At 46.0% G+C, this 138,826-nt stretch overlaps 10 protein-coding genes and 1 pseudogene across 14 annotated transcripts; 6 read left to right on the top strand and 5 right to left on the bottom strand.

The window, feature by feature from the left end:
- Positions 1–3,301: 3,301 nt before the first annotated feature.
- LOC118857991 lies at positions 3,302–16,066 on the bottom strand (annotated as a pseudogene).
- Positions 16,067–43,949: 27,883 nt separating this feature from the next.
- Positions 43,950–44,297, bottom strand: LOC118856020 (60S ribosomal protein L30-like). The gene has a single exon (XM_036766069.1). It carries the CDS (start codon positions 44,295–44,297, stop codon positions 43,950–43,952), a length of 348 nt encoding a protein of 115 aa, XP_036621964.1.
- A 7,835-nt stretch (positions 44,298–52,132) lies between these two features.
- Positions 52,133–84,875, top strand: NOTCH4 (notch receptor 4). The gene is made up of 30 exons (XM_036768859.1): positions 52,133–52,236; positions 53,083–53,164; positions 53,499–53,779; positions 56,316–56,660; positions 56,768–56,890; positions 57,027–57,263; positions 58,908–59,063; positions 60,454–60,648; positions 67,941–68,054; positions 68,642–68,755; positions 68,934–69,056; positions 69,367–69,517; positions 70,935–71,080; positions 71,299–71,451; positions 71,672–71,789; positions 71,985–72,072; positions 72,500–72,653; positions 73,271–73,455; positions 74,161–74,410; positions 74,759–74,871; positions 75,850–76,382; positions 77,021–77,404; positions 77,492–77,667; positions 78,034–78,259; positions 78,507–78,588; positions 78,696–78,834; positions 79,152–79,453; positions 80,832–80,979; positions 83,280–83,377; positions 83,608–84,875. The coding sequence occupies exons 1-30, from the start codon at positions 52,170–52,172 to the stop codon at positions 84,277–84,279; spliced, it is 5,955 nt and encodes a 1,984-aa protein (XP_036624754.1). The 5' UTR covers positions 52,133–52,169; the 3' UTR covers positions 84,280–84,875.
- Positions 84,876–87,179: 2,304 nt separating this feature from the next.
- On the top strand, positions 87,180–89,751 carry GPSM3 (G protein signaling modulator 3). Of its 2 annotated transcripts, XM_036767939.1 has the most exons (5): positions 87,180–87,304; positions 87,539–87,657; positions 87,843–87,942; positions 88,210–88,409; positions 88,725–89,751. In XM_036767939.1, the coding sequence occupies exons 2-5, from the start codon at positions 87,610–87,612 to the stop codon at positions 88,860–88,862; spliced, it is 486 nt and encodes a 161-aa protein (XP_036623834.1). In that variant the 5' UTR covers positions 87,180–87,304; positions 87,539–87,609; the 3' UTR covers positions 88,863–89,751. The 2 variants fall into 2 exon arrangements, with proteins under 2 accessions (XP_036623834.1, XP_036623835.1); XM_036767940.1 differs by lacking the exon at positions 87,180–87,304 and having other exon boundaries at positions 87,492–87,657.
- A 607-nt stretch (positions 89,752–90,358) lies between these two features.
- On the top strand, positions 90,359–95,957 carry PBX2 (PBX homeobox 2). Its single transcript, XM_036768970.1, has 9 exons — positions 90,359–90,864; positions 91,767–91,840; positions 92,191–92,438; positions 92,538–92,728; positions 92,891–93,026; positions 93,233–93,386; positions 93,794–93,882; positions 94,090–94,176; positions 94,311–95,957. Exons 1-9 carry the CDS (start codon positions 90,644–90,646, stop codon positions 94,401–94,403), a joined length of 1,293 nt encoding a protein of 430 aa, XP_036624865.1. The 5' UTR covers positions 90,359–90,643; the 3' UTR covers positions 94,404–95,957.
- A 643-nt stretch (positions 95,958–96,600) lies between these two features.
- AGER (advanced glycosylation end-product specific receptor) lies at positions 96,601–99,923 on the top strand. Its single transcript, XM_036766318.1, has 11 exons — positions 96,601–96,791; positions 97,075–97,175; positions 97,294–97,486; positions 97,620–97,684; positions 97,791–97,878; positions 98,044–98,232; positions 98,409–98,539; positions 98,784–98,925; positions 99,285–99,311; positions 99,410–99,539; positions 99,619–99,923. The coding sequence occupies exons 1-11, from the start codon at positions 96,740–96,742 to the stop codon at positions 99,713–99,715; spliced, it is 1,215 nt and encodes a 404-aa protein (XP_036622213.1). The 5' UTR covers positions 96,601–96,739; the 3' UTR covers positions 99,716–99,923.
- Positions 99,924–100,081: 158 nt separating this feature from the next.
- On the bottom strand, positions 100,082–104,211 carry RNF5 (ring finger protein 5). The gene is made up of 6 exons (XM_036766324.1): positions 104,003–104,211; positions 101,332–101,350; positions 101,110–101,222; positions 100,946–101,000; positions 100,742–100,859; positions 100,082–100,633 (listed from the first exon to the last, which is right to left on the bottom strand). Exons 1-6 carry the CDS (start codon positions 104,140–104,142, stop codon positions 100,536–100,538), a joined length of 543 nt encoding a protein of 180 aa, XP_036622219.1. The 5' UTR covers positions 104,143–104,211; the 3' UTR covers positions 100,082–100,535.
- An 866-nt stretch (positions 104,212–105,077) lies between these two features.
- AGPAT1 (1-acylglycerol-3-phosphate O-acyltransferase 1) lies at positions 105,078–115,754 on the top strand. Of its 3 annotated transcripts, none has more exons than XM_036766322.1 (7): positions 105,078–105,605; positions 110,637–110,845; positions 111,148–111,281; positions 111,783–111,958; positions 112,127–112,222; positions 112,426–112,498; positions 113,860–115,754. In XM_036766322.1, exons 2-7 carry the CDS (start codon positions 110,646–110,648, stop codon positions 114,042–114,044), a joined length of 864 nt encoding a protein of 287 aa, XP_036622217.1. In that variant the 5' UTR covers positions 105,078–105,605; positions 110,637–110,645; the 3' UTR covers positions 114,045–115,754. The 3 variants fall into 3 exon arrangements, with proteins under 3 accessions (XP_036622217.1, XP_036622218.1, XP_036622216.1); XM_036766323.1 differs by having other exon boundaries at positions 105,544–105,566; XM_036766321.1 differs by lacking the exon at positions 105,078–105,605 and adding an exon at positions 106,975–107,295.
- On the bottom strand, positions 115,697–120,653 carry EGFL8 (EGF like domain multiple 8). Its single transcript, XM_036768432.1, has 9 exons — positions 120,638–120,653; positions 118,540–118,675; positions 118,247–118,369; positions 117,936–118,048; positions 117,724–117,819; positions 117,446–117,616; positions 116,741–116,820; positions 116,434–116,587; positions 115,697–116,089 (listed from the first exon to the last, which is right to left on the bottom strand). The coding sequence occupies exons 1-9, from the start codon at positions 120,651–120,653 to the stop codon at positions 116,040–116,042; spliced, it is 939 nt and encodes a 312-aa protein (XP_036624327.1). The 3' UTR covers positions 115,697–116,039.
- PPT2 (palmitoyl-protein thioesterase 2) lies at positions 120,493–125,351 on the bottom strand. 2 transcript variants are annotated; one of them, XM_036766319.1, is made up of 9 exons: positions 125,299–125,351; positions 124,088–124,278; positions 123,681–123,834; positions 123,176–123,271; positions 122,780–122,887; positions 121,993–122,076; positions 121,730–121,814; positions 121,502–121,556; positions 120,493–121,325 (listed from the first exon to the last, which is right to left on the bottom strand). In XM_036766319.1, the coding sequence occupies exons 1-9, from the start codon at positions 125,318–125,320 to the stop codon at positions 121,182–121,184; spliced, it is 939 nt and encodes a 312-aa protein (XP_036622214.1). In that variant the 5' UTR covers positions 125,321–125,351; the 3' UTR covers positions 120,493–121,181. The 2 variants fall into 2 exon arrangements, with proteins under 2 accessions (XP_036622214.1, XP_036622215.1); XM_036766320.1 differs by lacking the exon at positions 125,299–125,351 and adding an exon at positions 124,664–124,727.
- A 5,038-nt stretch (positions 125,352–130,389) lies between these two features.
- On the top strand, positions 130,390–134,222 carry PRRT1 (proline rich transmembrane protein 1). The gene is made up of 4 exons (XM_036766062.1): positions 130,390–130,514; positions 131,557–132,095; positions 132,554–132,739; positions 133,110–134,222. The coding sequence occupies exons 1-4, from the start codon at positions 130,496–130,498 to the stop codon at positions 133,284–133,286; spliced, it is 921 nt and encodes a 306-aa protein (XP_036621957.1). The 5' UTR covers positions 130,390–130,495; the 3' UTR covers positions 133,287–134,222.
- Positions 134,223–138,826: the final 4,604 nt, after the last annotated feature.

Genomic DNA, 138,826 nt, shown 5'->3' with positions numbered 1-138,826 from the left:
TTGGTTCTCTGTTTGCCAGCCAGACTCTAAAAGTCCTCTTAAACTTTGTCTATAAAATCAGAACATTACTTATCTGGCCTACCTCCACAGGACTGGTATGGATCAAATAAAAGGACATTTGTGAAACTACTTTTCCACTTTCATTTCCAGGAAAATGTGGCCAAGTTCAAATACACTTTGCACTCTACTAAATAAAGATGTGGGGTGCTTTGTTAACAAACTAAAGGGCTTCCCAGAACTGAAAAGGGGCAGGGAAAGAGGGAGGATGTAGAAAGGATCTGAGAACAAGGAGAAAGGAAGAAGAATTGAGGAACAGAAAGAAAAAGGAAAAGGGAGAGAGGAAGGACAAGGGGTAAGGAAGATGAGAGGGAGAGCAAAGGGAAAGACAGAAAAAAAGAGGTAAGGAAGGAGAATTATGTAGCTGTAGACAACCCATGCCGGGCTTTGTGACTGGCCATTTCTAAATCAGATGGAGATAAATTCCCAAAGAAATGTGCTTTTCTGAGGAGATTCTATAGCTTAGAGTCAGAATCAATAAACATTAAGTGCCATGTGCCAGGTTCTGGGCTAAGTGCCGGAGATGCAAAGACAGGCATAAGACAGTCCCTGCTTTCAAGGAGTGCACAGTCTATTGGGGTAATCAATACATAAAAAGAAGCTGAAAAACTAGAGAAGGTTGGGGGACCTAGATGAAATCCTGCTACCTGGGTAGGAAATAATCTATGCAAGTGACAGTTTCAGACTTGATTTCACCTTGTGGAATGATGAGTTTGTGGAGATCATGAAGTCCAGGAAAGCAGCTGAATGGGAAGTGATAAGGTGAATTCTCTGGGTACTCTACTTAAAAGGCGGAGGATCTAGCAGGGGTGGGGAACCTGCAGCCTCGAGGCCATATATGGCTCTCTAGGTCCTCCAATGCAGCCCTTTGACTGAATCCAAACTTCCCAGAACAAATCTCCTTAATAAAAGGATTTGTTCTGTCAAACTTGAACTCAGTCAAAAGGCCCCACTTGAGGACCTAGAAGGCCGCATGTGGCCTCCAGGCCACAGGCTCCTCACCCCTGATCTAGAAAAATCTTTCCAATCAGGATAGTAGTTTTGTGGAGTAGTATTTTAGAGTACAGAAGCCCATGAACTCTGACCCCAGGGAAAGGAATTGCCCACTAGTGTTTGCAAGAATGTTAAAGACCAAAAGGACCCCTTCAATCAGGCAGCACCAAGGTGTGATTCCCTCTCCCGGTCACCACAACCAAAAGGCTCATTCAGACTGTAGAGAAAGTTGGTGTGCAGGCACCTTCCTGAATTCAGCCGGAGAACTATTGGAGGAATAAACCTCTGCTATGACCACCAAAGGGTCGCTAGGTGACTCAGTGGATAGAGCATCAGGCCTGGAGTCAAGAAGACCTGAGTTCAAATGTGACGTCAGATACTTACTAGCTGTATGACTTTAGGCAAGTGACTTAAACCTATTTGCCTCAGTTCCCTCATCTGTAAAAATGAGCTGCAGCAAGAAATGGCAAACCGCTCCAGCATCTGTACCAAGAAAACCCCAAATGGGGTCACGAAGGGTCATGAAATGACCACCAAGCATAAACTGAAGAGTTATGGAGAAAGGTCATATGCTACTCACTTTTCCTTGACCATCTCCCTGGGAACATGACCTCTATCTTCCCTAAGAAAAACAGTAATAATTAATCAGAAGGATAAGGGTATGCTATTAGCTGGTATTTAAATAGCACTTTAATGTTTGCAAAGTACTTTACATATGAGTTAACAACCCTATGAGGTAGGTGCTGTTATTATCCCGGCTTTACAGCTGAGTAAACTGAGACACAGAGAGATAAAGTGATTTGCCCAGGGTCCCGCAACTGGTAAGTGTCCGAGGCACATTTAAAACTCTGGTTTTCCTGACTCCAAGCCCTACTACCTATCTACTGAGCCAAGCAGCTTACCTTAAAAGGATGGTCATTTAACCTGAGTATAGTCATAGCATTTTAAATTGAGAGATGAAAGGGATTTCAGCGCCCATCCAGTCTACCCCCTCCCCCACTCCATTTTATAGATAAGGAAACTGAGTCCTGGCAAAGGAGTTAACACAGGTGGTAAGTATCAAAGACAGCATTTGAACTCAGGGTTTCAGACTCCAAAATTAGCAATCTTTCCTTTTTGCCCATCTGTCTCCTTTCCTTAGAGGAAATTATATCTTTAACAATAGATGAGAAGCAGCAGAAGGAAGAAGTGGGCTTTCTTCTAGGTGCCCTAATTGAGAGGTGAGGGGGAAAGGGGCTGTCCCCAACCTCAGGTTGCAGTATTGCGGAAGATCTCCTAGATTTCCCTATAACTTACACCAGGGCTATCCAACCTTAGGTTTTTATTGAAACAATAGACGATATATTTCGATTTGCCATTTTAGGGAGAGCTCTGTGGTAGCTCGGCTTCCATTACTAAAGCATGTATGTAAATTTCTATACTTGTAGGCAGGCCACATAAATCACACTGCGGGCCTCATGCGGCTGGCAGGTCACATTTTGGACAGCCCTGACTTACACCAATTAGATGCTCTTCCCCAGAAAGAATGTCAGTGGAAAATGTGTTCTTGAGCCAGGCAACTGAACTAACCTATTTGGGTTTCTTTTCCGTATCTATCATTTTCATTATTACTGTTATAATACATGATCTCCTTTGGTCACCTTCCTAGAACTTGAGAGATGAAAGGGGCCTTAGAGAGCATATAATCCAATCCCTTAATTTTATAGATGAAGAAATTGAGGTCTGGACAGGTTAAGTGAGTTGCCTAAGGGCACACAAAAGGGAGGTTGAAAAGGTAAGACTAGAATCCAAGTCTTCTGGGGTCTCTTAGGCTCGCCAGAGCTTTTTCCACTACACCAAGCTAGTTCTCTTGCTGTGACGCCTCATCACTCCAGATGTCCATGCTAAGTTCTTGTTCACAATGTGTTGTGATCTTCTTATTCCAACCATGCGCCTCTCCTTTGTCCTATGTGTGAATTCATGATGTTGAATTCATTAGAGACTATGGAGTTCCAGGACTTGCAACCATATACCAAGACTGGGAAAATACTGGTATTATAAAGGGAAGCCTTCATTTCAGGGAAACGTTGGGGTAGGTATAATTAAAATAATTTTACCGTATCACAAAGGTTATCTCTTTCCTCTCTTCTTCCTCTTTTTCAATTCTGGGATCGATATGTTGTCTAAGACAAATACATTGGGGTGCCACCATCCTATGTCATCCAGCAAACTGTGTATCATAGTCAATCAACCAAAGAGCATTTATTAGCAGCTAAGTACAGTGCTGCGCACTGGGGATACAAGAGCAAAAACGGAATTGTCCGTGCCCTCAAGGAGTTTACTTGCTATCGGGAGGAAAAACATGTACATAAATACAAGTATATACAAAGTAAAGGGGGCAGGGGAAGCAGGTGGGAGGAACTGGAAGGTGTCACTTGAGCAGTTTTGAGAAGTACATTCCGGAGATGGGGTACAGCTAGTGCAAAGACATGGAGGCAGCTAGGCAGCGACTTGGAGTCCGAAAGACCCGAGTGCAAACCCTGCCTCAGACATTTTGTGATCCTGGGCAGGTCACTTAACCTCTCAGCCTCAGTTTCCTCATCTGTAAAGTGGAGATAATAACAGTACCTACTTTGCAGGGTTGTTGTGAGCGTTAAATAACATGTGTAAAGTTCCTTGCAAACCTTAAAGAGTCATATGAATACAAGATAATGATGACAAAGATGATGATAATGACGATGAAGATGACTACAGGTAAAATGTCCTGTTAGGAATAGCAAGAAAGTCCGTGGTCTGAACAACAGGCATTCTTCACCCTCTTGCGTTGGGGTTTTTTTCTCTGTTATTTACAGGCCAGATTCTTTTGAGTGGTTGTGGCTCTCATCCAGGAAACTCTGCAGTGTTCCAGAATTTGATAAAATCGGTACAATGTCTGCTAACAGAAAGATCTGGAGCACCTCACCAGGTGTAGGGAATATCTCTGTGACACGGATTTTATGCCGTATTTCCTCCACAATAGTGGCAAACACCTTAGGAAGCTTACATCTCACTGTTTCATACCTCCTCTGATATTAATGATCACAAAGTCATCAAACAAGGTCATCCTTGTTATTTCAAGAATTCTTGAATAATGTTGATATATGCATGGGGCTATATTGTTAGAGGAAGGCATTTAAGGTGGCCAATAAAATTAAATGTTTTTGCATAGTGAACAAACAAGTATAGTCGGATCTTGAACTCTCTTTATCCTTCAGTTAATTCTATGATGATTAATATGTTTGACTTTGGAACTTCACTTCTGAGATGGAACCAATTCTCTTCTAACTTAGCTAGGATGCTCTTAAGGTTCCTTAATAGGTGGAGAGAATGTTCTCATAAAAATTTTATGTAGAGGGAAAATAGTCATATAAGTCAGTAGTTAATGTTCTCAGGCATCTTTTGAGGGATAAATCTGAGGTTTTATTTTAATGCCTTTGGCAACTTCTGCTTCAGATGCCATGAGACTCTACCTCAATGCCCTCACATTTATATAACCTCCAATTGAAGCCTCTTCTGTGTATACAGAATCTAGTCCATCTATTTTTCCCACATCAGCTCTCTTCAGGGTTATCTCTACACCCTCTGTAAGCATATCTGCGATGGTGATACTAGAATCCAAGTGTGATGGCTCCACTGTACTGGATGGCAAAAAAAAAAAAAAGTTTGCTATAAAAATCTTTGTACATTTTTTCCATTTTTTATCTGTTTATTCTTCCCCTTCCACTTTCATCATTAAATGCCTTTGCTAAGTTGAATACCTTTCCCTATCTTGTCTGCTTCTCTCTCTAGGTGATATGGGGACTTGAGGTTCAGTTTCCTTTGTTTCCCCACTACTCTAGTGTAACCCAAGTTCCAAAGCCCATTGGTATGGGACTTTGTCCTGACTGGTGGAGATCAATGGCCCAAAACTGTGTGCGGGGTAGGACAGAGTTGGAGAGCAAAAGAGAAGTGAGGCTCTTTGAGTCTTCAGGTTCTTCAGGCTTTGAACACTGTACTCACCAGACAATGTCCACACCTGTGTGAGGAGTGAGGCAGAGTCGGTGAAAGCGAGCAAAAGGAGGGCAACAGGCTTTCAAATCTCTTCAGTGTCTTTGGGCTCTGAAGCTTCAGGAGGTTCTGTCTTCCAGTTTCAAGAGAAAAAAATGGAAGATGCCAACTGCACTTAAGTTTGCTGAAGGAAAAAACTCTGGGAAGAAGCCAACACGAGAGCAGCTAGCAGCCTCCATCATGTCCCTGCCCCGGCTTGTTGCAATAGAAACTTTAAAGGATTCCCTCTTGGGTGAGATCTCTTGGTTGAGCAGAGTTTTCTTGTTCCCAGTGGAGGAGATCCTTCACTCTGTTGTCTGCTGTATGTTCTCTGATGCGCACTTTCTCTGGTTCCTGTTTTGCTGTCCACTTGGATAAATGGGTTTCTTTGCTACTTCCTATGTTTGCTCATTATGGAATTGGTATTTGGGAGGAAGGGAGTCAAGCCTTGGATCTAAAGTTTGGATCTCTCTTTCCCCATTAAGAAAAAATGATCAGAGGTTTAACTTGAACCTGAAAACCACATCCCCTGAATCGGGGGGGGGGGGGGGGGGGGGAGGAGTGGGAGGGGCCTGCAGCCTCAAAGCTGAAGGTTCCACACTCCTGCAAACTAATAATATTTAAGGAAGCGAATTCTAGCCCAGAGAAAAGCAGCCCCAATTTCAATCTGGCCCCAATCTCCTGCTTCCTCTCCTGGCAGGAAATAAATTCTCCCCTGGAGAACGGTGGGGGGAAAAGAGGCCAGTGATGTCTCCTCTGCCTCTCTTCAATCCACACAACAATATTCTGGCACTACATGGGGAATATGCTACATGAACATTGACTCAAATCATTGCTGAATCTACAGAGAATGGAAACTTCACTGATTAACATAAAGAATATTTTCTTTGGAAAATCCCTCTGTCAATGATTATGATGACCTGTCAACAACAAACAAGGATAGTAGGGAGAGTAGGGGACAAGAGTGAGTAAAAGCAAGTGGGATGAGAGAAACAGAGAGAAAAATGAGATTTAGCTAAAATAAGATCTTGAAAATACCTTCAAGAATTTTATTCTTGGTATTGTATTATTGTATTATTCTAAGGTATTGTAGAAGGGGAAGAAAGGACCTAGAAGCCTCTGACCTGGGCTAAACCTACCTTTTTCTGGTCCCCTTGTCTGAGAAGACCATAAAGCAATATTATGTATGACCCAGAGCTGCATCATTATTGCAAGGGATGCTTCCTCCCCCACAACACTGCACTGCAGCTGATACTGAGGGCTCAGTGTTACTGAATGTTTTATTTTTATTTTCTTTAATGAACAACACATCAGTGGGAACTGTATTCTCTTTCTGCCCAACAATCCCTCACTGATTTCTCTTGTCCTTTTGTTTTGTTTTTAGCTATTTCTCGAGGAAGCATGAGTAAGTTACTTCTATTTCTTTCATTATTATAATAATATTTGCTGTCAAGAGGACCTTTCCATGTCATGTCAGTATCAGTGGGCTCAAGGTTACTGAGGGTTCTGTTTCCAATGTCCTTCTATGAAAAGCATATTAGCGGGAACTGTCTTCTACCAGAAAGGATTTATTTCTCTATTTTGTTGTTTGCTTGTTTGTTTGTTTGTTTTTTTAGCTCTCCCTCATGGAGCCATTGGTAAGTTATTTCATTGTCTCTCTCTACTCTGATATTTTTAGAGTATAAGGGGGACCTTTCTCTACTATTCCTGTTCCTGTTTCCAGGTAATTCAGGGGCTTCAGGCTCAATTTCTCTTGCCTTCCCCATTACAAAGCCTTTCCCTAATTATTGGAGTCTATAGAAAATGAAAACCTTTTTTGATTAACATAAAGAAGAAAGGCCAATGGAATATCCCTGTGGCAGTGGTAATGATAATTTATCAATAACCAACAAAGAGGTTCTGAAATAACAGAGGAAGGGGAAAGGCAAAATAAAATGAGCAAATTACTTAATCTCCCTGGTCCTCAGTTTCTTCCTCTGTAAAATGAAGGGGTTGTACTATGGTCTCTGAGGTCCCTTCCAGCTCTTGACCTATTAACCTGATGAGTAAAAATGAAAGAAATGAAGACAGGTTTACCTATGGTGAGATATTAAAGAACACCAATCTTTTTCCATAAAGAAGACAGAGAACCAAATGACTTCAACCGTAAGTTGTACCCAATGCATTTCAGTTTCTCTAGTCCAAAAGAGGTTTTAAAACAACCTTTCTGCCCAGGGCTGAATCATCCCCACCCACTCTGCTCTGTAGCTAACACAAAGAGTTTGGCATTACTGGGAATTCCATTTCTGATGTTCTTTTATGAAAGTGTACCAATGGAAACTGTGATCTCCTGCCACTTCACTTATTTGGCTCTGCTTAGGGAAGTTATTCCTTTTCTTTAGTCTTTCCAGTGTCCTTGCAATGTAATACCCTTTCTATTTCTAATTCCAGGGGACGTGGGGGTGTGAGGCTCAGTTTCTCTAGCTTCATCCCTCAGGCAGCTCGGCCATAACTTAATGTTGAGTTTTTGAAAAACGGAAAAATCTGCTAATTGACAGATAAGGAAAAACTGATGAATATCCATCCTGGTAATGATTAGGTTGGTTTGTCAACAACCAAAAAGAATATTCTGAAATAACGGGAAGGAAAGAAAGACTAAGAGGGGATGTGTGAGAGAAATGGAAGCAGAAATGAAATTTTTTCAGGAGTAAGATCTCAATAATGTCCTCAAGAGAGCCCATTTTTCTCATGAACAGAGGAAAGGGAACAGAAGGGACAGAAGCCTCTCGCCTTGGCTGTAATCAGATTCACTAAACTAGGAGAGCTCTATAACAACCCTGCTACCTAGAGCTAACATCATCTTAACAGATGGTGCTTAATCTGCTGCCACCATGAATTGCAACTGATACAGAGGGCTTGGGAGTTACTGAGAATCTTATTTCAAATATTCTTCTATGGGAGAAATATGAGTGAGAACTATATCCTCTTGACAAACGATCGCTTACAAATTTTTTGTTCTTTTTTTTTTTTTTTAGCTCTACCTCCAGGAACTATTAGTAAGTTACTTCCTCATCTTTCTTTATTCTGGTGTTACAGGGGACCTTCCTCTGCCCTGCCTATTCCTCTTTCCACAAGATAAAGAGCTCCTATGGAATAAAAACCCTAATAATTAACACACAGAAATGTAACCACCAGGTGGCAGCATCAAGCAAGGCAAACAGCTGTAACTTACTAAGAAGAAATTCACACAGCTTCAAGCAGGCATAGCTTTCTCAGCAACTCATTCTCCTTCCTTTGGCGGAAATGTAGTTTTCTTAGCAGTTCACCCTCCCCACCCCCACCCCCCCCCAACTCTCATCATCACCATCGTCATCATCATGATGGATGGTTTAACCCCCCACCCACTCCGCACTACAGCTAATACAAAGGGGTTGGCATTAGTGTTCCATTAGAGTTCCATTTCCAAAGGAAAATACATCTTCCCTTGCTCTGGGTCAGTCTTTTGGCGAGAATCAAAATGAGGGTTGCCAAAAAAAAAAGGTAAATTTCCTCGTGATAATTATGATGGCGTATCAAAAACCAAGAAGAATATTCTAAAATAACAGAGAGGGGGAAAGGGAGACTAAAAAAAGGAAGAATGAAAGAAATGGAGACAAGAATGTGGTTTAGCCATACTAAAATATTGATAGATCCCTCAAGAATTTCAATCCATCTCATCAAATAGAGGAAAGTAAAGGGTGGTACCAGATGCTCATACCCTGTACTGGACTGAGAGGAATCTGAAACAGCCAGGGTTGCATGATCATAGGCAGGGGATGCTTAAACCTCACCTCCCCACACTGTAGTTGATACAGAGGTCTTGGAGCTAATGGAGGTTTCTGATGTTCTTCACTTGAAAACATTCTAGATGGTTTTTTTTTTCCTGCCAGACATTCCCTCATTGATTTCTGAGGTTTTTTTGTTTTGTTTTGTTTTGTTTTCATTTTTAGCTATTCCTCACGGAGCCATTGGTAAGTTACTTCCTTCTCTTTTCTACTCTGGTGTCTTTTTTTTTCCTACAGTATCAGGGACCTTTCTCCATAATGCCTGTTGCTGTTTCCAAATGATAGATAAATTAGGCTCAGTTTTTCTTTCTTCCCTATTGCCCAGTCTTGCCCAACAGTCTATAAAAAGTGGAACCCCTTCTGATTAAAGAAGAAATACGAGTGGGATATTTCCTGGTAGTGATTAAGACGGTTTGTCAACAACCAATAAGGGTATTCTGAAATAACAGAGGGAGGGGAAAGGGGGAATAAAAACAGGAGGCATGAATCAGATTTTAAAATAGAGGCAGTGGAGCAGCTAGGCGGCACAGTGAGTAGAACACTGGCCCTGGAGTCAAGAGGACCTGAGTTCAAATGCAGCCTCAGACACTGGACACACTAGATGTGTGACGTTGGGCAAGTCATGTAACCCCAATTGCCCTGCCTTTCCCCCTCAAAAAAAAAAGTAAAATAGAGGCAGCAATGAGGTTTAGCAAGAGTGAGATTTTATTACTACCCCCAAGTTTTCCTCTGTTTCAGCGGACTGGAGTTGGGGCAGGGAGAAGGAAGGGAAAGCAGGGAGCCAGAGACCTTTAGCCCGGGTTAGGTCTCATGCTTTTCAGTTTCTCTAGACTCAGAGACCTCTGCATCATTGTAGCTGGGGATATTTAACCTCCCACCCCCCTGTACTGCGGCTACTTCAGAGGGCTTAGTGTGACTGGAGGGGTACAATTTCTTATAGTCTTCAATAGAAAGCATATCAGTGGGGGCTGTGTTCTCTTTCTACCAGGGGAAGGGGAGGGAATACACATTTATATAGTACCTACTATGTGGCGGACACTATGCTAAGGGTTTATCTTATTTGAGCCTCACAATGACCCTGGGAGGTAAGTGCTATTACGATCCCCACTTTATAGTTGAGGAAATTGTGGCAGACTTGTTAAATGACTTGTACAGGGTCACACAGCCAGTAAGTGTCTAAGGTCAAATTTGAACTCAGGTCTATCTGACTCAATGCCCAATGCTCTATCCACTATGCTACCAATCAACCAACCAAAAACTATTTAAGGTCCCACTTTGCTCCAGGCACTGTGCTAAGTATTGGGGTTACAAAAAGAGGGAAAAGACAGTCCTCACTGATTTCTCTGTTTTGTTTTTTAGCTATTCCTCAGGGAACCATGGGTAAGTTATTTGGCTGCCTTTACTTTACTCTGTTGTCCTTACTTCATCTGCCGTATCTGTTTCTATTTCCAGGCAATGTAAGAACTCAAGGTTCAGTTTCTCTTGCTCTCCATCACCCAGCATTACATACAGTTAACTGCAAATTCTGTGGAAAAAGTAGAAACTCCATTGATTAACATAAAGAGGAAAGAACCAGTAAAATATGTGTATCTACATAATGTTCTGGTGTATATATACATATATGTGTGTATACACATCTACATATACATATGTATGTGCATATATGTATATCTATGTCTATATAGTGAGATATAGATACACACATACATATGCTTTTTTTCTAGTATTCCCTGGTAGTGATGATGATGGCTTTTTCAACAATTTTAAAAGGATGTTCTGAAATGAGAAAATAGAAGTTGGTGAGAGAAGGGGTAATAAAAACAACAAAAGAAATGAGGGACATAAGGGGCTGGAATTAGTTTGGGGGTTTTTTTTTCCAAAAGACACTGCCACAAAGACCCTAAAGCTGGCATCCAAAGTTGAAGTTTACAGGGAGGTAAATTTCAGCTAAAAATGTTCTAAGAGTTAAAGGTATCAAAATCCAGTGTGTCACCCCTTTCCTATCCCTAAAAATGTTCAAGCAAAAACTAGATAACCTTTTTCGGGAATGTTGTAATGGAATTCCTTCATTGTCCAATGGGAGGTTGTATACAATGACCTCCCAGATCCCTTCTGATTTTATAAGCTCCCAGAAGAAGTGCTGGGCCAGCACTACTGAATTATCTGGGTGATTTCTTTCTTAGCTATATCTGAGTCGAGCATCAGTGAGTTCTTTGCTTTTGACACAATAACCTTCCATCACTTACAGTGAATGGGAGACCTTTCCCTTCCTTTCCCTTATGGGAGTTTGTCTTAATGCAGGCTCAGGGAGGTTCAGGAGTGTGTCTTAATTAAGACTTAGGAAAGTTCGGGATATAAAAAAGAAAAGAAAGAAAAACAAACCAAGACAGTAAAGTGAGCCAGTTTTATTGAAGGGAGATGAAAGGGAAGTCAGGGAGAATGGACTAGAGTTCTGAGTAGAGTTAGGCACCCCCTGGGATCCCAGAGGGAATGAGGCACTTTCTCTGGTGCTGATTCAATGCTAGGGGATGAGGGAGGCATTGACAGAGAAACTCCTGGGGAATTAGCAGCTAGTAGATATTCAAACTCCCTGCCAGCAAGAAAGGGGCTTGAGATAGTCTTATGTGTTGTTCTTGTTCATCTTCCTCTGACAGGATGACTCAGGGGATTTTGAGCTCCTCCTCAGCTTCTTCTACTCATTACCTAACACAAGAAACGTTACCCTCATTTCTCAGCCGTTCTAAGTTTAGCCATCACCCTGAAAGTGTATAGGCAACTATAGATCTGGGGAAAGCCCAAACTCCAGAGGTTAACATGAAACCTGACATGTGATTTCCTGGATTTCAAGATCTCCCAAAGAGAAAACTCATTCCACCAGTGCAGATGGGCATGTACTCTGCAGCTTTTATCCTGGAGAGCTGCCCAGAGTCAAAGAGTCAGTTTGTGTCAGAGATGGTGTTTGGGGCCAAGTCCTCTCCACTCTGAGGCTAGCTCTCTAGTCAGTATTCTACACTGCCTCTTAACATAAATAAAAAAAAATTAGAAAAAAAGCAGTCCCTGGTGGTGTCTATAAAAGAGGACTAAAGAGAAGGGAAATGGAGACAGCACAGTTTAAGGCAGAGTGAAATCCTGCTAGCCTCCTGAAGCTCGCTGAAAATTTAGTGCCTGAAACTGAGGGTGAACCATTCCTGTGTTTCTTTTTTTCTTTCTCCAAACGCCACTCAGATTAAGCAGTGGAATGAAAGTAGCCTACACAAGGCCACAGAACAATAGTGGGTGATGGTGAATCCTCCCATCAGGCTTCCACCTGATCTTGCCAACTATCACCCACAAGCATCCCACATCCGTGTTCATGATCGCAGGAAAATCCTTTATCTGACCAAAATTTGTTGTCATTTCACCGCCTTGAAACTCCAAAGCCTGTTTGTTGTTCATCTTTACTAAGATCTCCACCTCTAGGATCTCCAGTTCAGCTCTACATTGTTCTTTTCTCTCCAGTCCCTGTTCTCTAATCACCAACCTTGCCCTGCCAAATCCCCACCATCTGTTACATTTGCTTCTATTCACTAGCTGCTGAATAAAACTGGAGAAAAATCACAAGCCATGCTGACTGGGTCCACTAAAAATCTGGGTAACATAATCTCAGCTAGACTTTCAATTTGCAAGGAAATGCTTTTACGTGATCCCAATCAATTCACTTCTACTCAGGACAAAGGCTCCCCCCACCCTTTTCATCCTCCCTCAAAACTCCCAACACTCTCCCCTCCCTCACTCTCTCAGCTGAGAACATTGTTTCGTATTTCACCGACAAACAAGGCACGCTCTTCTCCCCTCCTCCTCATCTCGAATTATCCAGATGTCTTCTGCCACCATCTCCTCCTTCGCTCTCGTCTCACATGAAGACGTGGCCCTTCTCCTTGCCAAGGCAAACCCCACTATATGCACAAGTGATTCTATTCCACTCCATCTTTCCCAGCAGATTGCTCCTCTATCTCCCCTGCTGTCTCACTAATCTTCAATCTCTCTCTGTCTACTGGCTACAGACATGTGCATGCGTCCCCCATCCTCAAAAATTCCTCACTTGATCTGTCCATCCCTGCTAGCTATCATCCCATTTCTTTCCTTCCTATCTTGGCTACACTCCCTGAAAAGGCCATCTACAATAGGTACCTCCATTTGCTGCTTTCTTACTCTTAATTCTCAACAATCTGGCCTTCAACCTTGTGGTTCAACTGAAATGTTCTCTCCAAAGTTACTCTTAACTGCCAAATCTTTTTTTCTATTGGTCATATTTGTATTTTTTTTATTAATTCATTTATTTTTAGTTTTCAACATTCAGTTCCATAAGCTTTGGAGTTTTAAATTTACTTTGCCTCCCTTCCCTCTCCCCTTCCCATGACGGTGTGCAATCTGATATAGTCTCTACATATACATTCGTATTATACATATTTTCACATTAGTCATGTTGTTAAGAAGTTAATTCCTAAATCTAATGGCCTTTTCTAAGTCTTCCTTCTTCCTGACCTCTAAGCTTTTGTGACACTTCTTTTTCCTGGCTTTCCCCCTAACTGTTTGGTTGCTCCTTCTCAGTCAGTCTCTCAGATCCAGGTCTTACCCACTAATTGTGGGTGTCCCCCAAGGCTCTGTCCGGATCCTCTTCTCTCCTTCTCAGTAATTTTTAGTTGTGTCTGACTCTTCATGACCCCTTTTGGGGGTTTTCTTGCCAAAATTACTGGAGTGGGTTGCCATTTCCTTCTCCAGCTGATTTTACAGATGAGGAAACTGAGGCAAACAGGGTTAAGTGACTTGGCCAGGATCACACAGCTGTTAAGCGTGAGGCCAGATTTGAATTCAGGAAGATGAGTCTTCCCAACTCCAGGCCTGGCACTCTATGCATTGCACCACCTACTGCCCCCAAACCAAAGGTTTTTGAATTTGATGACGAAGGTTGTTGTTGAGTCATTTCGGTTGTGTCCAATTATTCCTTATCCCTTTTGGGGGTTTTCTTGGCAAAGATACTAGAATGGTTTGCCATGTCCTTCTCCAGCTCATTTTACAGACAAGTAACTGAGGCAAACAGGGCTAAGTGACTTGCCCAGGGTCACATAGATAGTAAGCGTCTGAAGATGAGCCACCTTGTCTTCTCCCTCTATACTATTTTGTTCAGGGATCTCATTAGCTCCCATGAATTCACTTATCACCTCTATGCCAGTGATTCTCAAATCTATTTATCCAGCCATAACCTCTCTACTAATCTCTAGTCTCACCTTGAACTAGACACCTTGAACTGTTTGTTCCATAGATATTTTAAGTCAATATGTTTAAAATTTGAACTCACAATCTCTCCCCAAAAGCCAACCCCACTTCCTAACTTCACTATTACTATCCAGGACACTGCCATTCTCCCAGGATCACCACCTAGGTGTCATCTTTAGTTTCTCACTCTCCATATCCAATTTGCTGCCAAATCCTGTTGATTCTACCTTCAAAATATCTCTTGAATACACCCCCTTCTCTCTTCTGACATTGCCACCACCCTGGTATAGGCCTTTATCACCTTGAACCTAGACTTTTGCAATAGCCTGTTGATTGGCCTACCTGCCTCAAGTCTCTTCCCGTTCCGGTCCATCCTATACTCATCGGACAAAGTGATCTTTTTCTTTCCTTTAATTATCCATTAAGTTAAAATAGGTCAAGAAATGTGTTAAACTTTCAGCATTAGCCAGCATGTGATTTTTTAGGTACAGATAATTCCAGTTGTGGATTACTCTGGCTCCTGGGGGCTTCTCCTATGTCCTGCTGATTGTTTTTTGGCCAACTCAGGGCAAATGAGCCCTCCTACTAAAGGACAGATGGTAAACAGAGAAAGACTGTCAAACTCAAAGCAACTAATTTTTCTTACTCGTTAACAGCTCTGCAAAGAGGGTTTGTTGAAGGCAAAATACTGGAACAAATGGATTTTCTTTATTCATGATGTCTTAATTTCTCTCCTGTTACTGAAGGGAAAAATGAAGTTGACTGTTTTCTATTGCAATGTGCCCTACATGCGTAAGAGTCATTATTCCCAAACACTCCACCAATGTTCCCCTTTCCTTCCATCTCATTCCCTGCCTTAAATGTGCCAGGCTGTGCTTTAAGATTGACGAGAGTACACTACTCTATCCCCAAAGTTGAAAAAGAAATTGTCACAAATCTACGTACAAGCAAAATAGGTTTACTGGGATGTCTTTAGTCACAGTTGAAAGTGGCAGTATTGAAAACATAAACATATGGAAACAATTGCCAAAACCTAATTTCTTACATGAGAAAAATCATACATTTTGTAATCATTAACTGAATGATTACCATCCCTTTCTACATAATGTTTCATCTCTCTACATATACTTCTTAGCCCCCACTCTATCCCTGAACTTGATGCAGTAATCCCTACCTCTAGTGTTCAGCAGGAAATTGTGTTAAGTGTAAATATCACATCATTTAACTCTAAATACAAATAATGTATTGGCAAGTATCTAGTTTCAAATTAGGCTCCTAAAAGATGGCAAAGTAGATGCTTCTGTTTTAAAAATAAATTAATGAAAACATATTTTGGTGATGAGAAGGACTTGTCAATGTTCCAATTTAAACTGGACGCTCGCCTCTTTTTACTTCTTGAAAAAAAAGAACTTTTGGAAGTCATATGCCTATTTCATTAAATTGTGCAGCAATTTTCTTTTCTTTTTTTTCTCAGAATTGTTTTTATTTTAGATCTCTGGTCACTGCCAAATGAAGTCCAATATTTCGGGACAGTAGGAATGATAATCATTAGCAAGACAGTAAGACCAACCAAAGCCACGGTGGCCTTCATTTTGCACCCCTGCCACCACATTTGTCTCCGAAGCCCTTTAGATCTGTCGCATTATCTGATAAGCTTTCTGATTTGTCCAGTCTCTCTCCTCCTTCAATCGCTTTTGTTTATTCTCTTGAATGACATCACTTACTTCATCCACCTGATTCTCTATATGCCTAATTTTGTCATTCCAAGGTCCAGATTTTGGTTCAGATGGGCCCCTTAGGAAAAAAAATCCTCTTCTTCATCTAAATCTTTTTCCAAAAAGATTTCTCCTTTCACTTTTCATGGAGCCTGTGACATCATCATCGTGTAGGTGCTTCTTGAATTTAGAAGGCATCTTTATTACTCAAAAAGTTGTTTTCCTCTTCTCAGATTTAACAGGCAGATATATACCACTTGGGTGCCCCTTGGAGCCAGGCTAGGCTAGGCCAGGAAGTGAAGGAAAGAAGGAAGGAGGAAAGGGAGAAATGGCTTTGGTGAGGACATAGCATCAACCACAACACTCCTCTGCTGCTTCCCATCCCCCAGCCCCAACCAGTGAGCATCCAGGCACTCCCAGGTCCGACCGTGGCACTCACACACATACACACACTCCTCCCTACTCAATAAACTCCAGTGGCTCCCTATTACTCCAGAATCAAATATAAAATCCTCTTTTTAGCTTCAAAGCCCTACCTTTCCAGTCTTCTTAGACTTTACTCCCCTTCACAGATTCTGTGAGCCAGTGATCCCAGACTCCTTGCTCCTTGCTCTGAATGCTACACTCCATCTCCCGGCTGTGAGAATTATCACTAGCTGTTCCCCATCCCTGGAACTGTCTCCCCACAGCTTTCTGCCTCCTGGCTTCCTTCAAGTCTCTGCTCAGGTCTTACTTTTGCCAAGAAGTCTTTCCCCGTCTTTAATCTTAGTGCTTTCCTGCTGAAGTTCTCCCCACATTTTCCCACACTGTCTATACCTTGTTTGTACATGTCTGTTTGGATGTTATCTCCCCGCTAGACCGTGAGCCCCTTGACAGCAAGGACTATCTTTTGCCTTTCTTGGCCTTCCCAGTGCTTAGCATAGCACCTGGCACATATTAGGTGCTTAATAAGTGTTTGGTTTGGTTTTGTGGTTTGTTGTTTCTAACTGACCAACCACGTAATTGCACTGTAACTGAGGAGCACAGAAGCAGGAGAGCAAAGGAGCCCCATTTCAGACACTCCAGAAAATGTATTAGGGAGAACTTGGTTCTTGTGCCAAACAATTCTCTGTTTTTTTTCAGGTGAATCTGCAAGAAGCTATTGTAAGTATTTTCCTTCCTCAGACTAGTGTCCTTTGGTCTCCTGAGACGTGTGTGTAGATGTAGGAATTGCTGCATAGGGGAAGTAGGGGAGAGTATTCTCTGGTCTGCTGTTTCTTATAAAATGCAGAGGGGAGAAGGGGAAGGGAGAGGATTGAAATTCTTCTTTCTCAGTCTCTTGCTTCCCAATTAAGGGTCAGTCCTACAGGGCCACGGGATCTAAGTTTATAAGTTATCTTAAAGATCACCTAAGTGTAATCCCTTCATTTCAAGGATGAGGAAAAAGAGACCTATAAATTAAATCAGGGGTGGGGAACCTCCAGACTACACGTGGCTTTCTAAGTCCTTGGGTGTGGCCTTTTGACTGAGTCCAATCCCCAGAAAGGATTTGTTCTGTAAAACTTGGACTCAGTCAAAAGGCCACACCCAAGGATCTAGAAAACCATGCGTGGTCTTGAGGCCTAGGTTCCCCACCCCTGAGTTAAATGATTTATCCAAGGTCCTATAGCTAAAAATAACAGAGCTGAGCTCTAAACCAGACTTCAGATTCTTTCCGCTACAATCTGCTACCTCTCTTGTGCCTGGCATCTTCCTAACTTAATGACTGGGGAGAAGTGAAACACTTCACAGAATAATCTTTAAAATAAAAAGAAGAGGACAAGGTTCCTGATGCTTTTCGCCTCACCAGGATGATTCTCATTCCACGCAATAAATAGTCTCATTCTTAGGGAACAGCTAAAGAAAGGGCAAGGGCAAGCAGCCTCTACCCTACCCTTTTCAGATGAATTAGAGTGAGAAGCTCTGATGCCACCCTACAACCCAGGGCTGCCTCATGAAAACCAACAGCGTTAAATGTCTCCACGTCACTGCAGCATTTCTGACATGGGCTGGGGGTGGGGGATCAGTGCTAGTGGGGTTCCCATTTCTAATGCTTTCCCCTTGAAGTTTCACTAGGAACTGTGTTGTTCTTGGACCCAACAACCATTTCTGATTTCTCTGTGACTATATCTGTTTTATTTGGGTTTTTTAGGGGAGAAGTTTTTGTGGGGGTTTTAAGTGCTATCCCAGACAATAGCAAATTCAAGTTCTTTATCTTAGTATTAACTTTGTTGTCTTCATGGCCACCTGGTTCAGGAGTTACAAGGACTAGAAAGTGCGCGCTCTCTCTCTCTCTCTCTTTCTCTCTCTCTCTCCCTCTCTCCCCTCCCCCCCTCCTTCTTGCTCTCTCTCTCTCTCTCTCTCAAGGATAGTAATGTTTGGCCCAAAAGAGCAGAATTCGAATAACTAGGTGGGGACTGAAGCCCAAGAGCAATGAGAAGATTGTGAGAAAACAGGCTAATCTGAAAGAGTCTAAGTCTTCTGACCTGGAGAAATTGGATCCTATAGCACTGAAAGAAGGAAACGGAACAAGCATTTCTATGGTGTCTACTATGTGCAGGCACTTTTTTTAATTACTTCATTTGATCCTCACAACAATGCTGTGAGATAGGTGCTATTACAATAGGTGCTATTTACAGTTTGAGAAAACTGAGGCAAACAGGTTAAGTGACTTACCCAAGGTCACACAGTAAGTATCTGAGTTTACATTTGAACTCAGGTCTTTCTGACTCCAGGCCCAGCACTCTATACATCGCACCAGTAGCTGCCGCTAAATTGCCAGCAAGTCTCAAGTTATGTCCTCAGGCATAAGGTAGAAGTATGGAGATCCAATTTCACCAAAAAAAAAAATGAAAGGAGAGAAGAAATATTTCACCTCTGAATGATCTGCTTTATTAAATTTCCAGGTTACTTGTCTGGAAGCACCCCAAACATCATCCAAGGAGATATCTGGGTACGAGGAACAATTGAAGAACACATTGACCTAGGAGTAGGAAAAATTCACTGTATTGAAGAGGAAGACTTCCAGGAACGGGGGAGGAAAGCCAGCAGAAATAAAGCTGATGAAAAGCCGTGCGAGGAAGTGGAAAGAAATGAAGTTCTCCTTACAGGCAGAGAAAGGCAAGACTGGCAGACTGAACGGAACTAGGAGAAGGAGATTAAATCCATGTTGAAGGGTGAAGAAAAGAGCAAAAAAGAGGTCAAGAACAAAGGGGAAGACTTGGGGGGGGGGAAACGTTCTAGGATAAATAGAAAGGGGGGAAGGCTGAGAGGTGCCTAAAGATGAAAAGGAAAAGCTAAGGACATTTTTTAAAGGAAGCTAATGGGGTGAGTTAAGGAAGAGAAAGTAACCCGAAGGAAATGATCGGTGTTACTACGAACTCCTCACCTTTGTTGGCTGTCCAGTCATCGATTAGGATGAGAACATTCTTTTAGTCTGTAAATTCACAAACTTTCTACTTCTCTTCATGTAATTTGAAAAAAAAAAAAGTCCTTCAGAGGTTTCATCTTTTTAGTTCTCTTGGTCACAAACCTCGGGTTCCAAACATCTGTTTTATGAGTTCATGTTCAAATTATTCCGTCAGGAAGAAATGAGGATTTTCTGAGAGTATTGATTAAAGCAACTTAGAATCATTTCCTTTGTGGGAACCTCTATCAACCCAAAAGGGATTAATTAGTCATGTAGAGGTTATTAAAGGGCAGCTCGATGGGCTTAGAGTCAGGAAGACTCATCCACCTGAGTTCAAATCAGACCTCACACACTTACTAGCTGTGTTACCTTGGGCAAGTCACCTAACCCTGTTTGCCTGTAAAATGAGCTGGAGAAGGAAATGGCAAACCACTTCAGTATCTTTGCCAAGAAAACTCCAAATGGGGTCACAAAGAGTCACCTGAAAACACCACACCTTTCCAGTGAATGACAGGGATTTCCAGGTCTTCCCTCTATGTGCCTCTGCTGCCCTCCTGTGGCTACGAGACCTCAAGACCCTGACTTTTGCCCTGGAAAAAAAACTTCTGCTGCAAAAATGGGAGGAATTCATCAACTGAGAAGCAGGAGAATGTCAGAGATGAGACGGAGCGCGCTTATTTAATAGAGAAGAGAAATGAGGCCCAAAGAGACAAAGTGACTTACCCGCGTCTCTCCCTAAGTCACTCCTATCCCAGATGGGCCCCCAAAGCCACAATCCCTCTAGCTTGTCCTCAGATGCTAAGGTTTGGGCGGTTTTCTGTTTCAAGTCAAGCAGTAGCTCGGGATCTTGGAACTGAGGTCTGCCTTGTTTCCACTCCTCAGTCTCCATTTCCCTGAATGCCCATCTTGGCTGCTTTGGGAAACGTAAAATTACGGATTGAGAGCAGGAAGGGATCTTAGAAGTCATCAGGTCCAACATCTTCATTTTACAGATGACAAAACTGAGGCTTAGCAAAGTTAGGTGCTCACGATCACATAGCTAGTAAGCATCAGAGGCATCTTGATTTTGAGTCCAGCTCTTTATTCACCATGCTATAGTATATGTTATAAGGTGATCGGATTGGAAAAGCAGAGCTCAGACATTCATGTGTTAAGACAGGAAGAATTTATTAAGCATCTGTGCTCAGCACAGAGAGAGGAGACACAAAAGAAATACTCTGGCAGGGAAGACAGGAAATACATGGAAAAACAACCATTTATATAGTTAAAAAAATTTTTTTAATGGAGAAAAGGAGGATTTTCCATGCCTTGTTCCAAAAGAGGGAACGACAGGTTGTCCCTGCTGGTTGTGAGGGAGGGAAGATCTGAGCTCCAGATACAGCTGAAACATTCTCCATTCAGTCCCCTCTGCCCACCCACCCAGCTTCTCAGCCTCCATTCCTACGATTGTGGACATAAGAAGTGAGAATAACAGTCTCAGGTGCTCTGCTGTAACTATAATCTGAAGAACCTAAAACCTGTGAATCACAAAAATTGCTTGTTGGTTCATCCACAAGTTGACTGACGAACAAGTCCAAAGACAAGCTGAAAACCCAGAGCTAATGTCTTGCCTCAGCCCTGGGAGGTGTGGGCCGTTAGATATGGAGAGAAACTTGGTGAATGACTGATACCTCGTGCCAAAAGTTGTTTGGGGGCAGGGGAGGGGGGAGGAGAGAAGATAACACAGGGGAGGATTTAGGGTCACTTCAGTGATAGAGGATAAGAACAGAGAAAATCGGGCTAAGGTTACAGTGGGGGAAAATGAAATCTGATCAGTGAAGTGGTTTGGGGGGCGGGGCAGAGTGGGGCGTGACGGGTGACAGATGAGTAGCTACTTTAAGCCTCAAGATAGGGATAAGAACTCTGTCACCGGGAAACAGAAAAATGCATTCACTAGGAAAGTAGGTGAAGTCCCAAGAAGCACCGTCATTGTAGAATGCAGGAAGAAGACAGGTCATGGGGTCCTAGACAGAGTGACCATTTGAAGGTCCCATTGGTTCCTGTTGAGAATAAATATATAACAAGCCATTTTAAGAGCTCCCTGTTGAGACCTCATGCTCACTCCAAACCCCCCAAAGTTCCCCAGGAAGGAAAGGGGAGGACTGAAAGAGTGAGGAAGACTGTGGTAAGCACCCCCGCTTTAGCCTCTCTCCCTCCCATCTTTACCGTTCTGATGACCACCAAGAACAAGACATCAACTACTAGGCCGACGACGAGTCCCACAAATGGGAAGGGAGACTGGGGAGCCTCCGAAGCCTGCAGGTGAGGAGATGGTGGTAGCTCTGGGAGGCAAGAAGCTGGAAAGACGAGGTGAAGTGAGCTGTCTTAGCTTTGCTTCCAGGACTTAGCCCCCTGTCCTCATCCCCTTGCTACAGTTCACAGGCCCTGCCCAAGGGCATCCACTCCAGGGGTACAGTAAATCACCCAGAGCTCCTCCACCCATAAAATTTCTAGTTCAGGGTTCACCGTTTCTAGTTCAAAAATCCCTCCAAAGATTTCTTGCAGTCAGCTAATCCTTCTGGTTTTCCTGGCACTGCCTCAGGCCCTCAATTATGTATTAATTAGCCAGAGACAAATCTAGGGAGAGGATACACTAGGTTGTGGAATTTATTGGCAGGCCTCCAGCAGCCTCGTTATAAGAGACTGTAGCACCTACTTAAGCAACAATAATTAGTTAGAATGGTGTAACTCTCAACTTAAAGGGCCAATTGAAGGTGACTCTCAACTCATCAGTTGAGACTGATTTCTCAATGCCTGAGTGAGGGAAGAGGTTGGTGAGAGAGGCAGAGAACAGACATCCTGATTCTTTTGGCCTCCAGCTTTGAGAGAGAAAATGCATGATTTCCAACCTCTCTTCAGGCTGCTGAAAGGAGAGAGACTCTGAAAAGAAGTCAAGGAGCTGGCAGTGTCTATCATCCCCCCACCCACAGCTTGCTTCACTAGAGACTTCAGGGAATTTCCTCAAGTGAGATCTAGGATTTTCTCTCTTGGTCGAGCTGAGTTATCTCTCTCCCAAAGGTGAGCTCGTTTACTCTGAGCGCTGTGGTATATATTCTCCTTCTGTATACTTTCTCCCATTTCTGTTTTGCCATTGACTTGGGTAAGTGGGTTTAGTTGCTATGTGTGGAACCGGCATCTAGTGGGAAGGTCAGGCCTTGGATATGAAACTTGGGGACCTCCTTGCCTGTTCAGAAATAGTAATCAGGAGCCTAGCTTAAAGCAAAAAAATTGCTTCCCTTAGACTAACTACTTAAGGGAGCAGATATATATAATTCTGGCTCAGTAGCACCTCTGAGGAAAACAGAGTGGCCAAGTTTCTGTGCCAAACCGGCTGCTCCCCCTCCTAGTAGGAAGCAAAGTACCCCTTGGAGAAGGGTAAGGGGAGGAGATATCTATTCTTGCCTCCCTGCCAGCCACATGTGGTGGCTGTATCCATGTGGACATGTATAAATGACATTAACAAAACCAAAATAGCCCTACCCACACCTCTTAGAATAAGAAGCTTTCCAATAAGCAGCTAGGGGGCTCAGTGGATAAAGTGCCTGGCCTGAAGTCAGGAAGATTCATCTTCCTGAGTTCAAATCCAGCCTCAAGCACTTACTAGCTGTGTGACCCTGAGCAAGTCACTTAACCCTGTTTGCTTCCGTTTCCTCATTTGCAAAATGAGCTAGACAAGGAAATGACAAACCACTTCAGTATCTTTGCCAAGAAAACCCCAGATGGGGTCACAGAGTCACAAACAATAGTACAACACCAACCTATCATCTCCACACCCCCTCCAATGAGGTCCTGTTTTGTGACGGTGACCCGGTCACAGGTGAGGTTTGTGCCTCTTGCCCTGGAAGCAAAATTTTATAGTTCTGTTCATAATTGACTGACAAGCCCTAGAATCTGAGCTAGAATCATAGTATGTCAATGCTGATTCCTGAAAGACCTGAAAAACCATCTTTTTAATCTGTTCTCCTGATTTTATAAAGGAGTCAGTCACGATCCAGGAAAGGGCATGGAAGTGGAGCCTAGAAGTGAGGGCTGCTGACTTGGTATGGCACTCTCTCACTACAGCATGAACCATCTGTTCCTTGCTTATAGGCACTGGCATGAGCTAACAACTCTTCACTCCCTTAAATTCCAACTGATAACTATTCCCAACTATTTAGCTACTCCCAAGGCAGAGGGGACTTGTGGCAAGACCACCGTATTCCACTGCTACAATAAAGGAATCTCTAAACTTAAACTGAACACCCAACACACAATTTACGTTATGGTTAAACTCATTGCAAATGCTCCTACCCACACATTCCTTTTGTAATTTCTCTTTTCTCTTTCAAAGCTGTCCTCCAAGTTCATTTTTACCATATTTTGCCTGGATACAAGTGTTGGTACGGCAGAAGATTTTGTTTTCCTGTTATGCACTTCTAGGAATGGTCCTGGCCCTCTATATCCCCTGTCCCCCTCTTTCCTTCTACCCCATTTAAGGCCCAGGGATTCATTCAGCTCCTGGTGAGGCACAGGGCAGAAGTACCTCCACAGCTTTCCCCAGGGAACATTTACAGACACCCACTTCTGGAAGCTTCCATCTCTTGCTGATCACCACATATTCTATGTCGTGAATCTCTTCTTCCTCATATCTGAACCAAGCCATCGAGGTCTCTGGAGGGCAGAAGCCACAGGCCTGGCACCTCCAAGTGACCCTTTCATTAGGGTGGGTCACATTCATTTTTGGAGACGCTAGAGAGGTTATGGAGTAAGGAATGTCCCCTTCAATACCCTAAGGCCCCTTCCCAACCATAGGACCCCTTCTTGTCGCAAGCAGATACACTGGGTTTGCTCCCCAACCAAGATGGTGGGGAGGGGCTTGATATACTCCTTTCTACTTTATACTTCAAATATTTTAATGATTTTTTGTTAACTTAATTTTAAACATCAATAAAACTTTGGTATAATTAATATGTCATACAAACATTTACATTCGGAAAAAATGTCAACATGTAAAAGGTCTATAGCAACGTATCCATTGTTCCCTCTGCCTCCTCCTCAGCTTTCGTTACCTACTCATGCATATATATTCTTATGTCCATTTTCCCCCTTATATAGTCATAGAATGTATTCTATTGGCTCTACTTTGTTTTGCATCATCTCATAAAGTGTCTTTCAATGTGTTTTTGTATTCTTTATATTTATCTCTTAAATGTGTTATAGTACTCTACAACATAGATGTAACTAAATTTATCTACTCATTCCCCCAAATGCTAGACATTAAAGATTATTTCCATTGAAAAATGACTGAAAAAACAATTGGCTTTTAACAAGTGGTTAACAATAATTTGCTTGTACAAATAAAAGCAATAAAGAAAATCAATGTAGCCAGGAGTAGAGGGAATGCAGAAAATTGGGGGCAGGGGGAAGGGAACTTTCATAAACAGCCTCTCAGGTAGGATGGGATTATGTTAGAATATTGCTGTGGTGCAGGACATGATGAGCTGGCGGATTTAGAAAAACACGGAAAGACTTGACTTTATGAAGGAAGATGCTATCCACCTTCAGAGAAAGAGACGACCAGTGCAAATATGCACAGTACGGTCTTACATACATGTGTGTATATTTATAGTTATCTATATACGTGTGTATATGTATATACGTGTGTGTATACATGTGCATGTGTGTATCTCCACATTTAATTGTAGCCTTCTTTAGGGTGGAGGGGGAGAGAGAACAAAAGAAAACCTACAGGGAAGCAAAGAAAAGCTGGGCAGCTTTGAAAACAATGAGTAGTATTTATTATATAGGTTTTCTCTCCTCTCTTATGTTCTGCTGTATACATGGTAATGTTCTTTTTTTTCTTTTCTTGTTTTGTATTTAAGTTTAAATTGAATAAAAAAATACAAAAAAAAACCCAATAATTTGGTCAGTCAATAAATAGTCATTAAGTGTCTACTGTGTGCCAAGCGTTGTAGTGTTACATTAGACAATTAAGGTAAATTGAGGGACAATGGTCTGCGCATGATCAATTTATTAATTAGGCTAGCTGTAACCAATAATTGGGTCAATGGTCTCTCTCGATGACCCTGAGATAGGGCTCACTAGCCTGTATACAGTTTTGGGAAGTACAAGAGAATAAAGAACAGAGTTGAGTAGGTGGGAAAACAACCCAATTGGTTACAGAGTAGACAACATGGGGGCAGGGGGACCTTTGATTAGAAATTAGCAACGAAGAGCTAGCAACAACCCTCTCCTTCCCTCCTGTGACTGAGAAATGTTCACAATTTTAGTAGTCCCCCTGCAAAGTTAGAAACAGTGGACTAGACTTCTTTGGATAACAAACCAGACATCTTTGAAGGATAGCTGAGGGGTGTAAAGATACTAGACCAGCCTCCCGGTGTTCGCCTGTCTCCTTCAAGGGTAACAATTTCCCTTGAGGTAAGAATAAATAGTACAGTGATTAGCATAAGAACTGAATTTCTGAACTTGACTCAATACAGGCCAGATGAATTTCTGAATTAAGTTCAGAGACAAAGAATCACCACTTAGGTGGCTTGTTCATTCGTGTCCTACTCTTGGAGACTCTGTGGGCCATAGCCCGCCGATACTGTCCATAGGGTTTTCCAATTTCTCCAAGGGGCCTGTTGAGGTGTTCCCAGGTATTCTAAACCAATTACAATTCTTGCCACACACTAGCACAAAACCACCAACCAGACGCCAAGACAAACAAACAAACCCAAGAGAGTTTGAGGCTTTAGTGGGAAGCCTTTGTTAGGTAACATACCTCCTCTACTTGGAGAAGTTAAAAATATTTTTACTGGCCCAATTTCCAATCTAGGAGAGATATTTGTGGAGACAGTCTCCAAGAATGCCTTGGCTGAGGCTTTAATTGTTTCAGGAAACCCTTCTGAAGGACCACACAGTGTAGTTGAACAGTCTTGCCGCAGGCCTTGTGCTCGGTTTATGAATCTAATCAGAGTTCAGAAATCCCTAACAGGAATCCCTTCCTGACTGTTCAAGATGTCAAAAAACTGGATGCCAGGTTTTTAGCACCAGAACTGGTGGTCAGTTAATGGCTAAGGTAAAACCCATGAGTTATGTTGATGCTTTTGGTACCATTCAATCAGGTTGACCCCAGTTTGGCCTCCCCCTTGAAGGCCAAGTCCCCGCTCATTTTGAGAAGGAAAAGCAAGGACAGGAGAGTTGTCTCTCAGGGACCTAGCCTAAGCTGGATCTCGGTTTGCTTATTGTCCTTTGTGCTGAAAGAGGATCAAAGTGTCATCACTATGTCAGGGTCAACATACAGTGTGTCCAACTGTGGCTGATCAGACCAACATGAGCTTGGAAGGCTCTCCCACAGGTCAGGCACAAATAGTCCATATGAACATTTGGAGTGCAGATGCCTCTAAATTTGCATATCTCAATTTCTTTTGAACCACTGAAATTCTGTTTTGCTCATAAAGCATAGCACCCTTCTTTGATGTGGGCATGCCATACTGGGCAGTCCTTTGCCAGCATCTCCTATGTCTCACAATCAACTCCAAAGTTCTTCAGAGAGACTTCGAAAGATCCTTATATCACTTCTTCTGACTTCCAGGTGAGCATTTGCCTTGTGTGAATTCTCCATAAAACAGTCTTTTAGGCAAACAGATGTGTTTGGTACTTAAATCAGGTGCACCGCCCATCAAGGTAGTGCTCTCTGAAGTAGAGTTTGAATGCTTGTCAGTTCAGCTGAGAAAGGACCTCAGTTTCCAGTACCTTATCTTGCTAGGTGATCTTCAGAATCTTCCTGAGACAATTCAAATGGAAGTGATTCAGTTTCTTGTCATGGTGCTAGCATACTGTCCAGGTTTCACAGGCATGCAACAAAGAGGTCTGCTCTGTAGACCTTCAGTTTGGTAAGCAACCTAATACCTCTTCCCTGCTACACTTTCCTTCAGAGCCTCCCAAACATTAAGCTAGCTCTGGCAATGTATGTGTCAACCTCATCAGCTATGTGTACATCGCTGGAAAGTATGCTGCATCTCAGCCTCAGGGGCTACACTGAGTGCACAATCATCTTGCAAACAAAAAGTTATGCACTAACTCTCCCTCCACTTTAGTTTCAGCTTGCAGCCTATTCAAATTAAATAATTTACTGCCAGTTCAGTAGCTGACCTTGATGCCATTTTCATCCTTTTTGAAGGCATCTAACATCACTGAAAACATGCTAAAAAGCATGAGAGTAAGCACACAGCCCTGCTTCACTCCACAGATGACTGGGAAAGTGTGAGAGCATTGTCCATTATCCAGAACCCATACAAACATGCCATCGTGGAACTGGTGTACAATACTGATACACTTCTCCAGGCAACCAAATTTTGCCATGGTCTCCCACAGGCCCTCATAACCGACAGTATCAAAGGCCTTGGTCAGATTATTGAATGTTGTGTACAGACCTGTTCTGCTCCTGGCATTTCTCTTGGAGTTGTTGGGCAGCAAACACCATATCAACCCTTCCTTGGCCCTTTCTGAAGCTACACTGGCTCTCAGGTAGATGACTATCTTCCAGGAGAAGGACTAACCTATTAAGGAAAAAGTCTGGCAAGAATCTTTGCCAGCAATGACTAAGAGAGAGATTACCCACCACCACCACCACCACCACCACCCCATGATTGTCATAGTACACCCTATTTCCTTTTCCTTTTATAGAGATGGACAATGGAGGCATCCTTGAATTCCTGGGGGTTAACTTCCTCTTGTCGTATAACCCAGAAGATTTCAGTCAGCTTACATATGAGTAGTGGACCCTTTGCCTGGTAAATCTCAGCTGAAATAGAATCTGCACCAGATGGTTTGCCACCAGAGAGGAGCCCAATGGCATTCAAAAAATCTTCTTCAGTTGGAAGTTCAGCTATCAAGGGATTGACTTCAACCTGACATATATGGTCAATGGCTTCAGCATTGATGATGATGGTTTGTTGTTCAGCCTATCTCTCCAGAATCATGTCTTTATCACTAATCAATTTGGCTCCATCAGCACCATAGGTCTTTGGCCCCTAAACAGCTTTCAGGGCATCATAAAAGTGCTTCGGATTGTTACAATCAGCATAAAGCTGAATTTCACCTGCCTTCTTACCGAGCCAAGAATTCTGCATCTCTCTAAGCTTCACTTACACTTTCCTTTTGATGGAGTTTAACACTGTCTTCTTAGAGATGGACAAACTATCCGGCTGATAAACCCTGTGGAGTTGTTGGGTTTTGTTTAGCAGCTTCTGAATGTCCCCATCATTTTCATCAAACAAATCCTGATATATGTGAGTGTTCTGGCCCAGATGAGGAAACATAGAGCTGCACACCAAATCTCTGAAAGCCTCCCACTCCTTTTCTGCTCCACTGTTGCCATCTGTGTGTTGGCTCAGATTTTTTGTTTGTTTGTTTTTGTAGGGGAGGAAGGCAGGGCAATTGGAGTTAAGCGACTTGCCCAAGATCACACAGCTAATAAGTTTCAAGAGTCTGAGAGCAAATTTGAACTCAGATCCTCCTGATTCCAAGGCCGGTGCCCTATTCACGGCTCCACCTAGCTGCCCCCTGATTTCCCTCCAAGTTAGCAACAAACTATTCACCCATGGAGAAGTACTCTAATCTGTTGATATTAAGTCTTCTGTTGGTAGTCTTGCCTTGGGCCTGTCGCTTTTGTTTAATACACATGAATATCTTGGAGAGGATGAGTCTATGACTGGTCCAGCACGCTGCACCACACATGGCCTGCCACTCTCATATCCTTCTCTTTGTAATAACAGCCATTGCCCATAGATACAAATCTCACAATCCCAAAGAAGAGGTTGTATGATTAGGCTATGGCAGTGCAATTTCGAAGGTTTCATAGCATTTCTACTTTTCTAAAGTCTGCAGTAATATTTATCAAATGCAAATTGAGAATTCAGAGTACACATTTAAATACTTAAGACTATCATTACCAGAAGAGAACTGGTCTGCCAAACTAAGCCTTGCTACGTAATAGGCCCTAAGTCATAAATCGATCACAGCATTCTGATCAAGAAGGCTCTAACTGATCAATGTTACAAATAAATCATCATTCCAAAATCCAAAGTACTTTTATACAATAATGCCTAAGTCACAACGTAAGAAACTTACAACTTAACGTTAACATCAAACAATCTCATGGACTTAAACACAAAAGAAAACGTATTACCGGTCCAATGACATGAATTCAGGTGAATATACCTCCAAATCACCCACACGGAAAAACCATTCCACCCATCTACTAACACTGACATTCTATATTAGCGGAATTCAGAAACCCGTACTATATAGGGTAGTTATCACATTTGCTCTCACAGACCCAAAACTGTGACACCCACAGTTACTATTCAGAGCACAGATCAATCATGTTACTGATAATAATTTTTGTTAAAAATTGTTTATACAAATAAATAAATAATAAAAAATTTTAAATTGTTTTTACATGCAACTAGAAAATAAGATATACAGGCAATGGGATATAGAAATCTATCTTGCCCTACAGGAAAATAAAAGGGAAGAGGATAAGAGAAGGGGGAGGGGGCTGTGATAGAAGGGAAGGCAGATTGGGGGAAGGGGTAATCAGAAATCATGCCATCTTGGGGTGGTAGAGGGAAGAGATGGGGAGAAAATTTGGAAGTCAAAATCTTGTGGAAGTGAATGTTGAAAACTAAAAACAAATTAATTAATAAAATGGAGGAGAAAAAAAGAAGAAAGAAAGAAAAAAGAGAAAACAATAATAATTTCTCCCAATTAATTTATCTGAACAAGTATAGGTCCAAATTTGAACTACTCAACTTTAAAGACTGCTACTTAATTCCAGCTGCTTTTCATCATCCACAATCTGTGGAATTAAGCTCGAAAGTCAGCAAAAACTTACTCCAACTTCCTGAGGAGGAAATAAACATTTCTCCAAGTGGCATTTCACAGCCTTACTGGCATAGAAGCTTTGCTATTCTCATCACATCTTGATGAGGCCTAAAGCTTCCTTAAAGTTGTATTTCTTCTTTCCAAAATCATGGTGCTTTTTTTTCCTCTGCTGTTTTTCTAAGTTGGCCCTTACTGTAGAATCTGAAAGCTGGCAAAATGAAGGCCTTGTAGCCACCCTGTTAGAGTGAAAAATCTCTGCTTCTATTTTCTGCAGTTGGAAAATGAATCGAAACCACTCCCCTAAGCTCTAGATGAATTTAGTGCTTATGTATGTAGAAGTGCATTTTTTTTTTTAGAATTTTCTACTTTTAAGAGCAACTCTCTGCACTTCTTACTGCCTTTCAAATGAATTTCAGGTCTATACTTCATCAATGTAAACCACTTATTATATCCTTTTTCATTCTCTATTATTTTTTCACTGGTTGTAATTAATCCAAACTGGGCCTGGCAAATGACAGAATTGCATTTCTTTATATATCGATTCAGCATTTCGCTTTCTAATAGCATTAATTTCTTAACCTCATACTCCCCTGCTTTCAAATCATGTCTCAAATTGCTTTCAGATCATTTCCTTCTTTGTTGTTGTTGAATCTCTTTTGCAAATTAACTAGTTTTCTTATGCATCTCAAGTTCATTGCAAAACTTTGCTTTTAGGTGACCAGAGCTAAAACTTCTAGGTTCGTAGACAGTTTTTCATTTTGCCAAATAAAACATTTCCAGTTTGGCTTCTTACTTAAGAACTTGAAAATGCATAGTTTATTCTGAATTCTTTTAGATGACTTTACTTCCACTTTACCTAGGCAATTAAATTCTATCAAATCATTCAAAAGCTCCTAAAATGAAATTCTGCCTTTTTCCAAATTGTTATATTTACATTTTCTGAGGCAAAGCCTCCTTGGATCAAGATTATTTAAATGAAAGAAAATTTAAGAGAACAAATAGTTACTAGGGGATTTCAAAACTACATTAGGCTCAAGTTCAAAGTAAAATTGTGAAACTCTCTTCACTTTTTTCTCTCTACTTTTGTAGTCCCAAGCAATCTGCTGCCCAAAGCCCAGAAGAAAGTCAAGAAAGCTTAACTGCACCTCCATCATAGAATTAGGTACAATTTCACCTATCAGAGATACTGCTGGATTTTGACTAGGTTAGGTGTGTGCTGGCAAAGAAAGAAAGAAAGAAAGAAAGAAAGAAAGAAAGAGAAAGGAGGGAGGGAGGAATAGAGGAAGGAAGGAAGGATGGAAGGAAGGAAGGAAGGAAGGAAGGAAGGAAGGAAGGAAGGAAGGAAGGAAGGAAGGAAGAAGGAAAGAAAGAAACAAAGAGAAAGGAGGGCGGGATGAATAGAAGGAAGGAAAGAAGGAAGAAAGAAAGAAAGAGAAAGGAGGGAGGAATAGAGGAAGGAAGGAAGGAAGGAAAGAAAGAGGGAAAGAGGGAGGGAAGGAGGGAAGGAAGGAGGGAGAGAAGAAAGGAGAGAAGGAAGGAGGGAAGGAAGGAAGGCAGGAAGGAAGGATGTCCAACATATAAGTTTAATCTCAAGATGCAGAATGACATATATTTTTTAACATGACCAATGTGGGAATTTGTTTGGCTTAACCATGCAGATTTGTTATGAGTTTTCTTTTTCTTTTCCAGGGGGCTGGGGAGGGGGGCAGGGTGAGGGGAGAGGTAGAAGTGAGGGGAGATAAGGATAGGTTTCCCAGAAATATGAGAAAAGAACCAAAGGAAAGCCTGAAAGAATAGCAAAGTAGAACAGCTTTGAAAGTTACTTGATGCATTTATTTTGAATTTAAAAATCAAAGCAAGCTCTACATAAGAGAGATTCATTGTAATGGGTACAATTTCCTACTCCACAATGTCTATGGAAATGCTCATTTTATTTGGTATTTTTAATTAAAAAGAATTCCCCTGGTTTATCTCCCCAACCTTATCCACACACAGATACGTTGAAGACTTCTCCCCCAAGAGATTGATACTTAAAACCATCAAAACATAAAGCAGTTTGTTGGCTTGTAAAACTGACATTCCCCCATGTCACCGTGGCTCCGCGGCGTCCAGACGATTCCTTCCAAGTCCGGGTCTTCTAGTCAGTTGTATCCACAAGGCAATAATCACAATACAGACGATGATTATCAAATGCCTGTGTGGTTCTGCATTGCAAAGCATACGAGGCTCTCACATAGAAGGCAGAAGTAAACCATTTATTCAGACGCCAGAGGACCAGATCCCACAACCAACAGGCCCAATCCATCACAGCAGCAAAGAATCCAATACACATCACAGCAGGGAGCCTCACCGTCCCAAAGCCGTCTGCCCCCCGCTGGGGCCTTGTCACCAACAAGCAAACTTACAGCACAGCGCGCGTCTGCCCTTTCCCTCTGCTCTCGCTGTCATAACCTCTCACAGCATTTCCTGTGACACAACTTCCTTTTCCTCTCAGCAAGCTCCTCCCACCGCATGTGACTTAGGCTTCCTGCGACATAAGCAAATCACATGGCCTACTAGTGGGTGGGAAAGATCTTCAGATCTAAATTGCTATCACACGTGTCTAGCCAGAGCTGAGCTTCTCAATGGCAGCTTTTATAACAGAGTGTAACAACGTTGCTAGCAGCTGCTGTGGGGGTGAAAGACCAACAACACCAGCACACAGAAGGGCTGCCACCACACGTTCTTTGATCTGCTTTTCTAAGGAAAGCAACTTTAAGGGGTTAACAATCTTACTTTAATTAAACATACATATACCATTCACTTAGTTCAGGGGGAAAGCCAGCACCCTGAACTTCAGAGAGAATACAAACAGAAATTACAGAGACAATATAAACAGAGCAACATTTCTGTCTAACCAAATCACAATATACATAGCTACCAGAGAAGCCCCAGCATCTGGGTTTTTCAAAGCTGGGGGGCTCTTAACAACGGCTACCCAGAGTCTCCTCTGGTCGAATCACAAGAAACTCTTCCAGTGAGTGAGAGCCCTAAACAAAATGCTAACCTCAGAGCATATATACCCTGTTTAGGGTCAGGGTGCTTCACACCTCTCAAGGGCTTCACACCCCTTGAGCGTTTCACACCTCTTGTGGCCTAACTAGCAAAAGGGTGCCCTCCTTCCTGCGAAGGCAAGACTCAATCAAAGGTACTTGATTGCCTTAGAGCTGAGAAGCGCTCGAAAACAAAAGACAACAAAAAGTCCCACTTTTCTTCCCCTTACATAGAGAAACTACCCTTGCTTTCAATCAGCTCCAGCCAAAGGATCCAGGACCTTAAACTCACAAGGTTAGAAAAGTCTGTTTCAGGATTTGCTCTTTGTCACTTACAGTGAGGTGGCTCAGCGGTTAGAGAACTGGACCTGGAGTCAGGAAGATCTGAGTTCAAATCCAGCCTCAGACACTTACTAGCTGTGTGACCCTAGGCAAGTTACTTAACCTCCATTTGCCTAATCTGTTGGAGAAGGAAATGGCAAACCACTCCAGTAACCTTGCCAAGAAAACCCATGGACCATATGGCCCACAGAGTCACGAAGGATCAGACACAACTGAACAATACCATCAACAATCAGGCAAAGAAACACAAAGCAAAAGAGGCAGCTAAGGCTCTTGGATCTATACCCAAGCAGGGCATAGACTTTAGCTACCATGTGCTCACAACCACTATTCCCATGGCACTTCCTCATGTTGAAAGTTATTTGTTGACTCAGTCTCCCATTGTTCCCAGTCCTGCTTGTCAATCAGTGTTGGGAGAGGCATCACCCAGTCCCCTGATGTTGGTCACGTAGCCAAGTAATCCCCCACCTGTGACCTCTGAACCCCTACCTACAAATTGTCATGTTCCTACTACCTTGGGGAGGAACTGAGATGCAAGGACCCAGCATCTTCTGCTGAGGCGGACCTATCTCAATTGTCTTACAGTTAAAGGCTGGCCCAGTGATCAGCCCATCACTCTCACTGTGTTGCTGCCTTGTTGTACTTATAATAAATTCCTTTTAATTCTCTTCGTCCTGAGTTTTGCCTCCTTAATTAGGGTGAAATCTCAAATGAAAAATTTTCCTTTCAATGTTCATAGTAGAGACTCAGATAAACCCTACAGCTCTGAAGCCAGAAAGATAAGTGAGCAACCAAGGGCAGATCAACCCCTTTTAAAGATCCACTAAGCAGTTCTTCCTGCTCTGGTGGCCAATAAAGAGATGACTTCATCTGCCCCAAAGCACTTGGGTCCTTCAGCAAATGCCTTTACTTTGAAATAATTGTGTTCTTTGGCTGACTATGGTAAAAGTAAGTATCCTAGTGGGAACTTATGAGTTAGAGTTTTAAAAGCATGAACCCGCAGAGTACTCTTGAGCCTGAAGTGGCTTCTCCCTAGGTACACACCTTTGATTTCAAGGAGGGGGTAGCTCTAAGGGGAACTACAAATACTTGTATTTGCTACCTCACAGTATAGTCATAGCCATCAAATGAGATAATGTATGTGAAGGCAAGACCGTGTTTTTTCGTTTGGTTGGGGTTTTCCGTTTGTTTGTTTTGTTTTTTAAGACACGTAGTTGCCAGCTCTGCCCTTTCCTCCAGTGTAACTAACTAAAGCTCTGGGATGGTGATCTGCGTGGACTAGGATTTGTAGCATGGAAATAGAAAGGATTTGAAAGGAAATAACTCCCTAGAAAGCCAGGGTTCTTTTCCTGGGGTTCATGAACTTTTAAAAATATTTTGATAACAACATTTCAATATAATTAATTTTTTTTATATATTTAAAAACTTTATTCTGAGGATGGGTCCATAGACTTCACTAGATTGTCAAAGGCATCCATGACATAAAAGAAGCTGAAAAACCTCTGCTCTAAACCATATGACAGATTAAACCCACAGCATGGCAGCTCAGGTGAATCAAAGGAAGTGAAAAGACAAGTTTAACCATAATCAGGAAGATTTCTGCTGACCAATACTGGGCAGCGCCTTTAGGGTTTGAATTACAAAAGAAAGAATTCGTGGTCGATTTTTGCTAGTAGAGCTAAAAATCCTTCCTTGTAATAAATGAAAGGGGAAAGTCAGACAGCAGTGGTATATCATTAGAAGACCAGCAGGTGGCAGTAGATAGCAGCAGAGGGGGACGCAACCCACATATCCAATGTTGCCAAGTATTTTGTGGTTTCTTCTTTCACATTTCTCTTATGCATCCCCTTCTCCCCTCTGACAGCGCCATCATCTCGGTGCAGGCCCTCGTCACCTCACTACCTGGACTACTGCAATAGTAGCCTGTTCATTGATCTCCCTGCTTCAAGTATCTCCCCACTCCAGTCCATCCTCCAATCAGTCGCCAAAGCGATTTTCCTAAATACAGCGCAGGTCTGACCATATTGTCCCAACTATTTGACAAACTCCAATGGCTCCTTATTACCTTTAGGGTCGAATATGAAATTCTGTTTGGCCTTTAAAGTCCTTGGTCCCTTACTACCTTTCCAGTCTTCTTACCCTTTCTTCCCCTCCGAGAACTCAACAATCTGGTGGCCTTGACGTTCTTCACACAAGACCATCATCTCCTAACGCCTTCCCTTTTGAATGGCTGTCCCTCATGCTTGGAATTCTTTCGCTGTTCACCTCAACCTCTCTGGCTTCCCTAGTTTTCTTTAAACCAGAGCAGAATAAGCACTTAAGAAATGTTAAATATGTTAAACAGAGTGCCAGAGGTAGAATGCCAGAAAAGAACAACCCACGGAGGACCAGCAGGTAGCCACACAGTGGAGAGGATAATCTCTAGCTAGATGACATCACTAGACCAGCTGGGTGATATCATTTGGATCTGCCAGGGGGAATATTCAGCAACAGTGTTGGAGGCACAAGTTTATGGTAAGGACACCATCTTACTAGAGTAATTTTTCTCAACTACACATGTTCTGTAGCTAGGTGGCACAGTGAATAGAGCGCTGGACCTGGAGTCAGGAAGATGAGTTCAAATCCAACCTCCAACTTACTAGCTGTGTGACCTTGGGCAAGTCACTTAACCCTGTTTACCTCAGTTTCCTCATCTGTAAAATGAGCTGGAGAAGGAAATGGCAAACCACTCCAGTATCTCTGCCAAGAAAATCCCCGAAAGGAGTCACAAAGAGTCAGACACAAATAAAAATAACTAAACAGTAATAATATGTTCTGAACACATCGTCTCCTAAGTGGGATTATGAAAGAAAATATTTGAACTTTTACTAATATTTCTTTTCATCCCAAAACAAAGAATGAAATTAAGCTTACTAAATATTTAATGTGTGGACTAACACCGGTGCCTTCATTCAGTTCATATGAAAGGTGATCAAACATCAAGTACCATACCCAATACATCCCAATGGAAGAGTGGGAGTTTCCCAGTGTGGAAAGACTCTTGTTCGTTTGCTTTTAGAAGCAGGTAGGTGGCAAAGTGGGCCCTAGAGGCAGAAGACCTGAGTTCAAATCTTACCTCAGATAATTCCTAGCTAAGTGACCTAGGACAAACCTCTTAACCTCTCTTTCAGTTTCTTCAACTGTAAAAATGGACATGATAATAGCACCTACCTCATAGAGTTGGTGTAAGGATAGAATGAGATAATATTTGTAAAGGACTTAACACAGAGCCTAGTACAGAGTAGGAGCATAATAAGTATATGTTCCTTAACCCCCTCTCTTCCCCTTTTGGAATATTGTATATATATCAGATTTTATATGCCTAGCTCACTCCCAAATTATAAATCAAAAACAAATGGCAATCTAATCTGATCTAACAAGAAATCTGTCATAAAATTTGAAATTATTAAGATTATTTGAAATGTGAATTTGTTTATACTATCATTAATAATGAACCTTGCCCTAAGTATATATCATGCCTAATGATGGTATGAAGCATCACAATTAGTAAGAGATTTAAAACTAATCTATTTTTGCTGAAAGTGATGTATTATCACCCATAAAACCATTCATGTCTGCTCATATCACACTTAAAATAGAGAATTTTTAACCTGATTAAAAACTTTCCTAAGAGTTTCAGGGAGTTTTGAACTACTTTGTTAAAAATATAAAAATGGATCACCTCATCAGTCTCATAGTTGACTGACATTAACAAAGGTGAAAATGTACTTGTCAAATTTCCACAAAAACCTTTGCAGAATTGGTGGATGGGATTGAAAGGTAAACAACATGATTTTGTAGCAATGTACTTCCATACAGATCTACATATCTTTGTGAGGGATATTTTTTATGTAACTGGGCTTTCTCAGATCCCAGATCATCTAAAATGGAGGAACCATGTGGGAGACACCAGGGACCAGCTTTTGGGAGAAGTCATCCTGCTCTACTACCACATGGATAGGAAATTTCTTTCTCTCTAGGGCAGCATGGGGGGAGGGTGAAGGGGAATCCTCTGAACTAAAGGTTCAATCACAGTAAGGGAACCATGTACTGATCTGGGTGTGAGGGAAGATCTATTTTCCCCCTCCCCCTAACCCTGGCCCTTTGGCCCCACGAATTGGGCTTGGGGTTTGGGTCTGTTTTGTTTGTCCTTCTAAGGTCTAAGAACACCCTGAGTCATGGTGACAGAGTAAAAAGTACAGGCCAGGTATCTCTGCCAATGAAACCCTGAGAAGCTATGGTCCCAGGGAGACTTTGGACTTAGAGCTTAGTGGGACCATGCTATAAAGGAACTGGGTTAACCTGTGAACCTAATCCCTGTCCCCTTTACCAAGACTGTTGGGGGGGATTGTGCCTTCCAGATGGGGAAGAGGAGAAGAGGAAGGTTTGCATGTTTGTTCTTGCTGTACCTTTGAAGTAAATAGTCCTTTTAGAAGCTGCTCTATTAAATGGTTAAATAGAACTGAGATGTAAGGGACCTTTAGAACTGAGGCCTCGGGCCATTGGTAGAGACCAGACACTCCCAAACCACCTTAAGGGTGCTAGAGTCCTCTAGTTGAGGTGTGAAATGTAACATGCTTGGCTTGCTGTTCCAGGCAGGCAACAGGGACTAGCACAGTCACTTTAAACCAAACATCAAAATAAATTGAACTTGGAACTAGACTTCCAAATCAAATTAGGGGCAGCTAGGTGACACAGTGGATGGAGTACAGATCCTGGAGTCAGGAAGCCTTGAGTTCAAATCTAGCCTTAGACATTTACTAGCTGTGTGACACTGAGCAAGTTATTTAACCTCCGTTTGCCTCAGTTTCTTCATCTGTAAAATGAGGGTAATAATTGCACCTACTTCCCAGGGTTGTTGTGAACATGTGTAGCCAAGAATTAAAAGAGGTAATAACGTGCCTGGCACATAGTAGGTGCTATATAGATATTAGCCGTTATTGATATTAAGTCACCGAATCACAAAGTTTTGAACCAAGATTTTTAAAAATAACGTAGTACATTCAATCACACTCCTCTCACTAAAAATATTGTAATTAAATTTTGTTCAAATGAAAATCTGCCTTCTCTCTCCCCTCCATAATACCATCCCCCTGAAAGCAAGAGGGGAAAAAAATCCCTTGTTCCACACATGTATAGTCAAGCAAGACAAATGCACTCATCGACCACGTCCAAAAAAATTGTCTCAATCTGCACTCCAAGTCCATCGCCTCTCTCTCAGAAGGTGAAGAGCCTATTTCACCTTAGTAAGTCCTCTGGAATAGCACTTGGTCAGCGTGTTGATCAGCGTTCCTAAGTCTCTTCAAATTGTTTATCTTTAAAAGATTGTTGGCAGTGTATAAATTGTTCTCCCGGTTCTGTTCATTTCACTCTGCATCCATTCATGCAAGTTATCCCAGGTCTCTTTGAACCATCACCTTCCTCAAAATATTCCGATTATTAATACTATTTTTAGTAAGAGAAAAAAGGTTTTTGTGCTGTTAAGAAATAAAATAAAAATTCTTTTGAAATGTTGCTTATTTCAATGCTGCTAATTTCATTTTTATCTAATCATTTTAATTTCTGGTTTTGCATATTTTATACATATAGTACATTGGTACAGTAGCACATATGCATCACTTACAAAATAAATATGCATATATTGAGGGGACATGGTCAAAATATTTTGCTGATAGGGGTGTATAATTTTTTTAAAAGAAAAATCTGTTTGCTCACTCTTCCACTGCAGACCCTTCCACACTTGAGAACTGAAGAAAAACAAACCCTGTTATAAATATACGTAATCAAGCAAAACTAATTTCCAGTGTCTACAGCCAAAAAAAAAAAGTCTTATTCTGCACTCTGAATCCTTCTTATCTCTCTTAGGAGATGGGTAGCATGTTTCGGCATGAGTCCTCTGCAATTGTGATTAGTTATTACCTCGATAAGAGTTCCTAATCTTTCAAAGTTATTTGCCTTTACCATATTGTTGTCATTGGATACATTGTTCTCCTGGTTCTTATCACTTCATTCAGCATCAGATCATATAAGTCTTCCCAGGATTTTCTTAAATCATCGCTTTCATTATTTCTTACAACATAATAGTATCTCATCACATTTATATACCATTACTTGTTCATCTACTCCACAATTTACGGGCACTAGAGGTATCTGATTTTTACAGTCTGGAAACACTAACCTACACAGGTACCTTCTTGCACATATCACCTAGTCATGTATCTTCCCCACACATATTTCCCAGCCTTCTTCCCAGGACACAGATGTTTCCTTGATATGTGTTCCCTCTCCAACCATTGGTATGGCAACCTGCAAAAGCATGTACCTGTGTATATATAGGACTGTTTCCTTGATATTTATTTTGCTATGCTTTTTAATTAAATGACTTTTGCTTGGAATTAGTCCATCTTCTGGTTGGTCTGGTAAAAGAAACCTCTATGGAGATTCCTGAAGCTGGAACAGCTCTTAAGAGATCCTTGGGCTACATATCTAAAATATTTTGTAATCATCAATACTATGTGTTAGTTATTACAATAATAATTACAAAGAGAAAGGAGGCCAAAAAGCTCCAGGCAGCCCTGGCCCAGGATCTCAGGTGAGATCAGAATCTGGCTGGATTCCTTTCCTTGCTCAGAATGCCCAATTATTCGAATTTCCATGTCCATGAAGCAAGCACACGGCCCTTTCTAGGTTGGGGGAGTGGGATTTTTATAGTAAATTACTCCTGAGAAATTTTTTAAAACTTGCCCTGACCTCCAGTGATGGTATGGAAGTTATCCTAGGCTATTGAAGTAGAGGACAAGGTTTGACAAGTCTTACCAAACTGGAGGGGCATTGAGTAGAGTCTGAGAGACATTTGGATTCTCCGTTACCTAAAGACTGCCTGAGTACAGAAAGATTCATCGCCAGCAGGTTGGTCACTGGGCGATGAATCCTTTGGCCATGGAGATCTATGAAACAGATCTTTTGGTAGGGATTGGGGATGGCGGGGGGTGGAACTACAATATATTTCCTTTCCCCATGCACAGCAATGCCAGGGTATGCTTGGCTTCCTCCCAAGCCAACTAATCCCTCTTCCCTGAGTGGCACAGGAGCTGTTCCCAGAAATTTGAGTAACCTCACCTGGTTGGCTCCGGATGGACTCACATAATCCCAGAATTGCAGATTTGGAAAGGGAGCTAATCCCCACTAGAATACACCAAAAAATAGTCATAGAAGCTTCGTTCAAAGGCCTCTAATAAGGGGAATCCCACCACCTCCTGAGACAACCATTCTACCTGAGACAGCTCTAACTGTTAGGAAGTTTTTCCTGACATCAAACCCAAATTTGTCTCTTTGCAACTTCAACCCATTACTACTGGTACCAATGAGAGAAATTGTAATTATTCTTTTGCATTACAGCCTTTTAGATACTTGCTGTAATGTCCCCACTGAATCTTTTCCAGGCTAAACATCTTTATTTTCTTAAAACTATTATTTATGTGACATGAGATAGAAGAGAACAAGGTAGTGAAGTGGATAGAGTGCTGGGATTGGAGTCAGAAAGACCTAAGGTGAAACCTGGTCTCAGACACTTACTAGCTGTGTGACCTTGGGCAAGTTATTTAACCTATGCCTGCCTCAGTTTCCTCAATTGTAAAATGGGGATAATAGCACTTAGCTCCCAGGGTTGTTGTGAGGATCAAATGAGATAATATTTGCAAAACATTTAGCACAGTGTGTGGCACACAGTAGATGCTTAATAAATGCTTATTTCCTTCTCTTATGAGATGAAGGTCTTTTGCCATGCCAGTTGCCCTTCTCTGGACGCTCTCCAGCTCAACAATGTCTTTTTAAACTGTAATGTCCAGAACGGAACGCAATACTCCAGATGTCATCTGACCAGGATAGAGTACAGAGGAATTTTTCATTTCCTTATTCCTGGAAACTGTCCTTTTAAATGCAGTACAGTATCACATTAGCTGCCATTAAACCCAAGTGACTCATAGAGAGTTTGCAGTCAACCAAAACCCTAAGTGTTGGGTTTTTTTTTTCCATAAAACTACTATATTGCCATGTGCTTCCCCCATCTTATTCTTGGCATGTCCACCTTGGTCCTAAGTTTAAGATTTTATACTCATTCTTATTAAATCGTATCTTATTAAGTTCAACTCTCTGTCCTATTTCTCAAGATCTTTTTTGAATGTTGACTCTATCATCCATTGTACTAACCTTTCCTAAGCATACCATCCATGTCTTTGTTCAAGTCACTGGAAAAAGGTAAACAGTACCTGGCAACTTGACATTCAATCATTAACCATGATGCTTTGAGGCCAGTCATTTGACTGGATCCTGATTCAATGAATTACACCATAATCTGGCCCACATGTCTCTTTCTTCTCCTCACATGCTTTGCTAAAATCTAGTCAGCTACAGTACTCTCCTGACCTAGCACTTTCATTGTCTTGGTATAACCTGTCTTTGGTAAAGCTGTGCCCGTTCTATAAGATCACTGCTTCCTTTTCTAGATCTTCTTTAACCACCTTTTTAATCATCCATTCCAGAAATTTTCTAGGAATCAAAGTCAAGCTTACTGACTAATGTTTTCTTTTCCCTTTTTTGAAAGTTGAGACATCTGCCCCATTTTGCAGTCCTGAGATATCTTTCTCGTTTCTCTGTACTCTTTTTTCCCCCCTCCATATTTATATATCACTGATGGCTTAGGAATCACTCCAGCTAATTCTGTCTAACTGAGGATATAGTTTATTTGGGCCAAGTGACCTGAATTTAGCACAAGCAGCTGGTGCTTTCTTATGATCTCTTTATTCATTTTGGTTATCAACTTCCTATTAGCCACTTTTTATTTTGTTCATTCCAGTCCAAAAGTCATTTTCTTCAGCAGAGAAAACAGAAGAAAAATTCAAATATAGCATCTCCATCTTCTCTCTACTGTCACTTATCCCTGTCCCATCCACCCCAAAGAGCAGACCGATTCCTTCTTTGGTCCTTCTGCATACAGAGTCTGGTTCATAGGTGGTTCATCAGTGTGCTCCCCTGACACAACTTCTCCATAAGGAGGGCACTAAGGAGTTCATTTCAGGAAGAATGGTGCTGATGTATAAGGGTGTGGAGCATGTATAGACATTATAAAACTGGCTCCAGTCACCTAACCAAGTGGTGAAGGGGAAGTTCTTTGAATGGCCTCTGAAGCACTTAGAAAGGCCTATCAGCATCAGCCACCACTCTTTGTGCCTCAGTTGCTCTTGGGTGAGCTCAGTGACTCTTTTGCTCCTAGCATCCTACACATTAGTTTTATCATTAAGTTGATGGGTCTGTGCATACACCACACCCTCATACATTTCCCTTTCTTCTAATAGTGCTAAACAAAAATAAAAACAAAAACAAAGACAAAACCTTTTTTTCATGTGTAAGTGTTATTGCCAGCCTGAGCTCAGCCTGAGTTCCAGCAATCATCACAGTGTCCTAATGGGATCACGATATTCTTGTATTCATCCTCTGGTATCTTCCCTTGCTTCCAACTCCTGAGCATGCCTTGTTAAAAATCTAAATTGGCTGTAAGTTCTTTAGTTATCCACATAGATCTCTTCAGACAATTACTGTTTTTTCTCCTCATGAGAATGATTTCTCTTTGTGTCTTCAGAATTTCATTACTGAAACTGTCCTTTGGAAGTCTGTAGAATTTTAGCTCATGGAATTCTACCTATCCTTCCTCTAAAACATTTGAAATCTACTCTCCCAAAATCTAGGGTGCATATGAGATTATGCTCAGTTCTCCTCCTCTCCTTAATCACAAACTCTAAGAGGTAATAGTCACTTCCCCCAATTTTCCCATCATTTCCACCCCAGCAACCAGGTACCCCCTGTTAGTAAGAGTCAGATCAAGAATGGAATTTCCCTTTGTTTATTTCTCTCATTAAGACAAGCCAATACATTATTAATTGCCTACCTTTTGGCAGACTGGGAGCTCCTAGCAGAGAGAGGCACAGGGAGAGAGAGAGAGAGAGAGAGAGAGAGAGAGAGAGAGAGATGTCTGGTTAACTGAAGTCCCCTGTCATTTCTATGTCCAAACCTCTTTGCCGGTCTTGTAACCCATTTACCGAATATCTATTTTCCTTTTTTTTATCTAAGTGGTATATACTCTACTCTCATTTCTGGTTTTCCCTCCATTGATCTGTACCAAAAATTGTCCATCCTGGACCTACCCTCTGGTTTCTGGGGTTTCTCCCATGAGTACATTTTCTTAATATAAAATGCTGTCACCTTCCCTTTCATATATTCTTATTCTTTAAAAAAAAAGTTTGGGCTCATTTATTAAAGTATACTTTTGAACAGTTTACTTTTCATTGGTCTGTTCTGGCATGCTTCTAATGATATCAGAATCACCTGGATCAATGATAGCCAGTGTACATACTCTGTAGTACTTCCCACATGCTGTACCCAATTCAATGTTATTGCCACCGTAGCGATGTATACCAGTTTTGGCCAACGTAGCATAATATTCAATCTCTGATTTCCTCAAGGCTGGGCAGTTGTTGCCTAAGACGACTAATTTGGCTTTGCCTTCTCGGATCATTTTGAGGGTGTGTTTGTATCCTAGCATGTATTTGCCGCTTTTCATGACTATCTGGAACCTCGAGTTGATGGACTCCAGCGACTTTTTCATCTTCTTTGTGGCCACCATCTTCCTGCCTGTGGTGTGGGAGGCCCCTCAGCCAGAGACCTGTTGCCAAGATAGCTGGGAAGCAAGAAAAAGCTACTCTTATTCTTTTTTACTTTATTTGTTTATTTTTAGTTTTCAACATTCAGTTCCATAAGCTTTTGAGTTTTAAATTTACTTTGCCTCCCTCCCCTCCCCCCTCCCCAAGACAGTGTGCAATCTGATGTAGGCTCTACATATACATTCATATTAAACATATTTTCACATCAGTCATGTTGTAAAGAAGAATTAGAACCAATGGGATGAACCACAGGAATAGTCTTATTCTTTTGAATAAGATGTACCTGTCTGAAGTGATATTCCAGTCATGGGTTACGTCCTTTGAAGTCTCTGTGACACTAATGAGGCCAAATTTGTCTCCTTGCATTAGAAACTTTAGTTACGAGGTATAAAGGGACAATTGGAAAGAAATCAGAGCCTCACATCAAGCCTTTGTACCCACGGGCGGTGTGAGTGCGATGGCTTGGCAGGTGCTGGAGGAAAGAGAACATTAAATTATAAAATTTACTCTGAATCAACCTGGTATGGTGAAAAGCTCCCTGCTTGAAAGTTGGGAAGGGCAGAGTGTTCCTGATCACTGGGGACCCTTACAGGCAGGCAGATCTATATCTCAAGGGAGAAATCCAGAATGTGGTACTTGCATTGACAGTACATTAGAACTGGACTCAAGGGTCTCTGGCCAAGACAAGGGAGATCTAGAGTATGATAGCCTGGTACTATGGAAGTGGCCTCTGACTAGCTGAGAGCTGCAGAAACGATGACAACGGACATTTTCGCCTGAAAGCTACAGAACAGGATTAACATCATCTGCTGGAAAATTGAAGATGAAGTCAAACATCAGAGAGCAGCAGAGGTACCATGATAGAAAGTAGCTATGGGAGCAACTTGGGAACAACCCAAGTCATCTTCTGGGAGGTGCGGAGACTTGTAGAGCTATAAAAATGTGCATACCCTTTGACTCTGAAATACCACTTCTAGGGTTGTATCCCGAAGAGATCATACAAATGGGAAAAGAGCCCACATGTACAAAAATATTTACAGTAGCTCTTTTTGTGGTAGCAAAGAATTGGAAAATTGAGGGGATGCCTATCAATTGGGGAATGGCTGAACAAACTGTGGTAAATGAATGTAATGGAATACTATTGATGAGCAGACAGACTTCAGAAAAACCTGGAAAGACTTATAGGAACTGATGCTGAGCAAGGGGAGCGGAACCAAGAGAACACTGTACAGTTACAGCCACATTGTGCAATGACTAACTTTGATACACTTGGCTCTTCTCAGCACTGCAAGGTTCTAAGACAACTCCAAAAGGCTCATGATGGAACATGCTATCCACATCCAGAGAAATAATTAGGGAATCTGGATGCAGACCAAAGCAGACTATCTGCTCACTCTTTTTTTTGTTTTCTTTTATTTCTCCTTTCTCATGGCTCCTCCCATTGGTTCTAATTCTTCTTTCCAACACGACTAATGTGAAAATATGTTTAATGTGAATGCATATGTAGAGCCTACATCAAATTGGACACTGTCTTGGGGTGGGGAGAGCAGAAGGAGGGGGAGAAAATTTGGAACTCAAAAGTTTGTGGGGGAAAAAAAGAACTACATTGTGTAGACAGCCAGAAGGGCCATTTTGTAAAAATTGTTTCTTATTCTCGTTCTCGTCCCCCTGAGCACATACCTCCACCCCTGACTTCTAGTCAGTATAGTAAGTTTATAAATAGCCAGTATAAAGGGGCAATAACAAGAAATAAGATTGCAAAGGGCAACCTGGAAGTCATGAGCAAAACATCCCAAAGATCAAAGGAGCATAATTTACCAAAAGCATCATATAGTAACCAAAATTCACATCCTGATAATATATGGTAAATTGGGGAAGCCATCCAAATGCTACTTATCAAGGTTTCTGGTCCAATGATACGTAAAGCCCAGACAAAATCCAAACCTCCTCAGTTCCAGATGAGCAGAATATCAAAAAAAGGTGATAATAACTTTGAGATGATTTGGATATATTAATGAACTAACCTGAAGGTGACACACAGAGAAGTTGGTCTGTTTCCTTTAAAAAAAAACCCTATAGGCTGGAAAGCAGGGACTTGTGTGAGCTCCCCCCCAATCCAGGTCCCTCCAAAAACCTATAAAAAATGGCTCTGAACAAATTCTAGAGCTGCAGAATCCATGAAATAGCAGAGGGAAGCAGGGCTCCAGCCCAGGACAGCCTGGATAGTCACAGGGTAAGGTCTATCACATGGAGCTGGGAGCAGAGGGGAGCAGAGCCCAGCATGGGCTGCACCAGACCAACCAGACCGGGAGCCAGGCAGAACAGGCCCTAGCACCCTAAATCAGTGAGCTATGGCAGTTACCAGACTTCTCAACCCACAAACACCAAAGACAACAGAGAAGGTTAGTGGGAAAAGCTGCAGGGACAGAGTGAAAGGAGTTTGAGGTTCCACCGCAACACCAAGGGCAGCAGAGGTGGTGCAGCTCTGAGGACAGAACTACAGCTGCAGTTGCTTCTGGCCCCAGGCCCACCTGGTGGGAGGAATTAAGTGGTGGATCTGAGCAGGAGTGCAGAGCCTGCTGAAGATCTGAGTCCAGTCTGGGTTGGCGGTTCTTGGGGGAGGAGGAGAGCTGGTATGTCAGAGCTTGCTGTGTAGAAATAGCTCTGAAAACAACAGCACAACCCCTCAGGCTTGGGACAAAGTATACTCTACAAGCAGTCATAGCCCAACAAAAAACTCAAGGGTCAAGTAGTTGGCTGGGAACATGGCCAGGCAGCAAAAACACTCCCAGATTCAGACTCAGACTTCCAATCTTTCTTTGCTGACAAAGAAGACCAAAACATACAGCCACAAGAAGTCAACAAAAGTCAAAGAGCCTACATCAAAAGCCTCCAAGAAAAACATGAATTGGTCCCAGGCCATGGAAGAGCTCAAAAAGGATTTGGAAAAGCAAGTTAGAGAAGTAGAGGAAAAATTGGGAAGAGAAATGAGAAGGATGTGAGAAAACCATGAAAAACAAGTCAATGACCTGCTAAAGGAGACCCAAAAAAATACTGAAGAAATTAACACCTTAAAAAATAGACTAACTCAAATGGCAAAAGAGCTCCAAAAAGCCAATGAGGAGAAGAATGCCTTGAAAGGCAGAATTAGCCAAATGGAAAAGGAGGTCCAAAGGACCATTGAAGAAAATACTACCTTAAAAATTAGATTGGAGCAAGTGGAAGCTAATGACTTTATGAGAAATCAAGATATAAAGCAAAACCAAAGGAATGAAAAAAAATGGAAGACAATGTGAAATACCTCATTGGAAAAGCCACTGAGCTGGAAAATAGATCCAGTAGAGATAATTTAAAAACTATTGGACTACCTGAAAGCCATGATCAAAAAAAGAGCCTAGATATCATCTTTCAAGAAATTATCAAGGAGAATTGCCCTGATATTCTAGAGCCACAAGGCAAAATAGAAATTGAAAGAATCCACCAATCGCCTCCTCAAATAGATCCCAAAAAGAAATCTCCCAGAAATATTGTCACCAAATTTCAGAGCTCCCAGATCAAGGAGAAAATACTGCAGGCAGCCAGAAAGAAACAATTTGAGTATTGAGGAAACACAATCAGAATAACACAAGATCTAGCAGCTTCTACATTAAGGGATTGAAGGGCTTGGAATATGATATTCCAGAGGTCAATGGAGCTAGGATTAAAACCAAGAATCACCTACCCAGCAAAACTGAGTATCATGCTCTAAGGCAAAATATGGATTTTCAATAAAATGGAGGACTTTCAAGCTTTCTTAGTGAAAAGACCAGAGCTGAAGAGAAAATTTGACTTTCAAACACAAGAATCAAGAGAAGCATGAAAAGGTAATCAAGAAAGAGAAATCGTAAGGGACTTACTAAAGTTGAACTGTTTTGTTTACATTCCTACATGGAAATATGATGTGTATAATTCATGAGACCTCAGTACTAGGATAGCTGAAGGGAATATACACATATATATAGACAGAGGGCACAGGGTGAGTTGAATATGAAGGAATGATATCTAAAAAAAATCAAATTAAGGGATGAGAGAGGAATATATTGAGAGAGGGAGAAAGGGAGAGAGAGAATGGAGTAAATTATCTCACATAAGAGTGGCAAGAAAAAGCAGTTCTGTTGGAAGGGAAGAGGGGGCAGTGAGGGGGAATGAGTGAATCTTGCTCTCATCAGATTTGACCTGAGGAGAGAATAACATACACACTCAATTGGGTATCTTACCCCACAGGAAGGAAAGAGGAAGGAGATTAAAAAAGGGGGGTGTGATAGAAGGGAGGGCAGATGGGGGAGGAGGTAATCAAAAGCAAACACTTTTGAAAAGGGACAGGGTCAAGGGAGAAAATTGGTTAAAGGGGGATAGGATAGAAAGGAGAAAAATACAGCTAGTCTTTCACAACATGATTATTGTGGAAGGGTTTTGCGTAATGATCCACATGTGGCCTATGTTGAATTGCTTGCCTTCTTAGGGAGGGTGGGTGGGGAGGGAAGAGGGGAGAGAATTTGGAACTCAAAGTTTTAAAAGCAGATGTTCAAAAAAAAGTTTTTGCATGCAACTAGGAAATAAGATATACAAGCAATGGGGCATAAAAATCTATCTTGCTCTACAAGAAAGTAAGGGAAAAAGGGATGGGGGGTGGGGTGACAGAAGGGAGGGTTGATTGGGGAATGGGGTAATCAGAATATATGCCATCTTGGATTGGGGAGGAGGGTAGAAATGGGGAGAAAATCTGTAATTCAAACTCTTGTGAAAATCAATGTTGAAAACTAAAAATATCAAATAAATAAATAATGATTTTTTTAAAAAACCCTATAAAATGAGACCTCAAACTCCTGCCTCCCCCCATCCCCAGCACTTTTTCCATCTCCTAAGTGTCCGTGCTGCTTGTGTGCTCCCAACTCTGATCTGAGTTTACTGAGTGACTCATCCTCTCTCCATCCTCTTCCCCATGCTCCCCGACTTCCTTCCCCATCCCTGTGTCATCTACCTCTGTATTCCCACTTTTCATTGCTTGCCTCTATTTCCTGTGCCATTCACCCTTACACCCATGGTGGTTATTAAAATGTGAATGCCATCCTGTTTCCAACTGCCAATTGTGATCTTTCCTGGCAAGTACCCAAAGAACCGGGCGTGCCTGCCCCCATTTCATAATTTCACAAATTAATGATCAAGTCAGCCATGAAGAGGAACACTGGTGAGATGTGGCCCTGGGTACCCTCCTGGAACTGTGGAGAACCTCAGTAGGAGACATATAGCTAACGTCTTTATATGGTGCTTTGAAGTTTTCAAAGCACTCTACATATGTTAACTCATTTGATCATATACCCAGGAGCCACACTAGAGTTCACACCTATTGGAACCCTTACTTCCTTAGTGGTAGAAGCCTATGGCTCAGTGTGCTCCATGAACTCTGTTATGAACTATCTTTCTTTTAAGATCACAGATCAGCATTTTGGAGTTCTAAGGCACCTCAGAGGCAGCTGAGTCCAATTACCTTGTTTTACAGATGAAGAAACTAAAGCCCAGAGAGGTTAAGTGATTTACTCAGGGTCACATATGTATTGTCTAAAGCAGAATTTGAACTTAGGTCACCCTAATTCCAAGCCAAGCGATCTAGCCAATGCTCCAGGCTATGTACAGCATATTATAAAAAATAGCTTGCAACCAAGAAGAGAAATAAAAGACATCATTGAGCATGTATGTGTCAAGAAAGGGAGGGGCAATAGGAAAGAAGGAAGCAAGTATTGATTAAGCACCATTATGTGCCAGGCACTGTGCTAAGTACTTTACAAATAACTGCCTCCTTTGATCCTCAGAACAAGCCTGGGAGGTGGGTGCTATCATTATCACCATTTTACAACTGAGGAAACCAAGACAGACAAAGGTTACGTGACTAGCTTAGAGGGGTCATACCTCTAAGTGTCAGATCAGAGTTGAACTCGAGTCTTCCTGACTCCAGCCCCAGCACCCTACCCACTTTAACACCTTGCTGCCTTGATGTGTCACAGAGTGCAGGACAGCAAATGTGACCAGAGTTTAGCCTGGGTCTCCATGGAACAAGAAAAGAAGCAAGGGAAGACCTCTGGGGCACTCCATAGATCTCTACAGAGGATTTACTAAAGGATTTCAATGTGAGTCATTCTCACAGGATGAGACAACGGTGGAAGATTTTGCATCAGTGACATCACATATCCATCAAAATAGTTTGGTATGACAGGGAAACACAGAGGGGAAATAAAAACAAGTGTGGGAAAGTTTTCAAAGTTGCAAGGAACCTAAGGAAGTCTCACGATCAGGGATGGTCTTCACTGGAGTTAAAAAGAACTTGGACTGATCTCTTGGGTGCCTATTTCTATCACCTCAGTTATTTTTTAGGCAAGAGAGCTCCCTACTAATGGCTTCTACATCTCTTTTATGCCCCAGGAAGAGTCTCCTGGGACCCTTTCCCTTCAGTAATAAGCCTCCACACAAGGCAGGTTTTCTCTCTTGATCCAGTAAAAAAAAGTGATTATTTCGAGTGCTAATGGCAAATCTTTGGGTACCCAAAGGAATCATAGAAGCATAAATTCATAGGCAGAGCTGGAAAGGTCCTTAGACACCACTTAATTCAACCACCTCTTTTTATAGATGACTCCAATGAGAGTAATTCACATCAAAAAGGGCTCAGTTTGGCTTCCTGGGTCACCCTTGACACCTATGCTCCAAAACACCCTCTCCATCCTCTCCTCTTACTCATCCCTCTCTCCTTTCTCCCTGCGCCACCTCTGCTCCCATAACTCTAAACCTACCGGTCTCCAGATTCCAGCTAGATGTGGAGAAGAGAGAAAGCTACCTCTGGTGACAAAAGACAGGGGGCACCTGCTTCCTGAAATACTAAATATCCTTGTGCCTATGTTAGAAGTATCTAGGCACCTAGGTGGTTGAGAGCACTGGGCCTGGAGTCAGGAAGACCTGAGTTCAGATTTGACCTCCAATGCTCTCTAGCTGTGTCACCCAGAGCAAGTCATGTAACCTCTGTCTGTCTCAGTTTCCTCAACTGTAAGATGGGGGTAACAGTAACAACCTCACAGGGCTGTTGTAAGGATCAAATAAGATAATATTGGTGAAGTGTTTAACACCGCCTGGTACATGGTCGGTGGTTAATAAATGCTTGTTCCCTCCTGGGAAGGGATTAAGGTCCCTTCCAGGGATGTTGATGGCCCCTCTACCATAGCTGGGTGAATTCACATGAAAGTAGTTTGTTGACTCTGGGGAGGTGTCCATCCTAGCCGTATGAAACAAGTATCCTGTCCTGGGAGCAGCCCCCCAAAGTGAGGAAGACTCTTCCCCACTCCCTCATAACTTTTTTTTCCAATCTTAGCTTCTGCTGGGCCTTTGGAATCTCAGAGATTCTTCAGCCAACCAGAGCAGCGAGAAAAACATGTGGTTCCCTGGGGATGGGAGAGTTCCATAAAATGCCCCCATCTCTTCTGTTTCCCTCTCCATCTGAACCCCCATGCCCACTGCCCTCCATACAACCTCTCATCCCTGCCCCATCATGACAAGGGGGTTTCAGGGATAGAAGGCCCCTCCCCTCTTCCCCCACCATGTTCACTGCTCCCAACTCCCTCCTCCTCCCTCCCCCCATCCCAAGGGTGTCCAGGACATTGTGTGTCTCAGGAAACAGTTCAGACGTGGGGCCTGAAGGAGGAGGAGGAAGGGGATGTGGGAACAGAGGAGACTCTCTTGCCACAACCAACCAAAGACTCTGGGGGGTCCCCTCCTGGAGAGAGGAGGGTGTGGATCCTGAGGGAGTGTCAAAGATGCAGCACCCTTCCATGCTGCTGCTACTGCTGCTGCTGCTGATGATCTCCCTGCCACTGACCAGAGGTAAGGATGTTGGCATGGATAGGAGCTGGGAGTCACTCTCTCCACTAAGATTCGGAAATGAGTGAGGGAAGAGAACATTGGTGCAGGGTGTTGCAGGGATTAAGTGAGAACCAGCAAGGGGAAGGGGGAGGCTGGGGAGAAACCACGGGATACACTGGTCTTGTGACTGTAGAGGAGGTGAGACAGTCACAGGAAATGTGAGGTGCAAAGGCAAGGTCCTAAAGACCTAAACCTTCCACTTCACCCCCACCCCTACCCTACCACCCACCGACCTCACCCCACCCCTGCCCAGAAGAAGGAACAGAGAAAGGTGACAGTCTAGTTGGGGAAACTACAGAAACTTTCACCCACAGATTCTCCAGCTACACAATTTGGAGGGGGCGATGGAGCTGGGAATGTGAAAGACAGAATCCAAAGTCTCCCTAACCCATTCTTGTTGTCCCCACCCCTGGTTAGCTCAGCACTGGGCCTTTCCGGTAGGATATCCCTTCAGTGTCTCAACCATTCACCTCCTAGGTCCCTCTCAGCCCCCCTCCCTAGCCCTGTCATCTGCTTCCGAGGGACAGGCCTGGGGGCACAGAACTGGGAAGCCAGGGAATAAACAGGAAGGGGGTGGGGAGACTGAGAGAAGGGAGGACCAGGATCTAGGATGCTGTAGAATTGGGGAGGGGGGTACAAGGGTGGGGGAAAGGGCATCATTGGAGAAAGTTACTATCCGAGAAGGGATGGGGATTGAAAGAGTCCATTTCATTTTCAAAAACAGAGGTCCTCAGAAACTAGGATGGAAAGGGGTCCAGGTGGACAGTTCTTCCCCCAGTATTCCAGCTCCTGTCCCTTAATTTCTAGGACTGTCATGTGAGAAGCTCCTAGAGCCCTGTGCCAATGGGGGCACCTGCCTGAACTTGCCCCAGGGTGAAGAAACCTGTCAGTGAGTGTTGGATATTGGGTCTGGGTAGAAGGAAGAGGGAGAGGAGGAAAAGAAGAAATGTGGAGGGGAAAGCAAATGTGGAGTGCAGGTGAGAGATGGAGAAAGAAAGAGGTAGGGAGAGATAGGAAGGATGAGACGAAAGAGGGGAGAGAAGAAGAGAAAGGAGAAAAGGGAAGAGATGAGACAGGATGATGGGAAGGAGGGATTGGTAAGAGATGGATTGAGAAAGAAAGGCAAGGTTTGGGGAAACAAGAAAGGAGAAAGAACTTGTAGCAGGAAGGGGAAGGGGTGAGGTTTGGCTGGGTCTCCTCCTATGTCTGTTCACTGTTCCCAGGTGTGCTCCAGGCTTCTTGGGTGAGAGGTGCCAGTTTCCAGATCCCTGCCAGAATCCCAGGCCCTGCCAAAATGGAGGCAGTTGTGAGAGCCTGCTCCCCAATCACCAGGGAGCCCCCTCCTCCCACCCTCCCAGTTTCTTCTGCTCCTGTCCGCCTGGCTTTGGAGGATCACGGTGCCAACTCAAAGACCCCTGCCTGTCCTATCCCTGTTACCATTATGGCCGATGCCACGTCTTGCCTTCTGGCCAGCCTCGATGTCACTGTCTATCCGGATGGACAGGTAATGGAACAGGGCCAGGAAGGGGAGAAATGGATTGTGCTGTGTGTTCCCTCCTCTTCCTTCTCGTTTCTCCTATCTCTTTTTGCCAACATCTTCCTATTTTCCCCTCCCTTCCTCTCCATATTTCTGTGATCTAATACAGGTAATAAGAAACTTGGCATGGAGAAGGGGGATCTTTGCTTCAATCATCAGATACTTCATTTGTTTAACAAATAATTATCGAGCGTTTACTACACGCAACATAGTAGCTGCTTGCCCTCAAGGATCTTACAATCCAATAAGAGGCTAGGGCATGTTCATGGACAGCATAACGAGAAGTAGAGTGTGATAAGGGCAAAGTTCTACATGAAATCTGAGGCAAGATGAACCACTTCTATTTGCAGGGATCAGGAAATATTTCATGGAGGCACTAACAAGTCATATGGAAGCCTTGAAGGAAGGAAGAATTTCAACAGGCAGAAAAACAGAACGGAATAGAAACATAAAACAACAACAATAAAAATAACTAACATTTAGATAATACTTTAAGGTTTGCAACGCGCTTTACAAATATCTCATTGGATCCTCCCAAACCTGGGAAGCAGGAAGTGCTATTATTATCATTTCATAGACGAGAAAACAGAGGCAGGTAGAGGTTAAATGACTTGCCCAGGGTCACACAGTTAAGCGTCTGAGGCTGGGACCTGAACTCAAAGTCCCTTGCTCTATCTGCAGCACTATCATCTAATTCTCATCTTTTTTGATGGGATTTCAACTAGAAACAGCACTGGGACAAGTCGTTGTCGTACTATTATCATTTGATTTTTAGGGGCACACAGACTGCAAAGATGAATAAAACAATTGGTTTTTGTAGTTGAATGAAAACATAAGGATGTAAGGTCAACACACGCAGATCATTCAGCAAAAAAGAAAATGTCTCCGTAAGCTCTCTGAAAACACCTTTGGTGTGACTCTAGGAGCGGCTGGGATAAGAAGGATGAAATTATTCTGTTCCCACGTGACACTGATCTCCTCTGTTGAGCTGCTGTGTTCTGGAAGGTTTTTGTTCCATGTTGCTCGGAGATTGTGGGTGTTTGGAATGGTGATATCTGTTAAAACACTGCTCTCAAGCTTCTCTGTGGGCCAGTGTTGTGTCTGGGTGGGCAACAGTTTGGTCTATGATGGTCCATTTCCAGTATCACGATACTGTCTATTGACTGAGTTCTTCAGAATATTATAAGAACTATTACTACTACTACTACTACTACTACTACTACTACTATCACTACTACTACTACTATTACTACTACTGTTACTACTCCTACTCCTACTATTATTACTACTACTACTACTATTAATACTACTACTACTATTACTATTACTACTACTATTGCTACTACTATTATTATTACTACTCCTACTATTACTACTCCTACTATTATTACTACTACTACTATCACTACTACTACTACTACCACTACTACTACTACCACTACTACTACTATTACTACTACCACTACCACTACTACTACTACTATCACTACTACTACTACTATTATTACTACCACCACTACTACTACCACTACTACTACTATTACTACTACCACTACCACTACTACTACTACTCTCACATAAGAAGAGTGGCCAAAGCGGCTTTCAAAGGCCACCCACTAAGTCTCAGAGGAGCAAACGTCTCCGTCCCCCAGGACAGGATGGGTGGGGCCCTGCCCTGCTACCGCGCTTCATCAGTGACAAGGCTACGCACACTAGCAGAGAGAACGTAAGCTCCTTGAGGAGAGGATCTAGTTCGCTTCCGTCTTGGTGTCCCCGGTGCCCGGTGCACACAGTAGGTGTGGAATAAATGCTTGTTGATAGATGGTGGAACTCCAGATCCTTAAAGCCTTAAAGTACATGATATGCGATGGGTGAGACATAATAGTGTGATACAACGCCTGTGCCGCATAAGCAGGGTGTGCGGGATACAACACAACCCAGACAAGATGTGACCAGAATAGGATGAGTCACGACAGAACTCAGTTAAGCGTGATTAGAAGGTAGCTAGGATGACGATGACCCAAGCAAAGTAGAATAGAACTTTAAAGATTATAATAAAACTGAGATATACACACGTCTATCCAGGCAGCTGTGTGACACAGTGGACAGAGCCCTAGGCCCAGAATCAGGAAGACAGATTTTCCTCAGTTCAAATCTAGCCGCAGACACTTACCATGTGACCCGGGGCAAGTCATTTAACCCTGTTGGCCTCAGTTCCTCATTCGTAAAGGGAGTTGGAGAAGAAAATGGCAAACCATGCCAGTACCTTTGCCAAGAAAACCCTAATGGAGTCACAAAGAGTCAGATACGATTGAAATGACTTAACAACAAATATACATGTATATAACTAGGAAAAAGAGACCTAAGTAATAAAGGTTGTAAAAGTGAATGTGAACATGAAATAAAAGTCTGTTACATACCACATAGCATAGGCTATAACTCATACAGGGTGTAAAATTCTCTCTTTTTCTCTCCTCTCTGTCTTCCTACCTCCACACCCTAGGGGAGCACTGCCAGCGGTACGACTTCTGTAAAGCAAACCCTTGTGCCAATGGAGGGATCTGTCGGACCACATACCCCCATATTCTATGTGACTGCCCCCAAGGCTTTGAGGGCAATAGCTGTCAACATGATGTCAATGAGTGTTTCCAGGACTCGGAGCTCTGCCCCACAGGTGCCACCTGCCATAATATACTGGGCTCCTACAAATGTCTCTGTCCCCCAGGACAGGATGGGCCCCGGTGTGAATTCCAGGTGGGACCCTGCCCTGCTACAGGGTGCCAAAATGGGGGCACCTGCCAACTAGCGCCTGGGTCCACCACTCTCCACCACTGCCTCTGCCTCCCAGGTGAGTACTTATGAGAACCTTTCCCCTTATGCCCTTGCCATCAAGACATAAGGACATTCTCCTTTAAGACCCCTATTACCCAAACGATCGCCATAATCCCTGCACAGGTTTCACAGGCCGAAAGTGTGGAGTGAATCCAGATGATTGCATTGGACACAGCTGTCAGAATGGAGGCACCTGCCGAGATGGACTAGATGCCTACACCTGTCTCTGCCCTGAGACCTGGGCAGGTGAGTTATTGAGATCATAGGTAAGATCTATGACCCAACTGTCCAGTTCTAAGATCTGGGACTCACGCCCAGTCTCTCCTAACTTTCAGAAACCATGGTATTAAGGTACCACAGCTCTGTCCTTTTTCCTCCATAGGATGGGACTGTTCAGAGGATGTGGACGAGTGCGGAGCCACCAGCCCCGCACGATGTCAAAACGGCGGCACCTGTCAGAACACCCCTGGCAGCTTTCACTGTGTGTGTGTGAGTGGCTGGGGTGGCCCAAACTGTGAGGAGAACCTGGATGACTGCGCTTCTGCCACTTGTGCCCAGGGGTCTACATGCATTGATAGGGTGGGCTCCTTCACTTGCCTCTGCCCCCCAGGTCTCACAGGTAGGAGGCTGAAGGGACGTTGTGGGAGTGGGGGAGATAGAACTCAGACAAGTTAGAGAACAAGTAAGATATCTGTAAAGCCATTAGCACAATGTAGCACAAAGTAGATAATTAATGCTTTTCCCCTCCTTCCATCCCATTGAAAGAAACATAGAAATATGAGGATATAGGGGAAGCACAGGAGATGTGAGAGGAACACTGCCTGGCACATAGTAGGTACCTAATGCTTATTGATTGATAAAGGGGCATTGGGAAAACTCAGGAGGCAACAGTAAGGGCATGGGAACACATGAATGTGAAAGGTATAGAATGAAAGGAAAAACCAATCACTCAATCGAGTATTTACCTAAGCATCTTCTGTGGATCAGATACTGTACAAACTCCTAATAAGTAGGGAACAATTTCTACATGTAAGAAGCTCACATCCCAAAGGGGAAGATTGGCAAGGACCGATAAGCATATACAGAATAAACATAAAGAGAACAGATACAAAATAATTAAGTACAAGGGAGCACACTGGACAGAGCGCTGGGTCTGGAGTCAGGAAACTCAGAGTCAAATCTGGTCTCAGACACTAGCTGGGTGACCCTGGGCAAATCCTTTAACCCCTATTTGCCTCAGTTTCTCATCTGTAAAATGGGGACACAGTAGAAAAGGAAATGACAAACCACTCCAGTATCTTTGCCAAGAAAACCCCATGGACAAAGTCCATTGCATCACATAGAGTTGGGACACCACTGAACGATAACCACAAAAGTTTGGGAAGGAGGGTACTCACAGCTGATGGGGAGCAAGAAAGGCATCATGCAGAAGGTGCTACCTGAGCTGTATCTTGAAGACAAAGAGAGATTTTATTAGGCAGAATTAAGGAGGGAGGGAGTGCATTCCAGACAAGGGTGACAGCTGGTACAAAAGACGGAGTGTGGCATGTGAGGAACAGAGAGAAAGCCAGTTCGGCTAGACTGAAGCGTGCGGGAAGGCGAGTAATGTCCAATGAGTCTAGAAAGATAGGTTGGGGCCAGATTGTGTAGGGTTTTAATATTTGATCTTAGAGACAACAGGGAGCCACTGAAATTGATTGAATAGGAGATTAATATGTAAGATGTGCACTTAAGGAAAATCACTTTGATGGTAGTGTGCAGGACGGACAGGAATGGGAAATCAAGGCAGGATGAACAATGGGGAGACTGTTGCAATAATCAAGATAAGAGGCAATAAAGGCTGAAGGTGAAGATTTGAGAAAAACACCAAGGTCATAAACCTAAGAGACTGGAAGAATGGTAGTTTCTTCAACAGAAATAGAGAAGTTGAGAAGGGTAGATTTAGAGTAAAAGATAATGAGTTACACAAGGAGTCACAGAGAGATCACAGGAAAGAAGTGGGAAGATGGGAGAAGCAGAAGACATTGGGGGGAAAAGTAGAAAAAAAGAAAAATAGAGAGTGACAAGGAGGAAGCAGGAAGACACAGAAAGCTCTGGAAATGATATAGGGGGACATAAGGACCTCAGTCTGTTTCTCTCTCTCTCTCTCTCTCTCTCTCTCTCTCTCTCTCTCTCTCTCTCTCTCTCTCTCTCTCTCTTTCTCTCTCTCTCTCTTCCCCTCTCCCTCTCCCTCTCCTTCTCCCTCTTTCCCCCCCCCACCCAGGTCTTCTGTGCCAGCTACAGGATATGTGTCTGAGTCAGCCCTGCCACCCCAAAGCCCAATGCAGTACCAATCCCATCTCAGGAGCCATACTTTGTCTATGCCAGCCTGGCTACTCTGGACCCACCTGCCACCAGGATCTGGATGAATGTCAGATGGGTGAGTATTCACCCATGTATGAACCCCAGCATTCAATTCTCTAACCAAGCCTATTCACCCTGTTTCCCACAGAAGAAACGTGAAAGCCAAGAGGAAGGGAAAAGGGTAGAGAAGGGGATTTTCCTATACTTCCTCAGATTTTTCCAATTTTCCGGGGTGGGGGGGCAAGAGACACGGACACACCACCTTTATTTTCTGAATATTTCTAGAATTCTTCCAAGCCATCACATCTCTGTTCTACATTCTCCCTTCTGATTTTCTGCTGTCCAACCCCCTATGCACATTACGTTTCACATCCATATAGATGTCATCCTTCATTGACCCCTATAGCTACATCCTCTCTTCCATATCCCCCACAGAGGCAGTGTTGGTATAATGGAAAGTTCTCTGGAGTGAGAAGCAGAAGACATGGCTCTTCCAGCTGATGGCCCTTGGACAAGTCATTTATAATCTCTTAGATATTAAGGCAGCTAAGTGGCACAGTGGATAAAGCTCTGGGCCTGGAGTCAGGAAGACCCCAGTTCAAATATGTTCTCAGACACCTACTAGCTCTATAACCCTGGGCAAGTCGTTTAATGTCTGCCTGCCTCAGGTTCCCTTAACTGCAAAAAGCGGATAATAATAGCACCTATCTTCCAAGACTGTTGTGAGGACCAAAGGAGATATTTGCAAAGCACTTAGCACAGTCCCTGGCACATAGTCGGTTCTCAATAAATGCTTGTTTCCTTCCTTGCTTGCTTCAGAAGGCTTCAATTTCCTTCCTATAGGTTTGTACTCTCTTCCTCACTGAGCATGGGGAAAACACTTTGTAAACCACAAAGTACTATCTAAAGTTATTATCTGAGCAGCCAGGTGGCTCAGTAGATAGAGCACTGGGCCTGGAGTCAGGAAGACCGCAGGGCAAACCCAGCCTCAGACACCTCCTAGCTGCATGACTCTGAGCAAGTCACTTCAGCCTGTTTCCCTCAGTTTCTTCATGTGTAAAATGAGCTGGAGAAGGAAATGGCAAGCCGCTCCAGTATCTTTGACAAGAAAACCCCAAATGGGGTCAAAAAGTCAGATGCAACTCAAATGACTCAACGAGGCCAAAAGTTATTATGAGCATCATAGACTGAACCGGAAGGAAGTTCAGAGAGTCATTTAGTCCAACCCTTCCCCCTCTTTTACAGATAAGGAAACTGAGGCTTAAGTTAGGTGGAATCACCTGCTACTAAGTGACAGCACTGGAATCCTCTGACCCCAAATTCAGCACTTTCCACTGTAGGATCAGGTTCCTTTACAAATATTAACCATCTTCCTGCTTTCATCCCCTATCCATATGCCCCTCTCTTCATCTCTATACATCTTCTTTCTTGTCTCCTAAGACACATCTCACTTTCTCTCTTCTCAGTCCACCACAGCCTTAGTCCCTGTGAACACGGCGGCTCCTGCCTCAACACCCCAGGCTCCTTCAACTGCCTCTGCACCCCAGGCTACACTGGCTCCCGATGCGAGACTGACCATGATGAGTGTCTCTCTCAGCCCTGTGACCCTGGTAGCACTTGTCTTGACCTGCTCGCTACCTTCCACTGCCTCTGTCCTCCAGGTATGGAACAGCACTGGTTAGCCTGTGGGCAAGGGGGGCGGGGCGGGTCTTGGGTAGGAGAGTGACGGCAACCAGAGGGGCAAAAGCAAAATGGAATCCACTCTCTACTCAGTTGAACAGATCCCAGGTCATTTTCCAGGAGCTCGCTCGCAATCCTGAGGACTAGGAAGGTAGATAGAACAGGTACTTCACCTGGACCACTGTTGGCCCCCTGAGACACAAGCCTAATTGCCCACTGAGGGGATTCCTATGTGGAGAGAGGTAGACAAAATGAGAATGGGAGGGATGGGGGAGAAGTTAAGTTATACAGTTAAGAATACAGTTGGGACATGGTGCTACCCTGGTCCTAAGTATTTATTTCCCGAGATCCAAGGTCAAATTAGTCCTTTCATTTTCTCATTGCTACCACCCAACACTTCCAACTAGGAATTAACCTTTCCCAGCCCAGCTGTGGATTGAAAACACAGTATTGACTTCCCCTACACCTTCCTCTACTGTCCTTCAACTAGGTACAATATCCTTTTAAAGTTTTTGTAAGGATTTAAACTTATTGCACATAGTAGATGGTAATCAAGGCCAGAGAACAACCATAATAAAATGAAAAGTTCAAAGTGATAAAGCTTATAAAATAAAGCTCCCTGAATCTTGAATTGAAAAGTTTTATCAGCTTTCTTTATTACCCAGAGAACAGTCTGTCCATGTCCCTGGTATGATTCCATATCTGAGTTAAGAAAAAAATCCGTTTGTACAACCAAGAGAGACTCTATGCCAGATCACTATGGGTCCTGCTTCTTTTTGCCAATACCTATTAGACGAATCCCAAACCAGGGCTTTGGGCAAGCAACCAAAATGCTATGTATATAATATACCTTATTCAGATTTAGAATTTTCTCTTCTGCCATAAACAGGATTGGATGTGGCATCACCAGACGTGGATTCTAATCCTGCTATTTCTACTTATTAGCTGTAAAGGCTAGGACAAGTCTCATCTGTGAGATGAGAGGATTGCACTAGATAAGATCGAGGACATTTAATCAAAAATCTGTATTCATAGGGGTCGTGTAAATATAATGATATAATCATGCCCAGCTTCATTGCAGTTATGAATTGATCTAAGTGAGAAGCTTAAAGCCTCTGCAAGGTGGCATATGCATAAAATCTCACTGCCAGTCCTCACTGGGCAAGGTCCCTCGATCTTTGGATAAGAGTAAGGAGAGATGGGGGTCTTACTGCTCCTTCAGGTTTGGCTCGGGCACATACAGAGAAAGCCTTGCAAGCCTGCCAAATCCAGCATGCTAAGTCCAGTAAAGGGGGCTTCACCAGATTGCAAGGTGCATGCTTTCCTAGATGTGTAGCCCGGTCACGTTCAAAAGGGAGTGTCCGCATTCCAGATCCTAGGATCGCTGATTGACTGGGGGGCGACCAGGAAGGGGGAGTTCAGATCCAGTGGTCTGATGTTATCGCTGCTCCCCAAGGGTATATTGAGGGGTGAGAGCGGTCTCAGGGCTGTCGTCAAGGCTGCCTCCTGAGCACGGGCCTTAGCAACCTTGGCTGCCAGTCAGTTTCCCACAGCCTGTTCGGATTTCCCCTTCCGGTGGCCTTTATCATATACACCTCCTTACACCATGCATTACCTGGGGAAGGTCCAGAATTTCGGTCCCGTGTTTAACAGAGGAGTTCTTTGTGGTCAAGAATCCCTGCTCCTTCCAAATAGCGCCATGGGCACTGTGGAGTCGGTAAAGATGTTTACCCTTTTGTTTTCCCCTAATTCCAAGGCTCTGGTGACCACTATGAGCTCAGCCTTTTGTGGAGAAGTTCCTAAAGGACAACAACCCTGTACAGGCTGATTATTGCCTTACTGGCTCTCCTCACCCCTCTTTCCACAAAGCTAGAACCGTCAATATACCATTCCTCATCAGGATTAACATGGGGGGTGTCCTTTAGATCAGGATGACTAGAATGTACAGAATTAACGGTCTCTTCACAAGTGTGAGTGAGGCTCTCAGAGTCACTGGAATCAGGAAGCAAAGTGGCTGGATTCATACATAGAGTCCATGTCATTTCCATTCACATGTCACTCATATGTATGTCACACTCCCATTCTCATGGCGCTCACATGCCATTCCCATGTCGCTCATGTGTCATCCCCATGTCAATCACATGGCATCCCCATGTCACTAACGTCATCCCTGTGACACCCACATGACATTCCCGTGTCACTCATGACAGTCGCGTGCCATTCCCATGTCAATCACACGTTGTTCACGTCATTCACACGTTCCCATGTCAGTGTCGTTTCTTGTCACATGTTATTCTCACGTCGCTCACATGTTCCCATGTTCCTCGTACAGCATTCCCACGTCACTCCTCAATCACGTGTCACTCACATGTCATCCCATGTAATTCCCGTGTCACTGTCATTCCCATGTTGCTCAATGTCATCCCCATGGCACTCGCATATCAATCGCATGTCGTTCCCATGTCATTAACCACTTATAGTTGCAAGAAATGATTATTAATAACCAATAGTTTGGGGGGGATTCAGAGCTCTCCCCTTCTTCCAAAGTCCTGAAGGACATTCCTGATAATGAGATTGAACTAACTCCCCTGAATCTTGGTCAGATCCCCACCCAACTTTACAAGGAATTTAATCTAAGATGGGGAAGTCCATTGTGCTCTACCCAAGCTTGGCTGATGTTAAGGTTTACAAAGCACTTTCTTCACCGCAGCTCTACGAGATAGGTAGTACAGGTATTATTAGCCTCATGTTATAGATGAGCAAAATGAGGCTCAGAAAGAAAAAGTTATTTGCCTATGGTCATAGAACTAGTAAGTATAAAACCTGGACTGAGACGCAGGTTTCCTGACTCCAAGTCCAGCACATCAGGTGGCAATAGAGGGCTCATCCCCTTCTCATCTGGACTACTGCAGGAGCCTCCCATCCCATCTCCCTGCCTCCAGTCTCTCACACACACACACACACACACACACACACACACACACACACACGCCTCCAATCCATTCTCTACCCAGCTGCCACAGTGGTTGTCCTTGTTGTAGGTCTAACCATGCCATTCCCCTACTCAATATACTCGGCTCCCTGATTACCTGTAGGATCAAGTATAAAATCCTGTGTTAGGCATTTAGAGACCCAGGCATTTACAGCCAGTCCCCAACCTACCTTTCCAGGCTTACTGCACTCCATTCTCCTTCACACACATTACACACATTATGTATGGTCTGACCTAACTTACCTTCTTAACTAAGCCTCTCTCACTTGCAATAGCACCACAGTGAACGACTGATCCTCCATGGGTAAAAATGCACTGTTTTCTCCAGAAAAATCCCTGTATAAATTTGAACAAGATACAAACTGGTGTTTTAAGGTCCCTGAAGAGGGTCCTAACAAACAACAGCTTGTTAGAAATTGTATTCTTTGAGGACTTCCCAATGCTCCAATGCCTGCTGAAAGGAAGGCTTTGGACCAAACATACAAATGTATATTCTCCATTACCGGAGTCTCAACTGCCTGAGCCTCTGCACTAACTCCAGTGTCAGTAAACTCTCCCTGTCTGCTCTGTTTGGGCATCCTAAAACGGCTCCCCTGAGTGGCTAGTGGAATCTGAAGTGGCTGAGGAAACAAATCATATCAATTTATTAAGAAGTGCATGTTGACTGTAGGGCAGCTAGTGACACTAGATAGAGTGCTCGGCCTGGAATCAGAAGGACCTGAATTAAATCCAGCCTCAGAGGTTTACTGGCTGTGACCCTGGGCAAGTCACTTCCCCTGATGGCCTCAGTTTCCTCATCTGTAAAATAAGTTGCTGAAGGAAATTGCAAACCGCTCCAGTACCTTTGACAAGAAAGCCCTAAATGGGGCACAAAGAGTCAGATGCGACTGAAACAACTAAACAGCAACATGCCAATTATATAACAAATCAGGACCAAGCCTCCTCAGCTCTGGCACTGGACCCCAAATGGAGGCAGAGACAGATTTTTATGTATTAAAAACAATAAATCAAATAAGACCCAGTAATTAAAAGGAAACAATTAATAGGCTATAAACCAGGATACAAGATTAGGTAATCAGACTTCTAACTGGAAGAATGATTAGGGGACTTTCCAAATTGGAAGGGAAAGAGCCAATGGGTGCAAATGCCCTGAAAGCAGAAAAAGAGGTGTCCCATTCCTCCCCAAGCATCTGTATTCAATCAAAGGAAGAAGGAAACAGGAACTGACCAGCGTGAGGCCAGTTTACAGGTAAGACATAGAGATGGCTTGAGATACATAATCGTGAGGAAACTCCTTGCATCAGTTTTCAGATCTGATTGAGCTTCTGATCAGTATAACCTAGGTCCTAAGTGAAGCATTAAACAAATTTTGTCTCTAAGCAACAGGTGGAGGCAGTCCAGCTTCCCAGCCACGCAGGGCTAGTTTCAAACAATGCAATAAAGTTTTCTCACACGATAGAAATTGAACTAGACCTATAATTGAATAGAAAGGGAACTGAGCTGTATCCAGAACTGAGTCACAGGATGGAGTCAGTATTGTTCACTCAATTCCCACAATTCCCTCAATTCCTTCACCTGTGACCATCATCATATGGCCCCTGGCTCCACTTTCTTCCTGCCTTTGCTGCTCTAGGCTGGGGTTTTAGGCCATGACACAAATCACCAAACCTGTGCTAAAGCAGGTAGGATGGCACTGATATGTCTAAGAGGTCAGGATATGACTAAAGTATGCAATTAGCTGTTATTTTAATACAGAGGCTGAGAAGGGTATATACATACTTCTATGTCACTATGGCTGGGTGTTTCTGTCTATTGGTTGGTTTGTTTTTAATTTTGGCAACTTTATGTATGACCTTTCTACTAGTGTAATCAGATCACATGATTTCAAGTATCATCTCTATTCAGATGATCCCCAGATCTACATATCCAGCCATCATCTCCCTCCTGGGCACCAGTCCTACATCACCATCTTGCAACTGGACCTCTACATGGATGTCCCATGAATAGCTTCAAATCAACACGTCCCAAATAGAATTCATGATCTTCTCCCCTAAATTTCCCCTATAATTTCTGTTGAGAACATCACCAATCTCGCAGTCATCTAGGTATATGACCCTTCCCTCTCTCTTACCCCTTATATCTAAGCAGTTGCCAAGACTTACCAACTCTACTTGTCAACTCTACTAACATGATTTTTCTTACCTCCACTCATACAGCCACCACCCTAATTCTGGCCCTTATCGCCTCTCACCTGAACTATTTGTGAGCCTTCGAATTGTGATCCTTGCTTCCATTCTCTCCCCCTCTCCAATTCATCCTCCATGCAACTGGCAAAATAATCCTCCTAAGGTAGAGGTTTGACCATAGGGCCTGGCACATAGTAGACACTTAATAAATATTTATTGACTAACTGCCCCAAAACCTTCAGTGGCTCTCCATTGTCTCTAGGATAAAATACAAACTCCCTGGCCAGCCAGACATTCCACAATATTTCTGCTATCTACCTTCCTAGCCTCATTTCATACAATCTCCATTCATGAACTCTATATTCCAGTGACACTGGACTACTAGCTATTCCCTTATCTACCCCTCCTGCATTCATACACAAGCCATTCCCTAGGCCTGGAATGCACTAATTATCTGTACTTCTCAGTATCCTTACTTTCCTTCAAGGCAGCTCCACTGCCAATTCCTCCACAAAGCCTTTATCTGACGGTTACTGCTCTCTCTTTTTTTGTTTGTACTATACTTGTGTACATGCTGTGTCTTCCTAGTATTAGTGTAAGGCTTCTTGAAGACAGGCACTGCCATGTTTTTTGACTTTGTGTCCCAAGTGCCTAGCACAGTTCTGTGCATACAGGAAGCACTTTTAATTGAATTCTTCTGTTACCAAAGCCCACTCCTAAAGTCACTACTGTCTCTGGAGAACAAAATATTGCTGAACATGGTAAGGCCTTCCATGTCTCCCCAGCAGAGGCCTTCTCTGAGACAAGCCTTCATCTATGGTCAGCCTATTTTCCCTTAATTCTCTTACCTATTTCTCTAGATGTCGTTTTACGGCCTTCTCTAGAGCTGCCCCTATTTGACTCGTTTTGTTTTTGCGCCATCTCCAGCCTTGGCCAGACCAGTCTTTAGACATGGTCTCCATCCAAAGCTTCTTACTATTCAGAGCCATCTTCCCTGACATGGCAAAAAACAGTTCTGCATGTTTTACGCACCAAAAGATCTGAGCCCCAGCTGCCTGTACCTCTAACCATCTGCAGGGTTTGCATGCTATCCAACTTTTCTGTAACAGTTTGCCCACATCAACTCTACTCCTCTGCAGCCATCATCACATCACTGAGATCTACCTTCTCCCTTCCTCTTGTGAGCTAGGGTCTCAGCTGTTCCCAGAAGTCACCAATTATGTACTCAAGTGTCTTTAGATCCCACTACTATACCCAAATCTCAGACCACCTACTTTGAAAATATTTTTCCCTAGGCTCTTGGGCCCCATCTGGTCCTTTCATTTTCTTGCTGCTGCCACCCAATGTTTCCACTTCAGAATTGACATTTCTCAACTCAAGTGATCCAAGAAGACTCATGCTATTCTTTTCCCCTTTTTCTACTAGCCCCTCAAGGAAACAAAGTTTTCTTAGGTTTTCCAAGGATATTTACTACAAATGATAAAGAGAACAGACAAAGCATCCAAGATGTTAAGTAATAACTCAAAATCTTCCAAATTAAATGTCAAATCTTCTTGAGGGGACTGCAAAATTCACTATCCAGCCTCATTTCCCCAGGTTTCTATGCTGTTCACCTCCTGCTCAGTCTCTTCATTGCCTGGGCTTTCTTCAGTCTCTCACTGGAAATCCAGAATCTCTCTTTTGGATTAGGAGGCTCTGCCTCCACTCTCTTTTGCATTTCTGTTGTTCCTAGAAGAAAATGGAAAGATTATTGTACTGGGTGCTAATACCCGATATTTACTTGGATGTGGCAGCTGAGGTCAGAGTCATTTGCATAATATAAAAGAGACCAGACAGCTACGTCCGCCCCTGAACACCAGGAAATAATGGGAAGTACACCAGATGGGTTTTGAAACTTAGGTTACATAATCAATTTTATTTTATTTTCAGATTCCCATTCTCTCTCTCCCACCCATGCCCTCCACCCCAATGAGAAAACAAGAAATACAAAACCCCTGTTCTTCAGACTTGGGTAGAGGGGAATCAAGGGCCCAAGTGGACCAAGTTGGAGGGGATGCATGAACTCACTCGATTAACCCAACCCTGTGTCCTATAGGTTTTGAGGGACAGCTATGTGAGGTGGAGATAGATGAGTGTAAGTCAGAACCCTGCCAACATCAGGGCAACTGCCATGATCAGCTGAATGGCTTCCTGTGTGACTGCCTTCCTGGTGAGTACCTCACACCTGCACTACCCCTGCCCATGCCCTGAGTCCCCTAAATCCTCCTTACTCTGGAGCTCCCAGCCTCCTTAACTCTGAACTTCCTATAGCCATACAACCTCAATCCCTGCCTCCCTACAAAACAATCCCCAATCCTCTGAGCCCCTTCAAGTCGCCCACCCCACCACTGACCACAAGTCACCTCCCTATTTCCCAAACTCTTATGCCCCAATATTTGTTTACTTCCATCCCCTAACCACCTCCATATCTTCTAGATCTCCTTAAGTTACCACTCCTTTCCCCCTCCTTCTCCATCTCCATTCCCTTTAATTTCCTCTCTCAGTTCTGCCAGCACCTCCTCTCTAAACCTTATCCCTTCCCCCAGCTTCTCCAGCTTTCCCTCTGTCTTCTGCTATCTCTGTTCCCTGCCACCCAACACATTCCCAGAACTGCACTCCTCCCTAAAGGCCACCCCCTTATGTCCTCATCCCCTAGGAAACCCTCTCAGATGCACCTTTTTGCTACCAGATAGTCAGGAGTGAAGTCCTTCTCCTTCACTGATTTTGACGCACCACCCCCCTACATTTACATACCAGGCTTCACTGGCCCCCATTGTGAGGAGGACATAGACGAGTGTGCCAGCTCTCCCTGTGCCCATGGTGGAAAGTGCCAAGACCAGCCTGGGGCCTTTCACTGCGAGTGTCCTTCAGGTGAAAGCTGGGGCAGGGGAGGAAGGGATTGGGTACCAGGATGCCTTAAAGTTGTATGGGGATTGGGGGTGTGTGTGTGTGTGTGTGTGTGTGTGTGTGTGTGTGTGCGCACGCGCATGCTTATTTCAAAGGGTCTCAAATTTACCCAACCCCCTCCCTTCTTTCCCCATACATCCAGGATTTGAAGGTCTTCAATGCCAGGTGGAAATAGATGAATGTCTTAGCAACCCCTGCTCCTCAGGATCTAGCTGTCTTGATCTCCCTGGCTCCTTCTCCTGCAGTTGCCTCCCAAATGTTACAGGTCAACAGGGAATTGGATTAGAAATAAAAAATAAATACTTGAATCACACTGAGGAATGAGAGGTGGGGAAATGCAAGGGAGACATTTTCAGAACAGGATGAAAGGTACTGTGGGGTCAATGTTAGTGTCAACTATTGTGCCCAGGGTTCAGCTAGGAAACACTGAGATTGGGGGGGGGGCAGTTCTTAAGGGGATAGAGGCTGGGGGCCATCTAGAGGACTTATCATTTAAATGGACTTGTTTGGAGATTCTCTCAAACACAGAGGACTCTGAGAGCCTGACCCTTATGTCTTATTTTTATCTACCCTAGGACGACTCTGTGAGTTCTCCTTGTGCCCACCCTCCTTGTGCCCTCCAAAGTGGGGATGTCAAGCAGAAAACCAGTGCCTCTGCCCTGATGGAAACCCCAGCTGCCCCCCTGCCAAAGACAACTGCACCTGCAAACATGGACAATGCCAAGGGTAATACCTCCCCACATTCCACCTCAAGACACTCCCTTCAATTGGGACTAGAGGGGAGGGAGACAGGAGAACACAGGCAACAGAGGGACAATGGGAAATGGTCAATGGTGAGAGAACAGGTAGCACTGATACCAGTAAGAAGTGAGACCCCTAATTGGGTAACCCTTCAGTTTTTATTATCATCCAGATATGTTTAGATTTTCTTCATAGGTCCTTTTTTCCCTTTATTTTTCCCTTTATTCATCTTTTTTGCCTCCTCTGAAGTACTTCAAATCTTCCACATTTCAAATTATCAGGCCCCTGGCTAGATGTTTAGTGAGGGAAAGACCAGAGGTGAGCAAAATGTAAGGATGATTTCATGACTTCTATGTCTCATATGCTTTCATTTCTGCAGCTTATTATCCCCATAGATACATCCCGGGACCAGTTTTTAGGATAAACAATTAATGGATTTCTTTTCATTAAAAAAAAAATCCCACCTGTTTATTCTGCTCAATTTCTCCCTGTCTTGCACTCAAATTATTTACATAAAGGGTAAAATTATCAACTTGTTCCTGCCTGAGAAGGTAGAATTATAATTCCTGTTCAGGAAATGTCTTAGATTAAGCCTGATTAATTAAGATTATGTCATCTCAGCCTGGCGAGCCCCCATCAAATTCCTCTAGAGTGTCTAGCAGAGAGAGAGGAAAGCCTTTCCCTCTACCCCAATGGAAACCAAGCTGTGCCACCCCACACCTCTCCCCTCCCACCATTTGTACCTTCAGATGTGGACAATGCCAAGGACCAAAGAGCTAGAAGGGACTGTAGAGATCATCTAGCCCAGGGGTGGGGAGCCTACAGCTTTGAGGCCACATATGGTCCTCTAGGTCCTCAAGTGTGGCCCTTTGACTAAATCCAAACTGATTTGTTCTACGAACCTTGGATTTAGTTAAAGGATCACACTTGAGGACCTAGAGGGCCACATGTGGACTCAAGGCCACACATTCCCCACCCCGGATCTAGTCCAACTCCCTCACTTTACAGATGAGGAAGCTGAAGCTCAGAGAGGCCAATGACTTACCTGGGGTCACACAGCTATTAAGTGTCGGAGGCAGGATTTGAACTCTATTCTTCCTGATTCCAAGCCCAGCAATCTATCCACTATACCGTGCTACTTCAGCCATGAGGAAGAAAAATCTATTGAGTCAGAGCTGATGGTGAAAGAGATCATTTCATTCTAGAGTCAATGGGAAAAACAGTCATTCCGTTGAGATCATTTGGGAAAGGGAGACTCAATGAGGAATAAGGTCAATAACTCAAAGCCAATGGAGATAATTGGCCAATAGGAAGGAAAGTGGGGTGGGGGTGGAGTCTAAATGAAGGAGCCACATCCCCACACACATGCACCCAATATGCATACTTCTCCTTTCATACCTAGATCCACATGTGTGTGTGATGTGGATTGGACAGGGGAAGACTGTGAGGAGGAGCTGGGGGGCTGTGTTTCAGAGCCTTGTGCCCATGGGGGTACATGCCATCCCCAGTCCCATGGCTACAACTGCACCTGCCCCACTGGATACACAGGTGAGGCCCCTGTGACAACCTAAAATCAAACAGAGAAGGGAGGACAGAAAGGAGCAAAAAGGGATGGAAGACATGGGGGTTAGAATGGGGAAATAAAGAGGAGCGGAAGGAAGACAAAAGTGGGGAGATGGACTAGAGAGAAGGAAGGAAATGAGGAGGCAAAGAGAGAAGGCAAAGAAACGAGTCCCCTGGGTTAGGCCCCTGTCTGTTTATCCTAGGCCCCACCTGCAGTGAGGAAGTGACCAAGTGTGACTCCAGGCCATGCCTTAATGGTGGCTCCTGCAGCCCTACCCCTGAAGGTTACTCCTGTACCTGCCTTCCTAGCTACACTGGGTCTCACTGTCAGACCAGCAGGGACCACTGCACATCTGGTGAGTGTCTATTGAGAACTTGGGGGGAGGCAGTAACATTGGCTGAGTTCAACTTGGGCTGAGTACAATTTAAGTGTTGATTTATGTTGAATGGAAATGAGGGATGCTATCCTAAACTGTTACATTGATGTGAGTATGAAGTAAATAAAGTTGTTACCTCTGGAGAACCAAGTGGGGACCGAAATCCTCACCACTCTTCTCTCCATGCCCCTCTTCCCAGTCTCATGTCTCAATGGGGGCACCTGTGTGGATGGAACCAGTACCTTTAAATGCTTTTGCCCCATGGGATTCAAAGGGACATATTGTGAAGAGAAATCTGCCCCCAACTGTGCAGACAGGTGAGTGGTGGGGGTCAGGAAAGGGAAACTTCGACTCTTTCCAACTCTCCCTTTCCCTCCTGCCCCTGGACCCTGGGTTCTCTCACCCTCTATTTTCTGAAAGCTTCCCTGGTGGCTTCACTCTTTGTCTTACATCTTCCCTGTAAGTGTCACCACCCTTCTCTCCCATATATTCCCTATCTCCATCTTATCTAGACCCTGCAGGAATGGGGGGACCTGCCAAGAAGGCTTGGAGGGACTTCACTGCCTCTGCCCCCATGGTTACACAGGAGACAGATGTCAGGTGAGGGGGTCACAGGGATTCTATGGTAGGAAGCTGGTATGGAAGGAAGATTTTGGGGAAAAGGAGGTTTTTCAAGTAAGAAACTATCAGAGAAACTAAGATATTACAGTTTATGGAAACCAAGATAACCTGGGAATTAGTATCCACATGAACCTGGGATATTCAGATGTGTCTAAGAGTCAGAAGGCTAATTTAAGATTGGGAAAGCTTTCTCTAGGTTTAGTTAGATAGGGGAAAGACAAAGGAGAATCAAGAGGAATTTCAGATGCAGGAGGCAGTTTCAGAATTAGGAGTATCCCAGGGAATATGGGAGACTTTTGAGGCTGTATGTCCATTGTGAATGCATTGAAGGTGGAGAGTGATTTTTGGGGGTGGGAGTCACGCGGCTGAAGGTGGCTAGACTCATGCTTCTTCTGCCTCTTCGTAGAACTCCCTGGACCTCTGTGCTCCAAATCCCTGCCAACACAATGCCTACTGCTTCCAGACTGGCTCCTCCTTCCAATGTCTTTGCCCTGGGGGCTGGACAGGGTCTCTCTGTGAACTGCCTCTCTCACTCTGCCAAGTGGCTGCCCTGAACCAAGGTATCTACCTTAGGATCAACTTAGGTGACCCATGCCCAAAGGGTTAGCCTAGGGCATTTACCCACCCACTGACATAGATGATTCTTGTCATTAATGTCATGTTTATATAATGCTTTCAGGTTTAAAAAGCACTTTCTTCACAATGACCCTAACGCAGATAGTACACATATTATCCCCACTTTACAGATGAAGACACTGAAGCTGAATGGTTAGAGTCATGACTGTTTCCAGGCCTAACAGTCTTTGCACTAACATACAGTTAATATACTACAGCTCAACATACCTCAGTCACTCGCCACACAACTCAACCATAGTCAGCCATGTCAAACTCAGCTATATATAGCGCAGCACAATAGAACTACAGCCTATGTTCTTGGAGTTATGGAAAATTCTTCATTCAACAGACTGTGCTTTTAATCTATTGCCTGCCAAGGTTCCTCAGGTTCTGGAAGATCCTCTGCTTACTCTAGGAATGTAACTGATACAAAAGAGAAGGGTTATTTTCCTTTCTAGTTAGGCTTCTCCTCTCTTATCTGAGCATTCCATTGGGCTGATCTCTCCTCACTTCTCTCTATGTATATCTCTCCCCCTTTTCTTCCCCATGTCTCTCTCCATAGGCATAGAGGTCTCTTCCTTGTGTCAGAATGGAGGGCTCTGCATGGACAATGGTATGTCCCATTTCTGTCAGTGCCCACCTGGGTTCCAAGGCAGCTCATGCCAGGACAAAGTGAATGTGTGTGAGTTGGGGCCCTGCCAGCATGGGGCTACATGTATGGCCCATCCCAATGGGTACTTCTGCCAGGTGAGAGGGACTGAGGTACAAGGAAGATTCAAGGAGCTTGGAGGAGTGGGAATACAGTCACATCAGGGACACTGAATAGATATTTGACTTGGGAAGAGACCCTAAGCTAAGAGAGTTGGAAGGGGTTGTTAAAAAGTGTTGAAGAAGGGGACAAGGAAGTGTGTTGCCTAAAGTTCAGCTGTATAAATTAGTGGCAGGTTGTATGTATTGTGGTTATAATAACATGAATGGAGTAATGCTACATCTGGATCCTGAATTGAGACTGATGGTGGTGAGTTATGTTGAGCAAAGAGAACAATTAAGCTGTGGGGATATATAGGTAAAAGTTATTTTGTTTTAGAGCTGGAAAAGATTCTCAAAGATCACCTAGTCCAACTCCTTTCATTCTACAGATCTAGGAACAGGCCAAGAAAGATTAAAAAGGACTTGCTCCAGGTCACACTGCAAGTTATCAGTAGAGGCAATACTGTAATTCAAGTCTCCTTGATTCCAGTCCCAGATTGGTGCCTTTTGTTATTTTATTATTGGTGCCCATTTGTTACACTGTTTTTAACCATTAGTTGTACTATCCACACTGAGTTCTATGAAATTGTATTGAATTACATCGAACTGCGTTAAATTATATTTGGTTGTAGTGATGTGTGCTGGGCTAATCACAGATTCACATTCCCTGCCTCAGCCTGAGCTACCCTCCTGACCCCACAGTGTGCCCCTGGCTATCACGGACAGAACTGCTCAGAGGTGGATGCTTGTCAGTCCCAACCCTGCCATAATCATGGCACCTGTTCCTCAGTCCCTGGTGGCTTCCACTGTTCCTGCCCCCCTGGCTTTGTAGGACTGCGCTGTGAGGGTGACGTGGACGAATGCTTGGACCAGCCTTGCTACCCTGCAGGCACTGTGGCCTGCCAGTCTCAGGCCAATGCTTTCTTCTGCCAGTGTCTCCCAGGATACACAGGTGATGAATGGACACTAAGGGTGGAAGTCAAAGACAAGGAGACTAGGGTGTAGGTATCTCTGAGGCACAGCTAAGGAGCAAGGGAGAACAAAGCAACATCCCCTTCCACCCCACGCGACCCACTGCTGGGCTGGCAGAGTCACTTTTTCCACCTCCCCCCCCCCATCCTCGGTTCCATGTCATATATCCCCTCCCCCCACTTTGGGAAAAGAGACTCCACTCTATCACCACCATCATGAATTCCTTTGCCCATACCTCTTGTCCCCAGCAATAAACAGAAGAGAAAAGTAAAGGAAGAGGTATGGGAAGCACCAATTCCTCACACTGGTGTCATCCTCACACCCCCAGGTCAGCGCTGTGAGGAAAAGCTGGATGCCTGCAAGAGTCAGCCCTGCTCCCATGGTGGAACCTGTGAAGTGGTAGTGGGAAGTCATCTTGGTTTCACCTGCCACTGCCCCGTGGTGAGTCATCTCCCACCCAACACACAGCTCACCTTGGTCACTTTCATTACAAACAGCAAACAGCCAAGGAGGTCAGGACATAATTATAAGAGGGGGACACTGGGAAGAGGCACAAAAGGAAAGGTCAAGAGGTTTGGGCAGTGGGAAGCAAAGGTCAGGTCCTCAGGGAGTCAATCAGTAACATGTATGGAACATATATAGCTATAACATATACGCCTAACGTATAGAGCGGTCAGGAAATCATGAACAAGTGGATGGCGATGATCCAAAAAACATGTGTTGCTAATCAGTGAGGTTCTGTGACTGAGAGCCAGGAGCCCCGGGTTCTAGGCTCAGCTCTGCAACTAATAATAACGAATATTTATGTATCGCTTTAAGGTTTACAAAGCATTTTCCTATATTATGTCATTTGGTCCTCACAACTACTTCATCAGGCAGGTGCTATCTATTATCGCCTCCACTGTACTGAGGAAGCTGAAGCTCAGAGAGACCACAGAAGCTCAGAGAGCCTGAGTCGGGCCTCCCTGACTCGGAGTCCAGTGTCCTATCTGCTGCGCTCCCTAGCAGGTGTCTTTGTGTCCATGTCATCTATCTGGGTCCCAGCTTCTTTACCTATGAGATAAAGAAGTTGGACTAGGTGACCTTTAAGTCCCTTCCAACTCTGACGTTCTTGCAACATAATGCACTGGAAAGACCACTGGACAAGTAGTCACAAATCCAATGGGCTTAAATCTTGGTACCAATACTATATGACTATAGCAAGTCACTTCACCTCCTGAGCCTCAGTTTCCTCAACCGTAAAGGGAGCATAATAAAACTTTCCCTACCCACCACCTCCCGAAACTATTGTTAAGTGTTTTAAGAGTAGCATGGAAATGTGAGTTGATCATAGGTGTTGGCTTGGAGGGAGAAAAAAAGCTATAGTGGGCATGAGCTGTCCAGAGTTCTTAGTCTTAATTTTTTCCTTTTTCCATCCAGGGCTTTGAAGGTCCCACCTGCCTCCATGGTGCCCCTTCCTGTGGCCCCCACCACTGCCATCATGGGGGCCTCTGTCTGACCTCTTCCCAGCCAGGCTCTGTCCCTCACTGTGCCTGCCTCAGAGGCTATGGGGGCCCTGACTGCCTGCTTCCTCCAGTCCCTCAGGGTTGTGGATCTCCTTCCCCTTGCCTACACAATGGCAGCTGCATAGAGTCCCATGGAGTGAAGGGCCCTGGTGGCTCTGGTTTCCATTGTTCCTGCCCCCCTGGGTTCCTGGGGCCCCGATGCCAAACATCTGAGGCAGAGGCATGTAAAGATCGAGGTGGAGATGGGGCCTGTGATCCTGACTGCAGTAGCCCTGACGGCGCCTGGGATGGGGGAGATTGCTCCTTGGGGATCCCAGATCCCTGGAGGGGCTGCCCTCTCCATGCTCGATGTTGGCTCCTCTTCAGAGATGGGCAGTGTCACCCACAGTGCAACACTGAGGAATGCCTGTTCGATGGCTACGACTGTGAGACCCCCCAAACCTGCATGTGAGGCTCCTGAGGGACACTTGGGGAGAGAAGGGGTGACTTAATAGCCAAGCCAGGACCAAGGCCTCAGGTCTTATTAGGCCTCTTATGCTACTGTACTTCCTCCCCTTCCAACATCAGCTGGGAGTCAGGGGAAAGGAGAAAGGGTCTCTGAGCTGAAGGGATCCTAGGAGCAGGGGAAGATAGAACATCAGAAGCCACTAATGAACCCAGAAAACAGAGATCTATGGGCTCTTCTTGGGTACTGTGACCATTCTGACTGACTAGGTCTCACTGGAACACAGTATATTCCACCCCACCCTACCCCACCCCACCCTATTTCCATCAAATAGTCACTGAGAAGAAGGAACTTGTAGTTCTTACATCAAGAGTTTGGGCAAAGAAGTGATCTTTGGGGACCAGAAAGTGAGGAAGACATGAGGAACCCCAGTTCTGAGTCCCCAAGAGATAACCAGGACTCATTAGATACCATTATCGATGAGGTTCTCCCATGTGACAGCCAGTCTGTGAGGGGAATAGTCTGTGGAGCTACTGACATCCTTAGTTAAGAGCAGAGAATGTGGTACCTGAAAAGATCCAGCAGGAGAGCACCTTTGGTGGGAGAAGAGGTCCTGAACCCTCTTCTCCCCACCTCTCAGTCCAGCCTATGACCAGTACTGCCGGGATCACTTCCACAACGGACACTGCGAGAAAGGTTGTGACACTGCAGAGTGTGGCTGGGATGGGGGGGACTGCAGGACAGCAGCCTCTGACCCTGAAACAGGTCCTTCCCTGGCCCTGCTGGTGGTATTGAGCCCTCCTAACCTAGACCAGCAGCTGCCCACCCTTGCCTGGGTTCTCTCCTTGGTGCTGAGGGTGGGGCTATGGGTGAGGAAGGACCAACAAGGGAGAGAGATGGTATACCCCTACCCTGGACCTCAAGCTGAGGAAGAGCTCCACAGAAGTAGGAACAACCCCCAACGAGAAAGAACAGCACCCCCCACCCTCCTCTCCAGCAAAGAGACTGACACCCTCCCTGCTGGGTAAGGAAGATTAAGGGAAAGTACGACTAAGGCCAGGGACAGTGAAATAGTACCCACATAACTAGGTCTTCATGATTCTACACACAGATTTGTGGTGGTGCTAGGTGTGGATTCATCCCGCTGTGGCTCTGCCCCTCCCACCCCCCGATGCCCATGGGACCCAGGCTTCCTGCTCCGCTTTCTAGCTGCAATGGCCGCTGTTGGGGCCCTGGAGACCCTATTGCCTGGGCCCCTGCTAGTTGCCCATCCCCAGGAAGGCACAGGTAAATGCTGTCACCCTCAATTCTTAATTTTCCCTTGAACTTTCCCTCCCCCTACCTTGGGCCAAGTACAGGTACTCAACTACCTGAGTCTTATCCCACACTCATCCACAGCCTTTTCCAAGACTATCTGTTGTCCATCACTTACTGTTGTCTATAGGGCAGGGAATAAGATGACTAGAATCTCAGAGTAGCCAGTAGTGAGGCTATTCTCCCTCACTGGTCTTCTGCCCCTCCTTCTATCCCTATGTGCTTTGCCTATCTGTCTCTACACTCTCTGTATTAGATGCATTTTCCCTAAAGTAGACAAAGTCACTTCCATGTATCTCTTTCTGGATCTCTGATTTTATCTTCATTTCTCTTCGCCAGCACCCCCAGCACCCCAGCTCCCCTGGCCTGTGTTATTTTCCCCAGTGGCTGGGGTGATTCTCCTGGTTCTGAGTGGGCTCCTGGTCCTCCAACTCATCCGGAGAAGGCGCCGGGAGCATGGGGCTCTCTGGTTGCCCCCTGGTTTCTCTAGTAGGCCTCGCCCTAGAACAAGACCTGCCCCCCGTGGACGTCGGCCCCCTCTGGGTGAAGATAGCATCGGACTCAAGTAAGAGCAGGAGAGACCCCCAAATGACTCTGGAGGAATAGGGAAAGCTTACAGAAAGAGAAGATGAGGGAAAGAAGGAATAATGATTTCACAGGAACAATGAATCCTAAAGGCAGAAGGAGTGAAATCAGCCCATGAGATTGGGTGACAGAGTCATCTACGATAAAAATTGGATTTGAAGATTCCTGAGAGTTTCATGTTAACTTTAATCACATGTCCTCATGCCCTTTTCCTTCCCCTCTCCCAGGCCATTGAAACCAGAGACTGAGGCTGATGAGGATGGGGTTGTGATTTGCTCAGGTCCTGAAGAGGGAGAAGAGATATACCAGGTAAGGGGGTATGAAGATGGGGCCAACAAGCAGCTTGGAATCTAGAGTGGAATTGAGGGATAGAGAAGTCTATCCCTGTTGCCTACTTTACTTTGCCCCACCCCTAGGCTGAGGAAGGGGTCCCACCACCCAAATGCCAACTCTGGCCTCTGAGTGGAAGAGGACAAGAGTGTCTCCAGGTAGCCATGCTGACCCCTCCCCAGGAGCCTGAAAATGAAGCCCCTGATGTAGATGCCTGTGGACCTGGTATGTAAATAATCTTCAATGTTTAAAAAAAAAAAAAACAACCATCCTCCTCCCCACCCCCCATTAATGTTTAGAGTCACTGAATTATAGAATATTAGGACTGGTAGAGATCATCTTGTCCAAACCTAACCCCACCCTACCCCCATTTGCAGATAAGGAAATTGAGGCCCATAGAATTTAAGTGCTTTGTCCTAGGTCAATAGCTAGTTCGTAGCATTTTTTTCCTTTCTAACTCTTCAGTTTCTTTCCAAACCCCCAATCTGTCACTTTGTTCTCCTATTGTTGGTTTTGTTTCCCTTGAATCCACTCCTCTGCAGATGGGGTAACCCCACTGATGTCAGCTGTGTGCTGTGGGGGATCAGAGCCTAGAATACAAGAGGGGCTGTGCCCAGGGCCACAGGGAACAGAGCCATGGGAACCACTCCTGGGTGGTGGGGCAAGCCCCCAAGCCCAAACTGTGGGGTCAGGGGAGACCCCACTGCACCTAGCAGCTCGATTTTCCCGTCTACCTGCTGCCCGACGCCTCCTTGAAGCTGGTGCCAGCCCCAATGAGCCAGACAGAATGGGGCGTACCCCACTCCACACAGCTGTGGCTGCTGATGCCCGAGAAGTCTGCCAGGTCAGGCCCTTAAAGGGAGCAGAGATAGGGGGAAAGGGATAATAAGAACAACTAGGAATTTAATAGCAAAATGCCACCCAGAGAGGACAAGTAAAAGGAAAACAGAATCAGAGGCTACAATGCTTTGATCCAGCCCATACACCTCACTGACCTTAATGCCAGGTTCCCAGGGCTCCTCTATTTGGAAATGGACCAGGTGATTTGTACTATATTTTAAACCTTCCCTGATATATGAACTGTAGCTCAAGCACAGAGCCTTCCGGAGTTTCTTGGAACACTGAATCACCTTCACTACCTGAATTGAGTGATCAGCAATATTAGGAACCTCATTATCTGATCTCAACTTCCTCTGCTGTCACCACCACCTCTAAGTAACCAGTTTTAATAGCCATTTCTCCCTTTCCTTTCAAAATCTTACACATACTCCAGATCATAAGAGTAAATTCCCTAGGATTTAGTTGCAAGGGAAAGAAAATTAAATAAATACAAATAATATATAAAGATAAAGTAAATGTTAAGTACACATGAAGAAAAACCTTTTAGTCCCAGAATACATAGCATTTGAAATTTTCTAACCTAACCTTTAAAGTTCCTTTAGGCTAGTATCAGCCTTGATGCCATCTACCATCTACTTATTTGGGACCCCCATCCCCAAGACATTTCACTACCTCCAGGAAAATTTCTTCTTTCCTCCAAGCAAAAAACAAAACAAAACAAAACAAAAACAACCAAGGAAACTACTCACCACCCCACCCATTCTGAGCTCACTTAGGCCCACTGGATTAAGTTCATTCCCATTCCCAAGTTCATGCCCACTAATCACAAATCTTTAGAGTGGGTTTTTATGTATTAAACCAAAAACCATAATTAGTATAGGACAACAAATTTAGACAGTGTTTTGCAAGTTTCTGGCAATTAAAAACAAGAGGGCTTGGAATCCAGCAGGAATAATTAGCTAAAACAGTCGAAGATTCTAGTTACACCCACGTTGCTATGGAATTGCTTAGTTAAGTAACTCTATCCAAATGGATAAAAGGACAAAAAGACCTATCAAAGTTTTCCCATCAAAATAATTCAACACAAAGATCATTCCCAAAGTGAATAACAAAGACAAGACACTTTTCTTCCCTTCATCAGGAGATCAGAGAGAACAGGAAGCAGGTGAACAGGCAGATGGGTTTGGGGCTGAAGAGGAAGAAGGGTTTGGAATATGAAAAGGAGGAAAGAAGGGTTGGGAAGAGAAATAAGAGGAGGAGAAGGGTGGAATAAAGATGAGTATGAGTAAGAAAAGAAAGGGAAGAGAAGGATAGGAAAGCAAGACTGTATGGGACTCAAGGTTGGAAGCCTCATTGTCCTCTGTCCACCCCCAATACTACAGCTCCTGCTTCGGAACAGACAAACTTCAGTAGATGCTAGAACAGAGGATGGGACAACGCCCCTCATGCTGGCTGCACGGCTAGCTGTAGAGGACCTGGTAGAAGAGCTGATTGCTGCCCAAGCAGATGTAGGAGCCAGAGATAAATGGGGTAAGGATCCAGTGGGACAAATGGCTTCTAAAGATGTAGGGGCTGGTGAACTTGGATTATTGGAGTGGGAAACAAGACAATGAGTTATCCATAGAAATGGGATACCAACGATATTCTTCCAATTCAACACAGTGAATAAGAACTTACTATGTGTAAGACATTGTGCTAACTGCTGAGAGTTCAAAGACAAAAACAGAAGTCTCTGACTTCCAGCTTCCGTTATACTACACATACACGGAAAAGTAAATACAGGGCAGTTTGAGGGGGGAACAATTTTTCTGTAGGAAATGGCACTTAAACCAAGCCTTGAAGAAAGCTAGGAATTCTAAGAGGCAGAGGTAAAGAGGGAATCCATGGGGAACAGTCTGAAAAAAGGCATAGAGATGGCAAATGGAATATCAATGTTTGGGGAGGAGATCATAGGACAGGTTGCCTAGAACATAGAGCACCTTAAAGGAAATATGAAATAAGTGTGCAAAGGCAGGTAGGAGAAATACTGTGGAAGGTTTGAACTGTTAGGCTGAGAAGTTTGTATTTTCTCCTAGAGACATTAAAGAGCAACTGAAGATTTTTGAGCAAAGGGGCGACATGACCAAACTTATGCTTCAGAAAGATTATCTTAACAGCAGTGTGACAGCGCAATTAGGGAAAGGCTGTACAATTTACCTAGATTTTGGCAAATCATTTGATAATCTCATGCTATTTTTGTGAAAAACATGGAAAGATGTAGATTAGATGTAAATATAATGAAATAGATTTGGAAGTGGTTTAGTTTCTGGATTCAAGAGTGATCATTACTAGGTGGTGTCAACATGAAAGGAGGTCTACGGTGGATAACCCCTATTTTTCCTAACTTTGTGCCAGAATAAGGATCCCAAAAAAGAATTTGACAGGCTAGAACATGAAGATGAATCTAATTAGATAAAATTCATCAGGAATAAATGTAAAGCCTTATATTTGGGTTCAAGAAATCACCTTCACTACTCTAAGACCAGGGAGGCATGGTTAGACAGCACTTTGTCTGAAAAAGAGCTGGGTGTTTTAATGGACGGCAAGCTCAATATGAATCAACCATGTGATATTGGAACTAAATAAAAACAAGAATATGACTTTACATTGCATTAAGGGAAGCAAAGTTTCTGAGGATAAATCATAGTCCGTCTGAACTCTGCTCTAGTTAGAGCGTTTCTGGAGTATTATTTTCTGTTCTGGGCACCACAGTTGAAGAAAGAAATTGATAAACTGGGAAAGGTAAATAGAATGGTGAAGAGGGCCTTAATCCCATGTCAAGTGAATATGGGTTAAAAGAACGGGAATTTTTAGCTTGAAGAAGCTAAAAAACCTTATAGAGATAGAATCAGTAAGATATGCAACTGATTGGTTAAATCTCTGCTCTGTATTAGTGCAGGAAATTTCTACGAGAGCCTGAAGGGAAAAAAAAAAGTTTTAGATACCAGTGAGACATCCAATGGACATGGGTATATAGATATAGGGAAGCCACTCATGTAATAATGGAACCTGTGGGAGCTGATGCTATCACCAAGAGAAAATGTAGGAAAAATGTAGGGCCGTAGGCCAAAGAACTGACTGAGACCTATGCCTAGAAGGTAGGACATGGAAAGACTGAGAAGCTGATCAGAGGAGGAAAACAGATTGGTCTTTAGGAAGAAAGGCTGTAAATGTTTTAGAGGTAGAGAGTGAGGACTGAGGGGAAAAAAACCCTACTGATTTAGCAGTTAAGAGATACTAAGTAACCTTGGAGGGTATAGTTTCAGTGGAGTGGTGAGGGTAAAAGTCAGACGGCAGGGGATTGAAGAGTGGGAGGTGAGGAAGTGCAGACAGCTTTGAAGGAGATAAGGGATAAATACGATAGCCAGAGCTAGTGGCAGGGTCACTTGAAGGTTTGCCTAAACGCACTGGGCTGGAGGCACATCCAAGGGGCTTTACGCACACAATCTGCCGGGCACAGTCCAGCTGAGCAGGGCAAGGAGTGGGAACAGACTGGGGAGGGCGAAGGGGAGGAGGGAGGGGTCCCTATCCCCTAGGTCACAGAACAATGCCCCATTGTCCCCGAGGGTGACGTCACCGGGGCAAAGCTTCCTGCCCTCGGATGCCATCTCCATGGTAACGCTTCCCGCCATTGACCAGCAGAGGGGTCCCCATGCCAGCCCGAGCTGTCTTCTTTCTCCTACTCCCAATCCCGTGAGAAAATTCTCCCAGTCGTCTCCCCCCAAGGGACCCCGGCATCCGTTTCCCCAACCCTGGAATCACCCCTCTTTACCCTGCCTCTGCCTCCCCAGGAAAGACAGCCCTACACTGGGCCGCCGCGGTGAACAATGCTCGGGCCGCCAGCGCCCTGCTCCAGGCCGGAGCTGACAAGGACGCTCAGGACGGCAGGGTCAGACTGGGCCAAGTCTTAACGGAAGGGCCAAGTTCGAGGGGCGGCTGGGGGGGGGGGGAGGGGAAGGAGAAGAGGGGGGAGGGGAAGGAGAGGAGAAGGGAGAGGAGGGGAGGTGGAAAGCTGGGCGGAGCCGGCACATGACGTTGGGAGAGGAGAGGCCGGGGAGAAAAGGCCCTCCTGGGGCGTGGCCTTTCCCTGACCCCACCTGCCTGCTTCCCCTCCCCTAGGAGCAAACGCCGCTCTTCCTGACTGCCCGGGAAGGGGCGGTGGAAGTGGCCCGGTTACTACTGGAGGCGGGGGCGGCCCGGGGATTGCGGGACCAGGCGGGGCTCGGACCCGGAGACATCGCCCGTCAGCGCGGACACTGGGACCTGCTGACGCTCCTGGAAGGGGAAGGGCTTCCGGAGTCCCGGCCCTCTTTACGCCACAAAGCCTCCCTCGGCTCGGTGGGTGGAGACAAGACGGAGAAAGGCGCCTTCCCGCGCACTACGACCTTACCTGGAGGCGGGGCTTTTCCGCGCGGCCGGGTGACGTCAGGAGGAGGAAGCACGCACGGGGGTGGGGCTTACCCTCCCGGCCGAACAATGTCAATTGATATGGCTCCGCATGGGGGCGCGGCCTTCCCCCGCAGCCGGAGCCTCTCCGGAGGTGGAGCCCCGCCCCTTCGCGGCCTGAGGTCCCCAGCAAGCATGCGCGGAGCTCGACACGGCCCTAGGTTACTATTGGATCGATCCCGCGGCCACAGAAGCGGAGCCACAACAGGCAGCTGGCCTTATGATTGGGTGGCTCTGGGAGCCTGTGGCCCCACCCCCAGGACTCCAGCCCCGCCTCCTTGCCTTACTCCCTCCCTTGAGCAATGTTCCCCCCAAGCGGCCTGGGTACCCAATCCCTCGGAGTGACGCCCCTAAACAGGGATACGGTGGTGGTGGTTGGGGAGATGGATGCTCAAAGCAGCAGAGTCTGGGGATCCCCCAGATTTTAGGCAGAAGAGGCTCAAGTGCAGGGGGATCCTTCCCCACAATGGAACGGGCTGTGTCTGCTCCTAAAATAAGTGTTTGCCCCCTTGAATGAGCAAGGGAGAGGACCTCAGCTGTCCCTTCCCTGCGTTGGGATGAAGACAGTATCAGCCTCCAGAGAGGGCACATACCAACACCAACACCACCACCACTGCCCCCCTAGAAAGATCATGGGATTGGTGAGGAACAGAAACAGGAGAAAAGGAGACAGGCAAACCAAAACGCAGGGATGCTGGGAGAGCACCCCCAAACTGAAGCGAGGATTGCCCCCAAAAGAAAGGAAAACAGGATATGAAATTGTTCCAATGGGAGCCTGCCTCTGGAGGAGCCCCAGTTCAGAGCCGATGACTCCTTGTGTTTCTTCCCTTCCCAGATTAGATGAGATCACTTAAGGATGAGGCACCCAACTCTTCCAGTCATCTCTCCACTGTCCCTGTCGTACTGGATTGTTATCTCCTAATAAAGTTGATTTCGGATCACCTGTTTCTTGTTCTCTCTTGTGCCTGAAGTATTGTAGGGAAGGTGGTGGGACTGTGGCACAGCCCTGAAGTGACTACTGCGTAGGCTTCAGGGACTTCTCATTCCCCATCCCCAGCAAAAAAAAAAAAATACTTGTCCAGGAATGAGTAGTTCAAATGCATGTGGAAAAACATGTGATTTTGGGGTGACCTAGGATCCACCTTAGGGAATTTAAATCATCTGCGCTCACAGTAATTAGATTTAAAACTCTTCCCAAACTTTATTCAGTGAAGGAATCCAAATACCAATATTACTCTCCAAATACCAAATTACTCTCTGCTGACAACATCTAAAACAAATGTGCAGTAGCAGCTTAAATAACCACTAGGACAGATTTAAAGGGCAAAATTTGTGCAGCTTGGGTGAGAGGAAGGAAGTGTACCAAATATCTTAAAGGAGATGTCTAGTAGTCCTCAGCATTGTAGTCATCCTGTCCAAAATGTAAATACTAAATAGTAACTGTTTCTCTTTTGACCAGAGTCTTCCCCTCCCAGTTTGATTTTTTTTTTTTTAGTTTTTTATTAAAGGGGCCATTCTTTGATTAACTTCTTGAGGAGTCCTATTCACCGAATGGGCATTACCTCACTCACAATGAGCACCAGAAAAGACCTTACCCTAAAAGGGCCAGGGTCTCCCATGGTATCCTGGGCCATCTCCAGTCATCCTGGTGGATATCAGGCCACTGGACCCAGATGGCTCTGGAAGAGAAAGTGAGGCTAGTGACTTTGAACAGCCCTCCCTCACTCAAATCAAAGTCAAGTGCAAGTCAGGTTGTCATTTCCCCGATATCATGGTCCTCTTCGAGAACTAAGGACAAACACAACAACACATCCTGTCCAAGAACTAGAGACTACCTCATATGTAGAGTCTTTGGGAAACTGGAGGGCTAGACATTAGGACAAAAACTAACCTATGTGTCGTTTAGGGGCACAAGTCCATGAAGCCACATCCTCTGCTACCCTCCATCATTGCCAACCTTGCTGACTGTCAAATGATGACATCCACAGTCCAGAACAGACATATAAGGGTTTTCTCTGTGCAAAAGATATCCAGAGGTGTTGTCAGCTTTACTCTTTGTAGGTTTGGGGTTGCAGAAATAGCGTCATAGGATGGTAGCCAAGAAGGACCTTAGCACAGAATAATAGATCTAAAACCGAAAGCTACCTCAGAAGCCAATCCCCGAGACACAGGGGGAGGTGGAAGGACACACAGGTCAGAAGTAAGATCTGAACACAAGCTTTGCAAAGCCCATGTCTTTTTCCCCCATACTATGCTGAAGAAACTTAAATGGGTCTGTTATTTCATTGATTGGAAACCCCTTCAGTAAAACAGATGATCGTCCCAGTCATGTCTTCCTTTGTATTCTCTGCTACTCTTGCCTATGCCCTCTGCATTCACCACAGAGTATCTCCCAAACAGCCTGGAGAACATTCTTGTTTCCCCTTGAGATCAAGAAAATGTGCAGGCTGCCCATTAGCTAGCCCTCGTTCTTGCCATCTCAATAAACCAGCCTTTTTTTTCTTCCTGCTCATACATTTCTTTGAAAACATTTATATCATAGTCTTCCTTCATCTGTACTGGGTTACAGCATGCTCCCACCCACCATGTGCTTCTCCATTGCCCTCTGAGTGAAATTCATTCTTCAATTCTTTGGAAACCATTATGTCACATGACTCACAACCGTACAACACTTTTGGAAAATTGGTATTAAAAAGGGAGGACTTTGTTTCAAGAAGAAGCTTGTTGGGAGGGACTTCAGAGTTGTTGTTTTGTGCAGCCAGAGCATTACATTTATACAAGTTGTATTTGCTTTAATTAACCGATGCAGAAGCTTCTCAGATTGGAATTCTTCATTGAAGTTGGAGGCATCCAGGAGAGGGCAGGAAGTTCCAAGACAGAAGAACTTTTGTTAAATCACTTGGCCTCTCTCAACTTCAGTTTCCTCATCTGTAAAATGGGTATATAATATTGGCACTGCCTACATCAAGGTTCGGTTTTGTTTTTTGATGAAGAAAACGATAGATAAATGTGAGGTATCACCATGAAGCTCCTCTGGCCTCCTAGCAGGAAAGAAATCTCCCCCGGCCCAGGTGGATATGGGCAGGGTGGGGTGGGAGTGGCAGGCTTACAGAGAAAGAATCTTCTATAAGGTCAGGGCTATTCCCTAGGGGAGAGGAAGGACCCGGGTAGGGGGACAGCCTGAGGAGTAAAACCACTTCCTCTATAGCTAGTTCCTGTGTTGACAGAGTCAGCTAGGAAGAATAGCAGACCTGTAATGGGGGGGAGGTGTAAAAAGAAAGGGAGAGCAGTGCTGAAGGCTGACAGAGTCACCCCAATAGGACTTCCGTCCATCAACATCCACTTCCCTAGGACCCTCAAACTGAGAAAAGTAGGTTTTATTGTATTCCTCATACTTTCTTGGGGATAGAGGCTGAGAGCAGTAGAGGATGGGAAAGGGGAACAGGAGGAAGTTGGTGTGTGGGGGGGAGCGTCACTAAGAAGGATGGGTGGGGCTTAGGATGGGGGGGGGGCACCAACCCAGAACCCAGCTTCCTTCTTAGAACCCAGGCGTCTGGCCCTCAAGCTCTCCCCCCACCCTATTTCATCTCTTGCTACCTTCAAGGGCTCAGGTGTCCAAGCCTACAACCACCACTACTGCCTCCAACCCTCTTCCCACCTCCCCTATTAAAGGAGATGGAGACAGAGAGACTCCAGGAAGAAGAGGAAGATGAGATCGAGCAGGTGAGTAGGGGAAAGTTAGGAGAAAGGTATAAAGAAGAAAATAGGTACAAGAGAACAAATTAAGACTCTTAGAAAGACAGAGGATACAGACTGAGACATACAAACAGGATGGGTTGGAGTTCCAAGCCAGGCATTCTGTCTTGCCTTGGGATTAGCCTATCTGTGACCCTACCTATAATCCTCAGAGCCTTCCCCCGGATGATCAAGGCTGGCCCCCTCTGAATACTATCAGACCTTGGAGATCTGCACCCCCAACCCCTCCCCATTCCAGCGAACAAAACACAGGTAACTCAACTATTACTTTTCTGTGCCACTTTAATCATGACCCTGACCCCATTTCTGGCCTTAGTACTAATCTCAGACTCAATCCTAAACCCCGCCCCATTTCTAACTGGCAGGTTCCCCATCAACCCACTCCCCACCTATAATAAGTGTGTCTTTGACAGCCCTCCAATATTCAATCCTCCCCATCATATTTCTTACTGCTTCTCATGTCCCTAACTCGTCAACCTCCAAATCTCTGACCATCACCCCTACAAATACCACCCCCAGCCCTGGGACCCCGCTCGGCCTCCATGCTCTCCCTGCAGACAGAACTCTTCCTGGACTTAGTAGCAGAAGCTCAGTCCAAAAGGCTGGAAGGACAGAGAGCCACCTTCCACACTCCCCCCGGCTCCCTAGCTGCACCTTCTGCCCAAATCCGGGTTACAGAGGACAGAGACCAGCTCTACAGCACGATTCTCAGTCACCAGGTGAGACCAGAGCCTTCCTGACTTCCCTTAGGCATCCAGCTCCATCCTGCCCCTCGGCCCTCAGGTTCTCTTTCACACAGTACCCACTCCTCTCATGGACCCAGGAATCTGTAATACCCCCACCCCCTCTACCTGTGTCTGTCCCTATCCCAACTTTTGTTCCCTTCAGGGAGAAAATCAGGTTTCTAGCCCCAACCAGTCCCTGAATGCTCCCCTACCCAACCCCCAAGCCCCAGGACACTATTCCCTCAGAATCTCAGGCATCCAATTTCCCCCTTCCCTGCTCACCTTACCTCTGCCCCTCCTTTTCCCCAGTGCCAGCGGATTGAAGCTCAGCGCTCAGACCCACCCCTTCCACCAGGAGGGCAAGAGCTCCTGGAGCTGCTGTTGAGGGTGCAGGGAGGCGGCCGAATGGAGGAGCAAAGGTCCAGACCTCCTACACATACCTGCTGAGCTCTCCCCTCTCCTCCTGAAGTTGGGGGTGATGGAGTAAGGGACTGAGAACACTGCCTAAGAATTGTCTCAGCGCAGACCTGTCTCCAGGGGACATTAGGGACTGCAGAAGGCAATGAACACCTCAGAATTAACTCCCCACCTCCATTCTTCTCTGGATGTGCTGATGCTGAGACCCCTAAACTTTCCCCACTGAGGCCAGGACACCTGGAATTCCTCTAGGAGAATCGAGATTGGGGATAGGAAGGACAGAGGATAAGAGCATTGTGGGGGAGGGGGTGAAAAGGGGAAATCCTGGTAACTTAAACCCTCCCTGGGGGACACCTACCCCCTTTGTCCCACTTGGATCTGAAGTGCTTCGGTCAGAACAGAATTTAATCTTAAGGAATGACTGAGAGACTATCCAGATCTGACTCGACATGTACTGCCAGAAAATATCAGTATCCCAAAGGTTTCTCTGCCCTCTTAAGAAACTCCCAGGGCAAGTGCAAATGGGACAGCACCTCTACACCATACCCCAGGTTACTCCCAAGGTACAGACATCACTGCCCCCTGAGGGGGACCAATTTCCATCTGCACTCCCTCCCTGCCTACAAAGAGGCCAAGACCTTATAGAGTGCTACCAAGGATAAACAACAGTGGCCTCTTTCCCCCCTTCCCAACACCCACCTTTCCCTTCAGTGAGGGGAGAGGCTTGGGAACTCTGAAGGAAGAGATCAGAACCCTCCAGCCCCTCCCCCCTACCACCCATCTCAACCTTTGAGAGAACTGGATGAAGGGGAGAGACCCCAAGACCCAGTGACCAGAGATATCACATCCCTTCTACTATACCCCGTCTTCCCAGATTTTTGATGTTTCAATTTTGTGAATAAATTTAATTTCTTTCTCAGTTGAAGACTGGTGACTAAGTGAGAGGGGGGTGGGATCACTGGGGAGAGGAGCGAAGGGGAAAGGCCTCAGGCAAGGGCTGGGGAGCTCTCTCCTTTGTCTGGCTGCCGGCCAGCTCACCTCCCAGGCTGGTTAATTACTGGCTCATTAAGCATCGGCTGGAGACCTCCCTAATTACATGCCCACCCCCTCCCCTCCCCGCCCGGCTCCCACTCTCCTGGTCTTAATTAAGTAGAACAGGGAGGGGAGTCTTTAGGACAAGAAATATGAACGGAGCTGTCCAAGAACCCAGGCATCTGGCCTCCTAGCCCCTTCCCTTCTCAGGATTCAAGTGCTACCCCTCCCCCTCCAGCCCCTGTTCTCTTTCCCCACCAAAGAACAAAACAAGCTTCAGGCCCACAGTTCCAGCCTTTCCATCCTTCTCCCCTAAAGAACCTTCTGCCCACATCTTTTCCCTCTCCCCTCATCTCCTTCTCCTTCTCTTTTTCCCCTCCTCCTCTTTGGTCTCCGTTCTTTGGTCTATCTCTCCGCCCACAACTCCTCCCTGTTCCTCCTCTCCTCTCTCCTCCTCTTCCTCCTAGTCTCCCCTCCCCCAGCCTCCCCCCTCCTCCCTCCCTCTCTCTCACACACACCCCCGCCTGGGCCTCCTCTCTCTCCGGCTCCATTTTCTCCGCCGCCGGGGGCCGGAGTCTCCTCTGGGGGGGCCCAGCCCATATCCCAGAGCTCCCCCCAAGGCAGGGGCCCCCCAGAGAGCCAGGAGAGGGGGAGACAGGAAGGGGTGGTGGCAGTAGGAGCATCGGCCCAAGCAATTTTTCAAGAAAAGGGGGGAACCCAGGAGAGAGGAGGGGCTGATCAGGGAGGGGGCTCCGGGGGGAGGGGGGCCCCCCCCAGCCATGGACGAAAGGCTACTAGGGCCACCCCCTCCAGGCGGGGGCCGGGGAGGCCTGGGGCTAGTAGGTGGGGAGCCAGGAGGACCTGGGGAACCTCCCGGTGGTGGAGAACCCGGAGGGGGTGCTGGGGGGGTCCCAGGAGGACGGGGAAAGCAGGACATCGGGGACATCCTGCAGCAGATCATGACCATCACCGACCAAAGCCTGGATGAGGCCCAGGCCAAGTGAGTCCCCCCCCAAACCCTTCTCCAAATCTGAGATCTCTTCACACAGACGGGCTTCTGGGACCCTCCCCCATATCCTTGACCCCCTGCAGTCCTCTCACTGTCTTTTGGCCCTTCCTAAGTCCCCCCAATTACTCTACCTCCTCCCCAGCCCCTTACTCTAAGGAACTCCTAGTTAGCTGGGCCCCCTCAGACTTGCCTTCCACAATCTCTTTAAGGTGCTTGTGAACTCCCTAAGTGCTCAATCCGGCTCCTGACCTCTCAGTAACCCCTAAACCCCTTGAAATAACCAAGGCCTCCTTTTAGTACCCAGTCTGGGATTTTTCTCATCACAGCTTCTAGTACCCCCACCCACAACCATCCCGGAATCACTTGGTCTCAACCTCCTGGCTATCTCCACCCTATCATTTAATCTAGATGCCAGGATCCCCAAAGTTTCCCACTTGAGCTTGCTCCCCTACTGCCAGCTCCCTCAAGCTATCGTTGTACTCAACCCTTCCCCAGAGATCCCCTCTTACTTCCTCTTAGGGACCCCCCAAACTCCTAGCCTCAGTCTAGCCCCCATATCTCTCTTACCACTTATCTCCCCTATAACTCTCAATGACCCTCCCAAACTCTTCCATACCCCTTTCGAACTCATTCCCCCTTGTCCCAGAACACTTTTCAATCTGTGGAGACATTTTTGAGTCCTACCATCACATACACACACTCCATCCCTGGCTGACCTGGTCCCCTGCTCTGGCCCCGTGTCTCTGTTTCCTTCATCCCCATCCCAACTTCTCTCTCTGTTCTGGTCCCTCAGCTTATTCCACCTCTTCCCCAGCTCCCACATACCTCTTACAGTGACTCTTCTATCTCTCTCTCCTTCCCTCATTCTTCTCTTCCTCCCCCTCCTCTCCCAGGAAACATGCCCTGAATTGCCACCGAATGAAGCCTGCTCTTTTCAGTGTCCTATGTGAGATCAAAGAGAAGACGGGTATGTATGCTCCCCTTCACACCCCTTTCCTGGGAATGAAATCAAGCTCACAATAGAGGCAGGGGGAACAGGAGGATGTCTGGGGCCCTGAAGAGTGGGAAGGTAGAAAAGGAACTGGGGCGGGGGGACTATATGCAGAGTTCTCCAAGGAAAAGAAGAAGAGCCTGCTAGGTAGTTAGCTACCGTGGACCTAAAGCTAAAAGGAGCTCCCAAGCCCCTCATTTTACAGATGACGTTACTAAGGCCCAGGAAGGTTAAATGAAATTGCTCAAAGTTACACAGGTAGTAAATGTTGGAGAAGGGATTTGAACCCACACCCTGAAGCCCCAATGCTTCATCCTGTATGGCAGGCCTCAGTATCCGAAGCTCACAGGAGGAGGAGCCCGTGGACCCCCAGCTGATGCGTTTGGACAACATGCTTCTGGCAGAAGGGGTGGCAGGACCAGAGAAGGGAGGAGGGTCTGCAGCCGCTGCTGCGGCAGCAGCAGCCTCCGGGGGTGGAGTGTCTCCAGACAACTCCATTGAACACTCTGACTATCGAAGTAAACTGGCCCAGATCCGTCATATCTACCATTCTGAGCTGGAGAAGTATGAACAGGTACAGAGAAGCCCCTTGGGCCAGGTCAAGGACAGGGGCATTGGGAGGCTGTGGTAGGGGTCTCCGTGTACCAACCTGTTCCCCTGGTCACCCACCTAGGCCTGTAATGAGTTCACCACTCATGTGATGAACCTGCTTCGAGAGCAGAGTCGTACCCGGCCTGTTGCTCCCAAGGAGATGGAGCGTATGGTTGGCATCATCCACCGAAAATTCAGTGCCATTCAGATGCAGCTCAAGCAGAGCACATGTGAAGCCGTCATGATCCTTCGCTCACGGTTTCTGGATGCCAGGTAGGGATTTTGAAATCTAGGATCCCCCCTGCCCCAGCCCATGCCTCTTTTACTAGCCCTCTCCCCTTTATTGACCACCACCAACCATACCCCTCCCGATCACCACATATCCATCTCTTAGGGGCTCCAGCATTCTCACAAACCCTCTCCCTTTCCCTGCAGAAGAAAACGCCGTAACTTCAGCAAACAGGCCACTGAGGTCTTAAATGAGTATTTCTACTCCCACCTGAGTAACCCTTATCCCAGTGAAGAGGCCAAGGAAGAGCTCGCCAAGAAGTGTGGGATCACTGTCTCCCAGGTAATGGTGTCAGGTACTGTGGAATGAAAGGCTTCTGTATCCTGAGGAGAGAGAGAAGGGAGAAGAGTTGGCAAGAGAAGGATAAACTGGGGGGAAGTCTGTTGACTCTTGGAGGGGGGGAAGAAAGGAGGGAAGCCAAGTTGGGGGGGTGCTTCAGAAAATGCTACTCTCCCTCTTACTCCTCTCCTCTCCCTTGCACCCCAAAGGTCTCCAACTGGTTTGGCAACAAGCGGATCAGATATAAGAAGAATATCGGGAAGTTCCAGGAAGAAGCAAATATCTACGCAGTGAAAACTGCTGTGTCTGTCACTCAAGGGGGGCATAGCCGTGCCAGCTCCCCTACACCTCCCTCTTCTGCAGGTTGGACCTCCCATCATTCCTGTTCCATTGGTTTGCACTCCCTGAATTTGCTTCCTTTTCCTGTCTGATCCAAGTTATAGCAGAAAGGGACCCTATCTGGGTGAAGGTGACCAAATGAAACAGGGTTTGGAACATATCACAGCGTATAGTACAAGCCATCTTAGAGAACATATCCCTTGCCTTCTCTTCTAGCAGAGAAGGTCTGTGGGAAGGGTCCGTTTGGAGGGAATGAGAAAGTGAAATCTTCCCTTTCTGTATTGACAATATTTTTCACCAATCCTTTGCATATGGAAGTAAACCCACTAAGGAAACAGTTCTGTGGTGCTTTGGGAGATCCTAGGTAGAAGAAATGGAATCCAAATCTGTGAGTTTCCCATCTTCCTCTTCATTCTTCTGCTTCCTCATAGGCTCTGGTGGTTCCTTCAACCTCTCAGGATCTGGAGACATGTTCCTAGGGATGCCTGGGCTCAATGGAGACTCCTACCCCAGCTCCCAGGTCAGTTGCACAAGGCCATGAGTCTCCTCAATACCTTCCTCCCACACCACATCCTAGAACATGCCCACATGCATTTCATCTTGTAATTCGAGGGTGTAAGAACCACTTCTCTTGCCCTGGTCTCCCTTTTCCTCTGGAAAAATGGCTTTTGGCAGCTTTTCTTTTGCAGCTCCCTCTTCCCCTCACCCCTCCTTTTGCCTCTCTCAGGTGGAATCGCTCCGTCATTCAATGGGCACTGGGGGCTACGGGGATAGCCTTGGGGGAGGCCAGATGTACAGCCCCCGGGAAATGAGGGTGAGTCTGTATATAGAACCACCCCTACTCTCCCCAGGATCGGAGAGATGTACCCTACACTCTCCTTCCACACCCTTTCTCAAAACATGGGAACTTCCTCCCTTGCAATCCTGTGTGTCCTTCTCCTTTCCTAGGCTAATGGTGGCTGGCAAGAAGCAGTGACCCCATCTTCAGTGACATCCCCAACAGAGGGACCTGGGAGCGTTCACTCTGACACGTCCAACTGATCCAGTCTCTGTCTCAGGGGTGGGGGCACATGGGGTGACTCTTGGGGAGGCCCCAGACATCCAGTGTTCACACCCCATCCGGAGGAGAAGCACAAGGCAGAGGGGCAAATGGGGTTTTTCCTCATGAAGAAGGCGTCTTAGTGCTGGGGGTGCGAACCACAGGGTGGGAAGGCTCTCCCAAGGGACCTTCTCTGTTTTCCCCTTATCCCTGCCCTCTACCCTGCTTCTTTTCTTCTCTTATTCCTCTCTCTCTCTCTCTCTCTCTCTCTCTCTCTCTCTGACATGACTTATTCTCTTGCCCTCCCCACTCCACCCCACCCCACTTATCCACTCTAGAATTGGGCAGAGATGCCACCCTGCCTTCCTAGTGACGCCAAAAATGGGGACAAAATTTCTGGACAGAGGACACAGGCCATGCCCCCTGTGCACCCCGCCCCCTGCCCCCTAAGACAGCTCTTATTACCTCATATGCAGCTCATCTTAAACCAATAGAATCGCTCGGTGGACAAGAGTGTCTGACTCAGATATCTACCTCGGAGGGAGTTTCTGCTACTTTAGAGAAATGTTGACTGGGCTTTGGATTTTTTTTTTCTTAAAAAAAAAAAAGAAAAAGAAAACCTGGGATTCATCTGGTTTTTTTGTTTTGTTTTGTTTTTAATTTTTAATTTAGTTTTTTTTTCTGGGGGGAGGGGTGTGGGTAAATGTATTGACTCTTTGGGTTTCTTCCTTTCCCATATTAGGGTTATAGCCAGGAGTGTCCTGTTGTAGGAGGGATGGGCAAACAAATCTAAGAGGATCCAGCCAACCCCACTCCCCAAATGGGTCCATCAGGGAGTCTGATCAGCACAGTCTCTTGAAAGAGGGGAATAAAACCCACCCTTCAGACCTTGCTGAGTACTGGAGGCTTTTCATTTGCGTGTGCAAATCGGTCTGCTTCTTTATCCCAGATGCTTGGTAATAGGGTGACTAAAGGGGATAAATGACCTTCCCATGTATCCCTTCCCAGGGCAAGTAACTGGGGAGTGGGTTAACACAGCTGAGGATTTAGTGACTTTGAAGGAGGAAAAAGTAAAATCCCTGCCCCCTCTCCCAGGGACTAACACATCTTAATATCTGTTTTTGCATTTTTTCTTTATTTTATTGTTATTCTAGCTTGAGGGGGGAGGTTGGGGGGCTCATTGCCAAATATATTAAAGAGGAGGGTACACTTGTTGTCTCTCCCTCAGTTTCCCCAGAAATGAGGTTTCTGTTCTCACCCCAAAATCAGGGGTTATGGGGAGGAGGGAGGGCAACAGGGGCCAAGTGTGGAGGGAAGGAATATTAGAAATGTCCCATATCCCCACCCCTCTCCCCTCCTGGCTAAACCCTTCAAACATCCTCAGGATTTGGTGTGTGTGTTGGGGTGAGAGTACTCCTCCCACTATAGGTGATCTGGGGTGGGGTCAGGGAGCAAAGGGGATTGTTGGGGGGGGGCAGTTATCTCCTCACTTGTAAACTTGTAGTTTCACAGAACAAATGGCAGTTTTAAATAAAGAAATTTCTTTTTTCCCTGGGTTTGGTGGAGAATTTTTTTTATCACACATGTGAGAACTTGAATTTCCCTATGTTTTTACATTCTTCCCCACAAATCTGGTGTCATCATGGTTTAGTGGAACAAACCCTGGCCTGGAGGTCCAGGAGTCCTCAGTTTGACCCTTGATTTCACCACTCACTAGTTATGTGACCTTTGGGCAAGCCATTTTAATCTCTTTGACCTTTAGTTTCCTCATCTATGAAACAGGGACTAGCACTACTTACCTCACAGGTAAAAATTAATAAAGCGTATATATACATGTATGTGCCACAAATTTAAAAAAATTTATAAACCATGAATCAATATGTAAATGTTAGTTAAAAGTGTTAGCCAACTCCCCTTGCCCAGCTCTTTTCCTTCTCCTAGTTTTTTCCAATTCATTACCCTTTCTCCCAGGGAGAATAGGCCTGTCCCTAGTCCTATCTAGCAGCCTCTCCTCTTTTAGGACAGGCTCAGGTATGCCCATTAGTCTTCAGTGGCTTGGCTTGGGGGTGCCAAGATTTAGAGCATGCTTCTCCCCAGTCCCCATGGGTGTGGCCTTGATGAGAGCCAGCAGTTCCTGGTTTGGGGGACACAACAGTTTCTCCTGGTACGTCAAGGGCCCTTGTTGAGAACCCAGCTGAATTCCTGGCATTCCCTGGGTGGCCAGGCAGAGGAGATTGGGAGAAAAAGGGGAGGAGAGAGACAGGGTGCTGGCTTTACGTGGAGTAGTAAGCAAGACGGTAAAAGGGTCAAACAGCCAGGAGACTGGAGAGAAGACAGGATGGCATCTCTGACATCCACAGGAGCCTGGGTGCTGATCCTTAGCATAGGGGGTGAGGGACTCCCCCTGATAAGCCCCCCTAACCTTGAGTACTCCCTTTCTTCACTGAACATGCCCCCTGCTACTCCATCCAACTGCTACTAACTCCCCCATCATCCCTCCTCCTCTTCAAAAACTGTCCTACCTCCCAGATCTGTCCCTCATGTCCTCCTTCCCTAGCCATTTCCTTGTCTGATCCTACTTCATTAGTGGCCCCCAACCCTGTCCTGGCTCGGTCCCATATCTCTGGCCTTCCCCCTTCCCACCCCCAACATATGCTTTCTCCTTGGGGGCAGTGGTTGGCAGTCAGAACATCTCAGCCAGGATTGGGGAGCCCTTGGTGCTGACCTGTAAGGGAGCCCCTAGGAAACCACCCCAGCAACTTGAATGGAAACTGGTAAGTAAGGGTCCTATCTTGAGCCTCCTTGCCTTCTGGTCCACATGAAATCGTTCCCCTATCCAATTACTTGTCCTCCTCCGTATAAGGTCTGAAGCCTCCTAAACTGTCTCCCCAGAACACAGGTCGGACTGAAGCTTGGAAAGTCCTCTCTCCTGAAGGGGACCCTTGGGAGAGTGTGGCTCGAGTCATCCCCAATGGCTCCCTCCTCTTGCCAGCTGTTGGGATCCAGGATGAAGGGACGTTCAGGTGCAGGGCAACCAACCGCCAAGGGAAGGAGATCAAGTCCAACTATCGACTCCGTGTCTACCGTAAGGGCAAAAAGAACTCTAGTAATCTTCAGTACCCTCGAGCTTGAGGCTTCCTCTCCCACACCCACAGCACCCTCTACCTAGGATGTGAGAACCATCCTTTGAGGGCCCCTGATCTTATTTTCCTCTCTAGAGATTCCAGGGAAGCCAGAAATAGTGGACCCTGCCTCTGAACTCATTGCTGGGATCCCCAACAAAGTAAGAGAATGGAAGAGGGACCCAAGGGGGCAATGGTGCATGAGGGCTGGAGAGGGCACTCCGGCTGGTAAAGATGGAGGGTGATAAGGTCACTCTGGTGTACCAGGTAGGAACATGCCTGTCAGAAGGGGGATACCCAGCAGGGACTCTTAGCTGGCATCTGGATGGCAAAGCCCTGGTGCCTGATGGGAAAGGTGAGTGCTACCTCAAAACAGCCTTCTTCTCTGTAGCTTAAGGTATATTTCTTCTCCCTGTGATCTCCCCCATCTTAAAAGCCTTCTTCTTTGCCATGGACCTTTCCCCCCCATACCTCATCCTTTACTTTTTGGGACATGATAGTCTCCCTCTTTCCCCACCAGGAGTGTCTGTGAGGGAGGAGACCAGAAGATACCCTGACACAGGACTTTTCACAGTACAGTCAGAGTTGACAATGACCCCAGCCCGAGGAGGCCCTCTGAACCCCACCTTTTCTTGCAGCCTTAGCCTCAGTCCTGGTGCCCCTGGACGACGGGCCCTCCACGCAGCTCCTATCCAACCCAGTGTTTGGGGTGAGAGTTGAGTGGAAGAGAAACTTCTGTGATTTCAGAGACAGAGAAGGAATCTATAGGCTTGTGTATACAGGGTCTTTGGTGGAAGGGGTGGGGGCAAGAGGGTGAGGAGCACATATCTCAAGACGAAAAGCAATGTGCTGCAGAGGGGATGTAACTGCCATTCCCATCCCCAGAGCCCTCACCCTTGGAGGAAGTTCGACTAGTAGTAGAGCCAGAGGGTGGAGCAGTGGCCCCTGGAGGGGCAATAACCCTGACCTGTGAGGTCCCTGACCAGCCCCCACCACAAATCCATTGGCTCAAGGATGTGAGTGACCCAGTTCCTTGGTGGTACTGTGGGTTTGATGAAAAGGAAAGCAACCTGAAGCACTGGGATGTGAAAGAGCTGGAGACCAATGATTTGGACTGGGTATTGGGGAGGGAAGAGGGGGCAACAGTTACAGAAACACTGGGGAGGGGGGTAGGAAACTTGAAAAACAAAGAAATGGGAACATATGGTGAGGGAAACCCTGGTAACCACCCAGTATCTCTCCTTCCCCATCCTTTTTCAGGGTTCTCCTCTAGCCATTGCCCCCAGCTCTGTACTGTTTCTTCCTGAGGTTGGAGCCCAAGACCAAGGAATATACAGTTGTGTAGCCACTGACCAAAGTCAAAGGTCAAGAGAAAGTCCTGGTGTTAGTGTCAGCATCATTGGTGAGAGACGTCCTCCCGTCCAATCCCTCAATCCCAGAACAGACTGAGAGAGGGCAAACTTCAGGTCTCAATTCTCCATTCGTTCCCAGCTCCCACTTTCCACACTGCTCCCAGAAGCCTGCTTCTGTCCAGGCCACTCTGCCCAATGAGCTTCCTGTTCCACTGCCAGAAAAAAATCCTTGGCTGCAAGGGTGTTTGGCAGGGGAAAATGCCGGGGGGGGGGGGGGGGGGGGGGGGCGTGGAGAGGAAGAAATCCAAGGGATGGAGAGAAAAAAAAGATTCAGGAGGAATACCTCTTCCCTACCCTCCTCCCCATTCCAGCTCTAATCCTCTTGACTAAGACCCATTTTGATTTTCAGAGACTAGAAGAAATGGCCAAGTGGAAGGTAGGGATCATGGACATGTGGGGGCTGGTGAGGCAAAGTGGGAGTAACATAGAAGCTGCTCCCTCTCTCTGTCATTAAGTTTTGTCATCTCCCCACAGACTCTGAAGGAGGCCCAGGACTAGGCTTACTGGCCCTTGTTCTAGGGGTTTTGGGTGGTCTGGTCATAGCTGCCCTGCTGGTGGGAATCCTTTTGTGGAAAAGACAGCAGTGGCTCCACAGAGAAGAGAGGTAAGCGGAGGGAATGGGAAGTCTAAGGCCAGAGGGCAGGAGCCAACATCCAGAGTTCTCTCCCATCTTCCTCCTGTAGGAAGATTCCTGAGTGCCCAGAGGAAGAGGAACAGCGGGCAGAACTAAATCAGCCTGAAGAACAGGAAACATCTGAGAGCAATGCAGGGGGGCCCTGAGCAACCCTTGGCTACCCATCTGATTCCATCCATCTTCTTCTTCCCCCTCCCCTGCCCTGATGCTATTCCCCCTGACTCCAGTCTCCCTTCCCTATCTCCACTACTTACCCTAAAAAGTCAATCTCTGTCACATGAACTGAGAGCTCAGCCTGTTCCCTGCTTGTGCCCACTCATCCAAACAATGATTATTAAACATCTGACAGTCCTATCCCTGTGTGTGTCTCACTCCTTCACAAGCTTAAGAACCTCAAAGGAAAGGTATCAAATCAGAAAGCTCTTAAGAAGCAGGAAGCAGTGGGATGAGGTGGGGGGGGGGGGAAGAGGGGGAGAGGGGAGGGGGGGTGGTTTGGGAGGCTCTCACAGACATATTTTCAATTTTTTTTTATTGAATTCCTTACAAATTATGGAGTGAGGTGGAGATGAGGGTAGGGAGACAGAACCCATCCTAGGCATAGAGGGGAAAATTAAATTAAATCAAAAATGGGGAGAATTAAAGACCACTTCCTCTTCCTTCCAAATAGGGGAAGTTGGGAAGAAGTAGAGAGAAAGTAGACAGTCCCCTTAGGCCATCTCCTCACCCCCTCCCCCCAAGCTGGGAGAGAAGCTGCATCTGAGCTTAGCAACCAGAGACAAAAAGGCTCTCCAGCTTTCCCACTCAGTACCCAGCTGGTTCCCTCTCCCTCACACTTCATGGGATGGGGTTGGGGGAGGCTGTGTCTGGCCTTAGCCAGCAGACAGCAGAGACCTAGAAAAAAAGGTTTTGAGGTCCCCCAATACTGATTCTCCCTCTGGTTGGGGGAGGGCCCTAAGAGGGGGCAGCTCAGACACTGAGCAGCCAAAAAAAGAAGAAGATGGCAAGGAGCAGGAAGAGGGAGTCCTGCCAGCTGGAGCCTGGACGTCCGGGTCCCAGGTCTACACCTAAAAGGAAAATCAAGAGCTGTAGAAAAGAATCTCTTGTCCCAAAGAATGGGGCTAGAAGACTCTCTTATGCTGGGGAAAAGAAACCTCTGTGAAGAAGGCTCTCACCTGGGCCCCTATAGAAAGGTTCATGGGCGTTGAAGACAGTTGTGAAGAAACCAAAAGGGAAGGCGCCAACACCAAAAGAAAGGTGGAAGCCTCCAGCATCACCGTATGTCTGGAATCCCTGTGAAGATGAAGAGGTGAGAGATATGAGTGATAAAGGAGAAATCTTTGGGATACAGAGCCATGACGGGAAAAATCAATACCCACCCCTCTGCTTTCAGGCTCAGGCCTCTGGCCCTGTGGACGTGGTGGTGTTTTCAATCTGGTGGAGATGAAGAAAGATTACAAAAGGAAGCTTTCACCCACCTCTTCTCAAGGCTTAAGAGCCTTATCCCCAGAGCCTGACTCACCCTTCCTTCACTCCCTCTCACCTAGGGTCCTGCTGTTTCTGGCTTCCTCTCCCATAGAGTGGGACAACCTTCTCCCGGCTTATCCCAGCCTTACAAACAGGGCACTCTTGTCTTTCAGGCCGAGTCTCCAGCCACTGAGGAGACAAGTGGAGTATACAGTAAATCGGTGGGGGTTTCTACACCCCGGGCCTCTCCACTTCTCAGTACTCAACCCCCTCTCCCCATCCCTCTCCATCCACTCACCTGGTGGAGACAAGGCCAGCTTGGTGGGAGGAGAGATCAGAGGTCAGAATAGCTGCAGATAGAAGACACACAGAGGCCCCAGGCCCCAACTGCCTCCCATCCCCACTCCCCTTACCATTCATTACTATGTACATCCCTTCACCTCTCGGTCTTTTTCAACGTGTCTGCTCTCTCACTCCAAAATGTATTCATATTACCCCAAATGCCCTAAGTCTCCCCTGCCAATACTTTGTGTCACTTCCTCAGCACCCACCCTTCACAATCTGATTTATGCCCCTACCACTTCACATCAAACTGATCTCTCAAAGTGACATTAAAAAATGCAATTGCTTCAGTTAGACTGAATAACCCCTCCTTCAAGATACCTATCTCGGGGCAGTGGTACACCGGCTCTAGAGTCAGGAGGACCTGAGTTCAAATCCGGCCTCAGACACTTGACACACTTTACTAGCTGTATGACCTTGGGCAAATCACTTAACCCCAATTCCCCTGCCTTCCCACCTCCAAAAAAAAAAAAAGAAAGAAAGAAAGAAAAGATACCTATCTCCTCCCTTGACTTCTGAAACACCATACTCCCCTGGTTTTCCTCCTGCCTCTAATGCCTTCTTTGTCTCCTTTGCTGGCTCCTCTCCCCAACCCTCCAGGTTAAGTTCTGTTCTTATCCCTCTTCACTCTCCTTGGGCAATCTCTATCACAGCTACAAGACTAATCCCTAAACCCCCATCTCCAGCCCTGGAGCCCTTCCTTAACTATATCTACAACTACACAAACGGCTCTGTACCTGGCTGTCGGACCAAAATTTCCAATTGAACAATTTTTAGTTAAATCTAAGTTCATTTATGTAGCAGAAACGCTGTTAGATTTGAAGTCAAAGGAATCAGGTTTGAATCTGTGCTGGCCTGTTTCCTGCATAACCTTAGGCAGACATTTGACTTAACTGTATCTGTTTCCTTATCAGTAAAATGACACTGAACTAAATAATTTCTAAGGTTCATTTCAGCTGTAAATCCTATGATCCCATCTTCCCCCCCGAACCTATTCTTCCTTTGGACTTCACTATTTCTGTCAATGTCAACAAACATCATCCAAACAGTCTCCCATATTCAAAACTAGAATTACTTTATATTCCTTCCTTATTTTCACCCGTCATATCCAATCAGTTGACTTTCGCCTCTATATCTTTCCTTTCAGCAACGCTCTCCTCTTTATTCCCACTACTTCCCTCCCACCTCCTCCCATCCATCCCCACACTGCCAAGCCAGTCTTCTTTATACACTGGTCAAGTCACTCCTCTGCTCAAAATTGTTTGGTGGCTCCCTAAAACCTCTGCCTGGAATTCAAGGATTTCTACAGTTGGGAAATGGCCTATCTTTGCAATTTAACCTCACTTCCTTCCCCTACATCTACTCTCCAGCCAAACTGGTCTAGCAGCTGTCACAACTCCATGCATTTGCTCACCATGTCCCATAGGCGTCTAAGTTCAATTACTGGAGTGACTCCTTAAACCCTTCCCTTACTGCCGCCCTCCAGGGATAGCACATTCACATAGCACTTGGTTTTGAACCTCTTGTGCACTTTTCATATATTATTTTATATATTATTTGTATGCCTGTCACATCCCTCTGGAAGCTCCACGAAGTCAGGGACCATTTCTTACCTAAACTTTGTTATCGCCCCCAACACCTACCTACTAACATGTTGCTCTTCACATTGTGGATATTTAATGATTATTTATTGAGTTGTTGTCCCTCCTAGGGCTATTATAACTATAGACTGGTTGTGCATCTCAGGTGTCATCAGCACAGGTATGTCGTTTTTTTCCCATTCCCCCTTCACTGCAGTATAGGTATAGGTATGTCTGTATCCCCTGCTGTCGACAGCACAGATATGTGATCCCAAGCTCTCATCAGCAGTACTAGTATACGTGTGTGTATGTGTGTATATATACCTCCAAAGTTGTGTGCAACAAGTATGTGTGAATGTCCCAGGGCACTGGAAAGTGTCCGTGTGTGTGTGTATGCACTTCCTGAGGCTGTCAGCAGTATAGACAGGGGTGCCATTGGGAATGGGATATTTCATATGTATTTATATACACAGACACACACACACACACATATATCACACACCAATATTAAGAGCTCGTAGGGGTGCATGTGTGTGTGTGTGTGTGTGTGTGTCTCCATGATATTCTCACCCCTTTAAAGGTGTGAGATGTGTAGGTGGCTGTCCTGGGGCTGCTGACAGCGTGTCCCTCTGTCTCCTGCAGCTCTCACATCAGTGCCAGCAGGAGTGCGTGTTGTAGATGTGTCGCAATCTTGTGTCAACATAAGACTAATGACAGTGTGCCCAGCAGATGTTATGTCTGTCTGTCTGTCTCCTAAGGCTCTCTCTATGAGTGTGTGTGTGTGTCCCAGAGGGGTTGGATGTTGGGAATGGGGGGTGGGGTGAGTTCTAGGGCTCGGGATAGGCAGAGGGCTATGTAAGTGTCCCAGAGTTCTCTCCAGTAAAGAGGGGAGCGTGTGTGGAGGTATGGGAAGAGGGGTGGGTGTGTGTGTGTGTGTGTGTGTGTGTCCCGGGGCTCTGGTGGAGGTATGAGTTCGCGTCCCGGGGTTCTCACCAGTACGCTGGGAGTGGAGGGGTGGGGTGTGGGGGTGTGTCCCGGGGCTCTCACCAGTACAGGTGGCCGCACATACTGACCACCGCCTCCCGCGCTGTCTCCAGACAGATGTTACACTCGAAGGCCGCACCTGCCCCTCCCCGGTCGCGGTTTGGCCCTTCGGAGCCCCCGTCCTCCTTCCTGGCCGCTGCCATGGCCTCTCAACTGTTGCCCCCGCAACCCAGGTCTTCCCCCACTAAACACATACACAAACCCCGATGGTCCGAAAAGCCCGCCCCCCTGTTCGCGCCCATTGGTCATCCGTCAAGGTCTTCGAGACTCCATTGGTGATCCTATCCACCAGTCACATCGTGCTCGGAAGGAGAGGATTGGACAACAGTCGGGGGGGGTGGGAGAGGCACGTATTGCCCCGCCCTTGAACAGCGATTATTGGCCAAAGTAGTCGCCAGTCAAGATGCTGCGTCATAGGATTAGCCGTAAAATGAGCCCTGGCAGACCCTACTGTCCGCGGAGAAGGAGGGTCCGCCCTGGCATCACCATCATTTGTCCCCTATTGCTAAGTGTTGCGCTCAATTGGCTCCAGAACATAAGATTCTACCGGCTAATAACCTAATCAACTCCCGCCCCCGCCCTCTCTTCACTTCCTCTTCTGGAGACTACTCGAGATCCTATTGGACTACAAACGCTCAAGTTCCGAAGCAGCCGGTTGGCTGGGAAATGGTCACAAGCGTGCCTGTGAAGGGTAGGGCAGGCCTATCCGGAAGAGGTTTTGCTTCCGTGGGCCCGCCCCTTCCTCTCCGCCTTCTCGTTGCTATAGCAACTGGATCTCAATTGGTCCTGGTTTGGCCACCGCCAGCCTTAAGTTCCTTCTCCGCTCGCCTCTTGCCCTCAACCCTCGAATTTGATTGGCTACTCTAGACCTCGCAGATTAGCTAGGATTGGGAGCAGACAGCCATATGCTAGTCACTGGGTTCAAAATGGCTTCAGCCGTTTCGGTGACGTAAGAAACCGAATCTGAGTTCTCCCGGCGCCCTTTACAATGATGTCGCCAGGAGAATGGCGATTGGCCCCATTTCCTTGACGTCACAGATCCCTCGCGCGGTTTATAACCCCCTTCCCTCCCCACCCCGGTCCCCGCGAGCGCACACGCACTCCATCCCCTTTAGTCTCGGCCGACGCACGGAGCGGAACTGGACTCTCGATGACGCACAGAGCAGAAACGAACTTAGCTCTAGTTTTCGGCTCGTGTGGGGCTGTGGAGAAAGAGGGCTGAATTTGGAGTGAGAGAACCTGGGTTCAAATCCTGACCCGGCCTCTACTTGGGTGACCCCAGGAGTCACAGGACTTCCCCCAGATCCTAATGTCTTCGTCATCTGTGGAAAGCGGGGCTGGACGGTCTGGTCTCCATCATGATTTGGATGATCTCCAAGGTCCTGTCCAGTTCTGATATTCTTAATGTTTCTGCCATGATCCGCAGAGCTAGAATTAGACCCGCCCCTTCCTCCCTGTGACATACCAAGCAGAACTGGGGTCTTCTTCCTGGGCAGGGTGCCCTTACCCTACCCGCTGCAGCTCAGCGTGGCCTCGGTGCCTGGTGCAGGCAGCCAGGCCTGGGCAAGTGAGTCTCCCTCCTCTGTGGCCCAAGCACAGCAACCTGGTAATAGCCCACCCTTTCTCCCCCTACTCCCACCCGTCCCGCCTCCAGTCTCTCCTCCAGCCCTGGCTTTGAAGGCCTAGCCAGTGAGAGACGGGTGAATCGTGGGGGCGGGGGTTTGGAGGGATGGAGAGGGAGAGGCAGCAGAGAAGCTTGTGATCTCCACCCACTTCTTGTCTCCCTGCGCTTCTCCTTGGGGCTTTGTAAAATGAGGGTAGGTGGTCTCCAAGGCTGCCTCCAGCTCCGACATTCTACGTTCTATGGTTCTATGGGAGGGAGGACACAGACCAGACGGGGGCCTCAGAGAGAAACCAAGACATCTGGAGGGGAAGAACCCCAACATCTGGGGGGAACTGGAAAGTAAAGGGCAAGCAGGAAAGGGCTACCCCCCAGAGCTGAAGGTAGGGCTCTTACCAGAGAAGGAGAAAATAGGGCCAGGCAAGACATCGAGGAAAGGAAGGGAAGGTGGTGGTAATGTTTTCTAGGAAGCGAGAAAGGAGAGTGGGGTGAAAGGGATAAGGCTGAGTCGGTAGAGAAGTGCCAAGTGGATGAAAGAGGTGTGGGAAGCCAGGGCTAGGGATGCGATTGGGCTTCCAGAAAACAAGTGTTAGAAACTGGGAATGACAGCCTTAAGGAGTTAGGGTCTTCTCCCCGTTCCACCCTGAGCTGCACGATCTGCCCTCACCCTCAGGAAGAAGGAATAACGGTGACCTGATCTCAGTGGTGGAGAAAGCATGTACAATTCATCTTTGGGGTGAATGGGGCCGTTCCCAGCCTGGCTGAAGAAGAGAGGCCCGATGGGGAAGGGGCTAGGAGGGGAAGAGAGAAGGGAATTGGGGAATTAAGAAAAGGAGGGGGTGGGCCATGAGAGTAGGAGGATCAGAGAGAGGGCAGGATGAAGGAAGCGGAGGACCAGGCTAGTGTGCTGAGAGACCACAGTGAGATCATGGGGAGGAGGGAAGGAAGAGGACTGCCACAGGAAAGAGAAAGAAAGATTAGCAGACACAAAGAGAGATAAGGATGGGAGAGGCTGGGATGGAGCTGACGGGAGGCAGCTGTTGACAAAGGATGAGAAGTAGCGAGAAGCAGAGGAACAGGGGAAGAGAAGAGGGAGCCTAGAGGACAGAGAGAAAGGGAAGGAGGGAGACACAAGAGCAGGGAAAGGCAGGAAGGACCGGAACCAGAGCCAGAAAGAAAAAAGGGTTATGAAAGAGAGACAGCTGGAAGGAGTAAGGCAGAAGCCTCAGCAGGAGGAGCTAGCAGGAAAAAGATGAGGCAGGGAGGGCTAAGAGCTGGAGGGAGGGAATGCTTGGGTCCCTGTCCAGGCTATTGGCAAGACAGCCCGCCTGTCACCGCCCCCCACTTCCTGGCCGGCCCCGGAAACAAGCAGGCGTTGGTGGGGAGGGGGGGGCGGCAGCAGCAGCAGCTTCGGCAGCCCCAGCCCTCCGAGGGAGAGACAGCAGTAAGGGAGGGAGGGAGAGAGCGGGGAACACCCCCCTCCCACCATTCTCACCACTATGGGTCCGGCCCCCCACTCCCACAGCCCCTCCACCAGCCGGGGCTAGGACACCCCCAAACCCCGAGGGCCCCCTGGCACCGACTCCCCACCAGAGACAGAGACACAGCCGCCACCACCGCTGCCGCAGCCTGGCTGGGGAGGGGGCCGGCCCCCTAGGCCCCCTACCCCACTGAGGTGGGGGAGGGATGGAACTGGGGAGGGGGGATGAGAGATGGGTCGGGGGAGGAGGGAGCTGGGAGGTCATGGAGGTGGAGAATGGGGTCTGGGTAGAGAGAGTGCAAGATAGACTTGGGAGAGGAGCCGCTGGGAAAGATGGAGAGAAAAGGGATGGAGGAGGGAGGGGCTGAGGCCTGGTGAGTGGGGGGCTGGCCTGATTCCAGGGGGTAGTGATGGGGTGAGGATGAGGTGCGCTGGTGAGGGGAGAGAGGAATTCCCTACACCCCGCCCCCCAGTTCCTCTTTCTGCCCCTTGTATCTCTTGGAAGGAGTGTGGATTATAAACTACATTCCTGACTCCTCCTCCAAGAGGATATTGGTTGCTAGGATCATACCAGGACACCCCTCTATTTCCATGCACAGAGCCTAAGGTCTCTACATAGTCTGTGTGCATGTTAGGCCCTTCCTGACACACATGTGTCTTGTGTATTTCCTTGTTTTCTCCTTTGAGGGTGCATGCTTTAGATAGTGGCCTGTGTGTGGTTGAATATGTTCCCATATGTCCCATGGTCGTGGCAGATGTGCCCCCGTTACTCGGACGTCGTATCCCTCGCCCCCTGGGAAGGGTGGCTGTTGTTTTCCTAAGTTCATATTTGTCCAATCACATAGTGTAATATGGCCTGTCCCTTGTGTCATATCTATCTGGAGTATAGTTTACATCCCCTATGCCTCTGTATATTCAGATGTTGCCTACTTTCTCAAATCTTTCCATTGCATATTAGTTGTGTGTTTATGTTCGTATGCTTTGTCCATGACCGTCACTGCCAAGGGGAGTTGTCTTCTCATCTTATCTATGTAGGTTGTGCCTATGGCATGTTTTGTTTTGGTTCATAGGTTGAACCTGTGATTTTTGCCCCATGGGGTTGCCTTCAGGTGTCTGATTCCATGATTTAATTTACTCTTAACACGTATTTTCATGTTGTCTTAACCCCGTTTACTGCATGTGTTTTTCTAAGGAAGTCCTAATATTACTGAGCACTTATGTCTTATGTTATGCTGGCACAACGTTTCTGGTCATACAGTAACATCCATTTCACCGTTTCCTTCCTGTAATGTTTTGTAAACCATATGTTTGTGTAACACATCTGCCAGTCTCATGTGGTTGGATATCCTCCGGGTATCCTTAGATATGTGTGTTCCTGAGGGAGCCTTGTATGACCTTCAGACATGCAGAAAACCCATCTCATTGGCATATGTCTTTGCATGTCCTTCCCATGTTTGACCTGGCCCATATTTCTACATGACACGTGTCCATACTACCGCCGTATTTGTCATTGTGTGTTCATACGACATGTGAATGAGTTTGTATGTTCCAGGTTTCACTCCCATCTATGTCCATGTTTTTATTAATGTGGAACATTCATCCCACTGCTTCCACCATTTGCATGTTTAACGATTTGGCTTTGTTATTTTCACACCAGGCATGTTATCACTACCCTGTACGTTTCTCTGCTGCATTTGGATGTTATCTCCATGTGATTTACATTCGCTGTATTCATTCCTTTATTATGTTGTTATCCTTCTGCACTTTCCCATTTCCTCTCCAGCGGTCATGACGTCCCCATGATTTCTGTGTTCCTGCTGATAGCATGTTACACTTTTGGCATGTTGGGCATGTGCTTGGAGTATATCCTATTTCTTGTTAGAAGCAGTGTCCCTGGGGCTACACTGTATTAAATACCTGTTGTTCTTGTTATCAACAGCCTGAGCATGTTTTCATTCTTTCCTTCTTCATATGGTATAAATGTGTGTGTGTGTGTGTGTGTGTGTGTGTGTGTGTGTATTCAAAGGATTATTACACATGGGGGGTGACCTCTGTTATCACCATCATTTCTTCATTCCCAAGGCCTACTTACTCTCTGACCTGTTTATTACCACCCTGACCCCTACCTGTCCTCTCCTTTTGTGGTCAGCTTTTGAGTGTCTGTTTTGTGTGTCCTAAATCAGAATGTGCTGCTATCATACTTGACTCGATTAAGCACTTATGTATCATGTACTTGGTGTTACTACCATCCTGTGCATGTTATCTTCATATTAATCTTCCCCAGGGGAGAGAATAAGGTTAGGTAATGTATCGTAAGCATCTTGTGTTGAGAGATATCTTCTCTACCAGACCACTTGAAAATGTGTATGTGTGTGTCACATGTTTCTTCCTTGTAATGTTATCACACTTGGCCAATGGGATAATCTCTTCCTTTACCTTTGACACTCAAGTCAGTCATTGCCTAGTCTCGATGAGGCAGAGAATGGGGGGAGGAGAAGGAAGATAAATCGTGTCCATTACTGAGGGAGACGTCACATTGTCTTCTTTTTCCTCCTGAGCTGTTTCTTCCTCCTGAGGCAGGTAGTGTGATCTTACACACACACAACCCTTCTTCTGTTTTCACAGTCTTTACACTTCTGTGGGATTCTCACATACCACCTATGTAACCCTCACCGTGTTTCCTCTAATATCTAGAATGGGGTGAATATTGGGTGGGGGCAGAGGACAAGAGGAACATAGCTCTCTGTCCCTGGGACAATCTGTATCTATCTGTTTGTCCTTAGATTTGTCTGTGTACTTTTAGGGGGATAAGGGGAAAAGTTTGGGTGGAATGGGGATTCTCTGGATGTGTTTCTCTCTGCCTCTGTGAGAGGCAACGTGGCCGTGGAGCCAGGAAGACTCGGATTCATGTCCTGCCTCTGACACATACAGCTGTTTGACCCTGGGCAAGTAATTTAACCTCTCAGAGCTCTAGGTAACTCTCAAAAACTATGAGTTGTATTGAAAGTGACTGGTAAAGGGATTCCCCACTTGGGAGTTCCCTATATTAATGAAATTATAGATCTAGTTCCAATCCCTATGTATCTGTATTTGTCTTTCTCCATATATTTCCAAGTGTGTTTGTACATGTGCCTGTGTCTATCAGACTGTTCATAGGTGTGACTATCTTGCTTTTCCTCTGCTAGTCCATATTCTGATGTATGTTATGTGCATGCCTTTTTTAATATCTGTGTATATATGTGTACAATCTACATGTCTTTTTGTGTGTGTATTTTGGGGTCAAAGGAACAGGGAGGGAGTTTCCAACTCTCATGTCCCCACTACCTCTCTGGAGTGGCTTGGGTGGGTAGAAATCCAGGAATGGAAGGCCCCTGCCCCCATCCCCTAATCTGGCCCTCTAACTCCAATTCGCCATCTGCATTCTTGTCCTATTATTTCTCTGCCTCAGTCCCTCTTGGCCACCCCCACCCCCAACATTCTCCTTTCTGGTGCCCCAGGCCCACTATCCTTCCCCTCCCTCCCCCCATTCTTTACAGGTGGCCAGCATGGAGCTGTGGCCAGGGCCATGGACAATGCTGCTGCTCTTTCTGCTGCTGCTTTTGCTGCTGGTGCCTGTGCTCTGGGGTTACAGTGCCAGTGCCAAGTACTTCTGCAAGATGGCATTCTACAACGGCTGGATCCTTTTCCTGGCAGTGTTGGCGATCCCTGTGTGTGCCCTTCGAGGGCGAAACGTGGAGAACATGAAGTGAGAGGAAAACCCAAGGAATGGAAAATTAAAAGAGGGTGGGAGAAATGGATTGCCAGAGATACCAGGCACAAGGCATTAAGGAGTGGGGAAGACACAGAAGGACCAGTGGGAAAAAGATCATAGACGTAAGGCCAAGGAGAAACCAAAAAAGACAGAGAAGGGGAAACTAAGATGGAGAAAAAGACAGTTGGCACGAGGCGGGGGATGGTGTTAGAGGAATACTGGGAAAATATGTGGAAGAAATATGTGACCCTCTCTGACAAACTCCCAAATGTGGTATCCTGGGCCTGTCCCTATAGGATCCTTCGACTGATGCTGCTGCACATCAAGTACCTGTACGGGATCCGGCTGGAGGTTCGAGGGGCCCATCACTTCCCCCCCTCCCAGCCCTACGTTGTTGTCTCCAACCACCAGAGCTCGCTGGACCTGCTAGGTAAGACAGCTCTCTCTCATAATGGCAATATTTCTTCCCTGAGTACCTCTTCTCCTTCCAGCTTTTAAACTCATCCCCAGGGAGCCGTCATCACCCCACACCCCAGATACATCGATTCTTAATAGGAAATATTCCTAGAGTTTCCCATCTTAGAAGTCCTGCTCCCCCTCACTCATTGTTTCCTGCCTGAGAATTTCCTCCCTGTCTATATCAGGAACTTCTCTTCTTCCTTCCCACACCTCCTGCCGTCCCCCTCCCACCCCTCTCTTCCTTGGGTCTCCTTTCCCTTTGGAGAACCTTCCTAGGAGGTAAATCTCCCTCCAACCTACTTCTCTCCCCTCCAAAATAGCCTTGGAGTGTCACTTTCCTGTCATTCATTCCCCCTCCCATCAAGTAAAAGCATCTCCCTTACTGCCCCACAACCTCCTGTTTCCTGCTCTTGTCCCTGAGAATGGACATCATACCCTTTGGCTCCACTAACCACCTGCTTCCCTGCCCCAGGAATGATGGAGGTGCTCCCAGGTCGCTGTGTACCCATTGCCAAGCGGGAACTGCTGTGGGCAGGGCCAGCAGGGCTGGCGTGCTGGCTGGCTGGAGTCATCTTCATTGACCGGAAACGGACTGGGGATGCAATCAGTGTCATGGCTGAGGCTGCACAGACCCTGCTCAGCCAGAATGTGAGTTGCCCCAAAAGAACATCCATTGGGAATAGGGGATTTAGATGGCCATGCAGAAGCATCTCTACATCTACTCTCTGGCACCGACTCCTCCGCTCTGTGTTGTACTGGCTCTATCTCTGGCTTGTTCTCTGTCTCTTCTTATCTCTGATCCAGTTTCTCCCCTAGGTCCGAGTTTGGGTTTTCCCTGAGGGTACCAGGAACCACAATGGCTCTATGCTTCCCTTCAAACGTGGCGCCTTCCACCTTGCTGTTCAGGCCCAGGTCAGAATTCAGTTTCCCCATTTAACCACTGACACACTACCCTTCTCCTACAACTTTCCAGCCAACTCCAGACCCCTTTTCTGTCTGTGGGCTGATGAGCAAGGGAAAGAAACTCACCAGGAGATGATCAGATGAAGGGACTACCAGGGGAGGAGGGCTAAGGAGAGAGGCTGTTCTCTGATCCCCCCTTCCCCCTCCCACAGGTCCCCATTATTCCCATTGTCATGTCCTCCTATAAAGACTTCTACTGCAAGAAAGAGCGGCGCTTCACCTCGGGTGAGAGGACCAGAGTGCTGGTCATGAAGACTTGGGGAGAGGGTAGAGTGGCCAGGGGGATCGTGGGGGAAGGATGAAATGCGAGTCTTTGAGAGGCCAGGAAATCATTTAGTCATAGGACCACAGAACATCAGAGCTGGACCATTTAGTCAAGTCTCAACAAATATAGAATATCTCCTATGTAAGTCATCATACCAAATGCTATGGTGGACACAAAGATGTCCTTCAAGTAGTTTATAATCTAGTTGGGAAAACAGGGCATAAACATGAAAAAATAACTAACAATACAAGGTGTTGGTGTTTATGGAAAGTATGAATCACTCCGGGCTAGAGTGGTCAGGGAAGGCTTCAGAGAGAAGGAAGGATTGGAGCTGGGCCTGGGAGACTGAAAATCTGGGTTCTAGTAATGGCCCTGCACTGACTCACTGGGTGATCTTAACAGTCATCTAAACAGTCATGCTTCCTTCCTTTTCTGAAGAAAATTCTGAACCATTCTGAATGTTTTCTTCCTCGTGGGGCAGGTGTCAAGATATTTCCCCACCTCTGCCTCCTTGCCTCTCCACCTTGTTCCCTTTACTTCTCTATGAGATTTTTCACAGACCACTCTAGATACCCCTGGTCAGGTGACCACCTCTGTTTAGAGGTGTATCTGTCTGGAAGAAGGCTGTTTGTCTCAGTTTATAGAGGAGGAAAGAGCTCCAGAGTGACAGTGCAGTGTAGCATTTTATAAAGCTTCATTTGCTTTCTTTAACAACCTTGTAAGGTGGGTAATGAATTATTATTATTAACCCCATTCAGCATATAAGGAAACTGAGGCACAAAGGCCATTTGCTCAGCATCACATAGCTAGTAAAACCCAACTACAATGCCTCTGGAAAACACCTCCATATTTCTAACTGGAGGCACCTTTGTGGTTGTTGGATGAATTGATAACTGATATAATACAGACCCCCACCCAGTAGAACAAATAATGGACTAATCAACCATAGGTTCTAGTTCCAGTGTTCCCACTGACTGAAGTTGGGCAGGTCCCTTCCTTCCCCTCTTCACCTCCTCCTCCCCCCTCATGCAGTGAGGGCACTGGACTTGATTTCCTTAACGGTCCCTTCCAGCTCTGACATCCAGTGGTTCTCTGAATGAATTCTACTAAAGGTAGAGGGGAGAAAATAGAAGGAACAAAGGGGCAGAAAGGAGAAATTTAACGCCTGCTGGGAGGAATGTGCAGGCCAGCCAATGTGGCTTCAGCAAAGGCTTTTTTGGAGTCTGATAGAAGATAAAACTAGAAAAAGGGAAGCCGGCAGGGACTGTGGAAAACTGAAGCAAGGCCTGGAATGACAGCCTGTGTGTCTCCCCATCCCCAGGGACATGTCAGGTACGGGTGCTGCCCCCCGTGGCTACAGAAGGGCTGACCCCAGACAACGTGCCCGACCTCGCTGACAGAATCCGCCACTCCATGCTCACAGTTTTCCGGGAGATCTCTACTGACGGCCGGGGAGGGGGTGACTATCTAAAGAAGCCTGGTGGGGCTGGTGAGGCTGGCCCCTGAGCCTTCCTCCTAACACTCCTTCACATTCCCTCTCCCCCAACCCGGTGGTCCCTGGACTGGGCCTGACTCCCCTCTTCACTTCCCCCATCCCATTTCTCCTTTGTGGTACAGCCAAGTCTCTCCTCACCCCACTAATTCTCTACTGAGTCTTCAGCTTCTGAAGTGGACATGGACAAAGCGCTTTTCCTCCACCCCTTTCCCTCTTTCTTCCCTAACCCTACTCTGGACTTTACCACCTTGGTGCAGCCTACACACTCCCTCCATGCCTCCCATCTTGTCTGTGGAACATTCTGCTCCCCTCTCTGACTCCCGAGTGGTATGTTCCACTGGGCATCGACCACTCCTACGCCATAGTGGACACTAAGTGGACGCTTCCTCTGTGGCTCTCCTCCCCACATTTGATTTGTGGACTCATCTACCTGGATGGAAGCACCTCGTTCTCGGTCCCCCATCCCCCTCCCAACTCTATGGATGCAAATGGACTCATCCAACTGGAGGGGGTTCGGGAAGGACCCACCTCGGGAATGGAAGCAGACCCAGCCAGCTCCTCTTTGCAGTCCTCCTCTCCAACCTGGCTGCCCAGCCCGGCCTCTCTTTCCTCCCTACCCACCCCAGTGGATCTATATGGAGTCTTCTTTCCAGAGATTTGGACTTTTCCCTTTCCTTGGTACAGTCCGTTTAACCTGCCTTATCCTACTCATCCCGGCCCATCCTTTCCTGTGACACACTGACACACACACACACACAAACTGGTCTCCACAGAATTCCCTTTTCCTCCCCACTCCTCCTCCTCCCCCCTTCTCCCCTTAGACAGTGGGTGGTACACTCTTAAATTCCCCTGGAGTAGCAGGGGACCAGCCCAACCCAGCCCTCTCCCAGCACAGTCCCTAGGCCTCAGGCTGTACCATTAGGCCCAGACAGCAGGGAAGGGTGGAGTTACAGGTGCTGCATTAATTTCTTACTCCTGGAGGTGGGGTAGGAAGAGCTGAGAGCTGGTTAGAGGAGGCTGGAATAGGTTTAATTTATTTTTCTTTCCTTTTGCTGCTGAGGAGCTGCCCTTCCCCCACCTCCCCGCGTCCAGATTGGCAGCCAAAAGCTCTCAGTGTTAAAAGTCCAAAGGGAGGGGGAGGATCACCCCCAGCGCCTTGGGGAAGTGGGAGTCTGTTTACAAAAAGGGGTAGAGGAGAGACCCAGCCAAACCTAGGCTTCCTTGCCTCCATCTCCAGCCTAGTAGAGGAGGATCCCAGCCTTAAGTAGCACATCCCCATTGGAGTGGGAGGGGCCGAGAGAACCCCATTCTTCTCTTGGGGAAACCCACAGTCTTGCTGACACCCTTCTCTCAACCCGAGGGCATCAATGAGAGGGTGGGGCATTGAGGAAAGGGCTATCTGATGCTCCCGCTCTCCTCCCCCCAACCCAGGCCAGTGTGACCCGGGGAGGTGAGGGGACTCCCCGGGATTTTCTTTCTCCCAACCAGTTCTGCTTTTTCTCCCAAGGCGTTAGCTGGGCCTCCGTATTCCAGTCCTCTCCTCCCCTCTCACGGGTACCAGGACTGCCCTTTCCTCCTCTTCACTCCCCGCCCCCCACCCCCCACCTCGAGAGGTCTGAAGGGAGGGGATGAAGGGGGCAGTCCAAGGGTTTGCTGCGCTCCGATGGTTTTTATTATCTGGATTAACAGCGAGATAGGGAGAATAAAGAGAGATGGAAGGATTGCGATTGTGTGTGTGTACCTTGTTTGCGGAAAGGGATCTCAGTGGGGGTCCAAACAATCTTAAGCCCAAAGAGGGGGAAGGGGAAGGCAGCAGACCAGTAATGTTCTTGCCGGTCCTCTCGTCAACTGTTTTCATTTCTTCAGAACTCCAGTCACTTTCTCATCCTGACGATCCCAACATCTAGTCCCCTTCGCATCAGTGGATTTCACTATAAATTACCGGTTTGGGGGTGGGGAGGGATAAGGCGTTGGAAATAAGAGGGCGTTGATATCCAAAGGGACCCTTATCTGCGGCGATTGAGACCTGGGCCTAGGCTGTTGTCCTCACAAGAACCTGTTAAGAGACATACGTGGAGATCGGCAAAAGTTGGACTCCTTTTATCCCTGATTTCGTCCTCAGCGTTGGGAAGGTGAGGGCAGGAGCACTGATAAACACCACCCCTTCCTCCACGAATTTGACCTCTACCCTATGGGGGAAAAGATTTAGAAGCAAAACCCGAGAGAGGAGGTGTTAACAGGTAAGAATCAATGCTAGGAGAAGTTTAATGAGGGGTATGACTTGGTCGAAGGGAGGAAGAAAACAGACACGAATTTGAATGGGGTGAGGGTCAAGTGTATACAGAGAACACATGGGAAGTTAACAAGGACCAGAGAAGGTAAGTGGAGCAGTGGACTCACAGGCGCCCAGCTTCTCCTCCAAAAGCAGCACCTGATCGCTAAGCGAGTCGATCCGGTCTCCCCTCCCCCACAGCTCAGCCACTTGCTCCGGCCGGATCGTTTCGGGAGACACGGGCAGCACAGCTCGAACCCAGGCACTCACCTGTCCTGCCCACTTTGGTGGCAGGAAGATAAGAAAGGAGCTGTTATGACCACCTAGTCCACTGGGAGGCCCACTTTTCCTTTGCCTGTCCAGAGATAACCTGTTGCATCTAAATTTACCTGCTAGGATGCCCTCACTCCTCCCTAAGAGCTCTCAGTGCCTCACCTGCTCCAAGACCTCCAGCCGAACACGTAATTCTCGAACCTCCTGCCTCAAGGAATGCTCCTCTTTCTCCGCCTCCCGAACTGGAGAATATAGTTCAGCAAACATTAAGGGCATTATATTAGGTGACACTGCTCTCTCAGGGAATTTACAGTCAAAAGAGAGGGTAAGGTAAGACATGCACAAATAAGATAAAGGAGAGGAAGAACTGCAGAAAGGAAAATGTCATAAAGAGACTTGGAAGTCAGGATTTTAGAGTCAGGAAAAAGCCTGGATTCAAATTCCACATCTGACATTAGCTGTAACTATGAGCCTCAGTTTCCTTGTCTGTAAAATGAGATGACGCTAGATGAGCCTCTGAGATCCTTTCCAGCTCTTAATCTATGATCCTATAAAATGCTATGAGGAATTTGAAAGAGCCCCTCTTTTTTCTGAAGGATCATAAAATCAGGGATTTAGAACTAGAAAGGACCTCAGAAGCCTTCTAGTCCAGAAGAATTATCAGATACTTGAAGTTAAGACTTGAGAAAAGGAAAATTTTAAGAGAATGAGGATGGAGTTATATAAAAGAAGGCTCACTTGGTAGGAGCCAGATTGTGTGAGTCTTGAATCCCAGGATTTTCTGGTCATGAACCCCAGGAAGTCCTTCACATGTTCATTAATAAGGGGAGGGGGACAATATTGTGAAGGATAGAGTGTTCCTCTTACCTGTCAAGCTAAGGATACTGGGACTGGGAAGTGGCTCAGGGGGGACCTCCTTGCAAGTCCTTCCGTCAGTCCCTAGGGCTAGACCTTTTGGGCAACCGCAGGCAAAGCTTCCCAGGGTGTTGGAACAGCCATGAGAGCAAAGAATGATGCCAGTCCTGCATTCGTCTACATCTAAAGGGAGAGAAAAGAAGTCCTGAGATGCCGTGGTCTAGATTGCCCAGAGCAAGGAGTCAGAGAGTGCAGATGAGGAGCCAAAAGCGAGGGAGCCTTATACTCACCCACGTGACAGTGTTTCCCTCCCCAGCCCGGGGTGCATTCGCACTGGTCAGGCTGGACACAGATTCCTCCATTCTGACAGGGTTTGGGACAGATGGCTGAGGACGGGAAGAAGAGGATGGGGTCAGCGTAGAGAACGAGCTCCCCTCTTCCATTCCCCCCGGCAGGTTCTCACAACCCTACCACCATCCATGCTCCCCTCCTTCCCACACACCTTCTTCGCAGGTCAGTGCCCCTGGGTGCTTCTTCCTCCAGCCCTGACAACATATGGCATGAATCTGCTGCACCTCCCTCCGAACCTCCCGCCACGCCACTCGGTAGGTGGTCCTAGAGGGGGCAAATGACTTAAGATCCTGGCACGTGGTTCCCTGAGGTCATTCTCGATCTCATCCCAAACCAAGCTCCCCTCAGTGACCCAAGCTGTAGTCCCATCCCCAGTCCTAAGCACATGTACTTAATTTCCACCCCTTGCAGCTCACGCCGTCTTCCCGGACTGGGGCGTCCGGGTACCGCCAACTCACTCACCTGTAGGTGCTGCAGACACGTCGACCTGCGCACAGTGTCAGATAGGGTTTGTATATTGGCTGGCTGTAGGATTCGTTGTACCGAAGGGGAACCACCAGGGTCTGCCTGGAGCAGACTCCCTTACTGCACCCAAGCGGAGGGAGAAGAGGGGATGGAGATTCAGAATGGACACGTGCCTAGAGAGCCCCTTTCACGAATAGTTTCCTTCTCTTGGCCGGACCTCGGTGTCACCCACCCTTAAGAATGCTCCACCTAGATGCCCTTACTCCCGCCCGCTAAGGACCCATCCTCACCTGTATGGAAGATCCCCACTCGCCCTCTGCCCCCCCAAAAAGAGCAGGACTGAGAATCCTGCTAGCAGAGAGCACAGCAAAACCTGGACCCTGGACCCCATGATCACTTGTACATCAGGGGTCACCAGCTGATATCCTGAAAGGAGTGAGAAGGGGTTAATGGAGGAATGCTCCCACTTATTCCTCTACCTGTCTGCTCTCAGTCTCTCAGAACCCCAGGAGGCATCCTTCATTCATGTGCCTTCCGAGAGGCTGAATGTGGTGTGACTCTGGACAAACCCATTCACTCACACTCCTAACCTCTCCTTACACTGTCTCCAATCTCTACTAATTGTCAACATAGCCTGAATACCTTACACATGTCCCTAATACTGTTCCCTCTCTCCTTACATGGAGTTGCTACCTAGACACATAAGACACACACACACACACACATATGTGTGTGTGTATATATATATATATCCCTTATTTAATATACCTCTCTATAGAGTCTTGTAATGTTTATTCTTCCCTTACACTCAAACTCCTCATCCCCCAGACACTCCTCTCCAGACATAATGGTCTGATCCTTCTATGAATTCACATATCTTAAATGATTGGTGCCTTGCACATAACAGCATCCTGAAACGTTTGTGGAATTGAATTAGATCTTACAAATGCCCCCAACAGACATCCTCACACCGACACCTTTTACATATGTCTCTTTCATACCACAATCTGGCATGATATCAACACCCTCCCCCACCTCTAACACACTCATCCCTAGGCCCACTCAGAACACCTTTCCATCCTCTGCCCCCCTGTACCCATTCCCACCTGGGCTTTCTCTCTCTCCCTCAGGACCCTAGGAATAGCTGGAGACAAGAGTTACCCAGGCAGGCAGGCACAAGGAAGAAAGCAAAGAGAAAATGGGTTGGGCTACACATAGGGTCCTCCCATCTCTACTCTCTCCCCGCCTCCTCCTTATACCCTCTCCCACAACAGCTGAGATTCTGTGAGAGTTAGCACAAGCAAAGGAAGTTTAAGTTAAAGTTTTCACATACCTTTCACTCAACTTCAACAAACCTTCGCAAAGAAGCTTTCTTCAACCTATACCCCACCACCCTTTATCCTCCCTAGGGCCCCACAGGCCCCCTTTTCTGGCGTCTCTTCAGGGTCCAATGGAGAAGACACAGCATCCTAAGTCCCCACTTCCCAACTGTGAGACTGAGAATTGTGTTAGGAGGTTAGGAGAGAGTGTAAGGGCAAAAGAGGGGGCAGATAAATAAATAGACCTGACCAGAGGAAGATGGAAATATAAAAGGGGCATAAATTTGGGCCAGGAAGTGGGAAACAGGGGAAAGGTAATTTGAGAAAGAAGACACCCCCCCCCAAAGTATAAATGGGGCAAAGCTAGGCCCCAGTGGGAAATGTTTCTAGCTCCCTCTGGCATTTGTGGGGGGCACAGGAGCTGTGAGTCAGTCCGCCCCCCACTCCAGAGCATACAGGGCCCCTTTGTCTTGATCAACATTCCTTGCTTGGGGGAAAAGGAGACTTATTGTCTAGTACCAACCCACCCCCCCCAGCCCAACCCATAAAGGTCGAGAAGGGGTTCAGATGATGCCCGCCCTGACTCCCACCCCACAGCTTCCATGTCTAGCCTGGGGGGCAGGAGAAAGACATTCCACCCAGTAGGCCTCAGCCTGCTGACAGTTCCTTAGACCCAGGCGTCTGGTGCCTCTAGCCCTGTCCCCCAATCCCAGGGCTGGGACAGGAAGAGAATTGTCCTCAACAGGAAAAAGCCCAGGGAGAATCAGGAACCCATACAGAATAGGCATTGAGAGGGCGGAAACACAGAGCCGACCTCCACCCAGGACCCAGGCATCCAGGCACCCTACCATCAGGTTCTCTGTCTCCACCCCTTTTAAGGATCCAGGTATTGAACCCCATAGCTGGTGAATGAGCCAGATCATATTGAGCAAACGGAATTTTATTTCCATAAATACAGGGAAAACATCCCCTCTACACAAAGGTGGGATTTATGGGGTAGGGTCCTCAGAGAAACTGCTTCTAGGGGAGACCCCAACACTGAAGACAGGGGGTAGGGGCTACCCCAAACCTGAGACAGGCCTCATCGGCCATAGATACCCCAATAGTGACGATTCAAAAACATATTTGTCCTTAGGATCACCCCATTGGGGGACCCCAGATCTCCTACCCCAGGTTGTCCATCCGGGGGCTGAGGTGAGGAGGGAAAGAAAGGGAATACATGGGGAACAGAAACTAAAAATGTCCTGAGTCACTTGGAGGGGACCCCACTGTGAGGCAAAGGGCTGGGTTCTCCCTCCACATCCCCAGAGTATGGGGACAGCAGCAGTCAAGAGATTAAAATCCTAGTTTTCTACCACCCTCCCAGAAATGAGAGGATATAGGGATGAGAAAAGGAAGAGGGCCAGATAGCTGGGAGGCTGTAGTTTATAATTGATACAGGCAAAGGTAGACCTGGGAGCCCTCTTTTGGGGGAAAGGACAGCTTGTAGAAGTTGGGCAGCCAGGGGATAACAGAAGAGCCAGGCTCATTGTTGGATCTTCAAAGAGACAGGTTTAGGAGTTCCAGTCTTAGCATCTCCAAGTTTAGAGTTCTTGGGTTGTCCAAGAAGGAGCTTAGGAAAGCCAAGGTTCAATGCAGGCCTCATAGAGCGAGCGGTTGGAGTGCCAAGCAGTGTGTGGGATGCCAGGTGTTGGACACCTCACAATGGCCCCTCGGGTAAACAGGGTCTTCAGCCCAAAGGAATCCCGGAGATAAACCTTGGGCAGAGAAGAAACAGAGGTAGAGACACAGGAGAAAAACACAGGGAGGTATGTGAGGGGAAAGCTATTATGGTCCCTGGGCTAGATTTTCTTTCAGATTGCAGGGGAAAATTTAGCGTCAGGGTTTCTCTCAGGAGAGAATAAGGGGAACAGGAGTCATAAGGGGTTCTTACCTGCTGCTCTTCCATCTCTAGTACTGTCTCATTTGCATCATAGAAGCCAAAAAAGCTGAAAAGATTTTGGGTGGGGGGAGGGAGAAGAAAAGCTGGTGAATTTTCTTCCCTAGGTGACATAGGTTTCTCTTACTTCTCCTACACCCAGCAGCTTCTCCTCCCTCAATTAGCCCTTACTCCCCAGAACCCATAGCCCACTATACCCTCCCTCTTTCCACTGTCTCCAACCTGGACTGCCAGGGAGTAATAACACCATCATCAGGGCCCCCAATCAGAACCACACGCTTCACACGGAGGAAGTTCTTCCGCCACGCTGTTCAGGAAAAAAAGGTGGGGGGAGGGGAAGTTAGGTTTAGATGCATGAATTAAAGACAGGGGGAAATAGGGCTGGAGCCCTGAAAGGAAGAGAGAAATATGAAGGGGGTGAGGATACAGGTTGGGCAGAGAGACCTTGGGGAAGGGGTAGGAGAGTTGCAGTCAGGGCATCTCACCAGTGGCGTTGGGATGATCTCTCTCCCCATTGATTAGGGCCAGGAAGCTGCTAGCATTGAGGTACAAGTCAGAGTGGTGGGGATCTGAGGACAGACAGATAGAGGAGGTATATGTATTATGTATATGTTATGTGTGCTGTGTGATGAGAAGCATTATGGTATTGTGGATAGAGAACTGGCCTTGGACCCAGGAAGACCTGAGTTCAAATCCTGACGCCACATATTGGCCCAAGTTCAGCCCTTTGACTGAATCCAAGCTTCACAGAACAAATCCCTTTAATAAAAAGATGTGTTCCATAAAACTTGGACTCAGATAGAAGACCACACCCAAGGACCTAGAAGGCCACATGTGGCCTCGAGGCCGCAGGCTCCCCACTCCTGATACAGACATAGCTATGAAATACATATGAATATTCTATATGTAAAAAAATGCATCAATATGTACAAATACTATACATAATGTATGGTTGTTCATAAATGTGTATATATAAAAGACATATTTCATATGTCTATATATTAAAGAGAAATGTTAGCAGGTTGACCACAAACTAATGAATTTTTCAGCCACACTAACTCTGTAAGAATATCTACTGAGTCATAAAGGGGCTTCCATTTGAGTTGGTGAAAAGAGGTACCCACACCTAGGAAATTGCAGATCTTTAAAGAATTTAAGATACATACAGATACATAAAAAGAGAGACAGAAAAATAGAGTCAAAGACAAAGAGTTGGACACTCCCACTCACTGCCACTAAACCACTCTCCCAAGTCCCCTTTCCTCCTCTTACCATGCCAGTAGTTACAGATAGAGAATTCCTGGCCCCAGGGACTGTAGCAGATTCTGTATAGGTTAGACCTCATGGAGGTAGGAAACAACCATTTCAGGTAGTCTGTGTCTGGGAAGGGAAAGCCACAGCCAGGTGGAATGGATGTATCTGTCCCCTCCATATTCCTCAGAGAGCTGGGGAAAGGGGGACAGCCCTCTGATTACACCCTCCCCAGGCCCAGTTCCTCATCGACCTGAAGAAAGAAGCTCCTGCTCCCTTCAGGGACTCAGGAAATCCAGCGCAGATTCACATCCTCTCCAGTTTCTGTTCTCTTTAAGGACTTAGGAAAGCCAGCAGATGTTCTCACTCCCCCCCACCCTCCTTAGAGATGAAGGCATCAGGAGCCTCTCTACTCACCTCCATACTGCCCCATCTGTGGAGATGAGAGGGAGATGAAAGTATCTACATTGTGCTCATCCATGACAGAGAGTAGTGCCCGGCAGATGAGGCCCCCTGTAGCATGGCAGGAGAAGGGAGGGAGCAGTCATCTCATTGATCCAAAGACAGCAAAGAATATAGGAATTGGGGGAGTAAAAGGGGGGTGGTGGAGACAGAGCTAGGTGCTACTCTGGGCAGATACAGGGAGACAAGGACAAAATAATACAATATAAGCTGAGTACATTAATGGGTATGGGTTAAGGAAGAGGAGGAAGGGAAGGTATAAATGATCAGTCAGAAAGTCTAGAGTCAATAGTGGGGGACTGGAGCAATCAAAATGAGATTAAATGCCAGGGCCATTCACTGGCATCAGAGATGAGCAACAGTAGAGTTCAGAGGTAAGAGATGGGGTGGGAAGTGAGGGAGAAATGGCTCACAAGTTAGGGAAGTCAGGGTTAGCAGTCAGGCACAAAAAGAATCATACCCTGGGAATAACAGAGGAGATGTACTCCATGGGGGGACTGCTCCATGATAGGGGCCACAGCTTCCCGGAATCCTTGCACCTGTTCCCACAGTGGTCGAAGACTCTCTCCCCCATCGAAAAGATCCAACACTGTCACCAGTGTCCCTGGATGTGTCTAGAGTGAAAGAGACAAAACCAGGAGACCTATAAGGTGGTATGAGACAACCCTCCCCTACCATCCATATTCCCATCGCTAGATCTCTGATCAGGGCCCAAGGGTTCTTTTTTCCCTGCCTTTGTCCACATCAGCATCGGCTGGGTGGAGAACCCCAAAAAAGGCCCCTCTTGGAAGTAACCGATGTGCTGTTCCCTCACACCCAAGGTGCCCTAGCTTCCTCCCTCCCTGCCTCGCCCCCACCCCCCCACACCTCGTTGATGTACTGCAGCAGGTGCCTAAAGGTGGCAGAGCTGTCAAAGAGTCCATGCACTATGATGATAGGTTTGTAGGGAACTTTGGGGGACTCGGGAGCCGCGGGCAGCAGGAGAGGCAGCAAAGGCAACAGGAACACGACTCCCAGAGCGGGGAGCCGGGGCCCCCAGGACCCCAGCATGCTCCAGCCTGGGAAAGGGAGCAAGATGGACCGTCAGCAATAGTGGGTGAAGAGATCGCTCTCCTGCCTTGAGAACCCAGGCGTTTTCGCATTCCAGTCTCCTCCCCTAACTCTGCCCATGGGTCTTGATCCAGTGTGCACCCCACTTTACAACCTATGCCCAGCCATCTATACCAACTCGCAATTCTGGGCTCCATTCAGCCCTTCTCTGTTCCAAGTCCAGCATCTTCTTCCAGCTAGGGCCCCACCAAGGATGCTCCATGCTCCCACCTCCCCCCACCCCCTTCCCATTTTGCTGTTTCAGCTGCAGCCTAGGACCCCAGGGAATATGCAAGTTCAGCGCGCGCCCCCCACGCTCCCCGATCCGCACCACCCCCAACCCCCCCCCCTTGCCTGGATCTGTGAGCTTCGCTCCTCCCCTTGTTTACTTCCCCCCTAGTCCAGAGCCGGGGGGCGGGGGGGGGGGAAGAGTGAGGAGAAAGAGGTGGGGGATGGGCGGGGGGCGGGGAAAGCGTCCTCGCGCAGAAAGTGTGGGGGTGGGAGCTCGGGACTGAGTGACAATCAGACGTCACGTCCGGGGCTTTCCCTAGCAACTCTGAGGCGTCCCTAGCAACCTTTTGGGAGATCTGGTCCGGGTGAGGGACAGGGACAGATTGGAATGTTCCATCTGCTAAAAGAAGTGGGGGAAAGGAAAGGAGGAGGTGGAGCGATCCATTTGGGGAAGGAACGTGGAATCTGGGAGAAGGAAGTTTGGAGACCCAGGAGAACGAGAATAGTCCCTGGTTCTGTTCCAGATAAGAAGCCCCAGGGCCTGGCTCCCTTCACTCACTTCCTAGGATCCATCCATCAATCTTCCCTGCCAGTACCCACCGCATGCTGTCACTCAGCCTGACCTTCACTAGGAGGGCTGGAAAAAAGTTGGGTCGGATTGGTGAAGAGAACTCGGCACCAAAGGCAGTCCTTCCTGGGCCCAGTTTTCCTCCTTTCTTCCCACCCCCCACTCCCCTGCCCCGGGGTCAGTTCCTTACACCTCTTCAGCCTTAAGTGCATGTCAGGCCACGGTCTCTAGTCGCTCTGAGAGTCCTCGAGGTCCCTTGAGTGGAGTATGAAGACTGGTCTGATCAGTACCTCAGGGACAGCCTCCCCTACCCCAAATACCACTCCACCCCCAAGAATCCGAAGGCCCTAAAGCGACTCGCTGACTCACAGTCCTGCCAGGGCGGTTCTTCCCTGACCTTTCATCTCAGCTGCCCCTATGGCTCAAAATTCTGTGATGCCTACCGGATCACCCAGTTTAGCCCTTGGGCTGGGCCCCACTCCTTGTACTCTGTTTCTTACCAAGCCTGCCAGTCCACTCCTCTTCCTTGTAATCTTCTCTCCTTTTTCAAAAAGCAGGTTTTTTACTACCTCTTGCTTCCCACATGCCTTTTACGGTAAGGTGCAAGCATCCTAGGAAAATATGTTGATTTTGCAAGATGTCAAAGTCACATTGCAAAATTTCTTTGCAAAATGTTATTTCCAAATAAAACCAATTTGCTCTCCAAGTTGTGTAAAGGGGAAAAGGTATATTTGAAGAGAAGAACAGTGTGATGGAAGTGTGTGTTGGTGAAGAATGAGCTTCATAATTTTTGCTGAACCTGTGGGAGAAACACTTAAAATGGTCCTAAAATTGTCCTGGGGCCTCTGAGATATGAGAGGAAGCTCTACAGAGAGAGAGAGAGAGAGAGAGAGAGAGAGAGAGAGAGAGAGAGAGAGAGAGAGAGAGAGAGAATCTTTAAGCTACAATGCTACCTCTGACATCACCATGCCCACAGCCATCCCCCTCCTCTCTAACCCTTCCAGTAGGCAAGTCAGGAAACAAAACAAACTAACTCTAAAAGATACACATTGCACTAATTGTAGAAAGCCTTAGCAATGTGGAAGTTGCAGCATTCTACAGATGCTTAAAGAAATGGAACTGTATCCTGAGGAATGGAATTGACCTAACATACTGAATGGAAGTGGGGGTGGGGAGAGAGAGGCCAGGAGGAGTGATCCAGGTATTACTTAAGAACCTCACTGTCCCTACCCCTACTCCCTGTACAACCCAGAAAACCAATGCCAAAAGGAGAAACGCTAAGTTTATTTTCTTCTTGTCTCTGTAGTATTATCCCCTGCTCTAGGTATAAACATTTCTGGCTCAATATGTCTAAAACCAAACTTACTTTCCCAAAAAACCCTCCCCTACTTCCCTGTTATTGTAAGAGAGCAAAAGGAAGCTCCTACTTCCTCATACTCAAGCCTAGGTGTCATCTTCTACCCCTCACTATCTTTTACCCCACCCACATATCCAATCCATTGTCCAGGCTTGTCAATTTCACCTTTACAAAAGGTTGGAGGGAATTTGAGTTACTAGATATTATCAATCAATCGACTAGCATTTATCAAATACCTACTGTGTACCAAACACTGTACAATGCAAGAGGGATACAGAGGCAAAAGGCAAAATGTCTTTTCCCTCCAAGAGTTTACATCCTAATAGAGAAGAAAACATACACATATACAAGTGGACACAAAACAGATATGAAATAACCTAGGGGGTTGCTGGGGAGGAATCGGTGAAGGAACCAGGACAGGCTTCGGGATTAAAGAAAGAGGAAAAGGATCCATATGTACAAACATATTTATAACAGCTCTTTTTATAGTGCCAAAGAACTGGAAACTAAGTGGGTACCCATTAGTTATGGAACATCTGAACAAATTAAGATATGTGAATGTAATATAATACTATTGTACCATAAGAAATTATCAAAGGGACAGTTTCAGAGAAACCTGGAAAGCCTTCTATGAACTGATGCAGAGTGAAGTGATCAGAATCAGGAGAACAATTTATATATAACCTGAGGTCAAGTCTGCATAACTCTCTTCTTATTGGTACACAGGATATTGATTGAACCCTGAACCAAGGACCCAAGTGAGGAGTAAAGTTAGCTTAAGAGCTTGTGAGAAGAGAGGCCTTCTTACTTTTGGATTTAAGAGAAGACACATGAATCCAGACTCTCTTCTGAAAGAAGTATAGAGAGAAAGAGAATGGATTTTGAAAGATAGGAGCATAGGGGAAAGCCAATCCTCCAACATATCCCTAATTTCTAGGTTGCCTCTCTAGAGACTTTGGGAGGTTTTCCCTTGGGTGAAATAAGGGACTCCCTTGGTTGAGCTGAGATTTCTCTGCTCTCAGTAGAGTAATACACCCTGTGTATTGTCTGGTATATTTTAATTTATTAAACTTTTCAGGTTTCTATTTGTTATCTGTTTGGATAAATGGGCTTATTCAGTATTCACTCTCTGTGGTGGTGTGTGCATGCGTGCGTGCGTGCGTGCGTGTTTGTAAAAGCTAGCATTTGGTGGGAAGCAATCAAGCCTTAGGATATAAGCCTGGGATACTCCTTCCCCTTTAAGGGAAAGCAACCAGGGAAGCAGCTTGAACCTAAAAATAATTTCCCCTAGAAATATTTAAGGAATGAGCAGATAGATATAATTCTAGTATGGTATCTCCTTTCTGAAGAGAAAAGAATAGCCAACCTAGTGGCTCCAATCCACTGCTCTCCTCCAGGCAAGAATCAAAGTCTCCCTTGTAGAGAGGTAGGCTGAATTCCAGAGATAGTTATTCTTGCCTTCCAGAAAGCCACATTTAAATAACTCAGGCAGATATACGTAACCTACACAGACAATACACACACACTCTACCTGTCCAATAACAATAACCCTATTTTAAAAAAACACAAAGTTCCTAAGAACTCTAATAAATATAATAATGAACCATGGTTCCAGAAAACAATGATGAACAATGCTACCTATAACCTGACAGAAAGGCAATAGACTCAAGATGCAGAATAAAATACATATTTTTGGAGATGGCCAATGTGGGGATCTGTTTTGTTTGATTATTTATATTCATTACAACAATTTTTCTTTTTCTCTTTTCTTTTTCAATTGGGATGGCAGGAAATAAAGTTTTGTTCACAAAAAAAATTTTTTTTAAAAGAGAGTCATCATTCAGAAGGTGGCAATCAGGCTTAGTCTTGAAGGAAACCAGGTATTCTAAGAGGCTGAGGTGAGAAAGGGATGAATTCTAAGCAAAGGAGATAGACTGTGGGAGACAGAGCATCATCACTGAGGAAAAATGAATCGGCCAATTTGACTGGATTCTAGAGCTCGTGGAGAGGAATAATAAGACGGTAAGTTGGGGTCAGTTTGTGAATATTTTTAAAATTCCAAACAATAATTTCTATGTAATCCTAGAGGTTATAGGGAGCCATTAAAACTTATTGAGTTAAGGAAGTGGACATTGTCAGAACTGCACTTTAGGAGAAACACTTTGGCTGCTGTGTGGAGGATAGACTGAAGGAGAGAGAGATTTGAGGCAAAGAGACCAACTGGAAGGCTGTCGCAACAGTCTAAAAAAAAAAGGTAATGAAGTCCCTCATCAGGATGGTGGCCAGGTAAGTGAAGAGAAGGGAATAGGGGCAAGATATTTTGTGAAGTAGAAACCACAAGATTTGGCAACAGCTTGGGTATGTGACATGAGTTAGAGAGGGTATTTGAGGATGCTCCTGAGGTTATGAACCTGTGTGACTGAAAGGTGGTACCTTTAGCAGAAGTAAAAAAAAAAATTGAAAGAGAGGTCTATTTGGGGGATAAGATGAGTTCAGTTTTGGACAAGTGAATTTGAGACACCTATAGGTATCTAAATATCTGACACAGTACAGGAGCTTAGGCAAGAGAGTAGGGGAAATACATAGATATCATTACATATTATATATAAATATATGTATTATATTATACTGTCTATTAATATAGTAACATATAATATATAATATATGCATATATTATGTATCTGTATGTATTATAGTGTATTGTCTGAGTAGGAGCCACCTGCAGAAAAGTGATCATTGACCCCATGGGAGCTGATGAAGTCACAAAAGTGTAGAAAGATAAGAGAAAAGGACCAAAGACAGAGCCTTGGGACACACTGACAGTTAATGGGGCATGATATGGATGATGAACCACCAGTAGAGACTTAAGAAGGAGTGATCAGATAGGTAGGAAGAGAACTGAGAGAGAATAGGACCATGAAGAGCCAGAGGATAGATGGTATCCAGGAGGTGAGAGCAGTCAAGAAAATTAGTTCACATTTAGATATCGATTTGTTATTGAAAAGGCGCTTTCCTCACTATTGTCCTGGAAGGTAAGTAACACAAGTATCATCCCTATTTTATAGATGGGAAGACCGAGGTTCTGAGAGTAATTTGTCTACTTGCCCAAGGTCAAAAAGCTAATGAGTAATGAGTACTGGAACACAGATCTCCTGACTTAAATACTCTTTCTGCTACACAACCCACCTCTCCCTCCTAATATTGATCTGTATTCTTAGTCCATCTCTGAATGCTAGAGAATAAGGGATTTCACCCTATAGTTGTCCCTCCCTTTTATGAGCCAGGGGGTTCATATCACAGAACAGCATTGAAATCTTCTTTACCAGAAAGAACACCTAGGAGCAAATATTTCCTAAGTGGTAGCTAGCTTTGGTCTCTTGCTTCCCATAAACACAGATTACCAAAGTGTTTGTCTTCTCAGCCATTGGATTGATGGAGGAATATTGTGACATGGAGATGAGGGTGAGGAGTCAGTTGCTTGGAGGAAGGTTGTGGGAAGCATCAGAAAATGCAGGTAGAAGAATGAACATCTGTGTGCTTGAAGAAATCTTCTCTCAATCTCTTCCCTTCCTGTCCTTCTTGTTTCAAACTCAGATACTTCAGTTGATTATTGGAGATTGGGAAAGGGAAGCAACACTGAAAAGTCTAGTTCCTTCCTCTTTCTACCCCACCTGCTTCAGTTCTAGTCTGTTTCCATGGCAACCTCAGAGGACCAAAAGCTGGGGAGCAAGAATCCCTGGGTCCCTTAGGGGGTCAAAGGAAGAAAGAGGCAGGACTGGAGGTGGTGCCAAGAGAGATTGAGTAGGGGTATACCTGTAGGGTGCCCCCTTCTAGCTCTGTCCCTTTAAGCTCCCCCTCCTCTCTACCCTCTTCCTCCACCCCCTTCCCTCCCCCTTTCTCCATCTCTCCATCTCTCTATCTCTCCTCTGCTCTCTCAGGCTGCGCCATCCGTGCTTCTGGCCTCTGTTATCTGCTGGCATCCCCAAACTGACAAGGGACTCTGCATCCCGACATTCCAGATCGCACAGACATGTCATCAGAAAAATCAGGTAAAAAAAATCCTCCTTCTCTGGCTTTTTCCCCAGCACATAAATCCTGCCTTCTCTGACCTCCGCAGCCTAGGTTCCCCTCCCCCCCTCCCCATTTTCCTTGGTATCCAAGACTTGGTTCTGGATTCATCCTTCCTTCCCTTCCCCTAATTCTTCCTTTTCTCCTTCCTCTTTCTCCTCATCTCAGGTTCTCTGCTTTAATCCCCATCCTTTTCCCTTTCCTATTACCCACTTTTGCTTCATCCCTTCTCTTCCCCAGGTTGGTGGGGGGAGGGGAAGAGGAGGAAGGGAGGAAGGCTGAGGGAAAGATAGGACCACAGGTGTTCAGATGTTATACCACATGTATCGAAACATGGAATGACAGCTATGCAGATACCTTAGCATATGAACAGTCACATTCACTCATGGAGAATCACAAATACAACCTCAGATGGGGAAACTGAGAAATCTAGCATTCTTTCTCCCCCTTTAAAGAAATTTCTGAACTCCTCCTAGAGTCAGACAGGTAAGGGCACACCACAGAGATGGACATACTTAGACAGTTGAGCACATGCAAATACATAAACTGCTATGTGCTGTCATGGTCTTACATGGCCAGATCCAAGCATACTAATATTAACACAAACATACAATCAAGGGCTTTCACAGAAGATGCCTAAGGTACATTAAGGTGCATGTGGTAGGAACCCGGGCAACTGATGGACTTTGGGGGAATGGGGAATGTTATTATAAGAAGGAGAGCACAGTGACCTAAAAAAATAGATTTAAAGAGGAGGCTTTGACTGGGCTGGGCTGGGATTTTGCTCGAAGACTGAGACTAGCCTAAATATAACTAACCCCCTTCCCCACTCCCAAGCTGAAGGATGGAGACTTACACCTTTTATTTCTCTCTTCCTTTCTTCCTGTCTCCCTGACCCTGTTTCTATCTGTGTTGGTGTGCCTATCCTTTTCTGTGTCTCTGATTCCCTTGTCGTCTGCATCTCTCCGTACCCCTCTATCTCTATCTCCCTCCACCGTTTTCCACCTGCCCGCACCACCTCAGGTCTCCCGGATTCGGTTCCTCATACTTCTCCTCCCCCTTACAATGCCCCCCAGCCCCCAGCCGACCCCCCTGCCCCACCTCCTCAGGCACCCTCCACTTCCCATCACCACCATCACCACCACTACCACCAGTCGGGCACCGCCACACTCCCAAGACTAGGGGCTGGTGGGCTGGCTTCTCCAGCAGCCCCTGCCCAACGGGGCCCCTCGTCCTCCGCTACGTTGCCCCGCCCTCCTCACCACGCCCCCCCAGGACCTGCCCCTGGCGCTCCCCCTCCTGGGTGCGCTACCCTACCCCGCCTGCCCCCAGACCCCTACCTCCAGGAGACCCGCTTTGAGGGCCCGCTGCCCCCTCCCCCTCCGGCCGCCGCCGCCCCTCCCCCACCTGCGCCTGCTCCTCCCGCTCCTGCACAGGGTTTTGTGGTGCCCACACACCCAGGTACCGTGGGTACGCTGCCCCTTGGAGGCTACGTGGCCCCTGGGTACCCCCTGCAGCTGCAGCCCTGCACCGCCTATCTGCCCGTCTATCCCGTGGGCGCCGTGAGTGCAGAAGGGTAGATAGGGGAAAGGGAACTGGGAAGGGGAAACTTGGGGTGGTGTATGGAGGGCATCCGAGCCAGGAGAGGAGGTAAGGGGTCAGGAGAAGCGGGCACCAGAAGGGTGGTGGGGAAGGCTTGGAGGCACTGGGAAGAATAAAAAAGGCAAGGGGCACGTCAAGAAAATGGAAGGAAGAGGGGCACTGGGGAATAGGAGTGGGAGGCACCGGAGGGGGTGCCCGGGAGGCCTGGGCGGGGAGGAACTGGGGAGAGCTGGGATGCGCATCCTTAGGGAACAAAGGATTACAGTATTCATAATAGTTTTGACTAGAAAGAGTGACTTTAAAGGGATCGGCCTTTAAAAGGACTGCCAACTGCACTCTTTCAGCCACGGGAGGGATGCTGGATATGACAGGTCACGGTCCTGACTGTGACCCGGATTCCTTACCCTTCTTTCCTCAGCCATACACAGGAGGAGCGCCGGGAGGAACTGGAGTCACCCCTACGCTTTCCCCGCCACCCCTGGGGCCAGGGCTGGCCTTGTTAGAGCCCAGGCGCCCGCCCCACGACTACTTGCCAATAGCAGTACTCACCACAATTTGTTGCTTTTGGCCGACCGGCATCATAGCTATCTTCAAGGCGGTACAGGTGAGGGGGTGGAGGTAAAAGGGATCAGGGGGAGGGGCCATAAATGAAAGAATGTGGAGTAGGATTCGAAGGGGGCGGAAAGGGAGGCAGAGAGGGAGGGGACTGAGGTAGCCCAGAATGTGCTAGCCATTAGATGCTACAGTGGAGGGACTGGGCTAGGGGACTGTGAAACCTCTGGTTTCTTTCTCTGTCACTTCCCAGGCCTGGTATGGCTGATGGGGGGAGAGACCAAAGACTGGGCCCTTGAGAAACTGAGAGGATCTTGCGAGGAGATTCATCTTTCTCTTGTCCCGGACAGGACAAAGGTGTGTGATGAGGCATTTGTGGGGTGTTTCCCTGACTCCAGGCCTTGCTCCTCCCTCCCATGCAGGTGCGGACCGCTGTGGCCCGTGGAGACATGGTGTCAGCGGAGATCGCATCTCGGGAGGCTCGGAATTTCTCCTTCATCTCCCTGGCCGTGGGCATCGCAGCCATGGTGCTCTGTACCATTCTCACAGTGGTTATCATCATAGCTGCGCAGCACCACGACACCGACTGGGATCCTTAGGAGCATTCCTCCTCCTCCAGCCTGAAGACTCCTTAAACCCAATTTCCTGGGATACCCTTTCCCCTCCCCTAGTGATGACCTTCCAATCTCCTATTCTCACCCCAAAAAACCCACCAGACCAGCCCGTGGAGGCTCCAAAGCTGGAAACATCCCTAAACTTGGCTAGGATGTTTTCCACTAGAGGAAACTGTAAGTCCAGATCCCCAGGAATTTCCTAATTGTGGCCTTTGGGAAATCTCCAAAACCCAGTTCCCTTGAGCCTCAGAACCTCTGCAGTCAGATACAGAAGCTTGCAGCTCTCCCTTGGTTCAGCCTATCAGAAACCACAACTCCCCAGGGTCCAGCAATCAGACTTCCTTTATCACTCTGGGTTAATTTGAGTCCCACAGGTCAATCCCCTACAGTCTGCCCCCCAGCCCTTAGCAAAGCTTCTCCTTTGGCTCCTGGTGTTATACTTCACTTGCTTCTCAGGCCTCTCCCCAACTTCTGGGGGACCTCTGCCAACTCTAGGTATACCTGTACAGTCCCAAGCTCCCATGACAGCCAGGGCAGCCCTCTTCTCCTTCATGTTACCAGACTTTGGATTACCCTTTATTTGTGGACTGAGATGTTGGAGTCTCTGGCTCTTGAACCTCCTCCAGCCTTACCCCAAGGACTAAGCTCCCCTTATCTTACCCTCCACAGGCAGAGGAGCCAGAAAAGGAGAGGGAAATCCACAAACTTTACTCCCTTTCTCTGGGCAAGGGAAGCCAGGCACCTAGGGCTAGGGCTGGATCCATTCCCCTTGTCTTCTGAGGACCCCAACTCTCCAGTCCTCATCTCCCTCCCACCTGCTCGGGCTGCTCCCCACCCTTTCCCATACAGTGTTTGACAAACTGTACAGTCTCAAAGATGGTGTGATATTCCCAAAGATGAGATTAAAGAGACTTCGTGGTTTTATTGCCTACAACTCCCTCCCTGACAAACATTCTGGCATATACCCTGAATCTACCCATCCCTACTTCCCACCCTCTCAGTACAGAGGGAGATAGAGATCAGTGGAGGATAAAGGAAAGAGGCTGAGGGAGAGAGGTAGACACTTCACCTGAAATAAAGAGAAAAGGAAGTAGTGGTATGTTGGAAAGAGGACTGCAGTGGAAGGAAAGCTAGTACTGTCACTGTATGACCTTGGCCAAGGCACTTTCCTTCTCTGTAGCTCAGTTTTCTCTTATGTTGATCTTTTGGATCCCTTCTAGCCTTCTATAGAACCTTCTACAGTTCTATGAGTCTAAAACAGGAATGAGAGAGGAGGTACTTGCAGACTCTGTCTAATGTCCTCAGAATTCCAGCTGAACTTCTCCCTCCCCTTCCTTATCCAGCAGGGAACAGTCTGCTACGGGTCAAGGTGTACAATGCAGGCCCAGGATCTCCTGGAATAGCTGTCAAAAGCAGATAAATCCAACATCTGAAGTAGTAACACTGAAGCTGAGAAGAAGATCAGGTATATACAGACATTTCCAAATGGACAGTGAGAGCCAGGATACAGCAGAGAGCTGGAGAAAGGCATGAGCGTGAGAGAATGCATTAAGAGTAGAATTGGGGTTTAAGATGGTGTCTGTATGGGCAACTCTTAACACAGGCTTGGGGGATGGGGAAAGTTAGGTGGGATTGAAGATTCTTCAACCAAGTGGAGCTGTCACAATCCCTTTCTTCACCCAGAACTCAACAAAGGGAACTCCTTGGGGAAGCCAGGCCTTGGAGACATCAAGGGTAAAAGAGGAAGCTGTGTTTCATATTTGTGTCCATGATCCTGTCTCTTCCTTCCTCGCCCGTATCTTCAATCTCCCCCAATCTGCTAGATTCTTTCCTGTGGCCTATAATATTATTGGTAACATTTACATAGCACTTTAAGGTTTAAAAAGTGTTATATATAGATACAGACACATAGGTATCTATATGTACACGTATATGTAGATACCTGTGTATAATCCCTTTATATGTGCATATAGTCTTTACAAAGAAGCTTTTCAATTGATCACGCCATACCTTCTATTTTTTTTCTCCTTTTAATAACAAAAAATCCTAGAAAAAGACATCTATCTCTTCCCTTACTTGATACTTCTCTATCAACTGTAGTGTGCAGTTCTGACTCCGCGAACCAACTGAAATTGTTCTTTCAAGGTTACAGGTAATCACTTAGTTGCTAAATGCATCAGCCTTTTTTCTGTCTTCAGTTTGACCTCTTTATAGCTCTTGTCGACTACCACTTTCTCCTGAACGCTCTCTCCTGCCTTGGAATTCATAACACTATCACTCTCGGTTTTCCTGCCTGTTTGACCTTTCCTTCTCAGTCTCCTTTGCTGTATCATCCTCCATGACTCACACGCAACACAATAGTGGAGATCTCCCCCAGGCTCTGTTCTGGGTGCTCTTCTCCACACTCTGTCCCTTGGTGATTTCAACTCCCACAGCTTCAATGATCATCTCTCACAAATGATTGCCTAATTTCTCTCCGGAGCCCTAGTTCTGCATCACCAGGACTTCCTGGAAGTCTCCACCTGAATGACCCATTAAAGCAATGGGAGTTGACAAAAATCACCAAGGGATAGGATATGGAAAAGAGGGTCTGGAACAGAGTAATACATTTTACATGCTGTCTTCAAAACTGTCCCACTTGCCTGGGATTCCTTCTGAACATTCTTCTATTGTCTTCTGTGCATTTAAAACAATGTCACAACGGACATCTTTTTTTTTTAATCTCTATTGCTAATACTGTACACACACACACACACACACACACACACACACACACACACACACACCTTTGACCTCTCTCCCTAATTAAAAAATGAAAGGGAAAAAAAAATCCTTGTAACAAATAAGCATAGTTAAACAAACAAAAAAACCCCACACAGTTGTCATGTCCAAAAGTGCATGTCTGTACTTGTGTGTGCATCACCTCTCTACCAGAAGGTTTGTAAAATGCTTTTCCATAGGTCCTTTGAACACATGGTTGGTCATTGCATTAATCAGAGTGCTTAAGCCTTTCAGACTTCTTTTTCTTTATAATATTGCTGTCCTTGTATAAATTGTTCTGGTTCTGCTCATTTCACTCTATGTCAGTTCATGCTGCCTGGGATTCCCTGAATTGGCCTCTTTGTCATTTCTCTCACTAACGTTCCATCATATTCATATATCAGTTTGTTCAGACATTCCCTAGTCATCTAGGAAGCAATCTAAAGCATACTCTCTCTTTACCACCCTACTGCCACATCCTCTAGTTTTAGTTCTTTTCTCCTTTTATTTATTTTTGTTTGTTTATTTTATCCCTTCAGGATCCCTGTTGAGGGCAGGAATTGTTTCTTTATTCTTGTTTTACTTGTGACTATTCATCCCCAGGTATTTATCTCCTTCTTAGCTAACCCTCCATATTCCTAATTTCTTCCCTGTTGAATTTGAGTTATTTCTTTTTTAAAAATAAATTTTATAGATATTTTCTGTTTCTTATATCACCATAGTTATCCCAAATATCCCTCTGCATTTTCCTCCCAGAGCTTTGTGTGAGGTGCTAGTCTTAGCTTTATTTCTGCCAGACTGTTTTCCAGTTTTCCCAGCAGATTTTTTTTTATCAAATAAGGAGTTTTTTGCCTAAGTAGTTTATGTTTTCCACTTTACAATGGGCTATTGAATTCTATTGCTTCTGAATCTCTCTTTAGTCTGTTCTATTGTTCTGTCTCTCTATTCTTTAATCAAAAACAGATAGTTTTAATGACTGTTGCTTTATAATATAGTTTGAAGTCTGGGAGTGCTATTCCTCCACCGTTCCTACTTCTTTTATTATTTCCTTTGATATTCTAAATCTTTCGCTTTTCCAAATGAATTTATGATTTAATCAAGTTTTGTAAAATACCCCCTTGATAATTTGATTGGTATAGTATTAAAAGTGTAAATTAATTTTGGTAGTGTTGTCATTTTTATCATATTGGTATGGCCTACCCACGAGTACTGCACATTCCTCCAACTAGTTAAGTTGTTCTTTATTTTTTTAAGAAAGACTTTATAATTGATTCAATATAAGTCTTTTGTGTACTGGCAAGTCAATCCTCAGATATTGTATGCATTTTGTAGTTATTTGAAATGAGATTTTGCTTTCTATTATTGCTTCTTGTGTTCTGTTATTATGTGGAAGGTTTTTGAGGATTTATTTTGCAGCCCAAAATGTAGTTGAAGCCAATTGTCTCAATTAGAATCTTTGCTGATTCCCTAAGATTTTCCAAGGAAACCATTATATCATCAGCAAACAGAAATAGTTTTCTCTTTTCTTTATCTAACTTTATGCCTTTGAATTTCTTTCTCTTGTCCTATCACTGTTGCTAGCATTTCCAGAACTATATCAAATAATAGGAGAGTTAACATCCTTGCTTCACACCCATATTTATCAGAAAATGTTGCATAACTTGCTTTTGGTTTTAGATAGATCTTTTTTATGATATTAAAAAAATATCCCTTATGTCAATACTTTGTAGGGTTTTTAGCATAAAAGAGTGCTGCAGTTTGTCAAAGACTTTTCCTGAATCTATTGAGATGATCATGTGGTTTTGGATGTTTTAATTTTTAATATGATTAATTATGTTTATTGTTTTCTTCATGTTCAACCACACTTACATCTCCAGTATAAATCTCACTTGCTCATAATGGATGATTTCTTGGATAAATTGCTGTAATCTGTTTGATAGAATTTTGTCTAAAATTGTTGAGTAAATGTACGTTAATGATATTGGCCTATAATTCTTTTCCTGTGTTTTATCTTTTTTTTTTGTTTAGATATTATGACCATATTTGTTTCATAAAAGAATTCTGTTGCGAAGCTTTCTTTCTTAATTTTCTAGAATAATTTGTGAAGTGTGGTTTCTTTAAAAGTTGGATAGAAATCTCCTGCGAATCCATCAGGACCAGGAGTTGTTTGTTTTTGTTTTTGTTTCTTTGGTAGTTCCTTTACAGCTAGATCTAATTCTTTTTCTGAGATTGGATTAAGATCTATATTTGGTCTTCTGATGATTTGGGTATTTTATATTTTTTAAGGTGTTCCTCTATTTCTTTTGTGTTCTCAGTTTTGTTAGCATATAAGTATGCATGATATGTTCTGATTTTTCTTTTTTTATTTCTTCTGGTTTTGCTGTGGTTTCACTTTGCTCATTTGCTACCTTATTTGATTTTCTACTCTCTTCTTTTAAATCAGATTAGTTAAGGATTTATCAATTTTATTAGTCTTTTTCAAGGAGCAGCTAAGTGGTACAGGGGATAGAGTATGGGGTTTGGAGTCAGGAAAATTTATCTTCTTGAGTTCAAATCTGGCCTCAGATACTTTATTAGTTGTATGACCCTGGGCAAGCAAAGCAAGACTTTTTACTGTTTTTTTCTTTTGCACCAAGGCAATCAAGTGCCTTTGACGGAATCTTGCCTTTGTTTGTAGGAAGGTCCACACCCTTTTGCTAATTAGGTCAAGAGAGGTGTGAAGAGCTCTGACCCTGAAGAAGAGTATATATACTTTGAGGTTAGCA

The sequence above is a fragment of the Trichosurus vulpecula genome, chromosome 7 (assembly GCF_011100635.1).
Source record: "Trichosurus vulpecula isolate mTriVul1 chromosome 7, mTriVul1.pri, whole genome shotgun sequence".
NCBI lineage: Eukaryota > Metazoa > Chordata > Mammalia > Diprotodontia > Phalangeridae > Trichosurus > Trichosurus vulpecula.
The sequence above is the reverse complement of the archived record's forward strand: the minus strand, read 5'-3'. Positions and strand labels throughout refer to the sequence as shown.

Coding starts and splice junctions, on each gene's coding strand:
- LOC118856020 (XM_036766069.1), bottom strand. CDS start 44,297: ATGGTGGCCACAAAGAAGATGAAAAAGTCGCTGGAGTCCATCAACTCG.
- NOTCH4 (XM_036768859.1), top strand. CDS start 52,170: ATGCAGCACCCTTCCATGCTGCTGCTACTGCTGCTGCTGCTGATGATC. Junction 60,649..67,940: donor CCACTGCCTCTGTCCTCCAG/GTATGGAACAGC, acceptor TGTGTCCTATAG/GTTTTGAGGGACAGCTATGT. Junction 68,756..68,933: donor TCACTGCGAGTGTCCTTCAG/GTGAAAGCTGGG, acceptor CCATACATCCAG/GATTTGAAGGTCTTCAATGC.
- GPSM3 (XM_036767939.1), top strand. CDS start 87,610: ATGGAGACAGAGAGACTCCAGGAAGAAGAGGAAGATGAGATCGAGCAG. Junction 87,658..87,842: donor AGGAAGATGAGATCGAGCAG/GTGAGTAGGGGA, acceptor TATAATCCTCAG/AGCCTTCCCCCGGATGATCA. Junction 87,943..88,209: donor TTCCAGCGAACAAAACACAG/GTAACTCAACTA, acceptor TACCACCCCCAG/CCCTGGGACCCCGCTCGGCC.
- PBX2 (XM_036768970.1), top strand. CDS start 90,644: ATGGACGAAAGGCTACTAGGGCCACCCCCTCCAGGCGGGGGCCGGGGA. Junction 90,865..91,766: donor CTGGATGAGGCCCAGGCCAA/GTGAGTCCCCCC, acceptor CTCCTCTCCCAG/GAAACATGCCCTGAATTGCC. Junction 91,841..92,190: donor TGAGATCAAAGAGAAGACGG/GTATGTATGCTC, acceptor CCTGTATGGCAG/GCCTCAGTATCCGAAGCTCA.
- AGER (XM_036766318.1), top strand. CDS start 96,740: ATGGCATCTCTGACATCCACAGGAGCCTGGGTGCTGATCCTTAGCATA. Junction 97,176..97,293: donor AGCAACTTGAATGGAAACTG/GTAAGTAAGGGT, acceptor CTGTCTCCCCAG/AACACAGGTCGGACTGAAGC. Junction 97,487..97,619: donor CTATCGACTCCGTGTCTACC/GTAAGGGCAAAA, acceptor TTTCCTCTCTAG/AGATTCCAGGGAAGCCAGAA.
- RNF5 (XM_036766324.1), bottom strand. CDS start 104,142: ATGGCAGCGGCCAGGAAGGAGGACGGGGGCTCCGAAGGGCCAAACCGC. Junction 101,001..101,109: donor CAGAAACAGCAGGACCCTAG/GTGAGAGGGAGT, acceptor CATCTCCACCAG/ATTGAAAACACCACCACGTC. Junction 100,860..100,945: donor CTGAGCCTGAAAGCAGAGGG/GTGGGTATTGAT, acceptor TCATCTTCACAG/GGATTCCAGACATACGGTGA.
- AGPAT1 (XM_036766322.1), top strand. CDS start 110,646: ATGGAGCTGTGGCCAGGGCCATGGACAATGCTGCTGCTCTTTCTGCTG. Junction 110,846..111,147: donor CGAAACGTGGAGAACATGAA/GTGAGAGGAAAA, acceptor CTGTCCCTATAG/GATCCTTCGACTGATGCTGC. Junction 112,499..113,859: donor AGAGCGGCGCTTCACCTCGG/GTGAGAGGACCA, acceptor CCCCATCCCCAG/GGACATGTCAGGTACGGGTG.
- EGFL8 (XM_036768432.1), bottom strand. Junction 118,370..118,539: donor AGTGGGGATCTTCCATACAG/GTGAGGATGGGT, acceptor GCTTGGGTGCAG/TAAGGGAGTCTGCTCCAGGC. Junction 117,820..117,935: donor GGCACTGACCTGCGAAGAAG/GTGTGTGGGAAG, acceptor TCCCGTCCTCAG/CCATCTGTCCCAAACCCTGT.
- PPT2 (XM_036766319.1), bottom strand. CDS start 125,320: ATGCACTTAAGGCTGAAGAGGT. Junction 122,077..122,779: donor TATCTGTAACTACTGGCATG/GTAAGAGGAGGA, acceptor GTCTGTCCTCAG/ATCCCCACCACTCTGACTTG. Junction 121,815..121,992: donor AGATCATCCCAACGCCACTG/GTGAGATGCCCT, acceptor TTTCCTGAACAG/CGTGGCGGAAGAACTTCCTC.
- PRRT1 (XM_036766062.1), top strand. Junction 132,096..132,553: donor CCGTCTATCCCGTGGGCGCC/GTGAGTGCAGAA, acceptor TTCTTTCCTCAG/CCATACACAGGAGGAGCGCC. Junction 132,740..133,109: donor CTATCTTCAAGGCGGTACAG/GTGAGGGGGTGG, acceptor CCTCCCATGCAG/GTGCGGACCGCTGTGGCCCG.